Here is a 122,964-nt window from a genome sequence, read left to right as displayed (position 1 = left end):
TGTGTGTCACCATGCCGAAGGATATTTGCCCAAATCCAAGTGAACCCCTACTAAAACACCAGGACTTGTTTTGACCAGGTCTGGCTGTGTCAGTGAGACAGCTGCAATGTTGGACTTTTGGGGTGTTTCTCCTTGGACATTGGGGTGACATACACAACAAAACTTATGAAAGTAAAATAAAAAGAGGTGAGACAACCATGAATCTGTTCACTTTGAGAATCCTACACCTTGATTTTATTATTTTAATTTGGGGGAAAAAGCCATTTCACACAGGTAAGTGGGACCAGAAGTAGGCAGGCAGTTTTAGTGCACATGTAGTGAGCAGGAGGAACTTCTCCCTCTTTAGGTCCCCAAAAGTCGGTGTTCCCTGCTCTGGCTTTAAATTCACTGTCATTTTGCAAGTCAATTATTTCCATGTCAACATCAATTTGTAAAGCAAATGCACGTTTGAATTTAGCTGCTACCTGTTCTACATCAATGGGCCGGAAAGGGTTTTTTGTTACAAAACCCAAAACCAGTGAAGTTGGCACGTTGTGTAAGTCGTAAATAAAAACAGAATACAATGATTTGCAAATCCTTTTCAACCTATATTCAATTGAATAGACTGCAAAGACAAGATACTTAACGTTCGAACTGGTAAACTTTGTAATTTTTTTGCAAATATTAGCTCATTTGGAATTTGATGCCTGTAACATGTTTCAAAAAAGCTGGCACAAGTGGCAAAAAAGACTGAGAAAGTTGAGGAATGCTCAACAAACACTGAGTTGGAACATCCCACAGGTGAACAGGCTAATTGGGAACAGGTGGGTGCCATGATTGGGTATAAAAGCAGCTTCCATGAAATGCTCAGTCATTCACAAACAAGGATGGGGCGAGGGTCACCACTTTGTGAACAAATGTGTGAGAAAATTGTCCAACAGTTTACAAACAACATTTCTCAACGAGCTATTGCAAGGAATTTAGGGATTTCACCATCTACGGTCCGTAATATCATCAAAAGGTTCAGAGAATGTGGAGAAATCACTGCACGTGAGCAGCAAGGCCAAAAACCAACATTGAATGCCAGTGACCTTCGATCCCTCAGGCGGTACTGCATCAAAAACCGACATCAGTGTGTAAAAGATATCACCACATGGGCTCAGGAACACTTCAGAAAACCACCGTCATTAACTACAGTTTGTCGCTACATCTGTAAGTGCAAGTTAAAACTCTACTATGCAAGGCGAAAGCCATTTATCAACAACACCCAGAAACGCCGCCGGCTTCGCTGGGCCCGAGCTCATCTAAGATGGACTGATACAAAGTGGAAAAGTGTTCTGTGGTCTGACGAGTCCACATTTCAAATTGTTTTTGGAAACTGTGGACGTCGTGTCCTCCGGACCAAAGAGGAAAAGAACCATCCGGATTGTTATAGGCGCAAAGTTGAAACGCCAGCATCTGTGATGGTATGGGGGTGTATTAGTGCCCAAGACATGGGTAACTTACACATCTGTGAAGGCGCCATTAATGCTGAAAGGTACATACAGGTTTTGGAGCAACATATGTTGCCATCCAAGCAACGTTACCATGGACGCCCCTGCTTATTTCAGCAAGACAATGCCAAGCCATGTGTTACATCAACGTGGCTTCATAGTAAAAGAGTGCGGGTACTAGACTGGCCTGCCTGGAGTCCAGACCTGTCTCCCATTGAAAATGTGTGGTGCATTATGAAGCCAAAAATACCACAACGGAGACCCCCAGACTGTTGAACAACTTAAGCTGTACATCAAGCAAGAATGGGAAAGAATTCCACCTGAGAAGCTTAAAAAATGTGTCTCCTCAGTTCCCAAACGTTTACTGAGTGTTGTTAAAAGGAAAGGCCATGTCACACAGTGGTGAACATGCCCTTTCCCAACTACTTTGGCACGTGTTGCAGCCATGAAATTCTAAGTTAATTATTATTTGCAAAAAAAAAATAAAGTTTATGAGTTTGAACATCAAATATCTTGTCTTTGTAGTGCATTCAATTGAATATGGGTTGAAAGGGATTTCCAAATCATTGTATTCCGTTTATATTTACATCTAACACAATTTCCCAAGCATTTACTTAATTTAAGAATATTTTTCAACATATTGAGAAAAAAGGTCTCATATTTGTTTTTTCTATCAAGAAAAGTGCACTTGTTATTAGTGAGAAAATACTTATTTTAAGGTATTTTTGGGTACATTGAGATTAGCTAATTTGACTTGTTTTGGAAAGTCTTGACAAGCCAAATTTTCTTGTTCTATTGGCAGATAATTTTGCTTAGTTCAAGTAAAATGCCCCTAACTTTTGTATTTTTTTTTCTTGTTTTTGAACACTTACTTTTTGCAGTGCAGCCTCTCTGCCATGCACTTTTAGCTATAAAAAAGCAAACAAGTGGGTTTCAATGTACAGTAGATGCACTGCACGACTGTTTATGAAATACCCATAAAAAGTGGTACATGTCTACTGCATGTTTGAAAACAATGCAACATGCCCCAAGTCGGGTCATGATTACTAGAATGTGCAGTGAATGATTGAGTGTCTCTGTGATAAAAGCCTCGTTTGTACACGCAAATTTCTAATTCAAATAAGGCGATCTGCACCGCTTTTCAATTGTTCATGCAGTCTTAGTAAATCGCACACAACCCGCCCAATAAAAGTACGCGCAATTTTATTGTTTGCACACGCTGTTTAGCGTGTGGTATTTGGATCTTAGTAAATCGGGATGCCGACTGATGGTATGTTTATATCTTTCAGCATAAGACTTGTGTTCCCCGATTACCGTATTTTTCGGAGTATAAGTCGCACCGGAGTATAAGTCGCACCTGCCAAAAATGCATAATAAAGAAGGAAAAAAACATATATAAGTCGCTCTGGAGCCCGGCCAAACTATGAAAAAAACTGCGACTTATAGTCCGAAAAATACGGTAAATGATGAATTTATTCATCCTCACTCCAGAGGTAAAAAAAAAGAAAAAGGTGGGCCCAAACGAGCGTCTTTTCGTGTCTTTCTCGCAAAGTCTCTGGGTCTAAATTGAATTTTAAAGTTGATCAACTTCTCAGTTTATGGCCATCACCTTGTACTACATGATTTAAATATGATGGTTGAATGTACTTGAACAAACACCACTACTCTGACAAGTACAACGTATCCAAAAACGTATTTAGGAAGTACATTTAAAAAGTTCCTACCTACCTCTGGTCCTATTAAAGGCCCGAGCTCTGCAGCAGTTTCCAAAGTCTAGCAGTTATCAAGTTCGCCAAACATGCGAAAGGTCTCCGGTTCAAAATTGGGTGAAAACACGTTGTTGTTTTTTACCTTTTCTTGCTTTCTTACCTAGTAAAGAAGCAAATGTACCAAGGTACTGTGCTTCATGTTTGTACGATTGTGCTAAATACAGTACCCGAGGACCTCATGAAAAGCCCACAGTCTGCCAGTCAAAACATTGAGTGAGTTCTTTTATCAATCAATCAATGTTTATTTATATAGCCCTAAATCACAAGTGTCTCAAAGGGCTGCATAAGCCACAATGACATCCTCGGTTCAGATCCCACATCAGGGCAAGGAAAAACTCAACCCAGTGGGATGACAATGAGAAACCTTGGAGAGGACCGCAGATGTGGGTGACCCCCCCCTCTAGGGCGACCGGTGCAATGGATGTCGAGTGGATCTAGCATTATTATTGTGAAAGTCCAGTCCATTGTGGATCCAACATAATAGTAAGAGTCCAGTCCACAGTGGATCCAACATAATAGTGAGAGTCCAGTCCATAGTGGATCCAACATAATAGTGAGAGTCCAGTCCATAGTGGGGCCAGCAGGAAACCATCCCGAGCGGAGACGGGTCAGCAGCGCAGAGACGTTCCCAACCGATACACAGGCGAGCGGTCCACCCCGGGTCCCGACTCTGGACAGCCTGCACTTCATCCATGGCCACCAAACCTGTGCCCCCCCCCTACACGAGGGCGAGGGGGGCAGAGCAGAAAAGAAAAGAAACGGCAGATCAACTGGTCTAAAAAAGGGGGTCTATTTAAAGGCTAGAGTATACAAATTAGTTTTAAGATGGGACTTAAATGCTTCTACTGAGGTAGCATCTCTAACTGTTACCGGAAGGGCATTCCAGAGTACTGGAGCCCGAATAGAAAACGCTCTATAGCCCGCAGACTTTCTTTGGGCTCTGGGAATCACTAATAAGCCGGAGTTCTTTGAACGCAGATTTCTTGCCGGGACATATGATACAATACAATCGGCAAGATAGGATACAGCTAGACCGTGTAGTATTTTATACGTAAGTAGTAAAACCTTAAAGTCACATCTTAAGTGCACAGGAAGCCAGTCTTTTAGGTTTAACAACATGACTGCTAGGTCGGAGAATCGAACCACAGTCCTCTGCGTGGGCATTCTTTTGTTAGTGTGGTCTTAACAGGTGTTACTTAATTCCCGTTCATTTCCAATGGTCGTGAAACCAACAGAGATTTTTGTTCAGAAGTTGCCTTGTGGGCTCTCAGTTTTTCAGCCGGACAGTCTCAGTCTTGTCCTGGACTTCACAGAGCGTTAAAACGATAAGCCAGCAAGACAAAAACTTTAGTTTTGGGTGTTTTTACTAAACATAAAATATGTTCGATTTTTAAATAAACTGGTAGTGACTATTGAGGGAGGACTTCGATAAACTCTTCTTTCACTCTATTTTGGTGACATTAATGATAACCAGTTCTGGCATTTATAAGTTATGTACTGTAAGACAGAATTAGCAATAATACTATAGTCTATGTGTGATTGTTTATCTTGTAGCCTTTAGTAGTACTGTTACAGTTTCATGACTATACAATCAAATGTCAATGTGGCACCCCTGTGTTTATCTCCAGGTATTTTATAAAATGTTTTGTAATGAAACATCTATATAAGAGTACGGTTTTATAACATGTGACATAAGATATTCACTCAACTTAAATATGGCATTCAAATTGGGAAAAAAAAAACATATGTTGTCATTTTTGTTTGCTTTATTCATGAAGAGGTCTCTTGTACTCTGAGCGTCCAGCAGAGGGAAGCATTTGTCTGCATCTTCAAACTGTTTTAACAACTTGAGAATGTGAGTGTGAATGTTGTCTGTCTGTCTATCTGTGTTGGCCCTGTGATGAACTGGCAACATGTCAAGGATGTATCCGCGATCTGGGATAGGCTCCAGCACCCCCCCGCGACCCAGAGAGGGACAAGCGGTAGAAAATGGATGGATGGATGGACTTCAATCAAGCTTCATGTTGTCTTTATTACCTTATTGACCCATGTCTTGGGCACTTATTGATTGATTGATTGATTGAGACTTTTATTAGTAGATTGCACAGTACAGTACATATTCCGTACAATTGACCCCTAAATGGTAACACCCGAATAAGTTTTTCAACTTGTTTAAGTCGGGGTCCCCTTAAATCAAATCATGGTACAAATATATACTATCATCATAATGCAGTCATCACACAAGTTAACCATCAGAGTATATACATTGAATTATTTACATTATTTACATTATTTACATTATTTACATTATTTATAATCCGGGGTGTGGGATGTGGAAGGGGCGGGGGGTTAGGTTTGGTTGATATCAGCACTTCGGTCATCAACAATTGCATCATCAGAGAAATGGACATTGAAACAGTGTACCGTATTTTCCGCACTATAAGGCGCACCGGATTATTAGCCGCACCTTCAATGAATTACATATTTCATAACTTTGTCCACCAATAAGCCGCCCCGGATTATAAGCCGCGCCTACGCTGCGCTAAAGGGAATGTCAAAAAAACAGTCAGATAGTTCAGTCAAACTTTAATAATATATTGAAAACCAGCGTTCTAACAACTCTGTCCCAAAATGTACGCAAATGTGCAATCACAAACATAGTAAAATTCAAAATGGTGTAGAGCAATAGCAACATAATGTTGCTCGAACGTTAATGTCACAACACACAAAATAAACATAGCGCTCACCTTCTGAAGTTATTCTTCATTCGTAAATCCTTCGAATTCTTCGTCTTCGGTGTCCGAATTGAAAAGTTGCGCAAGCGTGGTATCCAAAATGGCCGGTTCCGTCTCGTCGAAGTCATCGGAGTCAGTGTCGCTGTTGTTCTGTGAATCCTGCCTTCCGGAAAGCTCGGACCACAGTTGTGACCGAAATATCTGCCCAGGCATTTACGATCCACTGGCAAATGTTGGCGTATGTCGTCCGGCGCTGTCTGCCCGTCTTAGTGAAGGTGTGTTCGCCTTCGGAGCTGTGTGAAAAAAGCCACCCGGCCTCTTCGCGTAAACTTCCCTTAACCACTCGCTCATCTTTTCTTCATCCATCCATCCCTTCGAGTTAGCTTTTATGATGACGCCGGCTGGAAAGGTCTCTTTTGGCAAGGTCTTCCTTTTGAATATCACCATGGGTGGAAGTTAGCATGGCAAGCTAGAACCACAGTGAAGGATGACTTCTCATTCCCTGTGGTGCGAATATTCACCGTACGTGCTCCCGTTCCACAGTGCGGTTCACAGGAATATCAGTTGCTGTGAAATACGGTAGTAATCCGTGTGCGGATGGAGAGATTGCGTCTTTTTATGAACCGGATCCTTGTCGCTTAGTAGGAGCCATTTTGTGGTCTTTACAGATGTAAACAGGAAATGAAACGTACGGTGATATCCGCGCGTTTTTTCTTCTTCTTCCGGGGGCGGGTGGTTGCTTACAGTAGAAGAAGAAGCGCTTCCTGTTCTATGGGGGCGGGTGCTTTCCTTGGCGGTTGCTTGCGTAGAAGAAGAAGCGCTTCCTGTTCTACCGGGAAAAAAGATGGCGGCTGTTTACCGAAGTTGCGAGATCGAAACTTTATGAAAATGAATCGTAATAAAGCGCACCGGGTTATAAGGCGCACTGTCAGCTTTTGAGAAAATGTGTGGTTTTTAGGTGCGCCTTATAGTGCGGAAAATACGGTAGGTCTGACTTGGTAGGATAAGTAGTGGACATAGAGAGAGATCAGAAAGCATAAGAACAAGTATATACATTTGATTATTTACATTTGATTAATTACAATCCGGGGAGGTGGGATGTGGAAGGGAGGGTGTTAGTCAAGGGTTAAAGGGGAACATTATCACAATTTCAGAATGGCTAAAACCATTAAAAATCAGTTCCCAGTGGCTTATTATATTTTTCGAAGTTTTTTTCAAAATTTTACCCATCACGCAATATCCTTAAAAAAAGCTTCAAAGTGCCTGATTTTAACCACCCGTCCATTTTCCTGTGACGTCACATAGTGCAGCCAACACAAACAAACATGGCGGAAAGAACAAAAAGCTATAGCGACATTAGCTCGGATTCAGACTCGGATTTCAGCGGCTTAAGCGATTCAACAGATTACGAATGTATTGAAACGGATGGTTGTAATGTGGAGGCAGGTAGCAAAAACGAAATTGAAGAAGAAACTGAAGCTATTGAGCCATATCGGTTTGAACCGTATGCAAGCGAAACCGACGAAAATGACACAACAGCCAGCGACACAAGAGAAAGCGAGGACGAATTCGGCGATCGCCTTCTAACCAACGATTGGTATGTGTTTGTTTGGCATTAAAGGAAAATAACAACTATGAACTACGTTTATAGCATATGAAATACATTTGGCAACAACATGCACTTTGAGAGTGCAGACAGCCCAATTTTCATCAATTAATATATTCTGGAGACATACCCTCATCCGCGCTCTTTTCCTGAAAGCTGATCTGTCCAGTTTTGGAGTTGATGTCAGCAGGCCAGGGAAGCTAGGGTCGATAGGGGGTTTAGCTCGCTCGTCTGCGGGAACAAACTGCCGCCATTGCTTGCCGTGCTACCGAGGTCCTTTGTCCCTGAATTGCTCACACACTCAGGCAGATTCAATGGGGGTCTGGCGGCAGATTTCTTTGACTTTATCGTTGGAAATGCATCTGCTTTGAGTGTCGCAGGATATCCACACATTCTTGCCATCTCTGTCGTAGCATAGCTTTTGTCGGTAAAGTGTGCGGAACAAACGTCCAATTTCTTGCCACTTTCGCATCTTTGGGCCACTGGTGCAACTTGAATCCGTCCCTGTTCGTGTTGTTACACCCTCCGACAACACACCGACGAGGCATGATGTCTCCAAGGTACGGAAAACAGTCGAAAAAACGGAAAATAACAGCTGATTTGACTCGGTGTTTGAGAAAATGGCGGATTGCTTTCCGATGTGACGTCACTTTGTGACGTCATCGCTCCGAGAGCGAATATTAGAAAGGCGTTTAATTCGCCAAAATTCACCCATTTAGAGTTCGGAAATCGGTTAAAAAAATATATGGTCTTTTTTTCTTTTTTCTGCAACATCAAGGTATATATTGACGCTTACATAGGTCTGGTGATAATGTTCCCCTTTAAAGTTGCCTGGAGGTGTTCTTTTAGTGCGGTTTTGAAGGAGGATAGAGATGCACTTTCTTTTACACCTGTTGGGAGTGCATTCAATATTGATGTGGCATGTTCATTTGTCAGTGATTATTTGCATCCTTGGGGTCAGATGATTCAGAGTAGACATGAAGTCGTCACGCCTCACCTCCTTGCCTCAGTCTGCCCAACTTGCTCAAAGTTCTCCATTCAGTCTTTGGTCCCAAAGTCTCGTTGTTTATGTCAGCTTCATATTGTTGTCTTAGTCTCTCTTTTGTCTTCTGGATCATCTTCCAGCAGATGGCCTTGTGTAGCCACAATATGAATGTTGGTACAGCCAGCTATGGTTGCTCTTGATGTGATTGTCTTCACCATGTCAGCAAACTTCATCTTTAGGGGTCAGAGGAAGCGGGGCAACTTCTCTAAACATAACCATGGACTGGACTCTCACAATATTATGTCAGACCCACTCGACATCCATTGCATTTGGTCTCCCCTAGAGGAGGGGGGGGGGTTTACCCACATATGCGGTCCTCTCCAAGGTTTCTCATAGTCATTCACATCGACGTCTCACTGGGGTGAGTTTTTCCTTGCCCTTATGTGGGCTCTGTACCGAGGATGTCGTTGTGGCTTGTGCAGACCTTTGAGACACTTGTGATTTAGGGCTATATAAATAAACATTGATTGATTGATTGATTGGTCATTTGGCTTGTCAGAAATACGTCTTCCCGGGCGCACTGTCACATGGCCGCACTCAAACTACACACAATAAAAAGTTACATGGCATCAAACGAGGCAGCACAACTCTTCAGTGTTTACTTACAAACTATGGAAAATAACATTTATATCATGCACTGTCCTATGTGTTAGTAGACATGTTAACATTTCAGCCTACAAGAATTCCACTTCCACCTAAAGAAAACATGTGGTGGTGAGTTGTAAATGTTTTTTAGCTCTACTTATACTATCATTAGCCCTGTAGGGTCTCTCTCTCTAACATTAGCCATTAGTAGGGTCTCTCTCTCACATAAGCACACGCACGCACACCAATAAATGTACCAATAAAAAAGTCACTCTGTACTTGTGTATTTATTCCACAGAATACTTTTCCGGGCTACAGAGCACACCAGTATTTGAGCCACACCCACCACATTTTAGAATATATAATTATTTAAAAAAATATTAGCCACACTGGACTATAAACCGTAAAGTAGCGGCTTGTATTCTGGAAAATACGGTTGTCTTACTGAAGTAATTTTTTGAATTACTCCTTTTTACTTTTAAATGGTAAATGGGTTATACTTGTATAGCGCTTTTCTACCTTTTTAAGGAACTCGCGCTTTGACACTATTTCCACATTCACCCATTCACACACTGATGGCGGGAGCTGCCACGCAAGGCGCTAACCACGACCCATCAGGAGCAAGGGTGAAGTGTCTTGCTGAAGGACACAACGGACGTGACTAGGATGGTAGAAGGTGGGGATTGAACCAGGAGCCCTCAGGTTGCTGGCACAGCCACTCTCCCAGCCACGCCGTTTACTCTCGTCATATTACTCTAAACCAGGGGTGTCAAAGTCAAGGCCCAAGGGCCACATCTGGCCCACGAATTAATTATCTATGGCCCCGCGGGATGATATTTGATTAATATTAGAACCGGCCCGAAGGCCACAGCCGCCTGCTGCTGTTTTGCACGCACCAATACTCCATCAGTGTTGGCGCTAGGAATTTTTAAAACAGGGACCCCATCATGTCCTAAAAATGGGCTCCCACAGTAAATTTTTGGTGTTCCACTTTACTGTAACCGTTTTGAAAACAAATGATAAATGTATGCATTATCCTGTCACATCGCACATTCTATATTGTGTTTTGGAAAAAAGTTGTCATAAACATTACTTAAATCATTAAAAAAATAATAAAAAATAAAAAATGTTTATGCATATGTACATTTATTCAGTTATAAACATTAATTGACTTTCTTCTTTCCTTCATGAATCTAAACTTTACCTCCGCCGGTATTTTTTTCTATCTTTTTATTGTAATATTTTCAGAATGTGTTTGTTCTAATTTTGGCCAAAGTAAGACAAAGAAAACAATCTGAAGTTGTCTTTACTTTTGAGTTTTAATGCCATGATTTTAATAGTCCGGCCCGCATGTGCACAGATTTTCCTCCGTGTGGCCCCTGAGCTAAAATGAGTTTGACACCCCTGCTCTAAACTAATGGTACTCTTACTGGAGTACAATTTTTGGCAACTCTCCCCACCTCTGGATATTTCTATCATAGTATTTTCACTTGAGTTTGACTGCAGTCTTTTTGAGGTTCAATTTCTGTGTTTCAGCGCCAGAGTTTCACACAAGCCGACAGCCACAGACAGATTAAGGTGCTGAGAGACCCCAAGACTACATTGTCTGCAGGCCCCCCTTCAACACACAAAGCAGCACAAGCATAAAAACTTACTTACAGAAAAACACTTCAACCGCAAAATAGGAAAGAACAGCCCAGCTTTGAAAGAATAAGCATACGCCAGGCCTCAGGCTTCAACCTATAATCAGCAGTTTTCAAAGTGTGGTGTTCCTCTCCTGGGAGATGAGATTCCCATGCTGGTTTATTTATCCTGTGGGCGGTCTCACAGTCCTCTTTGAAAACTCCTGGCTTATTACCGCAGGAGCCAGTTGTACATCGTCCTGTTTTATTCCTCGTTTGCTCTACTTTTATTGACAGCCTTCTTATTGGCCGTGTGTTAGTTAGCTTCAATGTTTCCATTTGTTAGACTAGAGATATTTATACTTTATATCTTTTCCTTTAGAAGACGTTTAATCCAAGCACAAACGCTGCATTTGCCTTTGCATTCCAACAGTTCACACGTGACAGATGGGCCCGTTGCAACCGGGTAGGCAAACTAGGCAATTGCCTCGGTCCCACCAGCTAAAAGGGGGCCCCCCTGACAACGACTAGTTATAGATTCAAATTTAACAGCAAGAACAACATTGTGATTCTATGACTGGAAAATACAATGATAATGTCAGAATAATATCAAAGACACTGTTGGAATCCCCCTCCAGGGGCCCCTCCCAGCAGCCAAGAGGCTCATATGCACACTGCAACAGGGTCAATGACACTTGTCTAGAATTCCCCCCGGAGGGGGCCCCACCAAGCAGCCAACAAGTTTGTGCACAGCCACTTGTCGTGATAAAAGTTATCATCTCTGAACTTTTACTCACTCTGCACGTCAAACTACGTGTCATACAGTATATGAGGAGAAATTACCCCTCGGAAACTCAGCTGCAAAAGAAGAAAAAAAGGACAAGGAAGAGAAGACAAAACACGCCACCTGTAAGACGTGGCTATTTCTAGGCCATTATGACATTGAAACTACTGCAAGAACTGCAACCTGACTTAAAGTGGAACTGCACTATTTTTGTAATTTTGCCTATGGTTGACAATCATTATGAAAGACAAGATGACGGATGGATTTTTTAAAATGCATTCTAAATATTAAATAAATGTAACTAAAAGGCCAATGTGGGGTCCTTTATTGCGCCCATAAAAAAACAATAAATAATAGGGATGTCCGATAATGCCTTTTTGCCGATATCCGATATTTTCATATTGTCCAACTCTTTAGTTACCGATACCGATATCAACCGATACCGATATCAACCGATATATACAGTCGTGGAATTAACACATTATTATGCATAATTTGGACAACCAGGTATGGTGAAGATAAGGTACTTTAAAAAAAAATTGATAAAATAAAATAAGATAAATAAATTAAAAACATTTTCTTGAATAAAAAAGAAAGTAAAACAATATAAAAACAGTTACATAGAAACTAGTAATTAATGAAAATGAGTAAAATGAACTGTTAAAGGTTAATACTATTAGTGGACCAGCAGCACGACTTACGGACTGTATCCCTGCAGACTGTATTGATCTATATTGATATATAATGTAGGAACCAGAATATTAATAACAGAAAGAAACAACCCTTTTGTGTGAATGAGTGTAAATGGGGGAGGGAGGTTTTTTGGGTTGGTGCACTAATTGTAAGTGTATCTTGTGTTTTTTATGTTGGTTTAATAAAACAAAAACAAAAAAAACAACAACAACATAAAAAAACGATAACGATAATAAAAAAACCGGTACCGATAAATTCCGATATTACATTTTAAAGCATTTATTGGCCAATAATATCATCAGGCCGATATTATCGGATATCTCTAATAAATAACCATTCAAAAAGCGCCAACAATACTCCATTTACATTTCGTTACTTGAATATTAATCAAGTATTAGTAAAATTGTTCTTTAATGGGTTACAGATTTTAAAGGTTTTTTTGGGGGGGGAGTGGGAGGTGGCAGGTACCCCTTTGCCTTGCACCCCCAAATACCTTGAAACGGGCCAATGACTGAAATTATTAATCCATCCATCCATCCATTTTCTATCGCTTATTCCCTTCGGGGTCGCGGGGGGCGCTGGAGCCTATCTCAGCTACAATCGGGCGGAAGGCGGGGTACACCCTGGACAAGTCGCCACCTCATCACAGGGCCAACACAGATAGACAGACATCATTCACATATATATAGATATACTGAAGGTCTTAAGTGTTGTACGTGCGTACAAATGTTTTAAATTACATTTTGCTCTAAGGTTATATTTCTCCTCTTTTGTTGAGAAGAATTGTTGTATATTCTTGGGTAGCAGGTTATAGTTTGCTTTGTGTATAATTATAGATGTTTGCAAATTCACTATGTCGTGGAATTTCAGTATTGTTGATTCAATGAATAAAGGGTTTGTATGTTCTCTTTATCCAACATTATGAATTATTTTTAACTGATCTTTTTTGTAACACCGTTAATGAATGAAGTGTACTTTTGTAGTTATTTCCCCATATTTCTGCACAATAACTCAGATATGGTAACACTAGCGAGCAGGAGAGAATATGAAGTGATTTTTGGTCTAGAACATGTTTTGCTTTATTCATTATTGACGTGTTTCTTTCTACTTTATGTTGTATATTTTTTTACAAGAGATTTCCAGTTCATTTTATCATCAATCATTATACCTAGAAATTTGGTTTCATTTACTCTTTCAATTTCTATTCCCTCTATTTGTATTTGTGTTTGACTTTCCCTTCTACTGCTACCAAATAGCATTATTTTAGTTTTACTGAGGTTTAAGGATAGTCTGTTTTTGTCAAACCATACTTGACCCCAAGGTTGGTAACGATTCCGAAGAGAGAGAGAGGGGAGAGTTGTGAGCAAAAATTGAAACTGAGATTATGTGGGAAGAATGGGGTTGTTGAGGACTATTGGTTCTGATAGCTTTGGTTTGTGAGCCGTTCAATCAACATGTGTTTCTTGTTATGATAATTGACACTTTTTGAGAATGATGTTGCTAGATTCTACGTCAAGCTATGAATGTATTGTAGTTTGATATTGCATCATTATTGACATAAACATTATGGACAAAGCAAAGTATATGCCAGATTTGCATACATTTTTCTTGGATGTTTGTGTAATTCACGTTATGTTTTGATTATATTTGTTGTTATTTGCAAATTCCAACTGTGTAAAAGTAGCAAGCGCTTCTGAAAAGTCACTTTGAACTACATGTGTGTATGCTGCCTTGTTTGGGAAGTGAACTCTAACAACACATTTGCAAAAATAAATAACTGGGATGGGGAAATCACGACAACACAAAGATTTGATTAGTTAAAATTTAAAACAGATGTGAACTGGCAGAATATTCTGACGATTCTTCCTGGTTTTGCTGCTATGTTGACTGCTAATGTTATCCAGCTGTGCCTCGTTGCTTTGCCCAGCACATTAGCTTGGCTATATTGTTATTCACATCACAACTTCAAAGGGTGTCCTCTCTGGATGACTTCAACTAAGCCAGTGTCCTCGAAGGCAGGAAATAAGAGTTGATTTGCCTTATTCTCGATGAAAGCAATGAAACAATGATACAGAACACACCATCCAGAATAGAGTGTGAGGATGGTGGAACGGTTCAAATCGGCTGAGAAATGTGGGATATGCAGAGGTTTGTATATTGCCCATTCATTTTCAATGGGAGAATTTCCTGGAAATTCTTATTTAGGGCCAAACTGTTTGAGAAATTGGACTAATTTAGTGCATTGTTGACACGTAAAGACTGATACAGAATACACCATCTAGAATACAATGATCCAGCCCTATAGAAAGGGCGGCTCTGTCATATAAAGGACACCTCAGGTTGGCAACCAGGGCCATGTGTCCTGATTGATTGCTAATCAGGGACAGCAGGTTGTGGGAGCCAATGTTTAGTGGCAGACATGGGAAGCATACAGGAAGTGGAAAGCAAAAATAAGAGCGCTGGACAGAAACCAAACACCCAAACCCAGGAAGCTAATAACAATGTCCCAAACTGCAAGGGGAATCATGACAGGACCCTTCCCCAAAGAACAGACCCCAGATGCCCCCCCCCCCCCCCCAAAAAGGAACAAAAAAGTGAATTTGGTGTCCTTGCCTTGATCTTTTACATTGTTGATATCAAATGTTGATGAACTTGAATGGCCACATGTGTGGGATGCCCATCCATTGGATCACCTTCTGGTTCGTTTTGTGGGAAGGTCTGCTGCATACCGGTGGGCTACAGTGTGGAACACGACACATGCCATCACAATGTGGCAGGAATGTACAGCAGTAAATTCTAAGTCCTGTCCAGGCAGCGCCACCGACTCTTCAGCAGACCAATTGTCCTCTCAATAAATTGACCGAGTGCAGGGATCAAGGTCATCAGCCAGCTTTTGAGTGAGTATCACCAAAATGATTCCCGGGCGCGGCCACCGCTGCTGCCCACTGCTCCCCTCACCTCCCAGGGGGTGATCAAGGGTGATGGGTCAAATGCAGAGAATAATCTCGCCACACCTAGTGTGTGTGTGACAATCATTGGTACTTTAACTTTAACTTTAGTAGCCGAGGTCGCCTGTGGGCAATTGGAAACAAATTATACTGAATTTAGAGTTTCAATTCCATACATTTACAAGGACATTAAAGGACTCCAAGAACATCATAGGACTTCATCAAAGGCCCTCTCCATCCGAGAGGAGGATGTACGCCGGCAGTTCTTGAAGCTGAACACGCGGCAGGCCCCCGGGCCGGATGGTGTCTCCCCCTCCACCTTGAGACACTGTGCAGATCAGCTGGCTCCTGTCTTCACTGACATTTTTAACACCTCTCAGGAGCTATGCCGCGTGCCGTCCTGTTTCAAGACCTCCACCATCGTCACTGTCCCCAAGAAAGCACGGATCACAGGACTTAATGACTACAGGCCAGTGGCGCTGACGTCTGTGGTCATGAAGTCCTTTGAGCGCTTGGTCCTGCCCCACCTCAAGGACATCACCGCCCCCCTCCTGGACCCACTGCAGTTCGCCTACAGAGCCAACAGGTCTGTGGATGATGTAGTGAACCTGGCCCTCCACTTCATCCTGGAGCATATGGACTCCCCAGGAACCTACGCCAGGATCCTATTTATGGACTTTAGCTCTGCCTTCAACACCATCCTCCCTGGACTGCTACGAGACAAGCTCTACCAGTTCAGCGTGCCCGACTCCCTCTGCAGTTGGATCAATGACTTCCTGACAGACCGAAGACAGCACGTGCGGCTGGGGAAGATTGTCTCGGACAGTCGAACCACAAACACTGGTACTCCTCAGGGCTGTGTACTTTCCCCCTGGCTCTTCTCCCTGTACACAAACTGCTGCACCTCCAGTCACCAGTCGGTAAAGCTGCTCAAGTTTGCGGATGACACTACTCTCATCGGGCTCATCTCGGATGGCGACGAGGCCGCCTACAGGAGAGAGGTGGACCGGCTGGCGTCCTGGTGCAGCCTCAACAACCTGGAGCTGAACGTCCAGAAAACAGTGGAGATGATCTTGGACTTCAGGAAAGTCAAAGCCCCACAATCCCCCCTCACCCTGATTGACTCTACCACCCTCGTCTTCATTGTGGACTCCATCCGTTTCTTGGGCACCACCATCACCCAGGACCTCAAGTGGGAGCCGACCATCAGCTACGTCATCAAGAAGGCCCAGCAGAGGATGTACTTCCTGCGGCACCTGAAAAAACTGAAGGTACCGACCAAGATGCTGGTGCAGTTCTACTCAGCAATCATCGAGTCCATCCTCACCTCCTCCATCACCGTGTGGTTCCCCTGCGCCACAGTCCGGGACAAGCATCGGCTGCAGCGCATGGTACGTGCTTCTGAGAAGGTGATTGGCTGCAAACTCCCACCCCTCCAGGACCTGTTCTCCTCCAGGACCAGGAGGCGTGTGAGTCGGATCACAGCTGACTCTTCTCACCCTGGACACAAACTATTCTCCCCTCTCCCCTCAGGCAGGAGACTACGGTCCATCCAGATACAGTCATCACACAAGATAATCATCAGGGTGTATACATTGAATTATTTACATTATTTACAATTCGGGGTGTGGAGGGGGGAGGGTTTGGTTGTTATCATCAGTCATCAACAATTGAGAACAGAGAAATGTATATTGAAACAGTGTAGGTCTGACTTGGTAGGATATGTACAGCAAGTAGTGGACATAGAGAGAGAGAGAGAGATCAGAAGGCATAAGAAAAAGTATCTACATTTGATTGTTTACATTTGATTATTAACAATCCGGGGAGGGTGTTAGTTTAGGGTTGAAGTTGCCTGGAGGTGTACTTTTATTGTGGTTTTGAAGGAGGATAAAGATGCCCTTTCTTTTACACCTGTTGGGAGCGCATTCCACATTGATGTGGCATAGAAAGAGAATGAGTTAAGACCTTTGTTAGATCGGAATCTGGGTTTAACGTGGTTAGTGGAGCTCCCCCTGGTGTTGTGGTTATGGCGGTCATTTACGTAAAGGAAGTAGTTTGACATGTACTTCGGTATCAGGGAGGTGTAGTGGATTTTATAGACTAGGCTCAGTGCAAGTTGTTTTACTCTGTCCTCCACCCTGAGCCAGCCCACTTTGGAGAAGTGGGTAGGAGTGAGGTGGGATCTGGGGTGGAAGTCTAGAAGTAATCTGACTAGCTTGTTCTGGGATGTTTGGAGTTTAGATTTGAGAGTTTTGGAGGTGCTAGGGTACCAGGAGGTGCATGCGTAATCGAAAAAGGGTTGAACGAGAGTTCCCGCTAGAATCCTCATGGTGCTTTTGTTGACCAGAGAGGAGATTCTATAGAGAAATCTCGTTCGTTGGTTGACCTTTTTGATTACCTTGGTTGCCATTTTAGTCATGTACATAGTGTCATGTACATAGTGTATATACCCCCCCACCCCCATTTTTTGTATATATTGTTTTTCAAATCGCCTGACATGTATACTGTGTATATGTACATCATTTATAAAAAAGTTTAACATAATTTTTTATATACATGGTACAGGTTATATATCTTTTATTATTGAATGTGATGAATATTTAATGGACCACAATGGAAACAAGCCTTTTGGCTTTTTGTGCCATCCATTTGCCTTTTTAAAGCATTACATGGATTCAATTATTTAAGATGTCAATAAACTTCTCAATCAATCAATCAATGTCCTGATTGCTAATCAGGGACAGCCAGGTGTGGGAGCCAGTGCTCATTGGCAGACAGGGGAAGCACACATGAAGTAGGAACCAAAACCCTGGAAGCTAATAATATTGTCCAAAACTGTCATGTGAAATCATGACATTATGTACATCCCAAATACACAAAAAACAGATATCAATACATATATATATATATATATATATATATATATATATATATATATATATTTTTACGTTTGTCAGTTTGGCTGTTTGTACCAAAAAAAGAGTACCGTATTTTCCACCCTGGGTATTTAAGGCGCCCTGGGTTAAAAGCCACGCCTTCAATGAACGGCATATTTCAAAACTTTGTCCACCTATAAGCCGCCCGGTGTTGTAAGCCGCATCTAACTGCGCTAAAGGAATGTCAAAAAAACAGTCAGATAGGTCAGTCAAACTTTAATAATATATATTAAAAACCAGCGTTCTAACAACTCTGTTCACTCCCAAAATGTACGCAAATGTGCAATCACAAACATACGTATATCAACATGGACAGAGCTGCGTGAAAAAAGCCACCCGGCCTCTTCGCGTAAACTTAAACTTACCTTAACCACTCGCTCATCTTTTCTTCATCCATCCCTTCGAGTTAGCTTTTATGATGACGCCGGCTGGAAAGGTCTCTTTTGGCAAGGTCTTCCTTTTGAATATCACCATGGGTGGAAGTTTCTGGCCATTAGCATGGCAAGCTAGAACCACAGTGAAGGATGACTTCTCATTCCCTGTGGTGCGAATATTCACCGTACGTGCTCCCGTTGTATCCACAGTGCGGTTCACAGGAATATCAGTTGCTGTGAAATAGTAATTCGTGTGCGGATGGAGAGATTGCGTCTTTTCATGAACCGGATCCCTGACGCTTAGTAGGAGCCATTTTGTGGTCTTTACAGATGTAAACACACAAAGGAAATGAAACGTACGGTATATCCGCGCGCTTTTTCTTCTTCTACGCGGGCGGGTGGTTGCTTACAGTAGAAGAAGAAGCGCTTCCTGTTCTATGGGGGCGGGTGCTTACCTTGGCGGTTGCTTGCGTAGAAGAAGAAGCGCTTCCTGTTCTACCGGGAAAAAAGATGGCGGCTGTTTACCGAAGTTGCGAGATCGAAACTTTATGAAAATGAATCGTAATATTAATCCATATATAAAGCGCACCGGGTTAAAAGCCGCACTGTCAGCTTTTGAGTAAATTTGTGGTTTTTAGGTGCGGCTAATAGTGCGGAAAATACGGTACTTTGGGTTGTCATAAGTTGGTAAGCATTATTTTTAATTTTTTTTATTGTTGCACGCATGAACAGGAGTCACTTTGTACTGAGTTTCGTAGCTTTATTTCATATTTCTGTAACAACAGAAATAGCACATTAATATTTTTGTCACACCGCGTTGGTCCAAATGTGTCTCAATGAACGACAGGAAGTGTAGTCTTCCTCTGTGCGCCCCACATCAATACACAACATACAATATCCACACATTGACCTGCATGGTCATTCTAATCACATCAACAAATCAAAATAAATAAATATATATATATATATATATGTATATACTTGGACTTCCTTTTATTGTCATTCAAATTTGAACTTTACAGTACAGATAAGAACAACATTTTGTTGCATTAGCTCGTTGTAGTGCAGGATAAAAGAGCAATAAGGTACAGATATAAATAAATAGATTACTGTACAGATAAATATATTGCAGTTTTTCCTATGCAACCACGTTTATGGATGTATGTTATATTATCTTTATATTCCAATGAGTTAACCCGTTTTTTTTGAGGGAATTGAGGGAAATATTTTGATGCGTTCAAGAGTCTTATGGCCTGAGGGAAGAAGCTGTTACAGAACCTGGAGGCTCTGCTATGGAAGCTGCAGAATCTCTTTCTAGAGTCCAGCAGTGAAAACAGTCCTTGGTGGGGTTGGGAGGAGTCTCTGCAGATTTTCTGAGCCCTGAGTCCTACCATGAATTGATTTACGTGGACCCCGACTTAAAACAAGTTGAAAAACTTATTCGGGTGTTACCATTTAGTGGTCAATTGTACGGAATATGTACTGTACTGTGCAATCTACTATTACAAGTTTCAATCAATCAATCAAATGGTCAGGCAGCGGCTTTTTGCGATTTCTTGGATAGGAGGTTTTCCGCTGTCCTCACCACTCTCTGCAGAGACTTCCAGTCTGAGGCACTGCAGGCTCCAGTCCATATACATATAGACTGGAGCATATACATGTACATAACGTATATACATATACATAACGTAGCACAGTATCTCCACATTTAAGTATTGAGTTATAAGCAATATCCGGTCAATATTGCGTCATCCTCAGTTAGCTTCGGTTAGCTACATTAACACGATGACGCTACTTCTCAAACATACACTGAGTGTGCATAAACAGCCCACTTTCATACTATCACATTACTCCTACTAAGTGTGTCTCATACACAGCCATTTACAGCTTACCTGTAACAACAGAAATAGCACATTAATATTTTCGTCACACCACATTGGTTCAAATGCGTCTCAATGAACGACAGGAAGTGTAGTCTTCCTCAATATTGCCATTTGGCCGGACCCTCTCCCTTGTGGCGAAAAAACGCTATTACATCCTCTTGCTATTTCAGCTGTACATCATTGTGGACAACTGATTACTCAACTGATATAATAAATCCTGAATTTACATTAACCTACTAAACAAACAATCAAAAATATGGGAGGTGGCTTTGCTTATCCTACACATTGTCCAAGATGCAACGCAACCTCGACAACATCCTTCTCTTGCAAAGAGCCCAGCTCTACCCCAATGATGTCGCCAGCCTTGCGGATCAGTTTATTGAGTCTGTTTAGGTCTGTGACCTTCAGCCTGCTGCCACAGCAAACAGGATTGCACTGGCTACCACAAACTCATAAAACACCCTCAGGCCCGTTTTGTAGACGGCCTCCGTGTTCTTAGACCAGTCCAGTTTATTATATATGTGGACTCCAAGGTATTTATAGTCTGTAACAATGTCCACATCCATGGATGGAAACAGGGGTCACTGGTGCCTTCCCCCTCCTCAGATCTATCACCAGCTCCTTAGTCTTTGCCACAATGAGCTGTAAATGGTTCTGCTCACACCAAAGTCACCCACCATAGCCCTGTGCTCTGTCTCATCACCCTTGGTGATGCTTCCAACTACGGCCAAGTCGTCAGAAAACTTCTGAAGGTGGCAGGGCTCAGTGTTGTAGTGGAGTGGGTGAAAGAAAAGGGAGACAGAACATATCCCTTGTGGGGCTCCCGTGTTGCTGACCACTCTGTCTGACACACAGTGTGTAAAGCGTACATACTGCGAGCGGCCAGTCAGGTAGTCAACAATCCAAGACACGAGAGGAGCATCCACCTGCATAGTCATCATCTTCTCAGCCAGTAGAGCCGGTTTCATGGTGTCAAAAGCACTGGAGAAGTCCAAAAATACGACCCTCACAGTGCTGTCCGGCTTTTCCAGATGAGCGTAGACACGGTTGAGCAGGAACACGATGGCATCCTTCACACCCAGTCGGGGCTGATAGGCCAACTGGAGAGGATCTAGATGGGACCTGGCAATCGGCCAAAGCTGACCCAGGATCAGCCTCTCCAGAGTCTTCATGATATGTGACGTCAGAGCCACCGGTCTGTAGTCCTTGGCGGCGCAGGGTTGCGGAGTCTTTGGAACGGGAACGATACGTAATGTCTTCCACACCACTGGTACTTTTTTGAGACTCAGGCCATGTCTACACTAAGTTGTTTAACCCCTTAAACGATTAAGTATTTAGTCCAAGCCCCGTTTCAGCCACACAAAACCATCGTTTAAGGTTCCCCTCCTCGGACAAATTTTTACATGGGTAAGTCAGCCGTGCAGTTCTTGAATCTCCTGCACTTAGCTTTGTACGGACTCAATGATCGTTTACAAAGTGAGTTTGGAGAGGAAGTGACGCTGGAAAGACCACGCCCACACAGGAAGTGACATCAGAAATAACACGCCACAGCCAGCTTCATAATAAAGCAGTTTCATAACAACCGGAGCTAATCACTGGATATATAAAGGCGAGTCATCCAGACATGCCCGTGTTTCTCCTTCTTGTACATGTACAGACGCTTGTGGAAATCACACCTTAAGAGAAAGCGATTGCAGCTATTTCGGATACAACACTTCTCAGACGGCAAAAGAACTTGTCAGCTGTGGTTCTACTTAGCGAAAAACTTTGTCCATTTGTCGAAGGAGAGTCAACGGGAATGCGAGCTCCCGTGGATGTGATAAAAAAGGTAGCGTGTGCTTTGTATTACCTGGCCGTCGAGGGAAGACTAACTACGGAAAACAGCAAATGCATTTGGACTGGCAAAGCAGACTGTATCAGTTATTGTCCGCCATGTATGTCGCCGACTCAACGTCTAGGTCCAGAGTATATAAAGTCACCAAAAACGAATGGACAATGAAGGTGAAGGCAAAAGAGTGAGGAGTGTCCTGACCACATATCTAGATCCCTAGATTGGTTGTTGTAAAAGGCTTTTTGTCACATTGTTTACGTGTCTAATAAAGATTTGATTAATTTATGATGGCTTGTAAACGGGACCTCAGGCTCATGCTGAATACATGATGAAGGACTCCACAGGCACATGCTTTGAGCACCTTGGGGCTGACACAATCAGGAGCCGCAGCCTTGCCTGCGTGCAGTCTCATAAAATGTCTTCTTACATCTTCTGTAGTCCAAAACCAGTGAAGTTGGCACGTTGTGTAATTCGTAAATAAAAACCGAATACAATGCTTTGCAAATCCTTTTAAACTTATATTCAATTGAATAGACTGCAAAGACAAGATATTTAATGTTTGAACTGGGAAACTTAATTATTTTTTGCAAATAATCATTAACTTAGAATTTAATGGCAGCAACACATTGCAAAAACGTTGGCACAGGGGCATTTTTACCACTGTGTTACATGGCCTTTCCTTTTAACAACACTCACTAAACGTTTGGGAACTGAGGAGACCAATTTTTAAAGCTTTTCAGGTGGAATTCTTTCCCATTCTTGCTTGATGTACAGCTTAAGTTGTTCAACAGTCCGGGGTCTCCGATGTCATAATTTACACTTCTTAATGCGTCACACATTTTCAATGGGAGACAGGTCTGGACTACAGGCAGGCTAGTCTAGTAGGTGCACTGTTTTACTACGAAACCACGTTGTTGGAACACGTGCAAAATGTGGCTTGGCATTGTATTTGCTGAAATAAGCAGGGGCGTCCATGAAAAATACGTTGCTTGGATGGCAACATATGTTGCTCCAAAACCTGTATGTACCTTTCAGCATTAATGGTGCCTTCACAGATGTGTAAGTTGCCCATGCCTTGGGTACTAATACAACCCCAGACCATCACAGATGCTGGCTTTTGAACTTTGCGCCTACAGTCGGGATGGTTCTTTTCCCCTTTGGTCCGGAGGACACGACGTCCAGTTTCCAAAAACTATTTGAAATGTGGACTCGTCAGACCACAGAACACTTTTCCACTTTGCATCAGTCCATCTTAGATAAACTCGGGCCCAGCGAAGCCAACGGCGTTTCTGGGTGTTGTTGATAAATGGTTTTCGCTTTGCATAGTAGAGTTTTAATTTGCACTTACAGATGTAGCGACGAACTGTAGTTACTGACAGTGGTTTTCTCCAGTGTTCCCGAGTCCATGTTGTGATATCCTTTACACATTGATGTCGGTTTTTGATGCAGTACCGCCTGAGGGATCGAAGGTCACCGGCATTCAATGTTGGTTTTCGGCCTTGCCGCTTACGTGCAGTGATTTCTCCAGATTCTCTGAACCTTTTGATGATATTACGTACCGTAGATGGTGAAATCCCTAAATTCCTTGCAATAGCTCGTTGAGAAATGTTGTTCGTAAACTGTTCGACAATTTGCTCACGCATTTGTTCACAAAGTGGTGAACCTCACCCGATCCTTGTTTGTGAATGACTGAGCATTTCAGGGAAGCTGCTTTTATACCCAATTATGGCACCCACCTGTTCCCAATTAGCCTGGTGAGCATTACATTTAAAAGTTAAAGTTAAAGTACCAATGATTGTCACACACACACTAGGTGTGGCGAAATTATTCTCTGCATTTGACCCATCACCCTTGATCACCCGCTGGGAGGTGAGGGGAGCAGTGGGCAGCAGCGGTGGCCGCGCCCGGGAATCATTTTTGGTGATTTAACCCCCAATTCCAACCCTTGATACTGAGTGCCAAGCAGGGAGGTAATGGGTCCCATTTTTATAGTCTTTGGTATGACTCGGCCGGGGTTTGAACCCACAACCTACCGATCTCAGGGCGGACACTCTAACCACTAGGCCACTGAGTAGGTTGTCACTTGTGCCAGCTTTTTTGAAACATGTTGCAGGCATCAAATTCCAAATGAGCTAATATTTGCAAAAAATTACAACGTTTACCAGTTCGAACGTTAAATATCTTGTCTTTGCAGTCTATTCAATTGAATATAGGTTGAAAAGGATTTGCAAATCATTGTATTCTGTTTTTATTTACGACTTACTCAACGTGCCAACTTCACTGGTTTTGGGTTTTGTAAAAGACAGTGTGGAGATGGCAGGAGGGTTGGGGGTAAATCGTCTGATGAAGGAGGGCTGTGAGACTGGGAGCCTGGGAGGGGGTAGAGGGACCCTCACCTGAGGACAGGGGGCTTTGAAGGGGGATGGGGCAGTGGAGTGGCTAGTGTTTGCAGGTAGGCAGTGGGCCGTGTCGAATCTGTTAAAAACAGGTTTAAATTGCTGACCCTGTCCAAGCTGCCATCAACTTGTTGTAGTTGTCCTTGGCCTCCCTGATCTTCACTTTCAGGACCACTTGAGTTGTCTTCACCTCCTCCTGATTTCAATCTCTGAAAGCCCCCTGACTTAATATTCAGGACGGTCTTGAAGTCCTTTGTTATCCGCGGCTTGTTGTTAGAATAACAAAGCACAGCCTTTGCTGGGACGATGCAGTCCACACAGAAGTTGATCTAATCTGGAATGCACTCTGTGAGCTCGTCAAAGTCCTCTCCATGGGCATCACAGAGTGCCTGCCAGTCAGTCTCTAACCATCTCTTCAATTGTTTTGTAGTGGCAGGGTTTCTTTTCACGAGAGGCACATAGCAGGGGGTGAGGCAAATCAGGTCGTGATCTGACCTACTCAGGGGTGGGAGGCTTGATGAGGTGAATGCCTTCAACATCGGCATACAGCAGGTCCAGGGTCTTCTCCCCTCTGCTAGTGCAGTTCACATATTGTTGGTAGTTTGGCAGTGTTTTGGCCATAGTGACGGGATTAAAGTCACCCAAGACCACGTTGGATACGACGGTGTGTATGGCGTCACACGCCGTCGTCGAGTTTGCAGAGGGGTGGATGTAAACAGCCATTAGAATAACGTGAGATATCTCAGGTCTCTAGTTGGCGTCTGACGTCACTCCATCACGCTCTGCGTTTGTGTGACATCAAAACACAGCTTGTGTTTCAATTCGTTCTCTCTCTTGACTTTACAAATGGGCGATCAAGCATTACACTTGCTCAATGAGTCTTTTTGTTTATATATTACACACTACGTCAGTGGTCCCCAACCACCGATCCGTGGATCGATTGGTACCCGGGCCGCACAAGAAAAAAAAAAAAAAAAAAGTTTTAATTTTTTTATTAAATCAACATAAAAAACACAAGATACACTTACAATTAGTGCACCAACCCAAAAAACCTCCCTCCCCCATTTACACTCATTCGCACAAAAGGGTTGTTTCTTTCTGTTATTAATATTTCTGGTTCCTACATTATATATCAATATATATCAATACAGTCTGCAGGGACACAGTCCGTAAGCACACATGACTGTATTTTTTTATGACAAAAACATAACAAACCCAGTCCGAGGGACACATTTTCAAGCGTTGACCGGTCCGCAGTTACAAAAAGGTTGGGGACCACTGCCCTACGTAACACATACATTGGTTGGTAGCTATCAACACTCCATATAGCCTCCGGTCTGTCACTCAAGTACGCCTGTGTGCAACATAAACACAATTAACAATTCCTTTTATTACAAAATGCACACCCACCTAACATACTAATTGAGTATATTCATTTATATGATAAATTAGATATGATATCCATCCATCCATTTTCTACCGCTTATTCCCTTTTGGGGATGTGGGGGGCGCTGGAGCCTATCTCAGCTACAATCGGGCGGAAGGCGGGGTACACCCTGGACAAGTCGCCACCTCATCACAGTAGATATGATAGTTTCCGGCTTATTAGTGATTCCCAGAGCCCAAAAAAAGTCTGCAGGCTATAGAGCGTTTTCTATTCGGGCTCCAGTACTATGGAATGCCCTCCCGGTAACAGTTAGAGATGCTACCTCAGTAGAAGAATTTAAGTCCCATCTTAAAACTAATTTGTATACTCTAGCCTTTAAATAGCCCCCCTTTTTTAGACCAGTTGATCTGCGGTTTCTTTTATTTTCTCCTCTGCTCCCCCCTATCCCTTGTGGGGGGGGATACACAAGTCCGGTGGCCATGGATGAAGTGCTGGCTGTCCAGAGTCGGGACCCGGGGTGGACCGCTCGCCTGTGCATCGGTTGGGAACATCTCTGCGCTGCTGTCCCCACTATGGACTGGACTCTTACTATTATGTTGGATCCACTATGGACTGGACTCTCACAATATTATGTCAGACCCACTCGACATCCATTGCATTCGGTCTACCCTAGAGGGGGGTGGGGGGTTACCCACATATGTGGTCCTCTCCAAGGTTTCTCATAGTCATTCACATCGACGTCCCACTGGGGTGAGTTTTTCCTTGCTCTTATGTGGGCTCTGTACCGAGGATGTCGTTGTGGCTTGTGCAGCCCTTTGAGACACTTGTGATTTAGGGCTATATAAATAAACATTGATTGATTGATAGATAATTTAAAGGTCTGTGCTCTGCACATGAATGCCACAAGTAAATCATATTTCCAGCTAAGTGCAACTTTAGTGAATAGAAACACAATGATGGATCTGTGTGGTCTTTACAAGATGATGACAAAACAACTGCATTAACAAACATAGTCGACTTGCTTAAGACCTACAAAAGTAGATGTTAATAAAACACCTCCGAGCTGTGAGATGTTACATGATTTTGCTGAGGTAGAACTTTTTATGCTAATAAAAATGTTTTTTTTTTACAGTTTTATTTACACAGATTACATATAGAGATAGTTGATCAATAAGGCATATCAATATTGCTATCAATATCAGTATATACATCCCTAATCCTAAATGTTGTAAAGATAGGACTTGGTTGGAATTAGGGTTGTTTCATTTCACTTATTCGATGGATTAACATTGTATGATTTTTTTTAATGTGTGTAAAATTAAATTAAAAAGAATAAAACAATGTTCACTGCTTCTAATGTGCTTTCAAACGTTGGTAAGTTTTTGAGCATGTTAGTTACAGAGCTAAATTAGGGCCAAACGATTTGTACTTGAAAAAATAAAATTTCAAACTGAAACATCTAGTTTTAATGTTGCATTTTGAAAGATACAAAATAAAAACAAGTTAGGTTTTCAAGTTGAATAAAAGTATGATTCGCTTTTCACAATTTTTTATTATTTAATTCATTATTTTTATTTTTAACTTTCATATATTTTACTATTAGTGTCAGGCTTGTCACTGACAGTTTGGTTATGTTCGGGGTTTTCCTGTGTTTGTGTTTTATTTCCTGTCAGCGCTCTTATTTTGGCTCCTTTTCCTGCACGTCTCTCTGAGCACTTGTTTCCCTCACCTGTCCCTGATTGGCAGTCTGGCACACCTGGTGGCAATTGCCAATCAGGCCACTATTTATACCTGCTTCGCCCTCCAGTCAGTGCTGGAGTATTGTTAGCTGTTTGCGGTTTGCTGGCTCCTGGTTTCTCGTCTCCTGTTTGCTGTTTACAGTTTGTCTGGTTCCTGATTCCTGTTTTCCTGCATTTTCTTCGGACATTAAGATCATATTTTCCTGCATCAAGCCAGCCATCTCTGCACCTTGTGGTTTGTCACTAACACTTCCTGACAACGAAACCTTTTTCAGATTCAAATCTTATTTTTTAATTTCCATATTTTTTATTATGTTTTTTACAGTTTCAGACCTTTGGTCCCAAATTTAGCATGGAGGGTGTGCCATTAACTGAAATACAGTAGATTCATATTTTATGGATAATTTTAAATGACACATCCATTAATTTTTTAACCATCCCGTTCGTGTTTTGCCATTATTGTAGTTTTATAAAAGGAGATTTTCCTTAAATATGTATTATTGCATTTATTTTCTGTCATTTCAACTCTTTGTAACAAGAGGAAGTCCACATTTCCCACAATGACTGGCGCATATAGCGTCATGTTGACATGATAGCTGTGTTTCAAATTGGGGGCTGCGAGAGTCCTCTGGCAACGGCCGGAGCGATATGAATTGGGATGGTTTAGCCTACGGGACACTTCCTGGCTTCGTCTGTTGGCCCCGCTTTTACATTTACGTTACGTATCTGCTGCTGTTGAGTCGCGCGAGGTTGAATAATGACAAACTAAATAGAAGAATATCGAATCATGTTTGTGTTCTCCAATAGAGGAAGCCCTACCGGCACCTTCGCCGTCTGATTTTCCTGCGGTTAGAGTCAACCGATCATGGGAGATGGTTGTCATGGAGAAGTGTTACGTGTTGACTAGCGTTCTAAAGCTGTTATTCCTAATTATTAGTTAACAATGGATTTATTTTGATGCTTGTAGTGGGACATGTACTTTTAAAAATACAGACAATCCAGAAGATGTCCCAGAAAAGAGTCCTCACGGTCTATCCATACATCAACACCACACAATCTTACTTTATGTAATTCACAATTACCGTACTTTTCGGAGTATAAGTCGCACCGGAGTATAAGTCGCACCTGCCGAAAATGCATAATAAAAAAGGAAAAAAACATATATAAGTCGCACTGGAGCCCGGCCAAACTATGAAAAAAAACTGCGACTTATAGTCCGAAAAATACGGTAATGAACTTTTCTAATCTTGTCAATTTGCTTGCGTTATATCCAGTAACAATAACAATTGGTCAAAAGTTTACACCGACAATGACATCACATGGACAAAGATAAGTTCTGTGGTCAGATGAAACAAAAATTGAGCTGTTTGGCCACGATACCCAGCAATATGTTTGGAGGAGAAAAGGTGAGGCCTTTAATCGCAAGAACACCATTACTACAGTCAAGCATGGTGGTGGTAGTATTATGCTCTGGGCCTGTTTTTGCAAATGGAACTGGTGCTTTACAGAGAGTAAATGGGACAATGAAAAAGAAGGATTACCTCCAAACCTACAATCATCAGCCTGGAGGTTGGGTCTTGGGCGCAGTTGTGTGTTCCAACAGGACAATGACCCCAAACACACGTCAAAAGTGGTAAAGGAATGGCTAAATCAGGCTACAATTAAGGTTTTAGAATGGCCTTCCCAAAGTCCTGACTAAAACGTGTGGACAATGTTGAAGAAACAAGTCCATGTCAGAAAACCAACACATTTAGCTGCATTGCACCAATTTTGTCAAGAGGAGTGGTCAAAAATTCAACCAGAAGCTTGTGGATGGCTACCAAAAGCGCCTTCTTGCAGTGAAACTTACCAAATATTAACATTGTTGTATGTATACTTTTGACCCAGCAGATTTGGTCACATTTTCCGTAGACTCATAATAAATTCATAAAAGAACCAAACTTCATAAATGTTTTTTGCGACCAACAAGTATGTGCTCCAATCACTCTATCACAAAAAAATAAATGATAAATAATAAATTATTGGAAACTCAAGACAGCCATGACATTATGTAAACTTTTGACCACGACTGTATACCCTACTCAGTGGCCTAGTGGTTAGAGTGTCCGCCCTGAGATCGGTAGGTTGTGAGTTCAAACCCCGGCCGAGTCATACCAAAGACTATAAAAAAATGGGACCCATTACCTCCCTGCTTGGCACTCAGCATCAAGGGTTGGAATTGGGGGTTAAATCACCAAAATGATTCCCGGGCGCGGCCACCGCTGCTGCCCACTGCTCCCCTCACCTCCCAGGGGGTGATCAAGGGTGATGGGTCAAATGCAGAGAATAATCTCGCCACACCTAGTGTGTGTGTGACAATCATTGGTACTTTAACTTTAACTTTAACTTTTACTTGTTTTGTGTGACTTATTTTTGCTCTGTTATTGTCCAAGTCCTCCTCCTTGATTATTCTGCAGAGCAACAAAAACAGAAAAGTTAAACACAAGATCACAATAATCATTAATAGAAGTAAACATTTTCAAATAACATGCAAATGTACACAAAAAACATCAATAGCTAATATCGATACATTTGTTGTGTTTGTTGTCTTCTCCCTGCCTTCTGTATTGGTTTGTCAGTTTCTTTCCCCAGTCTTTTGTCCCCAACGAGGCACACCTGCTGCTAATCACTTCCCGGTAGCATTTAAGCGCGTCTCCACCAGCTGGTCCCTGCCGGTTATTGTTCCTGAACTCCGCTCTGACATGTGCTACCTTGATTCTGCTTCCCTGGTATGTTGCCTTCGCATATTTCTGTAATATTGACCTCGTTGTGTTTTTGTTTTCCTAGCCACCTTGTTTCGAGAGGACTAGTTTTGCCACGCTGTGTGCGTCCTGGCCTTTGCTCCGCCAACCTCTGAAAGAGACTACTTTTGTTATATTTCCCATGGTGTGCACTTTTGCCCCATCACCCTTAGTTACCATTTTGGACTTATTAAATATTTTCATTTTTTATCGCATACCTTGCCTCCATTCTCTGCATCCCGGGGTCCACCCTTGAACTCAATCCTAACAACATTGATGTACATGTTAACAATACTTCCATATTCCGGTTATACATTAATAAAACATAATTAAGTCAACTTCTTGTGGTCTAAAAAAGTAAATTAAAAGATGTCAGCCTTTACTTCCAAACGCAACCAAGCTGTCTGCACCTCGGGGTAAAAAGAGGGGCAAAGAGCACGGAGGACGCTCAACATTACGATAGTCACAAATGTACATCACTACTGTCACACCAGTTTGACATTTCTGCTTTTAGCTATTTAAAATGAATAAATAAAGCTATACTTACATTATAAAGTCGCTTTTTCCGCTCCGCATTGTGTCGCCATGTTGGAAATATTTTTTTTTAGAGTTGAGCGCGCAAAGGATCTCGGGATGGGAAAGGATGCAAAGTGTACACGGATGCAACCTTACTGATAATGGGAGAAAAGGATACATTTGTCAGCCGGATTCAAGGGACACTTGGAAATTTTTCGAATTGGGACATCCTTTTATATATATATATTTATAAAACAAAACAAAAAAAATATATATACACATATATATATATATATATATATATATATATATATATATATATATATAAGAAATACTTGACTTTCAGTGAATTCTAGCTATATATATATATACATATATATATATATATATATATATATATATATATATATATATATATATATATAAAAGAAATACTTGAATTTCAGTGTTTATTTATTTTCACATATACACACACATAACACTCATTGTTGAGTTAAGGGTTGAATTGTCCATCCTTGTTCTATTCTCTGTCACTATTTTTCTAACCATGCTGAACACCCTCTCTGATGATGCATTGCTGTGTGGCACGCACAAAAGTGCTTTTATCAAATGCACTAGAGTCTGGAATCTTCCATCTCTCCCTAGCATGATCTTCACTGCCAAGCACTTGGTAGTCCACTACTTTTCCCCGGAGGCTATCCAGGTCCAATAGCATCTGCGGCTTGGAACTTACAAGCATATTTCTTCATCTTACTCGTCGTCGGCGTCGCCACGGCTGTATCTTCCTCGTTCTTCTGCTTCGTCTCTTTGTTGTGTGCGCAGTTGTGCACTGCACTCTCTAAAAGCCGTAGATGTTATTGTCACATATGCATGTACAGTAGATGGCAGTATTGTCCTGTTTAAAAGTGTCACAACATTGCTGTTTACGGCAGACAAACTGCTTTACGGTAGACGAAAACGTGACTGCTGTTGTTGTGTGTTGTTACTGCGCTGGGAGGACGTTAATGAAACTGCCTAACAATAAACCCACATAAGAAACCAAGAACTCGCCCTCGATCATTTTACAGTTATAACGTGATTTGGCAGGCACGCTGTTTATATTGTGGGAAAGGGGACGTGAAAACAGGCTCACTCAGGTCCACATGGAGCTGGAGGGGGCGTGGCCTCCAGCTCCGCCTGAATTTCGGGAGATTTTCGGGAGAAAATTTGTCCCGGGAGGTTTTCGGGAGAGGCGCTGAATTTCGGGAGTCTCCCGGAAAATCCGGGAGGGTTGGCAAGTATGCTGATGTCTGCCGTAATATTGGCACAAATATTACGTCTCCAATGGTTATGTTGATGTTAAATAGCAGACACTATCAAGAAATAGTCTTGTATTGCGCTACAAACATGATGCTACCACCAAGAATGTATTGGAGCGGATGCAGATACGAATCAAAGAAAAAACGGCTGGAATTTTCTTCAAAGGAAGTTGTAGTGAAATTCACGCTGGTGGTTATTTATTCCTCACACGCAAATTTCTGATAACTAACATTAGCATCATCATTTTGATTTAAGCATTGAAAGGGACTTACTAGTCCAGCAGAAACAGAGCCAAGGCAGGATGGGTCTGAAATTCCTCATCTTTTAGCTCACACCAGCAAGTGAAAGCTGGGGCAATGTTGATCCTGACTGTCCTTTTATCTGTGTCGGCTCCGTTTTTCTTTTTTTGTCGCATCAGACAAAACTTTTCGTTTCTTTGGTTGTTTTGGAGCTTCAGCCATGATAGCAGTAATTGCACGTAGGTGTTCTTCTTCTTTTAATTTTCTGCCGGCATGTAGGCGTTCGCATCGATTTCCGTATGTTTAACAAATGGGGAAATGCGAATGTGAGTATGCCGTAAAACAGGTTCCCGCACCCCTCCTTAAAGCTGCTTAGCGCCAGTAAACGTGCCATGACAAAGACCCCTTCAGGCCATGACAGAGGTGTCATTCAACTAGTTGTAAGTCTATGTATCATCCCAAAACTTATGAACATATTTTATGAAAGTTGAAAAGTTACTCAGTACTGCTTTAACATAAGACAAAGAAGGAAAATAAACATGGTTGTTTTATTAGATTGCTCATGTTGAGTTCATTGAGAATGTTTGTCTTTTAGGTTTTTTTCTTTGTTGATAGTGGTTGTATAAAAAGTGCTTAAGGTCCATGTTGAATTCCTAAAGTCTTGGTGATTTATGGGCCCATTTGCATTTGTGTGTGTAATGTCTAACAAGCATATTTAACTTGTATATGGGTAACATTTGGAAAATAAAGTAACACAACATCTTGTTACTTTATTTGTACACTCGGTTTGCTAGTTTTGTTTTGATATCTGCTTCCATCCATCCATCCATTTTCTACCGCTTGTTCCTTTTGGGGTCGCGGGGGGTGCTGGAGTCTATCTCAGCTTCATTCGGGCGGAAGGCGGGGTGCACCCTGGACAAGTCGCCTTCTCATCACAGGGCCAACACAGATAGACAGACAACATTCACACTCACATTCACACATGAGGGCCAATTTAGTGTTGCCAATCAACCTATCCCCAGGTGCATGTTTTTGGAGGTGGGAGGAAGCCGGAGTACCCGGAGGGAACCCACGCAGTCACGGGAGAGAACATGCAAACTCCACACAGAAAGATCCATTTCAGTCCAAAAGAAAATCACAGGAAGACCGTCAAAGAACAAATGAACTATTAATTTCGTTTGTTGATTATAAAAAGTGCAATTATCATATTTTTCGTTGTTTGGTGCAGTTTTGTGTCTATTTCTTCCAAAATTACAGTAGGAATTAAAACATTTAACGATTTCAGAAGAGTCCCGGTTCACCCGATGTTTGATGCCCAACCCAGCTGACACTTCCTGTATGCAAAATTCAGGCCAAGAATGTGAATATGTAAAAAAAAAAAAAAATCACCTGACATTTGTTTAAATTGTAACAGATAAGATTTTACAGAAGCTCAAATATCAAAATATATAAAAGTAAAAAATGGAAACAAATATTTTATGCAAACAAATTATCAATGAATCCCAATCATATTCAACCTGTGCACTTATTTTTGTTTCTCAATGCACTGATTCTGCATCAAAACTTTTTTTTTTTTAATTTCAAAGGTTCTTTAAAATGCGAAGAAATGAAGAGAAGAACAAACAAACCTGTTTGTTTTAGTAGAGCTGCTATTGCTGGGATCCTCATAAAGAAGGAGGGCCGAGAGAATGAGAGAGAGAGAGAATTGCCCCCCACCCCCAATGGAATTTACTTTTTTTGCAACTCTGCCCATAAAGTAACCTTGAGCTCAGTTTGTTTCAGCGAGACAACACACAACTTGTCTCTTCTGAGAAGTGTGTGTGTGTGTGTGTGTGTGTGTGTGTGTGTCATTGGATGGGAAAGATGAACAGAAGATCCACTAAAGACAAGGATGCTAATGGACATCCAAGTGCGTCCAATGGCAAGAAGGTGGAACTGGGGAAGAAAGTTACTTTGCTCTCAGGGATCTCCGTCATCACGGGCACCATCATTGGTGCTGGCATCTTCATCTCTCCTAAGGGAATCCTCCAACATTCAGGCAGCGTTGGAATGTCTTTGATTGTGTGGATTGCTTGCGGTGTGCTTTCACTCTTTGGTGAGTTTCACTTGTTCATGTTTTGTGTAGCAGAAGTCATAGTTAACTTGTCAAAAGGGTTGTTCGGAAACAAGTGATCACTAAAACAGGTTTACATGAAACTAATCATCAGTATGCAAAGCAAAAACAGATTTTGGTTATGAAACAACCGATTAACAAGCTGGCCAAACTGCAAACTAATACCAGTGGTGGAGACTGTCACATTTATTTAAAAGGGGAACTGCACTTTTTGGGAATTTTGCCGATCCTTTACAATCATTATTGTACACGTATTTTTGTTTATTTGTATGATTTTATAGATGATAAAAAACGCTTGAAAAATGCGGCAAATGGGAGTCACCATTGTAGCCTTCAAAGCCCTCTAAAACAACTTCAAAACCCTCCATTAACGTTTTATATACACACTGCAAGTCTATATATAATGTAGTAACAGACACCTTCATAACAATATGTACTATTTACAATATTTACCGTATTTTGGTCATTTTAATTATTTCCGAGACTGATTTCCTCCACGCATTGATTTCTGTTTCCATAGTAGCGCACGTCTGACTTCTGGCAACAAATGTGTGTTCCTATTTCCGGAAACAAACACAAGTTTTTTTTAATCATAGCAAACTTGGTAACAGACAACAAAGACGACTATTTTTGCGCGTTATTACAAGTATATACACTGTCTGGCTAGCTGTGTACGAACAAAACTTGAAATGTGGACTAACACTTTATAGATACTGTAATATGATTGTTCAGGTTTTTGAGTCAGTAAGAAATGTGAGTGTGAATGTTGTCTGTCTATCTGTGTTGGCCCTGCGATGAGGTGGCGACTTGTCCGGGGTGTACCGCGCCTTTCACCCGAGTGCAACTGGGATAGACTCCAGCACCCGCGACCCCTAGAGGGACAAGCTTAGAAAATGGATGGATGGATGGTTTCTTATCACATTGTGTTGTGCATTACACACTCAAACGCGCTTCGTGCTGATGTAGAAGCTAGCTTATCTCTTTTCGTAGCTGGCTTTTGCGAGTAATACCGAAGCATGCAGATGTGTTACTACGCTGGAAAAAGAGTTCCTCAGTGTTTGCTCTTACAGTAACAATGTCGCTACAGTTTTTCCTTGCCCTTATTTGGGCTCTGTACCGAGGATGTCATTGTGGCTTGTGCAGCCCTTTGAGACACTTGTGATTTAGGGATATATAAATAAACATTGATTGATTGATTGATTGATTGTATTCTTGTCTGTTATAGTGATTGTGAACGATAGGCAACACTCCCAAAAAGTGTAGTTCCCCTTTAAGAAACACTAAAAATAAATCAAGAAACTAAACAGTGACAGTCAGTAATAGTTTAATTTTTAGTTCAGGAAGTGTGAAAACATTATTGAATCTCTGAATTCTGAGGAAACAGTCATGAAATAATAAAAAACATACCAAAAAACACTTCAACACCACTAAGACTTGGTTGCACCACCTCTGGCTTTTATAACGGTTTGCAGTCTCTGAGGCATGGACTTCACAAATGATAAACAGAACTCTTCATCAGTCTTGCTCCAACTTTCTCTGATTGCGGTTGTCAAATCGGTTTTGCAGTCTTGTCAGGATAGATGGATGGATGGATGGATGGATACTTTATTCATCTCTAAAATAAATTTACATTTCCAGCAGTGTAGAAAAACACACGGGAATGCAAGTTTTAAAAAAATACAATAAAAATAAATTAAAAAGTACTAAAATGGCATAACATGCTGAAGAATATACCCGTGCCAGACAGACACTGTGAACAACTAAAAACCCAAAACGAAGCCCAAAAAAGATAGTTTTTAAAATATATACAAAACAACTCCGGTTTCATCGTGCAAAAAATGTCAGTGTGCAAAAAGACAGCGAACAGTGTGCAATTGTGTATAGTGACATCGTAATACATTTGTTTTATTGCTTTTGAGGTGTTGAAAAGCTGAATGGTGTGGGGGAGGAGTCATGGAACATTTCTTCAATTTCTACCATGGATTTTCAATTGGATTGAAATCCTGACTATTTGACATTGACCTTATGTACCGTATTTTCCGCAATATAAGGCGCACCTAAAAACCACAAATTTTCTCAAAAGCTGACAGTGCGCCTTATAACCCGGTGCGCTTTATATATGGATAAATATTAAGATTCATTTTCATAAAGTTTAGGTCTCGCAACTACGGTAAACAGCCGCCATCTTTTTTCCCCGTAGAAGAAGCGCGCGGTGCATGCTGGGATATGTGACGTTTCATTTCCATTTGTGTGTTTATGTAAAGACCCCAAAATGGCTCCTATTAAGTGTGTTGTCTGTCTAATTATAAATAATGCAGACGAGGCGTGTTAACTGAGTTCTCAACGTTTACTCACAGCGTGCTCATAACCACATTCTAACTGCCAGCATACAACGCTTCTCAGGGCTACCGCGCATGCTCGTAACTATCGTTGCATGCTGGGTAGTGTAGTTGTTATATTTGCTAGCTCATAACATCACATTGAGACACGCTTACGCGCTTAATTCAATACTCGCCGTCATTCCGGGTGGATTGACAAAAGACCTCCAGCCGCTAGATATTGGTGTCAACAGGGCATTCGAAGCTAGACTGCTAACTGCGTGGGAACAATGGATGACAGAAGGCGAACACACCTTCACTAAGACGAGGAGGCAGCGCCAGACGACGCCAACATCTGCCAGTGGATCGTAAATTTGCCCAACTTTTCACTTCGGACACCGAAGACGAAGGATTTACGAATGAAGAATAACTTCAGAAAGTGAGCGCTATGTTTATTTTGTGTGTTGTGACATTAACGTTCGAGCAACATTATGTTGCTATTGCTCTGCACTATTTTGAATTTTACTATGTTTGTGATTGCACATTTGCGTACATTTTGGGAGTGAACAGAGTTGTTAGAACGCTGGTTTTTAATATATTATTAAAGTTTGACTGACCTATCTGACTGTTTTTTTGACATTCCCTTTAGCGCAGCGTAGGCGCGGCTTATAGTCCGGGGCGGCTTATTGGTGGACAAAGTTATGAAATATGCCATTCATTGAAGGTGCGGCTAATAATCCGGTGCGCCTTATAGTGCGGAAAATACGGTATCTTTCTTCAAGTAAAGTTTTCAGTTTTTGCTCTATGACAAGATTCCTCATTATCTTGAACATTATGTCATTATCCTCAAACATCCTTAGACTGTGTCCAAAATGTCAACATAAACTTGTGCATTTATTGAATATGTAATGACAGCCATCTCCCCACTGCCATTACCTGACATGAAGCCCCATATCATCATTGACTGTGGAAAGTTGCATGTTTTCTTCAGGCAGTCATCTTCATATCACCTTGCACCATTGGCATTTCTAGGCCTATTTTAGGGGGGCTCAAGCCCCCCTAAAATATTCTTAAGCCCCCCTAAATAATTTGGTGTTAAAAAAAAAATTTTTTTTTAATTTTTTTAATTTTTTATTTATTTTTACAAATACATGCCGACATATTCATTATAAAATGGCCCGAATATGGGTTTAAATAAATAATAATATAACCTGTCATTATTCACTCAGTTTCCCCTTACTTCATAGCGTAAGGTAGAGAGCCCCGTTAGTGCGTCAGTATCGAATCCATTCCACTTGTTCATATAGAAAATGCCAACATCACTCAAAATCCAGTCCACATTTTCTCTGCGACCTTGCTTGCGGTCCTTGGACTTGTTCATATAGAAAATGCCCACATCACTCAAAATCCAGTCCGCATTTTCTCTGCGACCTTGCTTGCGGTCCTTCAGGTGTACGAAGCACAATAGCACACAGCACTGCAGAACAAGAACGTGAACAGATGCAAAATGGACATAAGAAACTTTTTCAAGAAAGTAAGTATTCATCACTGCTTGTAGTAAAATGTATTAGCTCCACTTTACACCAGGTCTGTGTTTGACAAAAAGTTACATTCCCACTCTAAAACAATGCTGCTAATTAGTTAGCTAGTTAGCCTGAAATGCATCATGAAGGTCCTGGTTATTTATAAAGTTAAATGTGCACTCTTTTTTACCATTTGCTATCTTTGGGGTTACTTCCTTCTGGAGCATCAGCTGTGTTTCTCACTTTACACATGGAGGAGAACAGGAGCTGAGCTCATTCACGTATGACTATCATCAGTAGATAATAATAATAATAATCACTCCACAACCCTTATTGACCTGTAGGAGTCAGGGCAGAGGAGCACATAAAGTGAGAGGGGAGAGGCCTCTACTGGAAAGGTGAGTAGGAGAATAATGATACATATAAATAAATATTAAAACCATTTTTTTTTAAAATGGCATATCGATAAGCCATTTGTTTTATTTATTTCTGGGTGGATCATGTTGACTATTGGTCCTCCTAATTGCCAATCATTCTGGTAATGTTACGTAAGGACATATATATATATCTATCTATCTATCTATCTATCTATCTATCTATCTATCTATCTATCTATCTATCTATCTATCTATCTATCTATCTATCTATCTATCTATCTATCTATATATATATATATATATATATAGATATATATAGATATATATATACATATATATATATATATATATATATATATATATATATATATATATATATATATATATATATATACATATAATTTATTTATATAATATATTGTATTTTTAATCTACTTTACATTTGATTCCAAATCTCAAAGTGCTACAGAATTACAACCATTGGCGTTGTTAGGCCTATTTTGGCATTGTAATAAATAAAAAAATAAAAAATGGCTTATCGAAAAGCCATTTGTTTTATTTTATATATATATATATACATATATATATATATATATATATATATATATATATATATATACATATATATATATATATATATATATATATATATATATATATATATATATATATATATATATATATATATATATATATATATATATATAAAATAAAACAAATGGCTTTTCGATAAGCCATTTTTTATTTATTTATTTATATATATATATATATATAAAATAAAACAAATGGCTTTTCGATAAGCCATTTTCTATTTATTTATTTATTACAATGCCAAAATAGGCCTAACAACGCCAATGGTTGTAATTCTGTAGCACTTTGAGATTTGGAATCAAATGTAAAGTAGATTACAAATACAATATATTATATAAATAAATTATATATATATATATATATATATATATATATATATATATATATATATATATATATATATATATATATATATATATATATATATATATATATATATATATATATATATACATACATACAGGTAAAAGCCAGTAAATTAGAATATTTTGAAAAACTTGATTTATTTCAGTAATTGCATTCAAAAGGTGTAACTTGTACATTATATTTATTCATTGCACACAGACTGATGCATTCAAATGTTTATTTCATTAAATTTTGATGATTTGAAGTGGCAACAAATGAAAATCCAAAATTCCGTGTGTCACAAAATTAGAATATTGTGTAAGGGTTTAATTTTGAAGACACCTGGTGCCACAAACTAATCAGCTGATTAACTCAAAACACCTGCAAAGGGCTTTAAATGGTCTCTCAGTCCAGTTCTGAAGCCTACACAAACATGGGGAAGACTTCAGATTTGACAGCTGTCCAAAAGGCAACCATCGACACATTGCACAAGGAGGGAAAGACACAAAAGGTTATTGCTGAAGAGGCTGGCTGTTCTCAGAGCTCTGTGTCCAAACACATTAATGGAGAGGCAAAGGGAAGGAAAAACTGTGGTTAGAAAAAGTGTACAAGCGATAGGGATCACCGTGCCCTGGTCAAGATTGTGAAAAAAAACCCATTCAAAAATGTGGGGGAGATTCAGAAGGAGTGGACAGCTGCTGGAGTCAGTGCTTCAAGATCCACCACCAAGAGACGCTTGAAAGACATGGGTTTCAACTGCCGCATACCTCGTGTCAAGCCACTGTTGACCAAGAAACAGCGCGAAAAGCGTCTCACCTGGGCTAAGGAAAAAAAGAGCTGGACTGCTGCTGAGTGGTCCAAAGTCATGTTTTCTGACGAAAGCAAATTTTGCATTTCCTTTGGAAATCGAGGTCCCAGAGTTTGGAGGAAGACAGGAGAGGCACAGGATCCACGTTGCCTGAAGTCTAGTGTAAAGTTTCCACCATCAGTGATGGTTTGGGGTGCCATGTCATCTGCTGGTGTCGGTCCACTCTGTTTCCTGAGATCCAGGGTCAATGCAGCCGTCTACCAGCAAGTTTTAGAGCACTTCATGCTTCCTGCTGCTGACCTGCTCTATGGAGATGGAGATTTCAAGTTCCAACAGGACTTGGCGCCTGCACACAGCGCAAAATCTACCCGTGCCTGGTTTACGGACCATGGTATTTCTGTTCTAAATTGGCCCGCCAACTCCCCTGAAAATCTGTGGGGTATTGTGAAAAGGAAGATGCAGAATGCCAGACCCAAAAACGCAGAAGAGTTGAAGGCCACTATCAGAGCAACCTGGGCTCTCATAACACCTGAGCAGTGCCAGAAACTCATCGACTCCATGCCACGCCGCATTAACGCAGTAATTGAGGCAAAAGGAGCTCCAACCAAGTATTGAGTATTGTACATGCTCATATTTTTCATTTTCATACTTTTCAGTTGGCCAACATTTCTAAAAATCCCTTTTTTGTATTAGCCTTAAGTAATATTCTAATTTTGTGACACACGGAATTTTGGATTTTCATTTGTTGCCACTTCAAATCATCAAAATTAAATGAAATAAACATTTGAATGCATCAGTCTGTGTGCAATGAATAAATATAATGTACAAGTTACACCTTTTGAATGCAATTACTGAAATAAATCAAGTTTTTCAAAATATTCTAATTTACTGGCTTTTACCTGTATATATATATGTCCTCACGTAACATCACCAGAATGATTGACAATTGGGAGGACCAATAGTCAACATGATCCACAACATCCTCTATCCATCCATCCATTTTCTACCGCTTATTCCCTTTGGGGTCGCGGGGGGAGCTGGAGAAAGAAAAACCCAGATACCATCTTTGTAGTCATTTTTCTCCTGCGTGGACTTCCGTCTTCCTTTACAATGAGTGAAGCTGCACGAAACCTTGTGTCTGCAATTGTAAATAATTTAGTTTTTAAGTTTTGTGTTTCTTGTAGAATCCATTTAAAGTAATATACATTAGCCTATTGTTAAAATAATGAAAAAAACATAATTAAATATATTTGTTTTATTGTATTGTTACATTAATAGCTGTTTTATTGTTATAGGATGGCTTGTTAAACATTTCAAAGGATTTTCAGAGGGAGGAAAAACCAAGACATTTAATATAAAATGTAAAATGAATAAATACATTAAAAAAAAAAAAAGGTTAAAAGCCATCGTCCCGGAGAGCATTTAATTTCGTCCCGTGCATTTTTTTTACCGTCCCCGGGACGACGGGACTACGTTAATCTCAAGCCCTGGAAGTTACATTTTATTGTTTGCATTATTTGTTTCAGCATTGACATTTGAAGATGGTACCTCAGCTCTTTGACAGCTTTGGCTCTTTTTCAGATCAGCAGACGGACTCTAAGTCTTTCTTATTTACAGTATATATAAACGTTTCCCATTTCTATTCAGACTTCCATATATATTTAATTTCCTTAACGACTTGCCATAATATATATATATATATATATATATATATATATATATATATATATATATATATATATATATATATATATATATATATATATATATATATATATATATATATAAATATATTATATACAAGCCACATTATCCCGATCCATATATTACTTTAATTCAAGTAATTAAGTAATATTTCCAGGGCTTGAATTTACAACCATTTTAGTCACATATGTGCCCAAAATGTAATCTGTGCAACTGCAAAATATTTGGGAACAAACAATTATTGTATTGTGAGCGAAAGTCGTGGCATTAGCCTCTATGTTGTGAAGTAATAACATAGAGGCTAATGCCATGACTTTCATTGTGTTTCAGTGTATCTTGAAGGATCATGCAAGTAATTGTTTCTTGTTGATGCTGTAAACAAAATGTCAGTGTGAAAATTGAAAATAAACTGACTGAAATAATAATAACAACAATGAATAATTTCTAAGTCTTTGTTAGCCAATTGTGAGGTTTTGTGCTCGTGCGCTACGTTCGCTCACATCCTGTGCATCTCCTGGGGGCTAAGCCCCCCCTGTCCTTAAAAGCTAGTGACGCCCCTGCCTTGCACAATAAAAATGTGTGATTCATCACTGAATATGACTTTCATTCAGTCATCCATAGTCCTCGATTGATTTTCCTTTAACCATTGTTACCTTGTTTTTTTTCTGTTTAGATGTTAATGACAGCTTGTCTGTATTAAAATCTAATTTCACTTCGACAACTTCTCACAGTTCGGTCTCAGACGATGACTCAGTTTTCGGCTATTTGTTTAATTTGTTTTACTGTGCATTTTTGGTTTTCAAAACATATTAAGTTAAGTTTTCTGTCTCGACGCTTTGATGTTTTTCTTGGTCTACCGGTATGCTCGCCTTTTACAACCTTTCCATGGTGTTTGTACTTGGTACAGATTTAAGACACAGCTGACTGTGAACAATCAACATCTTGAGCAATATTGCGTGATGAACTGCAGTTTATTTCCCCTGATGTTCCCAATTTTAAGATGGGGGATTTTTACTTGGTAAACCGAATGTAGCTGAGATAGGCTCCAGCACCCCCCAGGTCCCCGAAAGAGACAAGCGGGAGAAAATGGATGGTTATATGGAACCCCAAAAATGTTACTAACAAATTTTTTTTTAACATATGTCCTGTCCAACCAGGCAGAACAAAGCATTGGCTCTTTGTTATGGGCCAATTAAAGTCACTTTTAAATTTTTCCCCCGTTCCCCTTTGGGATCTTCGGATCATAACTGTGTTCACCTTCTGCCCATCTACAAGACTATTTAAGAAAGAAAAGGTGCAAACCAGGAAAGTGAATGTATGGTCAGAAACATCTGTGCTCTCCCTGCAGGAATGCTATGACTGCACTGACTGGGATGTGTACAAACAGTCCTCTAGTGACTTGGATGAACTTACTGATGTTGTTTGCTCATATTCTGCCTTTTGTAGAGATATGATAATTTCCAGTAAAAGGGTTAAAATCTACCCGAATATACAAGCCATGGGACACTAAGTCAGTAAAGTACAGCATACCGAAAATTGCGTTTCAACCAATTTCTGTATCAGATCTTCAGTTGGCTTCTAAGGAGCTAAAACTTTAAATATAGAATGTCCCAAACAGAAGACAAGATGCTGCTAACAACCTTGGTTCAGCTTGGTCCATAAATTGAAAATATGTTAAGATAGCCTTCTCACACACAAAAGTAAACAAGAGTCCTCGACCGGAGTATATTTGTGGTCGGAATACCTACTCAGACGTCTTCTGTCCAGGTAAGAGGCATGATCTATGATCTAGAAAAAACATACAGAGAGGAAGCGAGGAAGCAGCAGACCACTCCATCATGTAAACATAGGCACACACGGAAGTGATTACGGCACTGCTATAAATAGTTCGCCTGCGTTAGCGCTTATAATAACAATACCACCAATACTTACTTAATATTCAAGTCACGAAATGTAAATGGAGTATTTTTGTTTGCGGTTTTTGAATTGTTATTTATTGGATTTTATTTGCGAAATAATGGAGCTCCCATTGGCTCCGCTGGTCGGGGGGGCGTGGCTGGGGCGGGGCATGGTTGGGGGCGTGGTTAAGAGGGGAGGAGTATATTTACAGCTAGATTTCACCAAGTCAAGTATTTCATATATATATATATATATATATATATATATATATATATATATATATATATATATATATATATATATATATATATATATAAGAAATACTTGACTTTCAGTGAATTCTAGCTATATATATATATATATATATATATATATATATATATATATAAATATATATATTTATTTTATTATATATATATATATATATATATATATATATATATATATATATATATATATATATATATATATATATATATATGTATGTATATATATATATATATATATATATATGTATGTATGTATGTATGTATATATATATATATATATATATATATATATATATATATATATATGTGTATGTATATATAGAAATAAGAGAAATACTTGAATTTCAGTGTTCATTTATTTACACATATACACACACATAACACTCATCTACTCATTGTTGAGTTAAGGGTTGAATTGTCCATCCTTGTTCTATTCTCTGTCACTATTTTTCTAACCATGCTGAACACCCTTTCTGATGATGCATTCTGCTTCATCTCCTTGTTGTATGCGCAGTTGTGCACTGCACTCTCTAAAAGTGCAGTACACACTCTCTAAAAGCCCTAGATGTTATTGTCACATATGCATGTACAGTAGATGGCAGTATTGTCCTGTTTAAGAGTGTCACAACATTGCTGTTTACGGCAGACGAACTGCTTTACGGTAGACGAAAACGTGACTGCTGTTGTTGTGTGTTGTTGCCGCGCTGGGAGGACGTTAATGAAACTGCCTAACAATAAACCCACATAAGAAACCAAGAACTCGCCCTCGATCATTCTACAGTTATAACGTGATTGGGCAGGCACGCTGTTTATATTGTGGGAAAGTGGACGTGAAAACAGGCTGTCGACCCGTCACTCAGGTCCGCATGGAGCTGGAGGGGGCGCGGCCTCCAGCTCCACCTGAATTTCGGGAGATTTTCGGGAGAAAATTTGTCCCATGAGGTATTCGGGAGAGGCGCTGAATTTCGGGAGTCTCCCGGAAAATCTGGGAAGGTTGGCAAGTATGCTATATACAGTATATTTGGTTTGTACTTATGGTTTATTTGTTAAATGAATAATAATCCTTGTGATTAACACAAGGTTTCATATCATTTGACAAGGTTGTAAACTGTAAGTAGGTTGGATATAATTATTGAATACAATTAAAATCAGGAGTAAGATTACTAATTCAGTGTTGATATTTGAGTAGGCTCGGGCCCCTCTGCATTGGAAATGTTGGGCCCTGAGGACAAAAAGGTAAAAAAAACCCTGCTAGATAAGATTGTGTACTATATCCTGAAATGAACTATATCCTGAAATGAACAGATAACCAGTACAAGGATGCCAAACCGGGAGTAATAATAATAATAATAATAATAATAATAATAAGAATAATAATAAGAATAATAATTAGCTTATTGTCTCCGAGGAGAAATTTGTCTTGGACATCAAGACACAGCGTTTTACATACATACATACAGTTCATCCGACAATACAGTGACGACAGTGAACAGTGCGCAGGTATATCAGTTAGCTATGAGATCACACAATACACTCCCCCCGTATTGCACACCTCCTGTATTGCACTATCCCAATATTGCACTCCTTATTATTGCACCCGGTTATTACAGTAGTTTTCTGTTGTTAAGTGCTTTGATTGCCAGCGGGACAAAGGAAAATCTATTCCTGTTGAGTTTGTATGTTGCTGTTCTGTACCGCTTACCATTTGGCATCAACACAATTTCACTATGAGGTATGTGGTGTGGGTCACGGGTGATTTTAAGACCCTGCTTCCTCAGGGTCTTGTCGAATATTTCTTGAAGGGAACAAGGGGGCTGCATGCCAATTATTTTACCAGCCCTTTTGATAAGGTTTTGAAGTTGGGTTTTGAGTTTGACAGACAGATTTCCAAACCATGTGGGGATGCTATAACTGATGACAGATTCAATGTGTACCCATACTTGCCAACCCTCCCGATTTTTCCGGGAGACTCACAAATTTCAGTCCCCCTCCCGAAAATCTCCCGGGGCAATCATTCCCCCGAATTTCTCTCGATTTTCACCCGGACAATAATATTAAGAGCGTGCCGTGATGGCACTGCCTTTGGCGTCCTTTACAACCTGTCGACGCGTCCGCTTTTTCACCATACAAACAGCTTCGCAGCCCAGTCACATGTTGTATGCGACTTCTGCATACACACGAAAGTGACTGCAAGACATAGTTGATCAACAGCCATACAGGTCACACTGAAGGTAGCCGTAACTTTAACACTGTTACAAATATGCGCCACACTGTGAACCCACGCCAAACAAGACTGACAAACCGTAACACAACATAAACACAACAGTACAAATACCCAGAATCCCTTGCATCCCTAACCTACTCAGTGGCCTAGTGGTTAGAGTGTCCACCCTGAGATCGGTTGGTTGTGAGTTCAAATCCCGGCCGAGTCATACCAAAGACTATAAAAATGGGACCCATTACCTCCCTGCTTGGCACTCAGCATCAAGGGTTGGAATTGGGGGTTAAATAACCAAAAATAATTCCCGGGCGCGGCCACCGCTGCTGCCCACTGCTCCCCCTCACCTCCCAGGGGGTGATCAAGGGTGATGGGTCAAATGCAGAATAATATAATAATATCGCCACACCTAGTGTGTGTGTGACAATCATTGGTACTTTAACTTTTAACTTTAACTCTTCCGGTCTACAATATACACCCCCGCTACCACCAAACCCCGTCCACCTCAACCCTGCCCTCCCAATCTCCCGAATTCGAAGGTCTCAAGGTTGGCAAGTATGTGTTTGCCTTATAAAACAACATCATGATATTGCTTGCCACATCGTGGACCCTGAGCCTCCTTAGAAAGTGCTGGTTAATACGGGAGCAAACAGAGTTAACTTGGTTGGCCCAAGTTAACTGGGAATCAAAACAAATACCCAAGTACTTGTAGGAGGACACCTGCTCCACTCTCTCCCCATGGATAATGATCAGGCTGTGAGTAGTATGACTGAATTTATGATATGTTGTTATGAGCCTAGCGGCAGCGTTTAGTCCTAATTCCAGGCGAGCTATAGATGTTTTGTTAAGACATGTGAAGATCCATCCATCCATCCATTTTCTACCGCTTATTCCTTTCGGGGTCGCGGGGGCGCTGGAGCCTATCTCAGCTACAATCAGGAGTGAATTGCAATAGTCAAGATGCAAGGAAACGAGAGCATGAATGATCGTTTAGAGTTCAGAATGAGATACTATCGATCTGAGGTGGCAAAAGCAGGAGTGGGTTGTACTTTTAAAGCATGGTGTGGTTAAACGTGGCCCTGAGATTTCTCAGACTGGGGCATACATTAGCTTTGGAAATACAAATGAACATTGTTCCATTTTTGTTTCCTCAGATTTGAGTGGTTTTGTAATTGTTCACTCTGATTCATCTAAAAAGTAACTACCACCACTTATTTTTTTAAATTTATTTTAGTGTTTTGTGTCATGTCTTTTATCTGTTTTTTTTTTCTTCAAAACTAAACAACTGAATGAACTTCATCCAAGTCTGGTCAACGTTCTTTGAGTTTTCCTCTCTAGGGATGTGCATTAGAACAGTGTTTTTCAACCTTTTTTGAGCCGAGGCACATTTTTTGCGTTGGAAAAAACCCAAAGGCACACCACCAGCAGAAATCATTAAAATATGAAACTCGATATTGACAATAAAAAGTCGTGGAATGCGACTTTAAACCATAATCAAGCATGCATTAATATAGCTCTTGTCTCAAAGTAGGTGTACTGTCACCAACTGTCACATCACACCCTGACTTATTTGGACTTTTTTGCTGTTTTCCTGTGTGTAGTGTTTTACTTCTTGTCTTGCGCTCCTATTTTGGTGGCTATTCCTGTTTTGTTGGTATTTTCCTGTAGCAGTTTCATGTCTTCCTTTGAGCGCTATTCACCGCACCGGCTTTGTTTTAGCGAACAAGAATATTTCACTTGTTTTTATCCTTCTTTGTGGGGACATTGTTGATCGTCATGTCATGTACGGATGTACTTTGTGGACGCTGTCTGCTCCACACGCTGTAATAGTCTTTGCTGTCGTCCAGCAGTCTGTTTTTCTTCACTTAGGACAGCAGGAACTCCAGAGACAGCGTGCAGGTAGGACAAATGATTTATTTCTATAAATCATACACGAAAATAGAAACGAACAAAACAAGCGAACACAAGTAGAGCGTGCCTAGCACAAGGAAAGCTAACGGAATAGCACACACAGGGAAGGCATAAGGCAACGCTTAGCTTACGGACACAAGGAATAAACGTGGCAGTTACGTAAAGCAAACAAAAGCACCAGGCTGAGTGACGGGAAAAAGCAGGACTAAATAGCTCTCTGATTAGTGCCCGGGAACAGGTGTGAGTCCCGAACACTAATCAGATGCAGGCGAAAACAATCAGTAACCATGACAACACAAAACAGGAGTGCTGAAACATAACTTATATCACAAGTGACTCAAAACCCAAAATAAACTATGATCCAACATCAGATCATAACAGTACCCCCCTCCTATGGTACAGATTCCAGATGTCCCCAAAACAATAAACCCCAGACCAAGTCCAAATTCACGGGTGGGCGGAGGGGAGACTTGGCGGAGGGTCGCCCGGCCAAATGTCCCCGAATCCACCGGGGACGAGTCAGGTGGCGGCGGTGAGTGGAACGGCGCTGCAGCAGGCGAAGCGGTCTACCACGGAACGACCACATTAGCGGCCGCCGAGAAGGCGGGCGTTAGTGGCGCCAGAACCTCAGCAGCAAGGAAGTTCTACACCCAAGTCCCTGGCTTCGCTGCTCTTGATGCAAAAAGCGTCCTTGTACTGGCCACAGAGGGCGCCTTGTGCGGGCACCTGATGGCTGCCAGTGCGGCCGGCCAGCCGGTGGCGACGACGCAGGAGATGAGGGCGGTGTCGTGGGACGGCCCGCCGGAGACCAGGAAGACGGAGTAACCTCTGAAGCTTGAGCGGCAGGCGAAGGAGGCTCCCGCGGTACTGCCAGCCGTGGAGCCGGAACTGACGTGGGAACCGGTCGAGGAGCAGGAACTGGCATGGGAACCAGTCGCGTAGCAGGAACTGGAACTGGTGCCAGTCGCGGAGCAGGAACTGGAATTGGTGCCACACGAGGAGCAGGAACTGGAGCCACACGAGGAGCAGGAACTGGAACCACACGAGGAGCAGGAACTGGAACTGGTGCCACACGAGGAGCAGGAACTGGAACTGGTGCCACACGAGGAGCAGGAACTGTAACTGGAGCCACACGAGGAGCAGGAACTGGAACTGGAGCCACACGAGGAGCAGGAACTGGAACTGGAGCCACACGAGGAGCAGGAACTGGAACTGGAGCCACACGAGGAGCAGGAACTGGAACTGGAGCCACACGAGCAGCAGGAACTGGAACTGGTGCCACACGAGAAGCAGGAACTGGTGCCAGCCGAGGAGCAGGAACTGGTGGCGAAGCTTGGCCTGGTGCAGGTACAGGCGGCGAAGCTTGGCGTGGTGCAGGTACAGGCGGCGAAGCTTGGCGTGGTGCAGGTACAGGCGGCGAAGCTTGGCGTGGTGCAGGTACAGGCGGCGAAGCTTGGCGTGGTGCAGATACAGGCAGCAAAGCTTGGCGTGATGCAGGTACTGAAGATGGTGGCGTTTGCAAGCCCACCGGAGATGATGGTGGCGTTTGCAAGCCCACCGGAGATGATGGTGGCGTTTGCAAGCCCACCGGAGATGATGGTGGCGTTTGCAAGCCCACCGGAGATGATGATGGCGTTTGCAAGCCCACCGGAGATGATGATGGCGTTTGCAAGCCCACCGGAGATGATGATGGCGTTTGCAAGCCCACCGGAGAGGATGATGGCGTTTGCAAGCCCACCGGAGAGGATGATGGCGTTTGCAAGCCCACCGGAGATGATGATGGCGTTTGAAAGCCCACCGGAGATGACGATGGCGTTTGCAAGCCCACCGGAGATGATGATGGCGTTTGCAAGCCCACCGGAGAGGATGATGGCGTTTGCAAGCCCACCGGAGATGATGATGGCGTTTGCTTGCCCACCGGAGATGATGGTGGCGTCTGCAAGCTCACCCGGGCTGAGGTTAGCCATAAGCATGGCGGAGGTGGTCTAGCTGGGGGTTGCGGCTTGGCATGCCGAAGGACTGGTGGTGGTGGTCGGGCAGGAGGTAGCCTCCTGGCTGGGTGCAACTGTGCCATCTCATCGGCACAGCTCCTGGCACTACCCCCTCCCTCCCCAGGAAGCGGATGCCAGACGCAACACAAATTGTACGGAACAGTCTCAAAGGGTGGGAGGTGGGTAGACTCCTCCTCCTCTCTAAATAGTCCAAACCGTTCATCTCTCCTTCTAACAGGAGAGTGACGAGGAGACAGGGAAGACAAAGTCTGTGACGTGGGCGGGGCTATGGTCCATAGGGGCGGAGTCAGAGTCACTGGGGGCGGAGGTGACTGAAAAAAATTGTCCCGGTAGTCTGCTGTAGCAGACTGAGTGTCCCCAGCGGGAGGCAAACAGAACGACTCAGGAGAAAAACACAATTCATGCCCTCTGACGTCATTACCAAATGCCGGTGGCGTGACGACATCCGAGGGGGACGGCGCAGTGGTGTCCTCGACGCGGTTCTCCATCTGGCTTTTAGCCCAGTCTGTGAACTGTTTGGCGAAGTGATGGATCGGGTTGCCATACATCGGCCAAGTCGACACGGGTTGTGGCATGCTGTGTTCCGGAGGGGAGGCTTGCGGGATGCGCGCATCCTGGCTGCGAGCCGCAGCCCTTCTGGATGGCCTGCGTCCGCGCCGACGCTTCCGGAATGGCGGCGCTGCAATTTCCTCGATCCCCTCGGGGGAACCGCGGAGCGTCAGTGCCTCCAAGGCTTCCAGCATCCACATGTCGTCGAGTTCCTCGGGGGAATAGCGGACATCAGACATACCTTCGCCCCACACGTCGTAGCCGGAAAAACGGTGTGCTGGTGCTTTTCTGTTGCGTTGCTGGCGAGGAGGCATGATTATAAATAAATGATACATGGGTTGTACTTGTATAGCGCTTTTCTACCTTCAAGGTACTCAAAGCGCTTTGACACTACTTCCACATTTACCCATTCACACACACATTCACACACTGATGGAGGGAGCTGCCATGCAAGGCGCTAACCAGCACCCATCAGGAGCAAGGGTGAAGTGTCTTGCTCAGGACACAACGGACATGACGAGGTTGGTACTAGGTGGGGATTGAACCAGGGACCCTCGGGTCGCGCACGGCCACTCTTCCACTGCGCCGATTGTTTTTCCGGTGAGGACAGCAGGAACTCCAGAGACAGCGTGCAGGTAGGACAAATGATTTATTTGTATAAATCATACACGAAAATAGAAACGAACAAAACAAGCGAACACAAGGAGAGCGTGCCTAGCACAAGGAAAGCTAACGGAATAGCACACACAGGGAAGGCATAAGGCAACGCTTAGCTTACGGACACAAGGAATAAACGTGACAGTTGCGTAAAGCAAACAAAAGCACCAGGCTGAGTGACGGGAAAAAGCAGGACTAAATAGCTCTCTGAATAGTGCCCGGGAACAGGTGTGAGTCCCGAACACTAATCAGATGCAGGCGAAAACAATCAGTAACCATGACAACACAAAACAGGAGTGCTGAAACATAACTTATATCACAAGTGACTCAAAACCCAAAATAAACTATGATCCAACATCAGATCATAGCAGCTTATGGTTGAGCCATTTTGTAGAATGTCATTTACTCTTCAATGTTACAAATCTTACAAAAATCATGAAGAAGTGTGACCTGTCTGCTGTTCTTTTATTTTTTGGAAAACTTTTGTTTATTGATTTTCAGACACATATAATTGACATGAGTTGTCGAACATACATCAAATGCTGTTTCCCCCCCCAAATACACATTATATATATGTATATATATATGTATATATATAGTACAGGAAAAAAGTTTGGACACACCTTCTAATTCAATGCGTTTTCTTTATTTTCATGACTATTTACATTGTAGATTGTCACTGAAGGCATCAACACTATGACTGAACACATGGAGTTATGTACATAACAAAATAAGGTGAAATAACTGAAAACACGTTTTATATTCTAGTTTCTTCAAAACAGCCACCCTTTGCTCTGATTACTGCTTTGCACACTCTTGGCATTCTCTCGATGAGCTTCAAGAGGTAGTCACCTGGAATGGTTTTCACTTCACAGGTGTGCCTGAATATACATACATAACATACATACACAGTATATATGTCTGAATGGATGATAAATGGGTTGTACTGTCAGGTAGTTCTGTGAAACTAATATGTCCTTTCTGTCTTTTTAGGAGCTTTGTCTTATGCGGAGCTGGGAACTTGCATTCGGAAATCTGGTGGACATTACACGTACTTACTGGAGGCTTTTGGCCCAGAGGTGGCTTTCATAAATCTGTGGGCCAACCTCGTGGCTATCAGGTAGTGTCATTTTCAGTTTTTACCACATCTTACGTTCTGCCTAAAGCTACATTAAAAGTGGAGACTGCTCAGTGTGTAAACGATTAGCCATAACATTCTGCTGAAGATGTCAAAATATTGGACTTAAGACTGGTTGTTTTTGGTTTTCCAATCATTGTTGAAAACCCTGGACTTTTCAAGGGTACAGCACCTCTGTGGGCTGTCTAAAGTCAACTCTCAATTGCCTGCAATGTGTGAACAATTGCTTTGTAATACAAAATATACAGCAAATAACATGTGGTCCTTGGGTGACAAATGAGTTCCCTTCCTAGATTGTGATGGAAGTTGAGTTTTTGAGTAAGTTCGAACATATTCATCACCAAACACTTCAGTCACTCACACTGTAGCCTGTTTATTATCAACTGTCTGTAATGGATTTTTACTGTCTTTAAATTTAAGTGGAATGGTAATTTTATACATTTATATATGTATATATATATATATATATATATATATATATATATATATATATATATATATATATATATATATATATATATATATATATGTATGTGTGGGGAAAAAAAATCACAAGACTATTTCATCTCTACAGGCCTGTTTCATGAGGGGGGTACCCTCAATCGTCAGGAGATTTTAATGGGAGCATTCGCATACCATGGTTTATATAGGGCACAGAGTGGGTGGGTACAGGCTGGCCTAGGGGCGTGGTGATTGGTTCATGTGTTACCTAGGAGGTGTTTCCGTCTATGGCGGCATGTTGTTACAATTTCGCTGCGCTTGTTGAGGGATGACAGGTCTGGACGGTAGATAATAAACAGTTTCTCTTTCAAGCATAGGTTGCATCTTTTATTACCACTATTGTAAGGTGTGCTGGATGCAAGAATTTGCCATGTTATTGAATATTCAACATTATTGTCTTTGAGGTCCCAAATGTGTTTGCTGAGTTCTGTGGTATTTCGCAGGTTTTTGTTCCTGAAAGAAGCCTTGTGGTTGTTCCATCTGGTTTTGAATTCACCCTCGGTTAATCCTACATATGTGTCGGATGTGTTAATGTCCTTGCGTGTTACCTTAGATTGGTAGACAACTGATGTTTTTTTTTTTTTTTCCCACACATACATATATTGCGCTCTACTACGGTATCGAGCACTATTTTTTGGATAACCTTATTAAGACATATACTCCGCTCCAAATTGACATTTGTTGAGCACTGTACGACGATCAGAAATGGAAAAATTCAACATCGACTACTCCACGAAGAACATTCCCATACCCGCGCAGAATGACTACAAGCTAAGGCTCATAGAAAAGACGGAACACTTCCTAAGAAGGATGCGGTGGAAAGCACATTTTTTCCTCCACCCTGAAACAAAAGGAATGCAAAAGGAAACTTACGGATTCAAATCCACCAAGAACCCACCCACAGTTGAGGAACTAAAGGATTTTGAGAACGACATGCTCAAAATGATACAATCAGTCAAATTCAAGCCAATCCGCAACCCACTCCTCACCAAGCTGAAAAATGACAAGGAGCGCATCAAGAAAGTAAACAACCTCATCATAGCTGCCGATAAAACCACAAACTTCTACAGAATGGACATACCAGAACACCACACCTTACTGGACAGAAGCATCACCAAATCATACAAAAAAGCGCAACCCAATACCTTACAGAACATCCACCTGGAAAATAAAAGGATCGCGGCTGAACTGGACATTGAGGACAGGGTGGACGCCACAGCCAACAAGGAAGCCTTCATCACATTGAAGGATCACAAACCCAACTTCGCAAATAACCCAACATGCCGACTAATAAACCCAACTAAATCTGAAATAGGAAAAATCAGCAAAATAATCCTGGACAGAGTCAACACAAAAATCAAGGACAAAACACCACTCAACCAATGGAGAAATACAGCAGCAGTAATCAAATGGTTCAACAACATCCAAGACAAACAACAGCACAACTTTATCTCCTTTGATATCGAGTAATTTTACCCTTCCATCACGAAAGACCTACTGACTCAAGCACTAGACTTCGCCTCAGACTACGACTCAATCACAGGCAACGAAAGAAACATCATCATTCACGCAAAAAACTCCATTCTCATCCACAACAGTACACCATGGCAAAAAAAGAACAATGCAACATTTGACGTCACTATGGGAAGTTTTGACGGAGCAGAAACGTGTGAACTCGTTGGGAGTTTCCTCCTCTCCCAGCTCGCTAGCCTCAATCTGAACCTTGGTATTTACCGTGATGACGGACTGGCAGTGTGTCGCGCCTCGCCAAGGAGCAGCGAGAATACCAAGAAGCGCATATGCCAAATTTTCAAAGAGAACGGCCTACGGATCACGATTGAAGCCAACAAGCAAACCGTCAACTTTCTTGACGTCACTTTCAACCTGAGAAATAACAGCTACCAACCATTCACGAAACCCAACACAACACTCCAATACGTGCACCATGACAGCAACCATCCACCCACCACCACGAAAAGAATACCTACCGGAATCAATAAAAGGCTATCGATGCTGTCATCTAGCAAAGCTGAATTTGACCAAGCAACCCTCCCGTACCAAAAAGCCCTTGATGAAAGCGGATACAATTTCACCCTCACCTATGAACCCACGCCAGGAAACCAGCCAAAAAAGAACAGAAAACAAAACGGCATCATCTGGTACAACCCCCCATACAGCAAAAACGTCTCAACAAACATTGGACACAAATTCCTCAACCTGATTGACAAACACTTTCCCAAAGACAACAACCTAAGAAAAGTATTCAACAAGAACAACATCAAATTGAGCTACAGCTGCATGAACAATATACGACAAATCATCTCAAACCACAACAAAACAATTGCAAATGAGCCGTCGACCCCCAGTCAGAACGACTCCAAAACCAACAAAGCATGTAACTGTCGAAAGAAACCTGATTGCCCCCTCAACGGGGGATGCTTACAAACATCAGTTGTCTACCAATCTAAGGTAATACGCAAGGACATTAACACATCCGACACATATGTAGGATTAACCGAGGGTGAATTCAAAACCAGATGGAACAACCACAAGGCTTCTTTCAGGAACAAAAACCTGCGAAATACCACAGAACTCAGCAAACACATTTGGGACCTCAAAGACAATAATGTTGAATATTCAATAACATGGCAAATTCTTGCATCCAGCACACCTTACAATAGTGGTAATAAAAGATGCAACCTATGCTTGAAAGAGAAACTGTTTATTATCTACCGTCCAGACCTGTCATCCCTCAACAAGCGCAGCGAAATTGTAACAACATGCCGCCATAGACGGAAACACCTCCTAGGTAACACATGAACCAATCACCACGCCCCTAGGCCAGCCTGTACCCACCCACTCTGTGCCCTATATAAACCATGGTATGCGAATGCTCCCATTAAAATCTCCTGACGATTGAGGGTACCCCCCTCATGAAACAGGCCTGTAGAGATGAAATAGTCTTGTGATTTTTTTTCCCCACACATACATATATTGCGCTCTACTACGGTATCGAGCACTATTTTTTGGATAACCTTATTAAGACATATATATATATATATATATATATATATATATATATATATATATATATATATACACATATATATATGTGGGTGTATGTATTACTACTACTATATATTATATAGTAACTCACCTGATTTATTACACAAAATATTGCATGAGTCATGTACACACTTAGATTAATCATGTAATTTTATTTTGACTGTACAAATTCTTTTACCTTAAATATATACATGTATACATTTGTGTAAATACATCTGTGTATATCTCAATATATATACATCTCTGTCTCTCTCTCTCTCTCTCTCTCTCTCTCTCTCTCATGTACATGTATATATACCCCTCTCTCTCTCTCTCTCGTACATATATATATATATATATATATATATATATATATATATATATATATATATATATATATATATATATATATATATATACACAACAGTGCATCCACAAAGTATTCACAGCGTTTTACTTTTTTTGACATTTTGTTATGTTACAATCTTATTCCAAAATGTAATAAATCCATATGGTCCCACACTTGGATTTATTACATTTTGGAATAAGCCTGTAACATAACAAAATGTCAAAAAAAAAATAAAAAAAATAAATATATATAATAATAAATCCTTACGGTCCCACACTTGGGCAGCATGGTGGTACATGGGTTAGTGCATGTGCTTCACAATACGAAGGTCCTAAGAAGTCCTGAGTTCAAACCCAGGCTCGGGATCTTTCTGTGTGAAGTTTGCATGTTCTCCCCGTGACTGCGTGAGTTCTCTCCGGGTATTCCGGCTTCCTCCCACCACCAAAAACATGCACTTGGAGATAGATTGATTGGCAACACTAAATTGGCCCGAGTGTGTGAATGTGAGTGTGAATGTTGTCTGTCTATCTGTGTTGGCCCTGTGATGAGGTGGCGACTTGTCGAGGGGATACCCCGCCTTCCGCCCGATTGTAGCTGAGATAGGCTCCAGCGCCCCCCGCGACCCCGAAGTGAATAAGCGGTAGAAAATGGATGGATGGATGGATGTGGTGTATCCTGCTGTAAACTAGCACACTTTTATTTTGAAGGCTAGACTTGAACAGGATGTGAATGAGGGGGAGAAAGAGAACCGGATGTAGAGTTGGTGACACGTTGAAAGATAATAAACAAGACCTGCTTTGTGAAACAACTTGCCGTCTGCTTGAACCCACTGAAAGACAGTATATGTATATTGATTTGTATGTATGTATGCATGGATACATATATACATACATTTGTATATACACAGAGCTAGTGGTTTATTCTACCCTGTTGTGTGTCTATTCCTCCAGGCCTGCTGGGATGTCAGTCATCTCTCTGGCATTTGGTCAGTATATCTTGGAGCCTTTGTTCACACCCTGTGGTGTGCCACCTCTTGCTGTCAAACTGGTCACGGCCGTCGGACTCAGTAAGCATTCTTATTTACTACTCCAATGTAACAATAATGTCGTGCATACATGACCCAATTCTGATGTTGAACTTGCACTGATACTGGAATCACAGTACTGAAGTATTTTAGGTATCAGTAATGCTCTACTCAAACGTAGGTGATAAGATTTCACATGGTCACGGTAGTCATGACCCCAAGCGCAGAGACAGAAAAACTTGTGTTAAACACAAAAACAAGGAGATAGAGCAGCCGAGAAGTGCACAGGATGCAAGCAAGCTAAGCAGGTACAAAGTAAATGATACAGCCCAGACTGCGAAGCCAGGCTGGCATATAAACCCCTCTGATTCGTGATCAGAGGCAGGTGAGTCATCTGAACACTAACAAGGGGCAAAGTACGGTAAGCAAAGTCCCCGCAGAACGAACAACAAAACAGGAAGTCGAACAAAAGTAAGAGCGTGAGACAGGAAAAACACTTTACAAAGGGAAAAAAACACAAAACCCCCAAAATGCCACACAGACTGTGACAGTGGGTAAAGTGTGGACACAATGTATAACCTGATCCTATCTAGGACCAACCATAACCCTATCTTGGAAGTGTCAGGAAAGGCTACAATTTAGAGATTGACCGATGTGTTTTTTTTCAGGGCCGATACCGATTATTATCAGCGAGGCCGATAACCGATATTTGAAGCCAATATTCATTTACTGTAAAAGTTATTTTCACATGAATAATATATGTCAGTAAACAGCTGGGTAAGGCTTTCAACTTTTTATTTTATTTTATATTATTTTTAGGAATAGTTGGACGAGTAGCGACGTATTGTTTTATGTGGAGCTACTGTTGTGGTTAATTTAGCACCAAAAAACAACACTTTTCACAAACACCTTTATTACGTGTGTTTAAGAGGAGCATCGACATTTCCATTTCAAAATATGGGAAATAACCTGGGAAATTTGGTAAAAATAAGGGATTTCTTTACATTAACATAACTTGTCATCTAATCAATTTTATAGCAGTTTATGGATGTAATACATCATAAGAATTCCTTGTGAGGAACCCTGAAACACTGCGAACATTTAAATAAAATACATTCTGGGCTTCTTCACGTTGGTTATAGGTGAGACATTTTTCAATAATTTCTTTGTGGATGTTAAAGAAAGTATGGAAATGCTGCCTGTTCTTTACTTATATTGTCATGCCTTCTTTTCTTGTGTGGGGTGTGTTTTCCTGTTTAGCGCTCTTATTTTGTCCTCATTTCCTGTTTGGTGGGTGTTGTCATGCAGCCTCTTCACTCCAGCTGCTGAGCACGGATCTCATCGCTGGCTGGTGATTAAGAATTATTGTTCGCACCTGCGGCCAAAGTATCAGAGGGCTTTTATTAGCCAGCATCACAGCTTAGTTGGTGTGAGGTCTATGTTTTAAGGCCGGTGTTCATGCTTCGCTACGTTGTTTTTCGTGTTAAGCCTCCATGTGTTTTTGTTGCACTTCCTGTTGTAAGCTTTTCTTTTACCTTTTTACCTGCGCGTTGTTGCTGGCTGTCGTTCTGCATCCAGGACCACGACACCCACCGCAAACCATGTAACACATATAATAAGTCTCCTAATGTCAATAAGTTGACACAAGGTTGCATTTTTGGCAGATACATCTTTTCTGTCATTTTAATGTCTAAAGAAGGACAATAACTGGATTTCCCATCAAAAAATGGAAGTTGTGAAAGCTAAGCAGAAGATATATACCGTATTTTTTGGAGTATAAGTCGCACTGGAGAATAAGTCGCACCTGCCGAAAATGCATAATAAAGAAGGAAAAAAACATATATAAGTCGCACTGGAGTATAAGTCGCATTTTTGGGGGAAATTTATTTGATCAAACCCAACACCAAGAATAGACATTTGAAAGGCAATTTCAAATAAATAAAGAATAGTGAACAACAGGCTGAATAAGTGTACGTTATATGACGCATAAATAACCAACTGAGAACGTGCCTGGTATGTTAACGTAACATATTATGGTAAGAGTCATTCAAATAACTATAACATATAGAACATGCTATACGTTTACCAAACAATCTGTCACTCCTAATCGCTAAATCCCATGAAATCTTATACGTCTAGTCTCTTACGTGAATGAGCTAAATAATATTATTTGATATTTTACGGTAATGTGTTAATAATTTCACAAATAAGTCGCTCCTGAGTATAAGTCCCACCAAACTATGAAAAAAACTGCGACTTATAGTCCGAAAAATACCGTACTGTGTACAAGTGACCAAAGCTGCACACGGAAGAAAAATGGAGGAAGGGACGTGGCTGTTGAGGGCTGTAGTGAAAAAAAAAAGAAAAGTTTTCTCAACGCAATAGTGCTTGAGCATTGGATATAACTATCTACTTTACTAATTATTGATTTTTTTAAATGCTGAATACTGGTATAATATGTGAATGTATTGTATTTGCTGTATTTATGTTGTGGTTAAACAAACAAAAAAAGAGACATGCTGTATATCGATAAAAAGAGGCCAATATGGCAAAATGCCAAATATCAGCACCGATAACTAGCCCGGCCAATAATTGGTCGATCTCTACTAAAAATGGACCCAAATGGTGTCAATCAATCAATCAATCAATCAATCAATCAATCAATGTTTATTTATATAGCCCTAAATCACAAGTGTCTCAAAGGGCTGCACAAGCCACAACGACATCCTCGGTACAGAGCCCACATAAGGGCAAGGAAAAACTCACCCCAGTGGGACGTCGATGTGAATGACTATGAGAAACCTTGGAGAGGACCGCATATGTGGGTAACCCCCCCTCTAGGGGAGACCGAATGCAATGGATGTCGAGTGGGTCTGACATAATATTGTGAGAGCACAATCCATAGTGGATCCAACATAATAGTAAGAGTCCAGTCCATAGTGGGGTCAGCAGGAAACCATCCCGAGCGGAGACGGGTCAGGAGCGCAGAGATGTTCCCTACCGATACACAGGCGAGTGGTCCACCCCGGGTCCTGACTCTGGACAGTCAGCACTTCATCCATGGCCACCGGACCTGTGTGTCTCCCCCTCCACAAGGGATAGGGGGGAGCAAAGGAGAAAAGAAAAGAAACGGCAGATCAACTGGTCTAAAAAAGGGGGGCTATTTAAAGGCTATAGTATACAAATGAGTTTTAAGATTGGACTTAAATGCTTCTACTGAGGTAGCATCTCTAACTGTTACCGGGAGGGCATTCCATAGTACTGGAGCCCGAATAGAAAACGCTCTATAGCCCGCAGACTTTTTTTGGGCTCTGGGAATCACTAATAAGCCAGAGTTCTTTGAACGCAGATTTCTTGCCGGGACATATGGCACAATACAATCGGCAAGATAGGATGGAGCTAGACCGTGTAGTATTTTATACGTAAGTAGTAAAACCTTAAAGTCACATCTTAAGTGCACAGGAAGCCAGTGCAGGTGAGCCAGTATAGGCGTAATATGATCAAACTTTCTTGTTCTTGTCAAAAGTCTAGCAGCTGCATTTTGTACCAACTGTAATCTTTTAATGCTAGACATAGGGAGACCCGAAAATAATACGTTACAGTAATCGAGACGAGACGTAACGAACGCATGAATAATGATCTCAGCGTCGCTAGTGGACAAAATGGAACGAATTTTAGCGATGTTACGGAGATGAAAGAAGGCCGTTTTAGTCACTCTCTTAATGTGTGACTCAAAGTAGAGAGTTGGGTCGAAGATAATACCCAGATTATTTGCCGAGTCGCTTTGTGTCAAGTTGTGGCCTCCCAAAAGGTCCGCAATGCACCCAAAAGAACCTTTCCAGATGCATTTTCATGTTGTATGTTATGTCATGCCAATCAAGCAATGTTTCAAAACAGCTACTTTGACCATCTGACGCAACTCTCTCTGTCCCTGTAGCGTCAGTAATGTTCACTAATAGTATGAGTGTGACGTGGACAGCCAGGATTCAAGTTGTCCTAACCTTCTGCAAGCTGGTGGCCGTCATCTTTATCATATTTCCTGGATTATACTACCTCTTCAAAGGTAGGACAGTTTTATCTCAACATCTCTTCTTGTTTTAACTGTGTAACACCAGTCTAGGTGTGTTTTAAAACAAAAGTAAAGGAAGAATACAGTCATTTCTGTCAGGCTTTCCCCTGACAGTTTGGTTGTGTTTTAGTTTTTCCTCTGTGTGTAGTATTTCCTGTCAGCGCTCTTGTTTTGGTTCTGTTTCCTGTTTGTCTCCCTGAGTGCTGTGTCCCCTCAGCTGTGGCTGATTGGCACCTGGCCACACCTGGTGTCAATCAGCCAGCTGCTATTTATACCTGCCCTACCCTCCAGTCACTGCTGGATTATTGTCATTGTCATTGTCGCTAATACTTGTTGTCACTACTACCTGTCATAATACTTGTCGTTGTAGCTCTGTCTACTTTTGTTCACTCTGCTCATGTCATAGTTCCTTCATGTCACAGTAAGTGTTTTTGTTTCTTGTCCACAGTTAGCCTTTGTGCTATTTTTGTTCATAGCCAAGTTTGTTCTCCGCCTTGTGCGCGCATTTTGTTTTTACCCTTTTGTTTGTTTTTTTGCTATAGTGCTAAATTAAATCATGTTTTCTCGCTCAATGCCTGCCGTCATCTCTGCATCTTGGGGTTTGTCACCAACAAACTCTGACAGTTTCCTCAGGAAGGCGGTTACGGTTACGTTTCAGACCCCAGTAATCAGAGGTGTGGACTCGAGTCACATGACTTGGACTCGAGTCAGACTCGAGTCATGAATTTGATGACTTTAGACTCGACTTGACAAAATGTGAAGAGACTTGCAACTCGACTTAGACTTTAACATCAATGACTTGTGACTTCACTTGGACTTGAGCCTTTTGACTTGACATGACTTGACATGACTTGCCACTTTCCCCAAAATCCAAAGCTTAAAAAGTTATTTGGGAGCGCTCCGTATTTTTAATTGTCTTCGTCTGTCTATCAGCGTGTTATTCCTGTCAGCTGGTGTGCTGTCAGTACAACAGCCAATCAAATTAGATATACGTTGTTTTCATCACACAGCATTCATCCAATCAAATTGCAGGACAACCAATGAACTAGAGTTGTCCAACAACGTGCCAGTGATAAACAATTATGTTAAAGTTGGTTTCGTTCGGGTATAAAAACTACGACTTGGTCAACAAAAAACGAATTGCCGTATGCAAATCACGCAGTTCGAATATTACAGACGGAGACGCAACAGCTTCCAACTTCGTTCGACATTTGAAGTTGCACAAAGAAGGGTAAGTTTTGAATGTAAGATAACGTTTATTGGCTAAGTAACGTGACTTTTATTTGCTGTGTAGTTAAATCAGTGAGGCTGCAAACTCACTGCTAACGTTATAACCTTAGACATCTTATAAGTAGACGCAGCATCGAGCGCTACTGCCTACTGGCGCAAACGAGGCGCGTGGCCGCCATCTTGGAGTGGTGATCCGCTCCACTCAGTGCTATTAATTTGGCAGGAGCAATGAACTGTCAGCGCATTTAATTAATATAACCTCATTGAATACGACTGATTTTCACCCCCTTTTTTGTCATACGTGTAGCCATGATAACAGACACATGTTTTGGCGTGTTTTATTATTCATAGTTTGCTTAACAGTAATATAATATTCTTATACACTATAAATGACCAGACGTCCGAGATCAAAACTGGGAATATAATCCCAGAGAAGGGGAAAAAAACGGTAAACTATTTTTAAGTTGAAGAAACAATATGATTAGGTTATATATACATGCGTATATCCTACATAAACAATGTATGAATACATTAGATATCTATATATCTATAGACTGTATCTCTGTTGCTTCGGCAGCAGAGAGTTTATTCTGTCTTGACAATTTGTATTGATATTTTCTATTACATTCTTCCCTTAAATGATAATGTTTGCAGTGATTGTTTTATATGTATTATTTCATGTAAGTCGCTTTGGATAAAAGCGTCTGCCAAATACTTAAACATATATAAACACCTGAAAGTCTTCATATCAGCTAAAACCACCAATCTGTTTCACTGGATTCAGAATAAAACCAAATTCTGTTTTACCCAACAATGTTAGTATTTGAATATTGTTACTTGAAGACTTATTCCTGGTTACAATTATACTGTTAAGAAAGTATTGTCTTATACTTTGCCTAAAATGAGAATGCATCATAATCAGTGGCGGCTGGTGAATTTTGTTTTAGGTGGGGCTGAAAGTTTGTAAACCAAACCCCTGTAGGGGCATCATCCTCCCCCAGAAGATTTATTTGTGATTTTCACATACAAATATTGAAGATCTTTGATCCTTCTCAACTCTGTGGTAATATTATTTTCATAAGATACAACCAATAGTACGTTAATGTTAAGTCTTACTTGTGAAAAGTAATCCCCCGATTCCTATTTTCAACAGTCCGCTCATTTGAGCAGGAAAACGCTGAACACCCGCCCGGCATCTTTGTTTTCTACCTGTCAACTGTCAGTTTAGGCTGCTCGCCGGCTCCTCATCACCACTTCAAGATGGCGGCCAAATTGCTCACGTCACAGCAACCAATGCTGCGTCTACTTATAAGATGTCTATGGTTATAACGTCATTGCAAACACGGCAATCTGTTGCGTCCACTGCAGTTTGCTACCTTATTTTTTAAGCAGGGTTGCATGAGGTACCTACACATAACGTTACGTTAGACAATGTATCACACACAGTAACGTAACGTTAGACGGTGGTCAGCAGCACCGCGTATTTTAGCCACCTACAAAAAGACAAACATAGTCAAATAAAGGTCAGTTAAAATGTATACTATATTAAGAATATGTGTACATATTGCATAGGGTCCTGACATCTAAAAAGTACAACTCTGTTCATTGTTATGTTCATATATTTGTTATGTTTTTCATGTGTACGCACACATAAACACACATACAGTATGAGATGAGATCAATGAGATAAGGTAAGAACAGGATAGAAACTGCTGTGGAACTAGTTACAATGCAATATGCCATTGAAATACAATGTTAACACTTTTGTGCAAATAAATACAGTTGCACTTGTTTTTTTCAAATGTGTTTATTCTGTAAAGGAATGAGTTACATGTTTAAAATGACTGGTTAATAGTGCTATTTTGAAGTGCAATGTCAGCACTATCTTTTTCCCTGCAATTTCAAATGCACTTGTTTAAATAAATAAGTACAGCGTTTTAAAAGCATACACAATCTGTGTAAATATATTAGTCTGTGGTTAAACGACTTGAAAGGACTCGAAACTCAAAATGCAGGACTTGGGACTTGACTTGAGACTTTCCAGTCTTGACTTTGGACTTGACTCGGACTTGCTCTGTCTTGACTCGGGACTTGACTCGGACTTGAGGGCAAAGACTTGAGACTTACTTGTGACTTGCAAAGCAATGACTTGGTCCCACCTCTGCCAGTATTAAGTACATTTCCGTGATTTTATGATATCTATGAATATTATATGCATTCAAAGTCCTCAACACAGCTTTCATACACACAAAAAAACAACATTATTTTAACATGAAACTTAAATGGGTACTGAAATATCAATGGACTCAATAGTACAGAGTATAAGTAAAGAATAGCAAACGCAAATCCGTCCTGAGATGTAAACAAACCTGATGACCTCCAAGAAGCATCTGAAAAGGCCTCATCAAGCTGTGACTTTCAGTGTTTCTCGAGGTGGGTCCCAACTGAGAGTAAAAGCTTCTCAGGTGAGAGACTCAGCACATTCACAAGGTCAGAAAAGGTCGGCTGGCACCTTCTTGCCCGAGGTGGAGTAGTACAAGTAGGGATGATACTCGAAACCGATTTTCCCGGTTGTTCGATAAGAAAAGAACCGACTCCTCGGACTCGAATCCCTTTTTGAGAACCGGTACCCGTTATCGAGACCACTATAGTAAAGAAAAAGAGTTGGTTCTTTATTCGAATCCCGTCCCGACCAGAAATGCTCCGTGTGACATCACAAGAAATGACGTCACGTAGCTCAGTCATTAGGCGCAGATAGAGAAAGCAGGAAAAAAATGGACCGGAAAAAGCGCTCCAAGGTGTAATAAAGTTAAAAACAAAAGGTATAATCCAATGAATAACTTTACTGAGAGATTTGAGCAGGGTACAAACACATGACGAACACTTTACGACCAACCGGAAACATAGCAACCAGGCTAGCAACGCACCTCCTTTACGGTAGCTGTCGCAACCTCCTTAAAGCAACCGCAGCACATACATATATATATATATATACAACATATATGACATGATCTCCCTTTTTTAACTTTTGTTTTTCTTTCCTTGTAAACAAAACAAAATCACACTGTATATGTGTTGTCTGTCTAATTATAAATAATGCAGACGAGGCGTGTTGGCTGAGTTCTTGACGTTTACTTTCACAGCGTGCTCATAACCTCATTCTTAGCTGCCGGGTGGCAACATCCAATAACACTTTTCGGGGCTACCTCGCATGCCCGTCACTCCCGTTGCATGCTGGGTAGTGTAGTTGTTATATTCCCTAGCTCATAACATCACATCTTTCCCCCTATAAAGAAATAATGTTATCTCAATAAAGTGTATTTCTTTTTTTAGCTTTAACTTTTAATTTTTTAGCATTGTAACCACATTTGCAAACAACTTTTCTCTTCATAGAATTTTCTTTCAATAAAGAAATAAAGTGCAACAATTTCAAAGCATCATAACAAACAGTTATGTCAAATAACAGCAGAAGTGCACTTTTTGGAGAGCTGTATTATTTTCAGTTTTGTGCCCAAGGGACTGATTTTATTTAACACTATATTATTATTTATACACCTATACTGATCACAGAGACATGTTGTTTTTGTTTTACTGTATATATTTGTTTTTTCTGAAAAATCCCACTTAATATACTTTGGGTAACAACAGTCAATATTTTTATTTTATTTATTTATTTATTTTTTAGGGGGGTAACAGTCAATATTTATGTATTTATTAGATACAACTTTTTTCTTATATAATAAAAGTTTTTTTCTCCATATACAACAACCTATCTGGAATCGATAAGATAATCGATAAGGAATCGGTTCGATAAGAGGATTCGATAATAGGCTCGAACTCGATAAAGTGTCTCAAATCTTTAAACAAGTGAGGGGCCTGAGATGGATAAGCAAATCTGTGCAGTGTCTGCAGTAATGTGATCGCTGTATTGGACGGGCATGGTGAAGCGAGAGCTGAGCTCCAACGTTAAGTTTTCGATTTTACCAGTCGATCTACGTTTTTAGTCCCATTTTTGATCCTGAACTATGGCTAGTAACTCAAAGGGCAATATTGCGGATACAAGTGGCCGACGTGAGTTTACTCCATTGGATGTCTGGACTGGACCCAGTGAGGCGTTACAGACATGCACAGCTGGTAGAAACCACAGGGGTAGACCTTGGACATGCTGGAGAGATAACGTCTCACAGCTGGCCTGGTAACGTCCCGGCATCTCTCTGGTGAGACTGCAAGAGGTGGCCAAATACCAGGAAGTCCAGGCCTCCCAACTGGGACTGCTGCACCATCACGACCCGGACTGTTGATATTCTATGTCTTTCTGCTAAAAGAAACCATATTATTCCATACAAATTATGGACTGTCCATGTCTTTGTTCAGGGGTTTCAAACATTACAAAATCAGAATTATTTAGGGCGGCGTGGCTCGGCTGGTGCCAGCAAATTGAGGGTTCAATGAATCGATTCTTGCTTCTGCAATCCTCATCACTGCCATTGTGTCCTTGGGCAAGACACTTTACCCACCGGCTCCCAGTACCACCCACACTGGTTCAAATGTAGCTTAAAGATGTAGATAATGGGTTCCACGACGTAAAAGCGCTTTAAGTCTCTAGAGAAAAAGCGCTATATAAATATAAATCACTTCACACTATTTTTTTCCCCGATTGTACCGACAAAATTTTCTTAGTCATGACTTTGCAACAAAAATGTTTCCATATTGATCTACCAATAGTATTTGTACTGCCATAGGTATTTGTTTTTTTATAACCACACAACACAACAATTACACTATAATCACCATCAGCATAAGATGTCTCCTCTGAACTGTCCAACTAAACCCTGTGTGTGTGTGTGTGTGTGTGTGTGTGTGTGTGTGTGTGTGTGTGTGTGTGTGTGTGTGTGTGTGTGTGTGTGTGTGCGCAGGGGAGACCCGCAACTTTGAAAATGCCTTTGAACTAAACAAAGTGGAGATTTCGTCTTTGCCTCTGGCCTTCTATTCTGGGATGTATGCATATGCTGGGTGGTAGGTATGACATAAACAATATGTGTGTTCATGTATTTGAGCACAATACTACACACACACACACACACACACACACACACACACACACACACACACACACACACACACACACACGCACACATGTATATGGTTTTACATTTATGTTATGCATTTTTTTTTATCTGAACTCTACATATCTGGGGCCTCATTTATGAAGGGTGGGACCCTTGTTTCAATGCTCAGTCTATTGACCAGAAGAATTAGCTGCCAAAGAGATGATTAGCAGCTAACAGTATGTCTATACACCGTGTGGAGCCACTCCCTGCGGCCAAGCCTTCATTGCAGAAAATAAACTACTTTTTTTTTTACAAGTATTATTATCACTGGAGGACAGAGCTAAAAACAGCTAGCGCTTCATCTGTGGTCACCTGATAACCTCTCCACACAGGAGAGGGGTGCAGAGCAGAAAAGAAAAGAGACGGCAGATCAACTTTTTTTATACTATTAGACTCAAACTTGAGAAAAAAACTAAAAAAAGAGCAAGAAGGGGCTGGAAATATGTTTACAGTAAAATTTCACATTAAGTACACTGTCATACAATAATTTACATTTTACACATGCTTCTTCACACAAATTGGGGCCCTACGCACCGCACGTAACCCTTAAAACCTACTTTAGAAAATCTCTACCTCAATTGATATGTATTTTCATTTATGATGTGCTTTATGAAAGTGAGCGTTGCTATAAGGCAGCAGATTGCATACAGGTGCTATTTTCGTCTTTTGTGCATACGCACATACATGAAACCCCAGGATATGTATTTGAAATGCAAATACACCCATTATGGATTTGTCCCATGAGGGTATGAGACATGCAGTTACATACGAATTTCGTGTCATGTTATGCTAATCTGTTTTGCAGGTTTTACCTTAATTTTGTCACAGAAGAAATTGATCATCCTGAGAGGTGAGTTTTAATAAATTTAATTCATTGAGCCCCGACTGCCAAGGCTTAAATATTTGTTACCTTTAATAGCAATATGACTAAAAGTCTGCTATGGAATCTTAAAAGAAAATTGCTTTGTTGGAATTGTGTCCACAATCTTTATGTGAGCCAAAAACATGTATTTTTCTTTTCTTTGTATTCTGAAGAGTAAAATAAACAGTTAGCACAAGGCGGCTAACAACGCAGATAATGAGGATTCATCTATTGCGCCGATAAAGCCCTCTAAAAAAACATCCAACAACATTTTATGTAAAGTACATGCAGCAAGTATGTAAGTAATGTAGTAACAGGCACATTCATGATCATGTGTAATATTTACAGCATTTTGGTCTTTTTAAGCATTATTTTAAGCAGTCATGTGCTATGGTATGCATAAAGTGAAACTGAAACATAACATTGCCAATGCGATGTGCAGTGCATTATTTAAATCACCGCAAGTCTTCAACTATAGAGTCTTCTAATGTTTGGAATATGCGTTTTTGAGTGATATACGGGTTATTGCAATAATCTACGTCACATCAGCTCCAAGCAGGCGAGGCAAGAAGCAGAGTAGGTAGGGTTTGTTTACAGCAGTCAGCCTTAGACGTGAGTGTCAGAAGCAGATTTCTACAACAAAGTTCTGTTCTGTAGAAAAGTGATATTATATGGATTAGTATTATGTGCTCCTCTCTGAGCTGCCACCTTACCGTGGTAGAGGAGTTTGCGTGTCCCAATGATCCTAGGAGCTATGTTGTCCGGGGGCTTCCATGCTCTCTGGTAGAGTCTCCCAAGACAAACAGGTCCTAGGTGAGGGATTAGACAAAGAGCAGTTCGAAGACTTTTATGGGAATGCAAGAACAAAGACTCAGATTTCACTCGCCCGGACGCGGGTCACCGGGGCCCCCTCTGGAGCCAGGCCCGGAGTTGGGGCACGATGGCGAGCGCCTGGGGGCCGGGCCTGTCCCCATGGGGCCCGACCAGGCACAGCCCGAAGAGGCAACGTGGGTCACCCCTCCAATGGGCTCACCACTCATGGGAGGGGCCATAGAGGTCGGGTGCATTGTGAGCTTGGCGGCAGCCGAAGGCAGGGCACTTGGCGGTCCGATCCTCGGCTACATAAGCTAGCTCTTGGGACGTGGAATGTCACCTCGTTGGGGGGGAAGGAGCCTGAGCAGTTCCGGCTGGATATAGTCTGACTCACTTCGACTCACAGCAAGGGCTCTGGAACCAGTTCTCTCGAGAGAGGCTGGACTCTCTTTCACACTGGCGTTGCACGCTGTGAGAGGCAACGAGCTGGGGTAGTAATTCTTGTTGCCCCCCGGCTCAAAGCCTGCATGTTGGAGTTCAACCCAGTGGACGAGAGGGTAGCTTCCCTCCGCCTTCGGTTTGGGGGACGGCCCCTGACTGTTGTTTGTGCTTACGCACCAAACAGCAGTTCAGAGTACCACCCTTTTTGGATACACTCGAGGGAGTACTGGAAAGTGCTCCCCCGGGTGATTCCCTTGTCCAACTGGGGGACTTCAACGCTCATGTTGGTAATGACAGTGAAACCTGGAGAGGCGTGATTGGGAAGAATGGCCGCCCGGATCTGAACCCGAGTGGTGTTTTGTTATTGGACTTTTGTGCTCGCCACAGATTGTCCATAACAAACACCATGTTCAAACATAAGGGTGTCCATATGTGCACTTGGCACCAGGACACCCTAGGCCACAGTTCCATGATCGACTTTGTAGTTGTGTCATCAGATTTGCGGGCCCATGTTTTGGACACTCGGGTGAAGAGAGGGGCGGAGCTTTCTACCGATCACCACCTGGTGGTGAGTTGGCTGCGATGGTGGGGGAGGATGCCGGACAGACCTGGCAGGCCCAAACACATTGTGAGGGTCTGCTGGGAACGTCTGGCAGAGTCTCCTGTCAGAGAGAGTTTCAATTCCCACCTCCGGAAGAACTTTGAACATGTCAGGAGGGAGGTGTTGGACATTGAGTCAAAGTGGACCATGTTCCGCACCTCTATTGTCGAGGCGGCTGATTGGAGCTGTGGCCGCAAGGTAGTTGGTGCTTGCTGCCGTGGCGGTAATCCTAGAACCCGTTGGTGGACACCAGCGGTAAAGGAATGCCGTCAAGCTGAAGGAGTCCTATCGGGTTCTTTTGGTTTATAGGACTCCGGAGGCAGCGGACAGGTACCGACAGGCCAAGCGGTGTGCGGCTTCAGAGGTTGCGGAGGCAAAAACTCGGACATGGGAGGAGTTCGGGGATGCCATGGAAAACGACTTCCGGACGGCTTTGAAGCGATTCTGGACCACCATCCGCCGCCTCAGGAAGGGGAAGCAGTGCACTGTCAACACCGTGTATGGCGAGGATGGTGTTCTGCTGACCTCGACTGCGGATGTTGTGGATCGGTGGAGGTAATACTTCGAAGACCTCCTCAATCCCACCAACACGTCTTCCTAGGAGGAACAGTGTGGTTTTCGTCCTGGTCGTGGAACTGTGGATCAGCTCGGGAAGTCCTGTGGGGAGTGCTCAGAGAGTATGGAGTATCGGACTGTCTGATTGTGGCGGTCCGCTCCCTGTACGATCAGTGTCAGAGCTTGGTCCGCAATGCCGCCAGTAAGCGGACACGTTTCCAGTGAGGGTTGGACCCCGCCAAGGCTGCCCTTTGTCACCGATTCTGTTCATAACTTTTATGGACAGAATTTCTAGGCGCAGTCAAGGCGTTGAGGGGATCCGGTTTGGTGGATGCAGTATTAGGTCTCTGCTTTTTGCAGATGATGTGGTCCTGATGGCTTCATCTGGCCAGGATCTTCAGCTCTCACTGGATCGGTTCGCAGCCGAGTGTGAAGCGACTGGGATGAGAATCAGCACCTCCAAGTCCGAGTCCATGGATCTTGTCCGGGAAAGGGTGGAGTGCCATCTCCGGGTTGGGGAGGAGATCTTGCCCCAAGTGGAGGAGTTTAAGTACCTCAGAGTCTTGTTCACGAGTGAGGGAATAGTGGATCGTGAGATCGACAGGCGGATCGGTGAGGCGTCTTCAGTAATGCGGCCGCTGTATCGATCCGTTGTGGTGAAGAAGGAGCTGAGCCGGAAGGCAAAGCTCTCAATTTACCGGTCGATCTACGTTCCCATCCTCACCTATGGTCATGAGCTTTGGGTTATGACCGAAAGGACAAGATCACGGGTAAAAGCGGCCGAAATGAGTTTCCTCCGCCGGGTGGCGGGGCTCACCCTTAGAGATAGGGTTAGAAGCTCTGCCATCCGGGAGGAGCTCAAAGTAAAGCCGCTGCTCCTCCACATTGAGAGGAGCCAGATGAGGTGGTTCGGACATCTGGTCAGGATGCCACCCGAACGCCTCTCTAGGGAGGTGTTTAGGGCACGTCCGACCGGTAGGAGGCCACGGGGAAGACCCAGGACACATTGGGAAGACTATGTCTCCCGGCTGGCCTGGGAACGCCTCGGGATCCCCCGGGAAGAGCTGGACGAAGTGGCTGGGGAGCGGAGAGTCTAGGCTTCCCTACTTAGGCTGCTGCCCCCGCGACCCGACCTCGGATAAGCGGAAGAAGATGGATGGATAGTATTATGTGGATTTCGGGGTGTTTTTTTGTCCTTTGCGTTCCTGTTTCCCTGTGTTTGTTGCATATTTGTTGCAATATGCTTAATTGTAAAAGATCGTTCTTGAGATGGTCGTCTGGCAAGTAAAGAGAACAGATGTTCATTTATTCTTATTATTCAGTGTTTTATTTTTCATAGTTAATATTACAAATCCCACTTTATTTATTTTCATGTACAATCTTTTATTTAGCGAAAAGGCCTTAAAATTCCATTCAGTTTTTTGAGGTGGTCTGCGATAATATTTTTAGCATTCTATCAGTCATATTGTGATTGTTTGTATTGTGTTTAGATTTTATCTTTTGCGATGGCATTTTATTTTTTTCACTAATGCTGAACAACCTACACATGTTTAAATGATTCCTTTAAAAGGAAACCAAGCACACACACAGCAGAATGCGTGTAATTTTTTACAGCTAAAATGTTGTGTCAAAAAACATTAAACGTAGACAAACTCACGGTGTCATGTGACTATATTCCCCAAAGCGGAGTCAGGTAGGGTTGTACGGTATACCGGTATTAGTATAGTACCGCGATACTAATGAATCATATTCGGTACTATACCGCCTCTGAAAAGTACCGGTCCACCACCCTCCCACCCCCGTCGTCGTGGTGACATTGCTGGTTTACGAGCAGACGAGCATGTTCGGCAGCGCACAATCACGGAGTACTTACAAGCAGACACAGTGTGTAGACAGAAAAGGGAGAACAGACGCATTTTGGCTTAAAAACTAACGATAAAGGTGAAGTTATAACACTGAAACGCCCTCAGGAAGAGGTGCTTTAAGACATGGCTAGCTAGCTAGCGACTAACGTCCAGCCACAATCGGCAGTATTCTAGCTACTTCTAAATCACGAATCCTCGCCTCCATGACGACAAATAAAGTACGTTTCTTACAAGTATCATCCTTGCAGGACGAGGAATAGCTAAACATGCTTCACTACACCCCATAGTTCACCGGCGTCAAAATGTAAACAAACGCCATTGGTGGATCTATACCTAACATCCACTGTAATGATACCAAGTACAATAGCGTATCTAGTCGATACTACTATGATTGCATAGATATTTTTTGGCATCACAACATCTTCTTTCATTTTTTTTTAAATGTATATAATGTTTATAAACTCAGGAAATATGTCTCTGGACACATGAGCACTTTGAATATGACCAATGTATGATCCTGTTACAAGTTGGTATCAGATCGATACCCAAATTTGTGGTGTCATCCAAAACTAATGTAAAGTATCAAACAACAGAAGAATAAGTGATTATTACATTTGAACAGAAGTGTAGATAGAACATGTTAAAAGAGAAAGGACGCAGATATTAACAGTACATGAACAAGTAGATGAATAATCAATTTTCTACCACTTGTCCTTAATAATTTTAACAAAATAATAGAATGGAAAATGACACAATATGTTACTGCATATGTCAAAATTAGGAGCTTTTGATTGTTTACTTCCTAATAAAAAAACAAGATGTCTTGTATGTTCACTATTTTATTTAAAGAAAAACTTGCAATAAGAAACAAAATATTTTTTGTTAAGATTGTTAAAATAAAGCCAATAATGTTATTTTTTTGTGGTCCCCTTTATTTAGAAAAGTATCGAAAAGTATCGGAATAATTTTGGTACCAGTAGCAGTAGCAAAATATTGGTATCGGGACAACACTAGTGCCAGGTAAACACAAGTTAAGGCACAAGCTAGACCGCTATGATTATATTTCCAGGCTTCCAGTCATGTCGTCTACATGTGTTATTCTGATCTTGAAAAAACTTTCATTGAGGTGTTTAAATGCATTTTAATAAGCTGGGTTCAACAAAATTCATGTAATAGTTGTTGTTTTTGTAGTGCGTGTAACATAGTAACAGAGATAACCCTTTTTGTAGATGAATATGCAAAACTAATTTTGCCAATATTTTCCAGGACGGTGCCTATGGCTATCTGTATCTCCATGGGGATTGTGACGACCTGCTATGTGCTAATCAATTTGGCGTACTACACAGTGATGACAGCCGACGAAATCCTATCCTCAGAAGCAGTCGCTGTGGTAAACAAAATACTAAATAAAACTATGATTTCAGTAAACTTGATCAATTTTGATCAATATTTTTCATGCCTGCACCCCTAAACAAAATGCACTCTGCTCCTGCTAATGTCGACTTAATGCTAACTTAACAGACGAATAATAGGTTTTCGATAAAGACTCCAGTTGAGGTCCTTTTAAAAAAGTTTACTTATACTGTAAAAGGGAACGTAGAGAAATAAACTATGTTGACAAAGTAACTTCTCTGTGAAATTCCATTCACCATATGCTACTGGTTCGAATTAGCAATTTTATATGGCAATTTTAACATCTCCAAATTGGATACTCGGACACATAACTAATATACAAGTAACAATCAAACTGTGTAATAAGTACAATACTCACTACCATCCATGGTTCCACTAAAGGAGCATGTGCTGTCCAAATACATAGCGTGATTAATCTGTGATTATACATGATTAATCTGATCATTTTAGGTGATTAATCATTAACTTATACAGCACTAATAAAAACATACTAAAAAAGGAACGACAGAGAGCGATCCTGAAACTGATGTCAGTGTTCATTGTTGTGCGGAAAAACTTTCCCCAGTCATCACATTGCAAAATAGTTCCAAAATCTGAAGACATCAGAAAGCAAAAAGCATGTATATCCTCAACTCCAAATGAAAATTCAAAGCGTTGGATCCGTTTCTACAATGATAAAAAAAAAAAAAAAAACTCACAACATGTCAAACAATTCTTCTCTTGACACACAAAAGTTGTTTCTAATTTTAAAATTCATCATTCTGTCTGTCTGGTGGAATACATTATAGTTGTCTCCGCCTGCAGGTGTGCAGGTATGCTACTCTGTTAAACATTAAAACGTTGCACTGCAAAAAAGAGCTGTTAAAATATAGGATAAAAAGACTAGGTTTAGGAAAAAATACTAAAAAGTAGTTAAAGTAAGTGGCTGCATAGTCAGATAATTTTACTTGATAAGACATCCTGAATTTAAGATTTGGAAATTTAGGAATTAGCAGGACTGTTAAACTAAAAATAAGTACAATATTCTGAAAACAAGCTTTATTCAACTTGCAATTCTTAAATTGAGCATCCTTGAGATGTTGCAGAATCTTTAAACAAGATTTCTTATGTGGGGAAAACCAATCTATCACATTTGAATAGTTATTGTCAATTTTACATTTTTCAAGCTAGAACATATAGTTTTTCATGGTAAAATTAAGACCAGTCAATGACTTAAAATAAGTAAATAGTTCTTAGCGCTATAGAAATTTGTAGAAATGTTCAAAATGTTGTATATAACTTGCAGTGTGCAAAGAAGAAGAAAAGTCGTATCGCATCGTTCCCACAAAGTGCTTCTCTCTCTGTTTAACATAATTTCTTCATTCACAGACATTTGCAAATAAAGTGATGGGAGATTTGTCATTAGCAGTACCTGTATTTGTGGCCTTGTCGTGCTATGGTTCCATGAACGGCAGCCTCTTGGCCCTGTCAAGGTACAGTTTCATCCACAATGTTCTCTTGCTTTGTATTGGAACGTTATTAAACCCATGTCTAATGCAATGTTTTATGGGAAGCCGCTTTATTTCAGAGTGATAAACATTCAATGTTGAATTAGAATTTAATTCAATGGTAGAGAACAATTCTGATTCACAGTAAAAGTTGTGGTATACATGTAGGCGCAAACTGGCAGCCACGCTTCCGTCAGTCTACCCTTAAGTCACCAGGTGTGAATGTGGAGTGAATGAATGATGGGTTCTTACTTTTCTGTGAAGCACTTTGAGTGTCTAGAAAAGTGCTATATAAATCCAATCCATTATTATTATTATTAATAAAATGCATGCAAGCAAATGGTTTTCTACGTATGGGCATCGATGTTTCTCTGCATTTTCTCCAGAGCGTACGTGTTTTTTTTCAGGCTTCTGACCAAATTTCCAAAATATGCATGTCAACACTGTATATTCTAATATTTTTCCAATAAATTTTTGTCGGTAAATTGTCCATAACCAGTGCCACTTCGCGCAATTCAACCAATCCCAGCTAGTTTAACGCGGCCTCGCAACTTTTCTCCAATGCCCCCAACTTCCCCGCACATTTTCGCCAATGTACATCATTTTCCCCAATGGAACTTGTCCCTGAGTGGTGCTCAAAAGCGCACGTTAACTGTCTAATCAAAACTTACGTTTGCTTCTCGTGTAGACAAAGCAGGAACCACAACGTGTTAAAATATATCAACTCTTTATTGATCAAAGTTTAGTTTAGACCTACTTTCTGTTCCAGTCTACTTTGCTAAGCTTTCAGGGTAATTCAGTACAGTGATTTTCAGCTGCTGTACTGTGAGATACAGTCTGGTGTGCCGTGGGAGATTATATAATTTCACCTATTTGGGTTAAATATATTTTTTGCAAAGCAGTAATTATAGTCTGCAAATGATGTTGTTGAGTGTCGGTGCTGTCTAGAGCTCGGCAGGGAACCGTGTAATACTCTTCCATATCAGTAGGTGGCAGCCGGTAGCTAATTGCTTTGTAGATGTGGGAAACAGCGGGAGGCAGCGTGCAGGTAAAAAGGTGTCTAATGCTTAAACCAAAAATAAACAAAAGGTGAGTGCCCCTAAGAAAAGGTATTGAAGCTTAGGGAAGGCTATGCAGAACGAAACTAAAACTGAACTGGCTACAAAGTAAACAAAAACAGAATGCTGGACGACAGCAAAGACTTACGGTGGAGCAAAGACGGCGTCCACAATGCACATCCCAACATGACATGACAATCAACAATGTCCACACAGAGAAGGATAAAAACAACTGAAATATTCTTGATTGCTAAAACAAAGTAGATGCGGGAAATATCGCTCAAAGGAAGACATGAAATTGCTACAGGAAAATACGAAAACAAATACAAAAAGCCACCAAAATAGGAGCACAAGACAAGAACTAAAACACTACACACAGGAAAACGGCAAAAAAGTCAAAATAAGTCAGGGTGTGATGTGACAGGTGGTGACAGTACACCTACTTTGAGACAAGAGCTATATTCATGCATGCTTGGTTATGGTTTAAAGTCATATCCAACAATTGCGATAACGACTTTTTACTGTCAACTGAGTTTTGTTTTTTAATGATTTCTGCTGGTGGTGTGCCTCTGCATTTTTTCAACGCGAAAAATGTGCCTTGGCTCAAAAAAGGTTGAAAAACACCGATTTAGTATACAATATATTTATTTAACCTTTTTTTATCCAGGCTAAGGAAAATAAGAACACATTTTCATTTGCAATGCTGACATAGCAAAGAGGCAGGATTTACATGATAGAGATGTTAGAGTGTGATGATAATCCGTCATCATCTCTCATTTGCTCTCAACAGTTCACAAATGCTTTTAACGTGCGGGTGTAAATGTGTTGGTACTTAAATGAATGGACAAACACTTTTTAAGCAAAAACACACATGGAGATCGTCTGCAACTTGTGGACGACAGAGCAGACAGGGGACAATAACGGAGCCGATTTTGGGGTTTATTATTTAAAGTAAATTAAAACAGAACAGTAAATTGATAATTAGCACTCAGTAGAATAATAATAATACATTTGTTTTGTAAGGCGCCTTTCAAAGCACTCAATGTCACCGTAAATCACATAAAAGCAGCATAAAAAAAAAAAAAATTGAGGCAAAACAACAATTAAAAACAGAAATGTGCATCAGGCATACCTGCCTAACAGGTGGGTTTTGAGGTTAGTTTTAAAAATGAAAATATACTTAATGTTCCTTGTATTTTTACTGCCATCTAGTGTCTACTTTCAAGTATGTGTAGTATAAAAGGAGTAAAACATCAACACTGTATTGTATTCCAATTTGTGTTGGACTCCTGTGCTTTTTGAATTAAGGTAAAGGAAACCATAAAACAGTGCTAACAAATGATACAATCAAAAGTACATTTTTATGTTATTCAAAGGAAGACTGCATAGGTGTGAATGTGCAGCTTGTTTGTTTATGTGTCCTGTGATTGGCTGGCAACCAGTCCAGAGTGTACCGCCTCTCACTGGAAAACAGCTGGGATAGGCTTCAGCTTACCCGTGAGCCTAATGAGCACAAGAGGTATAGAAAGTAAATGTGACATACAAGAGCCCTGGTGATTCAATGGTGCATGCTTCTGCCATTCATTCAGGGATGGTTTGATTCCCATCCAAGGTTGTGTCAGGATGAACATTGGCCCGTAAAAACTGAGCAAAACCAATTCATCTGATTGACTTGCTATGGTGACTTCAACATGGAAAAAATGTGGCATACAATGACAGACCGAGGACGTCCTGTGAAATGGTGAAGTAATTGCAATAAATGCGGCTTGGAAATAATTTCTGCACACTTGTGAAACAAGTAAAGCTTATTGTGTTTTTTTAACAAAATAACTTAAATTTTAATTGCATTTTTTGTGTGTTCTGCAGAACGTTTTTGGTTGCATCACGTGAACGACAACTACCTGAGGTTTACTCAATGATTCACCTGCGTCGAAACACTCCAATACCTGCCGTCCTCATACTGGTCAGTTTACTGCCATCAAGGAAATATAAATGTGACAACAAAACATCAGAGGCATCAACTAGAGTCACAATTTTTATGATACTGGACTTGACTTGACAAAAGGGCTACAACTTACAACTATTTTGACAGTCGACGAGTCATATATGAACAATTACTCAACTAATCAGATTATAAAGCGTACACATTCAGTGGCTCTAATTCAGCACTCCTCTTTTTAATTTCAGCTTGAGATATTTTTAGGCATGTGCTAACAACAAAGATGACTACTTTATTACTAAATATGTATAAACCCCGTTTCCATATGAGTTGGGAAATTATGTTAGATGTAAATATAAACGGAATACAATGATTTGCGAATCGTTTTCAACCCATATTCAATTGAATGCACTACAAAGACAAGATATTTGATGTTCAAACTCATAAACTTTATTTTTTTTGGAAATAATAATTAACTTAGAATTTCATGGCTGCAACGCGTGCCTAAGTATTTGGGAAAGGGCATGTTCACCACTGAGTTACATCACATTTTCTTTTAACAACACTCAATAAACGATTGAGAACTGAGGAAACTAATTATTGAAGCTTTGAAAGTGGAATTCTTTCCTATTCTTGTTTTATGTAGAGCTTCAGTCGTTCAACAGTCCGGGGTCTCCGCTGTTGTATTTTACGCTTCATATTGTGCCACACATTTTCGATGGGAGACAGGTCTGGACTGCAGACGGGCCAAGAAAGTACCCGCACTCTTTTTTTTACGAAGCCACACTGTTGTAACACGTGCTGAATGTGGCTTGGCATTGTCTTGCTGAAATAAGCAGGGGCGTCCATGAAAAAGACGGCGCTTAGATGGCAGCATATGTTGTTCCAAAACCTGTATGTACCTTTCAGCATTAATGGTGCCTTCACAGATGTGTAAGTTACCCATGCCTTGGGCACTAATGCACCCCCATACCATCACAGATGCTGGCTTTTGAACTTTGCGTCGATAACAGTCTGGATGGTTCGCTTCCCCTTTGGTCCGGATGACACGATGTCGAATATTTCTAAAACAATTTGAAATGTGGACTCGTCAGACCACAGAACACTTTTCCACTTTGCATGAGTCCATCTTAGATGATCTCGGGCCCAGAGAAGCCGGCGGCGTTTCTGGATGTTGTTGATAAATGTCTTTCGCTTCGCATAGTAGAGCTTTAACTTGCACTTACAGATGTAGCGACAAACTGTATTTAGTGACAGTGGTTTTCTGAAGTGTTCCTGAGCCCATGTGGTGATATCCTTTAGAGATTGATGTCAGTTTTTGATACAATGCCGTCTGAGGGATCGAAGGTCACGGTCATTCAATGTTGGTTTCCGGCCATGCCGCTTACGTGGAGTGATCTCTCCAGATTCTCTGCACCTTTTGATGATATTATGGACCGTAGATGTTGAAATCCCTAAATTTCTTGCAATTGCACTTTGAGAAACGTTGTTCTTAAACTGTTTGACTATTTGCTCACGCAGTTGTGGACAAAGGGGTGTACCTCGCCCCATCCTTTCTTGTGAAAGACTGAGCATTTTTTGGGAAGCTGTTTTTATACCCAATCATGGCACCCACCTGTTCCCAATTAGCCTGCACACCTGTGGGATGTTCCAAATAAGCGTTTGATGAGCATTCCTCAACTTTATCAGTATTTATTGCCACCTTTCCCAACTTCTTTGTCACGTGTTGCTGGTATCAAATTCTAAAGTTAATGATTATTTGCAAAAAAACTAATGTTTATCAGTTTGAACATCAAATATGTTGTCTTTGTAGCATATTCAACTGAATATGGGTTGAAAATGATTTGCAAATCATTGTATTCCGTTTATATTTACATCTAACACAATTTCCCAACTCATATGAAAACGGGGTTTGTATATCTGCTTAAAAGGTACTACATTTGTAGTATAACAATATTAGAAAGTATCACCGTACCACATGTCCAGTCTTTCTCAAATGATGCTCTATCTGCTATGGTTTCCTTGCAACTGAGCAAAGGTCAGCACATCTGAAATAGGAATTCAAAATTCAAAAGCAGACTTCAACTGTGTAAAAAAATGTGTTTGCAGTATCCACTGACGCTTCTCCAGCTGTTCGTGGGAAACATCTACAGCCTGTTAAACTTCATGAGCTTCCTGCGGTGGCTATCGATTGGTGTGGTGGTGGTTGGTTTGGTCTACCTTCGATACACTCAGCCTGACCTGCCACGCCCCTTTAAGGTTAGTGTTGACACACTTTCCGCAACACAGCCAAAGAAGTCAAATGCTTTTTTTAATGAAACAAATATTACTAATAATTACCAGTACCAGCTTTTGCCATCCAAGCGTTGCATCAACTAAGACATGGGTGTCCAAACTGCGGCCCGTCAGGCCAAGTGCGCCCTGCCAGTGTCTTCAATGCGGCTCGCGAGATCTCACAAGTTTAACCAAAAGGAATTCTTATGCCTAAACTCTGTTGCCCCTGGGAATTGAATTGGAACAAGCGTGCCGCCCACCGGTGGAAAAAGACAGAATTTATGATCAATAACCATGAGTTTCATTTAGAAGGAACTTGAGCTCATGGTATAAATTAACTATAACCATCTGTCATCTGTCAAGTTCCCCTCTAATGCAGTAAGAAATATGTGGGAGTGTCGTGCATTGAGAGGCAGAGATGTGGGCTATAGAGGCTGAGATGCCTCGGAGTGGTGGACAATTAGCATTATGTGAATATTCATCTTTACACATGGGGGGAGAGGTTTTTCGCTCACATTTACATTTAGATTTAAGATTTAGATTTAGATTTAGGATTTAGGTTTAGATTTAACATTTAGCTTTAGATGTAAAATTTAGATTCAACATTAAGATTTAACATTTGGATTTAGATTATACATTTAGATTGTATTACAATTTCAATTACAAATAAAGTTAACATTTAATTTAAACTTAAGTGTGATGAAAATGAACTAATTATGAGAAAAGTGGTGTAAATGTGATAAAAGTGAGTCTAATTTGTGGAAAATTAGCTGAATGTGAGAAAAATATCTGCTACAAAAGTGTGCCTGAGTTTTTAGACTCGAGACCCCATAATAATGTACGAAAAGCCGATCAATCAAATCTTTTATTCTGTGTAGCCACAACGTGAAGTGTTTATATGGTAAAATTGATACACTTTTGTACCAAACGGAATATTCTGCACTGAAAAATTAAATGTACCATCACACCAATATTTGACACAGACAGAAACTGAATCACAGGACTAACGAAAAAACAGGATCTCGGGATTAAGGGTTGCGGTGCTAGGTCCATTTCTAAGGTGGTACTGTCAACTGACAGAGGTGGAGACAAAGGAAGGAGCAGCCAAAAGCAGGTAGGAGGAGCACAAAGCACGAAACAGAATTCCTTAAAAAATCCAATAAGCACCCGCACATGAAACATGGAGAACACAAAGCGCATATGCACTGCATTTAGCAAAAATCTGCCAGAGACTAAACGTCAATTCACACAAACTAATGAGACAACATAAATAGGGACGGGTACCGAATTCAGTACTTGTCGGGACTGACACAATTCTGTCAGTAATACCAAGTATTGATTCACGTAAAATCCAACAGTACCATATTTCGATACCTTTGATGCAGGTGATGTCACGTCCGATTGCAGACTCGGCACCAGTTCAAGCTCTTGGCGCAGAGAAGCGTATTCGTAATGGACTGCCTCTAATTAATGTTGCAATTTTTCATGACACCAAAACAAGCATTCCTAATAGAAAACATTCAAAACTAAAGTTCCCCTTCTCAAAATGTGCTTGCTCGATGTTAATTTACTTAGGATATTCCATATACATGCTACTGATTAACATTAGTGGTTTTACATGGTGATATCAACACTTCCAAATTAGGTTATGAAAACTAAAACTAAGAAACATGCTACAATCCAACAGCTAATGTGTAATAAGCACAATACTTTAACAGTATGAGCACTTTGTAAGACTCAACAAAATACAAGGCTGGCACATTTAACAGTCGAGACTGGTAGCTGGAGTTACACAACCAAGGAGCATTCTGTGTAGCCAGTGACACATCAACAAAGAGAGCAAAGTTTCATCTTTCTGGCATGACAGTATGAATTTCTATCTCACTCTATTATTTTCTAAAGACAGAGCATACACTAGAGATGCTACATATGGGCAACACACATGGCTGAGTAAGATTACCTTTGGAAGTCAAACAGAGACAGTGCCATGTATGACAAAGACCTGTACAAAACCAGTACCTAAAGTCCAGTTTTGGGTATATATCAGTCAACTCTGACAACCACCTGTTCTGTTCACTGTGATTATACAAGTGTGTTGTGAACCAACTTCCGAGTCTTTCTTGCTGTCAGCAAAAATTATCCCAGCTTGCATAAAATGTGGGGTTGTAAAGTTCCCCCCTATCATCAGTGTGATAACTAAAAGCTATTGTGTTGTGTTAATGTAAAAAACTGTTGGAGAATCTCAGAAATTATGTAATGCAATATTGTTATTTTCTCTTGCCTTCTCCCAAGGTGCCGATCTTCATCCCGGTGGTGTTTAGTTTGACTTGCTTCTTCATGGTTTTCCTCTCTCTATACTCGGACCCAATCAACACAGGAACTGGATTTGCCATTTCCCTAACAGGGATCCCGGCCTACTACATCTTTATTCACTTTGACTGGAAGCCTAAGTGGTTAAAGAGGGCTTTAGGTAAGTCTCAAGTAGTGATTTAATCTTTAGAATAATAGGCATTAGGGATGTACTTCCGATTGGTTGATTTAGTGAGGTCCTCGGCTTGACCCAACCGGGGTTGGCATCAGCTCTAGTTGCGCACTGAGTAGACAATCCATTACGATTCTCTCTTTTAGGAGGGCCGAGTCCTCCCACATCCTTTTATTCTAAGGGTGACTAAAATGAAGAGGGGTGACTAGAATTTAACAATTTATTCTACAAAACAGGAGTAAGTACAAACAACAGAGTGTTACCAGGCTTGAAGCGAGAGTGAACAAGCTATCAGAAGGTCGAAGCAGTCTCTCTAAAGATGGCTACCTTCTTCATTTTCTTTGGGCCTCCTTCGTCACCCCGCCTATAGTTGAAGTAACACTGAACTTGTGTGCGCCACAGAATGGTATCTCCTGACATCATTAATAATGACATACTGTATGTGTGTGAGTGCATAGATAAAAACACAGGGTATATTCATTGTGTTTATATCCTTGTGGCAGAACGAAGGCTACTTCTAAAGGCGATCTTATTTTTCCAAAAAGGAGGGATTTTTTTCCTCTTAACAGATCAAACTTGAGGAGGAAGTAAAAGTCATAATTAGGTTTCCTTAGATTAACCTGTGGATGGATCATTGTGCAGCGGGCTCTGTGTCCCGACTGCAGGCTACGGCCCAGCGGGGGCTCGTCCCAGTGTGTACCGTGGTCAATTTCCAGAGGGAGGAGGATGGTCAGAGTAATACCATTTGACTGCAAGTATGATAGTCAAATCAGACTTTTCCAAATTGTTGAACAGTCAACAATTCTAAGATACCCCTAATAGGCATATCATTAAAAGTGAACCATAAAGTAGATTATCAGGCCATGTTAATCCAAAAAGGTTCACTCTTGGCAGCTGGACTCTTCTTGTAGTTGAAGTTTCACCTTTAATCCAAAAAGCTTCTTCAGTTCAGCTCAGTCTTCAGTTTTCAATGAAAAACATGTTGTTTTTGGTGGTTTTTCAATAGAATTAGACACCAAAAGCAGAGACAAAGGCAGCAAATATATTTTTACAAAGCAGAGACAAAGGCAACGGTTACATTTTTACAAAACATTTTAAACGGAGAAGAACAGTACAATGTGTAAGAGGAATTCAACAAATGCATCATTTGAAGGGGAATTCAACAAATGCATCATTTGAAGTTATGAATTCAACAAATGCATCATTTGAAGTTTACTTTACAAGGACAGAACATTCCATCATTTGATGGTAGGGTTATTCTAACAAAGTGAGACAGAATATTAGGACTGACTGTTCAACAATTCAATTCAGAGGAGTCTGATTCGACTATCAACCTCCCAGTCAAAACCTTCAGCCATCGAACCCCCATCGTCCCTCTGTGACAAAGATGGGGGAAGCTCGATTCGTACCAGAAAGTCTCAAGTTTCTGGATGACCACTCTACCACCTTAGCCACGTCACACCTTTGTAATATTGTGTTGCATCAATAAATATGTGGGAGAAGTAAATACAATTTGTGGTTGTAAAATTGAAAGAACAAATGCATTTAGCAACAAACATAAACATTTTAATATGTTGACAGATTAATGACCTTAATGAGCCCGTTCTGTACATAATTCAGTACAGCCTTCAATATGTTTATTTAATAAAATATCTGAATTAGAGTATTCTTAGAGAATGAAAAGTAGTTGTGCCTTGGACCAATATTCATATCGGCACGATTTCATTAAAAAAAACAAGTATCTGATGTGATGGGCTTGCATGTAAGATTGGTCTTTTCTTGTATTTAGTCAAATCCTTTTAAAATGGTAAATATGGTAGGCTAAATGCTACTAGGAGCTAGCTGTTATGCAACAGCAAAGCACACAATAGCACATACGCTAAACAGACGTAATGCGGGTCTTTCATTGAACAACATTGCAGTAAAAGTTTTAAAGTGATTTTTTTATGATAACGGCAAAACAAGTGTTTGTGTGACGTCCTGCAGGTTCACTTCCTGTTGTAGACACCTTTATGTCATATTCCTCTGAGTATAGATCTAATACTCTATACCAGTCCTTCTCAATTATTTTCTGTCAAGTCCCCCCTAGGAAGAAGAAAATATTTTGCGCCCCCCCACTTTCCACTGTGACTATAAATAGTATAATTTGTCTATGAAATTGTTATAAGTATACCTCTGCATAACATTGTATGCTTATTAACATTAATGGAAACAACACACACCGGTCTTTCCTCGTCTCCCACCGTGGTTACAGTGAAGTCAAGTGCTACATACGCTTCATCATATTCTGGTACTGCAAAAAAGCATGTTCCCCAAGGTCACGCGCGCCCCACTATTTGAGAAGGATTGCTCTATACTAAGGCCCCGTTTACACTAAGCGGGATAAGGTTATCCAGGGTAAATCACACCTAACCTTATCCGTGTCCACACACAACAATGCCACCGTTTAAGACCCCCGCCCCCTAGTACGCATGCGCGGAAAATGCGCACGTCATAGTCACATCCAGTGTTGCTTTGTGTGCAAGTCCTTAAATTTTACTTATCTGAAAAATATCCAGTGTTGGGGTATTTCAATTAACTGGAATTCAGTGTGCTGTGGAGCCCTATTGTAGTGAATCACACCTGAGCCATCATGAATTAGTCAAATCTTTAATAAACACGTAAAAGTACACAATGTGACGAACATTTTACAACAATCAATCTCGGGATCTAGATATCTGGTCAGGACACTCCTCACTCTTTTGCCTTCACCTTCATTGTCCGTTCGTTTTTGGTGATTTTATATTCTCTGGACCTAGACGTTGTAGTAGTCACCCAAATATTTACTTGAGTAAAAGTAAAAAGTATGTTGTAAAAAAACTACTCAAGTACTGAGTAACTGATGAGTAAACTGTTCGTTTAATGATGACGGCAACAAATAATGCACAACAACATAAAAACCGCAATGAGCAAATTCAGAGCCAGGAATATCTCTTAAGCAACTAAAACAATATTTAATATATTAAATAATAATACATTAACATAAAAAAATTAAGGCAAATTGAGCCACAATAACTTAACAGCACCATAGGCTCAATAGGCAGAGATTACAAAGGAAAATAACAAGTTAGCCTTTACGCAAACCATAAACTGATAGGTGTGGGCTGCACCTGAGAACACACTGTGCACTTCTGATTGGTGTTTGTATGCATGTGTGTGTGTCTGTGTGTGTGTCTATAAGGCTGCAGTGCGTTAATAAATGTCCCCACACGATGTACATTTGACAGTGATTCATAGCAGGGAAGCTAACATCAGCCTACGGTGACAGCCAAAATATCTACTAACGTTACTTACCACAATGTGCTTCCTCAAATTTGACGTTGAGTTCATGTAAGCTTAAGCTTGTTGTTGTGACCGCGTGGCTCTGTTTGATTGGTGAAACAGAGTGAAACATGACCAGTGACTGTATTTGATTGGTGAAACGCAGACATGCGATAGATCCTACTTTGAAGGTCTGTCTGACAAACCAAAACAAACAAAGCGTGCATTAACAGATCGATAAAAATCAGTAGCGAGTAGCGAGCTGAATGTAGATAAATGGAGCGGAGTAAAAGTAGCGTTTGTTCTCTATAAATATACTCAAATAAAGGAAAAGTATGTTGCATTAAAACTACTCTTAGAAGTACAATTTATCCCAAAAGTTACTCAAGTAGATGTAACGGAGTAAATGTAGCGCGATACTACCCACCTCTGTCGACGACCAGGTAATACAAAGCACACGCTACCTTTTTTATCACATCCACGGGAGCTCGCATTGACTCTCCTTTGACAAATGGACAAAGTTTTTCGGTAAATAGAATCACAGCTGACCTCGACATTGGAAAGTTCTCTTGCCGTCTGAGAAGTGTTGTATTCGAAATAGCTGCAATTGCTTGCTCTTGAGGTATTCATGTGTGATTTCCACAAGCGTCTGTACAGACGGAAGGAAAAACACGGGCATGTCTGGATGACTCGCCTTCATATTTCCAGTGGTTAGTTCCGAGTTACGAAACCGCTTAATTATGAAGCTGGCTGTGGCACGTTCATTCTGACATCACTTCCTGTGTGGGGCGCAGTCTTTCTGGCGTCACTTCCTCTCCGAACTTAGTTTGTAAACGATCAATGAGTCCATACAAAGCTAGGAGCCGGAGATTCAAGAAATACACGGCGCACTTACCCGTGTAAAAAATTATCCAAGGAGGGTAACCTTAGACGATAGTTTAGTGTGGCTGAAACGGGGCTTACGCTAAATACTTATTCGTTTAAGGGGGTATCCGGCTTAGTGTAGACATAGCCTAAGAGAGCATGCCTGTCGGTTCAATGTATACAGTTGAATATCTTAGTTACTCAGACAGTAATGTGTTTGTACAAGTATAAATTGGGGTATGTTGCATGTAATGCGAAAAATTTTCAATTGTTTCTTGTATTCATGTTAGCATTTAAGGTAGCTAGCCAGTTATTAGCGTACTCCAGTAGCACCGGTCTGTGAGTTTATCTAAGTGTGGTTATTGATCATAGTTTTACGATCATTTTAACTTAAAACGGTGTTACAAACCAATGGCAATTTTACCTCAGTTTATCAGTAATATCGTTTATTATTAAATCACTAGTCTAAAGACATGTTTGTGTGTTCTGAGAGCAGCTGTGACTGCAGTGGAACTTAAGGATCCGTTGCTCACTGTGAAGACGCAATGCGGAGATCTGTCCTGCTTTCAATAAAACACAGTGAACATGTTCACAACCTCTTCTTGACTCCAGCTGTGCTTTGATCTGTGGAGTCAACTTTATAGTCTCATTGCACACAACTACACACAGTTACCACCGCACAATATCTATTCATTGCAGGCTTTTATAGGCCACATGAAATGCCAGATATACTGAAGGTCAAAGGTCAGTTTAACCCTAAATTGCAGATATGGACTATCTCAACCTAATCAGAATAAATAAATACCTTCTGAGGCCTAAAATAAAAGGCATACAACTAAAATGTGTTGTGCACACAAAATTGAAATAGTATTTTTTTGATCATACATTCATTAATTATGCTTCAATTGTATCCAGCCATTTCACAACTCCCACTTCCTTTAATCAGACTTCCTTGTACAGAAAACCGTGGCATTATTTATGCACCACTAACTAGCTGCAGATGGCACATATGTGGCCAATCATACTGAGTTTAAGAACTTTGTCACATCTCGCTTTGATTATTTTGTGAGGACCTTTGTAAGAACACATCTTAGAATATTGGAACGTTGGTGCACCATAAAAGAGCAAAACCATTTTTGTGTGGGAATGTGCCCCTTTCCTGTTAGAGAATAAACAGTTTGGGTGTGGCACCAAGCATTCAGACGAGACCTGCTCGGATGAGGTAAACCGTCATCTGAGAAAAAATTGAACAGTCAATTGAATGCCCTGAGAATATAGTAATCTCATGAATGAAACATCCAAATATATTTTTTTAGAATACTTTAGTTAATCAGACCCAGTGTTGTACAGTTAGGAAATGTCATATCCTGTAGATTTTGAGCATGAGAAGTCAATTTTATGGACAGTTAGAAACAATATCAATACAAAATCCAGGTGTATCTATGTAATAGTATCAATGAATTTCTAAATGAGTGAAAAACTCAATGGATATTTTCTTATTCATCAGGTCATTGTATTCTCTGAACATTCAATTGATCACAACTGGACTGATAAGACGTTTGGCCTCTCATCTGAGTCGACTTCATCAGTTCATCCTCGTAGACTTAGATTGGTCCGATCTAGTCTGAGCGCTGGTATTTATACTCTAACAGGCGAAGGACGTGCTCACTACAAGAGAGCAAAATCATTCTTACCCGAGCACACACTCCTGTTAAGAGTACAGTATGCATTGTTTTGGCTTTGGCACCAGCATCTAGACTAGATCTGACCAATCTAAGCCTGCAAACCTACAAATCCTCCTCAGATGAGAGGCCAAACTTCTTCTTAGACAAACTGAACGGTTAGTACCACTAATCGCAAGTTGGGAGCTAGCAGTACTAATCGCTAGCTGAGGTGTCCAGACTGTTGACAAGAAAATATGTGGTGTGAATAACTATATACATAACATTATTTTAAAGTAGCTTAAGTGAGTTTATTCTTTGAATATCGCAATTGATATTGATTTATTCATTCATGTTTTCTTTCTGTCTGTAGATTCTATCAACAGAACCCTACAGATTCTCCTGGAGGTGGTTCCTGCTGACCAATAACTGCATGCGCATCCCACATTATATACAACAAACACACATTCCTACAATAAACGCACATTCATACAATAAATACACATTAACACAATAAACACTCATTAATACAATAAATAAATATTACAACTTCTGTGCGTAAACGGAATCAGTGATTGTGATACACCAGTAATAAAATACCCTGTTCTTATTAGGAATGTAGCGGTACTGGAAAGATTGCAGTATTTCAGTTTCAATAAGCTAGCAATAATGCTTTGACGTGTGACAGTATCAACTGAGAACTGGGAGTACTTTCATTAGTGTAGCTTTTTTGGCACTATTTCGAAATTACCATATTTTTCGGAGTATAAGTCGCACTGGAGTATAAGCCGCACCAGCCGAAAATGCATAATAAAGAAGGAAAAAAATATATATACCGGTAAGTCGCATTTTTTGGGAAAATGTATTTGATAAAACCCAACACCAAGAATAGACATTTGATAGGCAATTTAAGATAAATAAAGAATAGTGAACAACCGGCTGAATAAGTGTACGTTATATGACGCATAAATAACCAACTGAGAACGTGCCTGGTATGTTAACGTAACATATTATGGTAAGAGTCATTCAAATAACTATAACATATAGAACATGCTATACATTTACCAAACAATCTGTCACTCCTAATCGCTAAATCCCATGAAATCTTATACGTCTAGTCTCTTACGTGAATGAGCTAAATAATGTTATTTGATATTTTACGGTAATGTGTTAATAATTTCACACCAAGTCGCTCAAGAGTATAAGTCGCACCCCTGGCCAAACTATGAAAAAAACTGCGACTTGTAGTCAGAAAAATACGGTAATTTAAAAAACACTTTGCAGACAGTCCCAGAAAGAATACAAACAATATGATAAGGTCCATCACACATAAATTATTGATGTAAATCCAAGAAGCAAGGAAACATCAAATTGTGATTTAATTTAACTAAGTTTTCCTCATGACAACTTAATACTACCATAAATATGAATACAACATTTGTGCTTAATTAGAGTACGTACATGTGTTTATCATTAACATTACAGGCACTTAATTTTTCACATTAAGGCATATTTCCCAAGTCATATTTTTATTCGAGAATACTGCAATAAGATGATCATTTTGTTACTTCTCTCGTCATTATCCACAAAAAACGTCATTTGGAGTGCTGTTGTATATTTTACTCAAGCAATGAGTATATTTTACACCTGTACAATATTACAGATATACACATTTCATTACATAGAAATGTTTTGTTTTCTTGTATTTGTTTATTAAAAACATTTTACAATTTGAGTGGATTTTGTTGGCCAAAAAGGTCTTCCAAAGTCATGATGAAAATGATGAGGGTATGAGGTAGGTTTCATAATTTGTTGGACATTGCTGCGTCCGGGACGGGCATCAGGACGTTAATTGCTCTGTTGATTGCTGTTCTGAATATTGCTGGGCTGGGTTTGGTTTTGAAATTGGAATTGTATTACTATGGTATTTTTGTGTATTATTTTGTTGAGCTGACTAATTAAAAAAAAAGAAAAAAAAAGGAAGTTAAGGGGCTACGAATGTTGTGCTGAAGGAAAAAAATACACATTTCCTTTGGCCTAGTAAGTCAAAGTGCTAGTATTATTGCACATCGTCCTATTACATAAGTAGTTAGCAATAACAGATGTAATTACGCATTGGAAAATTGGACCTAAAAAGCTAACATTAGTGTATTTATGTATGAAATATTGCACAAAATATGAATACATAACTTTTAGAATGGAAATAGTAATCCACAGATATCTATTGGAACTAATGTCAAGTATTTTTAGCTTTTTTATATATCCATGCCCCTGTCCTTAAAGGCTTACTGAAAGCCACTACTACCGACCACGCAGTCTGATAGTTTATATATCAATGATGAAATCTTAACATTGCAACACATGCCAATACGGCCGGGTTAGCTTACTAAAGTGCAATTTTTAATTTTGCGTGAAATATCCTGCTGAAAACGTCTCGGTATGATGACGTCTGCGCGTGACGTCACGGATTGTAGAGGACATTTTGGGACAGCATGGTGGCCAGCTATTAAGTCGTCTGTTTTCATCGCAAAATTCCACAGTATTCTGGACATCTGTGTTGGTGAATCTTTTGCAATTTGTTCAATGAACAATGGAGACAGCAAAGAAAAAAGCTGTAGGTGGGAAGCGGTGTATTGGGGCAGGTGTTGTGCTGGATAACGCACCCCCGCCGTAGAATGCACCCCTTGACTGGTGTGCCGGATAACACAGCCAGTGTTTCATTGTTTACATTCCTGGAAGATGACAGTCAAGCTTTACCATTGGCCTGTGGAGAACTGGGACAACAGAGACTCTTACCAGGAGGACTTTGAGTTGGATACGCAGACGCGGTACCGTGAGTACGCATGCAGCTGCGGCTTCCAAACATTTGATCGCTTGCCCGTACGTGCGTGCCGCTATGTGCATGTCACGTATGTAACTTTGGGGACTTTGGGGAAATATATGTGCTGTACGAACTCTGGGGAGGTGAACGGTACTTTGGGCTGTGGGATTGAGTGTTTTGTGCAGGTGTTTGAGTTGTATTGGCGGGTTATATGGACGGGAGGGGGGAGGTGTTTGTTATGCGGGATTAATTTGTGGCGTATTAAATATAAGCCTGGTTGTGTTGTGGCTAATAGAGTATATATGTCTTGTGTTTATTTACTGTTTTAGTCATTCCCAGCTGAATATCAGGTCCCACCCGCCTCTCACAGCATCTTCCCTATCTGAATCGCTCCCCCTGCCCTCTAGTCCTTCACTCTCACTTTCCTCATTAACGAATCTTTCATCCTCGCTCAAATTAATGGGGAAATCGTCGCTTTCTCGGTCCGAATCGCTCTCGCTGCTGGTGGCCATGATTGTAAACAATGTGCAGATGTGAGGAGTTCCGCAACCTGTGACGTCACGCTACTCGTCTGCTACTTGCGGTACAGGCAAGGCTTTTTTATCAGCGACCAAAAGTTGCGAACTTTATCGTCGATGTTTTCTACTAAATCCTTTCAGCAAAAATATGGCAATATCGCGAATTGATCAAGTATGACACATAGAATGGACCTGCTATCCCCGTTTAAATAAGAAAATCGCATTTCAGTAGGCCTTTAAATGTGATGTATCACCTCTAACCCATCAGATACTAAAGCCAACAAAAAGCCCACTACTAGCAAAATGAGCAAAAAACAAAAAAGGGAAAAGGCCAGGGGCTCCCACTAATTGAATGTTATGGTGAGTTTTTTCATATATCTATTTTTCATGCACTTATTTGCTATATTTATCTGCCACACATGGAAGTCCCGTCCGTGAAAAATAATGCCTACATTAAACCGGTCCCTGGTGCAAAAAAAAGGTTAGGGACCCCTGATCTATAGATCTAATTTTGGTTGGTAAATGAGAGACGATGAGAGATCATCATCACACTTCAACATCTCTAACATGTAAAAGCTGTTTCTAAAATATGTTTAATAATGGTCTTACCCAGGGCCGGCCCGTGGCATAGGCCGTATAGGCAAATGCTAAGGGCGCCGTCCATCAGGGGGCGCCACGCCAGTGCCACAAATGTTGGAGAAAAAAAAAAAAAAAAAAAAAAAAAAAAAAAAGTTGGTATTATTATTTCTAAATACAAAAAATAATCCCACGTTAATTAAAATGCAAAGTAAAGCCTATTTAATAGAAAAATTATTTGTTACAACATTACGCCCCCCCCCCCCCCCCCCCCCCGCTCGGTGCGCCCCCTCCCTTCCCGTATCATGACTCTTTTTGGACGTCACCACATCAAAAAATCAACACAAGATGTCAAAACGGCCCAAACTGTCAGGTGCCCAGGGAAGAAAAAAGAGAAAAGAAGAGGAGTAGAAACGAGAAAAGACAGAGTTAGCAGGTAGGTAACGTTAGCCTACATGAAATTATTTGTCTGTTACAGAATGTGATAGTAACCTGGCTTTTTAGCATTAAGCTAATGTTACATGATTCGGCAATTGCTAATCAATAAATAGCTAGTTCCGTTTTAACGTCGGGTTAATATTGTGGAGGGGGCTCAATTGTTATGGAAAATAATAATGTAACGTTAGGTAATTACAGTACTCACCTTACATTCCTCAGGGACATTTGTATTAGATCTTTTAAGCAGGTGTTTTTTGTTTACATTGTTATTGCCTTCTGGTTAGCTAATGTTTGCCCTGCAGGTAATAGTCACTTGTCCACCCCTTTATATATTAGGTATAGTTGTAAGTAAAAAAAAAAAGGTCAAAGACAAAGCTATTCGGTTTCTTGTGAGTATATACACTTCACTGCCGATGTGGGGGGGCGCCACCTAAAATCTTGCCTATGGCGCCAGATTGGTTAGGGCCGGGCCTGGTCTTACCCTGTATAAGTAAATGTTACATAAATCTATAATTACATGTAAACAGAAAGTAAATATATACTATACATATATACTATCAGAAGGCTTAGCGCTGTAGAAAGGAACAGGATGTACGTCTGAGCTATGCGGGAGGACGACAATTGTGTCCTTTGATCAAAACAAATACATTTTTACACGTTATTGGTATGGTACTGCTTTGTCTACACAAGAAACAAACATACATTTTGATTAGACAGTTAGGACTGCTCAGAGACAAATTTGCTTGGTTAAAATGATGCTGGTTAGCCAACATGTAAGGAAGTTGAGACATTGGACAAAGTTGCAAACACCGAAGGGACTGAATTGTTGTTTTTAGTGCATGTAAACACGGGCACTGATATTGCAGTTTAATTTTTTAAAAGCGGATAAATGAGACCACGTCCCCAACTACTCATGTGCTTTCAAAATGATCACGCCGCAGTGATCAAATATCATAAATAAAATTTGAAGCTGAGCGTTCATACAAGCAGTGATGAAAAAAACAGTCTTGATCTGGCTGGTAAACACAATCTCATATTCTGATTAGAGTTTGTTAATTAGTGCAAGTGAGCAGCAAGGAGGTGATGTTTCTATGTGTATGCACAGCTGTCAGAGCAACATCTAGTATTCAAGCAGCACAGGGAGTCCCGGAACAACACGATGAAGAACTCAAACAGATGTGACTTTTTGACACTGGAGGAAATGTTTCAAGGGACAAGAGACTTGCGCACTCCAAACAGCTGCTTTTGATGTCACAAGCAGCCAAATATTGTGAGTCATGTATGTTTTACTTGCAGGTACCAAAGTGTGCAAAGCTCCGGTTGTCGACGGGCAGGAGTGTTACGCACACAACTTTGATCAAATCTGTTAAAGTAGACCTTCACAAGACTATACTTAAACCCCTGTTCCTTACACATGTTTACACACGAGCAGTGATTCACAACCACTGCGCTGTGGCACTTTGCCTGTTCATAAAAAACACCATAACATACCATACCATACCATACCATACCATACCATACCATACCATACCATACCAACTTTATTTATAAAGCCCTTTAAAAACAACCACAGTTGAAGAACAAAGGGCTGTACACCACAAATAAATAGAGGCAAAGGACAGACTAAAAAATAACATTTAAAAAGCAAATACAAATTACCCTAAGAACAATTTGTTAGATAAAAAGCAGTTAAAAAGTTAAACAGTTAAAAAAGTTAAAAACAGTTTAAAGTCTTATGCTGGGTTAAAAGCCAGTGAATAGAAATGGGTTTTAAGAAGGGCCTTAAAAGTAGCCAAAAAAGAGGCCTGTCTCACATGAAGAGGGAGATCGTTCCAGAGTTTGGGACCCGCAACAGACACTAAATGCAACCTTTCCATTTACAAACCCCGTTTCCATATGAGTTGGGAAATTGTGTTAGATGTAAATACAAACGGAATACAATGATTTGCAAATCCTTTTCAACCCATATTCAATTGAATGCACTACAAAGACAACAGTTTTGATATTCAAACTCATAAACTTTTTTTTTTTTTTTTGCCAATAATAATTAACTTAGAATTTCATGGCTGCAACACGTGCCAAAGTAGTTGGGAAAGGGCATGTTCACCACTGTGTTACATGGCCTTTCCTTTTAACAACACTCAGTAAACGTTTGGGAACTGAGGAGACACATTTTTTAAGCTTCTCAGGTGGAAGTCTTTCCCATTCTTGCTTGATGTACAGCTTAAGTTGTTCAACAGTCTGGGTGTCTCCGTTGTGGTATTTTACGCTTCATAATTCGCCGCACATTTTCAATGGGAGACAGGTCTGGACTACAGGCAGGCCAGTCTAGTACCCGCACTCTTTTACTATGAAGCCACGTTGATGTAACACGTGGCTGGGCATTGTCTTGCTGAAATAAGCAGGGGCGTCCATGGTAACGTTGCTTGGATAGCAACATATGTTGCTCCAAAACCTGTATGTACCTTTCAGCATTAATGGCGCCTTCACAGATGTGTAAGTTACCCATGTCTTGGGCACTAATACACCCCCATACCATCACAGATGCTGGCTTTTCAACTTTGCGCCTATAACAATCTGGATGGTTCTTTTCCTCTTTGGTCCGGAGGACAGGACGTCCACAGTTTCCAAAAGCAATTTGAAATGTGGACTCGTCAGACCACAGAACACTTTTCCACTTTGTATCAGTCCATCTTAGATGATTGATAAACGGTTTCTGCCTTGCATAGGAGAGTTTTAACTTGCAGTTACAGATGTAGCGACCAACTGTAGTTTCTGACAGTGGGTTTCTGAAGTGTTCCTGAGCCCATGTGGTGATATCCTTTACACACTGATGTCGCTTGTTGATGCAGTACAGCCTGAGGGATCGAAGGTCACGGGCTTAGCTGCTTACATGCTGTGATTTCTCCAGATTCTCTGAACCCTTTGATGATATTACGGACCGTAGATGGTGAAATCCCTAAATTCCTTGCAATAGCTGGTTGAGAAAGGTTTTTCTTAAACTGTTCAACAATTTGCTCAAGCATTTGTTGACAAAGTGGTGACCCTCGCCCCATCCTTGTTTGTGAATGACTGAGCATTTCATGGAATCTACTTTTATACCCAATCATGGCACCCACCTGTTTCCAATTTGCCTGTTCACCTGTGGGATGTTCCAAATAAGTGTTCGATGAGCATTCCTCAACTTTATCAGTATTTATTGCCACCTTTCCCAACTTCTTTGTCACATGTTGCTGGCATCAAATTCTAAAGTTAATGATTATTTGCAAAAAAAAAAAAAATGTTTATCAGTTTGAACATCAAATATGTTGTCTTTGTAGCATAGTCAACTGAATATGGGTTGAAAATGATTTGCAAATCATTGTATTCCGTTCATATTTACATCTAACACAATTTCCCAACTCATATGGAAACGGGGTTTGTAATAGCAGACATCAAATTAAGCTGACATTTGCTCATAGCTTCTTTAAGAGGACACTTTTTTTTAACCTATTGTTACTATAACAATCTACAAGGTTAACATAGTCTGCTTCTCTTTCTTCTCCTCCATTTATCTGCTTTTTTTTGTATTTCAAGTTATCATTACATATATGTATTGTTGCATTTGAACAATTGTATTGTTGATAACAGAGGTAATTATTGTTATTATTCATTATCAATAGTGCTATTTCTATTGGTATTTGTATTGCTCCATTTGTAGTGTAATAATGTTCATTGTAATTTCTGTGTTATTATTCATTTCACTAACTGCTTCTTTGCTATCACTCTTACCATCATATTTGTACATGTCCTATTTGCTGATGTTGTTCTATTGTTGTTGTTGTTATTGTTGCTGTATTTGCTGTTGTTGTTGTCTCTCTGTCTTATCCCCCTCTTGTCCCCACAATTTCCCCCTATGTCTTCCTTTTTTTTCTCTTTCCATCCCCTCCTGCTCCGGCCCGGCTGCACCAAATAAGATAAATACATTAAATACAATCAAATACAAATAAGGCAACAGGAGAAGTATCCCACACTTCTTTTTGTTAAGTAAATTTGTACAGCCGATTTGGGCATTTACATCAACAATAAGATTTGCCTGAGAAGCTGGACAGGACACAAAAAAAAAAAAAAAAGACACTTTTTTGCGAGCACTTTGGCAGTATTTAGACTGCATTGATCTATAAAACCATAAACATTGTCTGATTGTCGTGTCTAAAAAGCACATTAGAAAACACGTCATATTTTCTCTCAAATAGACTAGTGAGAGATGATCAGCGTTGCTGTTCAACAATGATTATTGTTATTATTTACCTTTCATGTATCATTGTTCTTCTATAAATGCCAGTGATGCATAGTGACAGAACAATTGGTCCACTAGATGGCAGTAGTTTCATTATTATTAATATCATTACTGATCACCATTTATACCAGGGCTCCTCAACCTTTTTTGCACCATGTAGGTATTATTTTTATGGACGCATGTGGCAGAAAATTCAGCAAAAATGAGTGCATGAAAAAGACAACTGTTTGTATAAAAAAAAAAAAACAGTAGACTTTTCATTTGTGGTTGGTGGAAAAAAAATGCTCAAAGTGAGGTAAACGTTTTTTCATCAGATATGCACTACAAACTCCCTTAAACTTCCAAGAACTCCAAAAAGTAGAACAGGGCAGAATTTGTTTTCTCTAAAATAGCCACTATTTTATAATTGTGTCAGTTAGACGAAGGCTGAAATAATCCTCACCCTGACTCCTTGTCGTAGTCCTTGAACCTCCGTTTTGCACGTTCACGTCAAGCAAGTGGTGTCCCAATTCTCCTGTAAGTCGAAGAGAAGGGCTTAGTGCCAAGGGTTTTATAACTCTTTCACACCAAATGTGCTTCCGATCACACTTGAAACCAAACAGCATGAAAAGAACGCTGAACAGAAAGCACATATAAAAATGTAAGTTTTTATAAGCATTTTTCATTCTCATAGAAATTAATGACTGACAATCTCCAAAAATATTGTCATATTTTAAAATCGCTTGTCATACAAGCTAGCTATCGGGGTTGTACTGTAGCTAGTACCGTATTTTCCGCACTATAAGGCGCACCGGATTATTAGCCGCACCTTCTATGAATTACATATTTCATAATTTTGTCCACCAATAAGCCGCCCCGGACTATAAGCCGCGCCTACGCTGCGCTAAAGTGAATGTCAAAAAAACGCTGCGCTAAAGTGAATGTCAAAAAAACAGTCAGATAGTTCAGTCAAACTTTAATAATATATTGAAAACCAGCGTTCTAACAACTCTGTCCCAAAATGTACGCAAATGTGCAATCACAAACATAGTAAAATTCAAAATGGTGTAGAGCAATAAATAGCAACATAATGTTGCTCGAACGTTAATGTCACAACACACAAAATAAACATAGCGCTCACCTTCTGAAGTTATTCTTCATTCGTAAATCCTTCGAATTCTTCGTCTTCGGTGTCCGAATTGAAAAGTTGCGCAAGCGTGGGATCCAAAAATGGCCGGCTCCGCCTCGTCGAAGTCATCGGATTCAGTGTCGCTGTTGTTGTGCAGCAGTTCTGTGAATCCTGCCTTCCGGAAAGCTCGGACCACAGTTGTGACCGAAACTATCTGCCCAGGCATTTACGATCCACTGGCAGATGTTGGCGTATGTCGACCGGCGCTATCTGCCCGTCTTAGTGAAGGTGTGTTCGCCTTCGGAGCTGTGTGAAAAAAGCCACCCGGCCTCTTCGCGTAAACTTCCCTTAACCACTCGCTCATCTTTTCTTCATCCATCCATCCCTTCGAGTTAGCTTTTATGATGACGCCGGCTGGAAAGGTCTCTTTTGGCAAGGTCTTCCTTTTGAATATCATCATGGGTGGAAGTTAGCATGGCAAGCTAGAACCACAGTGAAGGAGGACTTCTCATTCCCTGTGGTGCGAATATTCACCGTACGTGCTCCCGTTCCACAGTGCGGTTCACAGGAATATCAGCTGTGAAATACGGTAGTAATCCGTGTGCGGATGGAGAGATTGCGTCTTTTTATGAACCGGATCGCTTAGTAGGAGCCATTTTGTGGTCTTTACAGATGTAAACAGGAAATGAAACGTACGGTGATATCCGCGCGTTTTTTCTTCTTCTTCCGGGGGCGGGTGAAGCGCTTCCTGTTCTATGGGGGCGGGTGCTTTCCTTGGCGGTTGCTTGCGTAGAAGAAGAAGCGCTTCCTGTTCTACCGGGAAAAAAGATGGCGGCTGTTTACCGAAGTTGCGAGACCGAAACTTTATGAAAATGAATCGTAATAAAGCGCACCGGGTTATAAGGCGCACTGTCAGCTTTTGAGAAAAATTGTGGTTTTTAGGTGCGCCTTATAGTGCGGAAAATACGGTAAATTATGATGTCCGGGTAGCAGCAAACTGCCTTCATAAGCAAACTACGCATTTTCTTAGAGTACATGTACATTTACACTGTTTTAATACTAGTTCAGAGGGTATCCAAACTACGGCCCGCCTACCCACGAGACATCACAAGTTTGACAAGATTTAAAGTTTTTGCTTAAATTTACACACATGCAAATTTCTTTGGTATGATTTTACTGCCCTAATGTGGGGATCGATGGAATCACTAGCTAACGACCACTAGTTTAGTTTCTTGTAGATTTGAGCGCAGCATCAATTTATACAACCCAATCCAAACAACTTTCCCCACTCATGGTGTAAATTAACTATCACCAACAAATAAAGTCAACATCATAACACACATAACACACATTCTGCTAATTTTGTCATATCTTTTGATCATGTTTTTGTTTGGCCATGTGCTGTTTGGTTTTTGGACACTAAGTTCCTTCTTTTTCACTCCCTTGTTTTGTTTCCATGACAACCATTAGTTTCACCTGTTGCACATTTGGACTCACGCACCTGTCACTAATCATGTTTGTATTATTTAAGCTTGCAGTTGCCAGGCAGTCGGCCTGGCGACATTACTTCTGACACCCATGCTATCCTTTGCTTCCTGTTGATACCATAGTTCAGGCTTCATGCCATGCCACAGTAAGTCTTTTTAGTTTCATGTTCATAGTTTCTGCCTTTGTGCTAGTTTTGTTTTCATAGCCAAGTTTGTACCTCTGCCTTGTGCGCGCTTTTTGTTCACTCTTTTTTGTTAGAATTAACAAACAAACGGTCCAGTTCTTATGCATCTCGGGAAAACAAACCCCACCATAGTCCACGTCCTGACAAATTGAATTTTGTGGACATTGTAAAACACATATTTATAATTCTAAAATTACACATATATAAATCCATTATAGTGCATGATGGGTAATGTATGCAAAACACTCCCGCCACACTTCTCCATGTTTGGCGCATTTCTGATTGATTACAAAACTTTAAGGAAGTCGTCAGAGAAGTAAAAAAGGTAGGAGTCGGACTTTAATATTCAATGTTTTATCATTTATATTTCATTTTGCATTGTCTTCACTATGTGTTGTTGTTGTTCAATCTGTTATAGCTTGCTTTAATCAATGCAAACTGAGGTGTTATTTTGGTACGAAAAATAGTTGTTACATCACAAGCAAAAAAAAAAGCATCGTAATGTGTGTATTAGTGTATGCGTTTCTATGTGTGTGTGTGTGCGCGCATCCATTTAACAGCGTATTGGCGATAACCCTAGAAAAATGGCTTTATTGCATTTTCTACTATACTATGCTACTACTACTGCTACTACTACTACTACTACTATACTATACTATAATCTACATGTTTGGCAAACGTCCCTCTTCAATTTGGTATAAAATAAATATGCAGACCTAAAGTATTGCCATCGCAGAACATTCGGTAACATTCAAAGATCGTAATATGTAACATTGCGGGAAACAAAAAATGCTTGCCGTTGCACCAATATGTAACCAAAATGCAACCAAAATGCCACCTATTGGTAACCTTAATTGCCCAAAAAGGCTAACGTAATTACAATGTTCTGGAAACCATAAATTGTTAGCTGGGCTATTTGTGAAACATCTAAATAAACGTGATCACAGATCACTTGGTGACAGCACACATTGTTGTAATAAATATTATAAAAACAACAGAAGTTAGTGTAGTGATTTCAATATCTAATTTATTCACATTACACATATATTCATATATATAAAGGCTAGGCTATATATATGTGTGTATGCATATATTGTCACTTTACATGCAGTTGGCTTTGGGCGCATGGCCAAATTTATTCAGCCCAATGCAGCCCTCGAGTCAAAAAGTTTAGACAGCCCTGACCTAGTTCTTGAACTTTACATTTGTTTTTAAACCATTTTTGTTACCTTGTTTCTGGTAACTGTTCATTAATATTATTTACGTTTTTACTTGATATTTTATTTAATTCTGTGTGGTTTTGTACAATTGAATTTGTTACTTTTATATATATCTGGTGATTTTATAGTTGCACTTACCGGTAATTGTTTTCTTACACTACAAATTATTTTGCACATTTTTGTTACCAAAAATAATAAACCGAATCATAATCAGCTTTATTTTTATGTTTAACACACAAGTAATTTAACTTCGGACTGTGCTCTCTTTGTAGAATGTAAACATTCGAAAATAACAATTAGTTACAAATAAAAACAGGTAATTTAAGACTAATATGTACAAGACTGATGAGACAAGATGACACTTTTACTCTAAATACAAAGCTTTATCACGTGGAACGTTCATCCCTAGGCTACTCTTGTAGCTGAATGATCTACATTTTGAAATTAGGAACCATATGTGGCACCCTGGACATCAGTCATTCATTGGTATTATTTGTGTTATTATTGCATTGGTATTATTTATGTTCTTAACTGGGCCACCACCATGTATTTATAAATGGCATGTCATATTGTGGTTTTTAGTTTTGTGTAAGATTATTTAGTTGATATTATTGAAATTTATATTTATATGTACATTAGCCTGACACTGAACATCAAACACCTTCAGAAGGATAAGCTAAGTAGTAAACTTTCGTGAACTGTATGTAAGTAGAGTACTTTATATATTGCTATATACATATTTGAATAATGCATAATAAAAAATACTAACCATAATCTTTCGATGACATTTGAGATTTCCTAACCGTTTAAACACAAAGGACGGGAAAATTACTGTAATTACAAAATGGTATGTAATATTTGTTTCTAACCTCTTAAATCAGGGATGCTCACACTTTTTCTGCAGGCGAGCTACTTTTCAATTGATCAAGTCATGGGGATCTACCTCATTCATATATATAATTTATATTTACTTATTTATGAAATATATGTTTTTGTTAACAAGTTAAAGGTGTTTAATGATAATGCAAGCATGTTTAACACATATAGTTAATATTGTTAATAAATTAAAGGTGTTTAATGATAATACAAGAATGTTTAATACATATAGTCAATATTGTTAACAAGTTAAAGGTGTTTAAAGATAATACAAGCATGTTTAACACATATAGTTAATATTGGTAATAAGTTAAAGGTGTTTAAAGATAATACAAGCATGTTTAACACATATAGTTAATATTGTTAACAACTTCAAGGTGGTTAAAGATAATACAAGCATGTTTAACACATATAGATTCCTTTCTTTCATGAAGACAAGAATATAAGTTGGTGTATTACCTGATTCTGATGACTTGCATTGATTGGAATCAGACAGTGGTGCGGATAACGTCCGCATTTTCGAATGGAGGAGAAAAAAAGTCCTCCTTTCTGTCCAATACCACATGAAAGTGGTTGGTTTTTGGCATCTTATTTGTCCAGTTTCCGTACTCCTTTGTATACACTTTACAAGAAATACATTGTCGGCAAACTCTGTAGCTTGCTAGCTTGTGCACGCCAGCTTCCTGAGACTCTTATTTTGTTAGTGCAACTGTGCAGTCGGTCTTTGGAGTTTTGACGACAGGTACGGCGCCAGAATCTGTTGAAATAAAGTGTTTCTCGCCTTCCAGTCGGTAATTTTATTGAGCTGGCAGCAGCCAGCGTCATCTCAGAAGACCCTCGGGTGCCGTGAATGTCAATCAAGTGACGAAAGTGACGTCATAGTGAAGATTTATGATCGCTCATTTTTAGGACTATTTTTTTAATGCCTGGCTGGTGATCGACTGACACACCCTCCGCGATCGACCGGTAGCTCGCGATCGACCGGTAGCTCGCGATCGACGTAATGAGCACCCCTGTCTTAAATGATGTGTTGTTTTTATTCCAAATATACAGGTAAAAGCCAGTAAATTAGAATATTTTGAAAAACTTGATTTATTTCAGTAATTGCATTCAAAAGGTGTAACTTGTACATTATATTTATTCATTGCACACAGACTGATGCATTCAAATGTTTATTTCATTTAATTTTGATGATTTGAAGTGGCAACAAATGAAAATCCAAAATTCCGTGTGTCACAAAATTAGAATATTACTTAAGGCTAATACAAAAAAGGGATTTTTAGAAATGTTGGCCAACTGAAAAGTATGAAAATGAAAAATATGAGCATGTACAATACTCAATACTTGGTTGGAGCTCCTTTTGCCTCAATTACTGCGTTAATGCGGCGTGGCATGGAGTCGATGAGTTTCTGGCACTGCTCAGGTGTTATGAGAGCCCAGGTTGCTCTGATAGTGGCCTTCAACTCTTCTGCGTTTTTGGGTCTGGCATTCTGCATCTTCCTTTTCACAATACCCCACAGATTTTCTATGGGGCTAAGGTCAGGGGAGTTGGCGGGCCAATTTAGAACAGAAATACCATGGTCCGTAAACCAGGCACGGGTAGATGAAGTGCTCTAAAACTTGCTGGTAGACGGCTGCGTTGACCCTGGATCTCAGGAAACAGAGTGGACCGACACCAGCAGATGACATGGCACCCCAAACCATCACTGATGGTGGAAACTTTACACTAGACTTCAGGCAACGTGGATCCTGTGCCTCTCCTGTCTTCCTCCAGACTCTGGGACCACGATTTCCAAAGGAAATGCAACATTTTCATGGTTGGGTGATGGTTTGGGGTGCCATGTCATCTGCTGGTGTCGGTCCACTCTGTTTCCTGAGATCCAGGGTCAACGCAGCCGTCTACCAGCAAGTTTTAGAGCACTTCATGCTTCCTGCTGCTGACCTGCTCTATGGAGATGGAGATTTCAAGTTCCAACAGGACTTGGCGCCTGCACACAGCGCAAAATCTACCCGTGGCTGGTTTACGGACCATGGTATTTCTGTTCTAAATTGGCCCGCCAACTCCCCTGACCTTAGCCCCATAGAAAATCTGTGGGGTATTGTGAAAAGGAAGATGCAGAATGCCAGACCCAAAAACGCAGAAGAGTTGAAGGCCACTATCAGAGCAACCTGGGCTCTCGTAACACCTGAGCAGTGCCAGAAACTCATCGACTCCATGCCACGCCGCATTAACGCAGTAATTGAGGCAAAAGGAGCTCCAACCAAGTATTGAGTATTGTACATGCTCTTTTTTTTCATTTTCATACTTTTCAGTTGGCCAACATTTCTAAAAATCCCTTTTTTGTATTAGCCTTAAGTAATATTCTAATTTTGTGACACACGGAATTTTGGATTTTCATTTGTTGCCACTTCAAATCATCAAAATTAAATGAAATAAACATTTGAATGCATCAGTCTGTGTGCAATGAATACATATAATGTACAAGTTACACCTTTTGAATGCAATTACTGAAATAAACCAAGTTTTTCAAAATATTCTAATTTACTGGCTTTTACCTGTATTATATTGATAGGTACGAGCAAAATCCAATACAAAAATTGTTATTATAGATGTAATTCTTCTAATAACCTGAAATATGACGCATTACTCCAAGTCATAGCTATCTTTACTTCAAGAAAGTACCCAAGCGCTGCTCAAAGGCACGAGAAACCCTAGAAAGCCTTCTTTGAATGTGCCTGAGAGGAAAGCACAACATAATCTACTTTTTCTCACTCTGCCTCCCCCCGAAGCATAACAAAAAGCCTGGGAGAGTGTTTGTGATGCTAATTCTGTTGCAATAAATATTCAACACAAAATTCAAATGCCCGGGGAGAGAGAGAGGAGGAGAAATATGTGATGGAAAAAGAAGCTTTAGGAAGCTGCCAGAAGGAAGTAGACTAATCCGTTAACACGCTCCAATGTTCAGAGGAAACAGGAAATAAGAACACATTAAATATGAAATGCATGGAAAATCTCAACAGCTTGAAGATCATAAAATCCCAGGTGTTAAAGTATTACCTGTGACTTCTGTGTGTGATTTTTGTTGTGCCACGGAAAATAGACGTGATGTAGAAGTACTTGAAACATCGCTACAGGCCTCAGTTTACATTAGAGAGAAAATAAATACAAATCATTGCATGCCAACTTCTTAACATGCTCAGTTGTCTCGAAATAGAAATCCTATATCTTCATAGCAGAGTCTCAAATGAGGAATTAAAGCCCACAGGCGTCACCGTACAGCAGAGCCGGTGGGAAGTATGCAGGTAAACAGATGCTAAAAAGTAAAACCAGAAGCACCAGCATGGTATCAGCATGCGGGTCAAATGTGCATGTAATTGCAGAAAGGTTGCAGCAGTACAGAGTACAAAACAATAATCAGCCCGTTCTACCGATGACGCCGGCTTAAAAAGCTCCCTGATTGTCAATCAGAGAAAGGTGTGTCTCCTGATTGCCAACCGGAGACAGGTTTATTTCCTGATTGCCAACCAGAGACAGGTTTAATTCTTGATTGCCAACCAGGGAAAGGTATGTTTACAGGTGAGGAGGCCAGTGCTCAGACCAAGGTAAAGTTATCGCAAAGCATGTCAATCACGGAAAGTCCATCCATCCATCCATTTTCTACCGCTTATTCCCTTCGGGGTCGCGGGGGGAGCTGGAGCCTATCTCAGCTACAATCGGGCGGAAGGCGGGGTACACCCTGGACAAGTCGCCACCTCATCGCAGGGCCAACACAGATAGACAGACAACATTCACACTCACATTCACACACTAGGGCCAATTTAGTGTTGCCAATCAACCTATCCCCAGGTGCATGTCTTTGGAGGTGGGAGGAAGCCGGAGTACCCGGAGGGAACCCACGCAGTCACGGGGAGAACATGCAAACTCCACACAGAAAGATCCCGAGCCCGGGATTGAACCCCAAACTACTCAGGACCTTCGTATTGTGAGGCAGATGCACTAACCCCTCTATCACCGTGCTAATCACGGAAAGTGAATAACACAAATAAGAAATAGAACATAAAAAAACGCAGGAAGACACAAAGCAAGTCCAGTACTGTCATGAAGGACTATGACAATGGGAAGGGAGATTGAATGAATGAATTAATTAATTTATTCATTCCGGCAGACAGACATATATAGCAACACTTCATCACTCTTTGTAATTTGACAGACATGCAACGGCACCCACCGAAAAGGGATACGGGAAAAAAGCAAGAATGCTTATCCATGTCCCGCTCCTAATTAACAATCAACTTATATGTTGGTTATAAATGTTGGTTATATAGTCCAAGTTTCAACAGCAGATTTGATGGATACATGACAATTTCAGAATAAGTATAACATATGATAATGACAAGTCGGTATACATACACCAATATGGATATATTTTGTGTGATTCATTGATTTTTTTTGTTGGTTTCTTAGTCCACGTGATGTCCAATTCATATTTCTTCTTGTGTTATTTTGTGCAGGTTCATGAACCAATTTTTCCATGTCGTCATTTATTTGCATGCGATGGCCCAGTTTAAATCTGATTATAATCCATTTTGAGTTTTGAGGTTTGAGTGTCCAGATAATCCCGAAAGTGACCGAAATTACATTTGATCGTTCATGATCCAAACTCATTTGTTGTTGTCTGTTGTGTTTTTATTGTTGTCATTCTTGTGTTAATTGATGGAGACTTGAAATATAAAGTCCTTTCCTCGCCGATATCACCGAGCTGAAGTTTAATGAAGTCTATCTGATCATCGCTCATTTTATTTCACAGCATCTTCCTTCAGGATAATACTGTAATAATCAAAATTGGATATTTTGTAGAGTAGTCAGTGTACAGCCAGCAAACATATGTTAATTTAGTTGACAAACAATATCTGGTAGGTAATGGCGTTTTATTATTGCCATGTTCAGTCGGAGTCTGTCGTAGTTCTGGTTTTATGTCTCCTTATTGTCTCCTGCTTGTAGTCCCTGGTTTCTGATTTTGTACTCTCAGTTTAGTTGACATGATGATCAAGAGAAGACAGGGTACCTAAACCATACTTGCCAACCTTGAGACCTCCGATTTCGGGAGGTGGGGGTGGGGGGTGTGGTTAAGAGGGGAGGAGTATATTTACAGCTAGAATTCACCAAGTCAAGTATTTCATATATATATATATATATATATATATATACATAAGAAATACTTGACTTTCAGTGAATTATATATATATATATATATATATATATATATATATATATATATATATATATATATATATATATATATATATACATAAGAAATACCTGACTTTCAGTGAAATATATATATATATATATATATATATATATATATATATATATATATATATATATATATATATATATATACATAATCTCAAGTTATTTCAATGTTATTGAAAAAATGAGCCTCAAAAAAACACCCCAACTTTTGCCGCAATCTTCTAAAAAAGACATTTTAAGCCACAGCAGTCACAAAAGATGCCAGCGAATTCCTGGATGGATGATTTATAGCCTATTGTTTTTACATTCTATTCTATTTGAATGATGTACATACTTGTGTTATTGTGGTACTCACAGGGCTAAATCAGGGACATTTGGTACTAAATGTATGTGCTGCTATGACAATAGACATCCTTGAACCCTTGAGACCTTTAGAAGGAAGATGGTCCTTTTTGGGGTCATTTGGAACCTTCATGACTGTTTGTCAATTCCTGAGTACATGTACTACTTTGTGTCAAAAAGAACTCTACTTTCCCTCATTCGAGGGCAAACGCCATTAGTGCAGCTAGAGATGGATTTTTATATACAGTCGTGGTCAAAAGTTTACATACACTTGTAAAGGACATAATGTCATGGCTGTCTTGAGTTTCCAATAATTTTTTCAACGCTAATTTCTTTGTGATAGAGTGATTGGAGCACATACTTGTTTGTCACAAAAACATTCATGAAGTTTGGTTCTTTTATGAATTTATTATGGGTCTACTAAAAATGTGACCAAATCTGCTGGGTCAATTTTTGTTTCATCTGACATCACATGGACAAAGATAATACCTTCTGGGGGAAAGTTCTGTGGTCAGATGAAACAAAAATGTTGCTGTTTGGCCACAATAGAGAAAAGGTGAGGCCTTTAATCCCAGGAACAAGCATGGTGGTGGTAGTATTATGCGCTGGGCCTGTTTTGCTGCCAATGGAACTGGTGCTTTACAGAGAGTAAATGAGTTGAGTTTGAGTTTATTTCAAACATGCATGCATACAACATGATACATCACAATTTCCAGTTTCTCTTTTCAACATGTTCGAAAAGGAGTAGGAAGAAACAGAGCTTATTTAATCCTACCCCTTTTCTTTTACATAACAGTTGCTAAAACTTTTGTTCACTTCCTGTTCTCAATTAATTCACAATATACTCCATAAGTACTCACAATAAAAATAAATAAATAAATAATAATTGGTGAAGTAAGTTATATTTCATATGATGAGATAAGTAAGATTGTTTTGAGAATGAAAGAATGGATGGATTAAATAAATTCAGAATGTTTATCATGGTTCTTCTTCTTTGTACTTTGTAAACACTTTAAGTTTGAAGAGTTTCTTGAAGTGGATCATATTAGTACATTGTTTGATTGCTTTACTTAATCCATTCCATAATTTAATTCCACATACTGATATACTGAAGGTCTTAAGTGTTGTACGTGCATACAAATGTTTTAAATTACATTTTTCTCTAAGATTATATTTCTCCTCTTTTTTTGAGAAGAATTGTTATATATTCTTGGGTAGCAGGTTATAGTTTGCTTTGTGTATAATTTTAGCTGTTTGCAAATTCACTATGTTGTGGAATTTCAGTATTTTTGATTCAATAAATAAAGGATTTGTATGTTCTCTATATCCAACATTATGTATTATTGGGACAATGAAAAAGGAGGATTACCTCCAAATTCTTCAGAACAACCTAAAATCATCAGCCCGGAGGTTGGGTCTTGGGCGCATTTGGGTGTTCCAACAGGACAATGACCCCAAACACATGTCAAAAGTGGTAAAGGAATGGCTAGAATTAAGGTTTTAGAATGACCTTCCCAAAGTCCTGACTTGTGTGGACAATGCTGAAGAAACAAATTGATGTCAGAAAACCAACAAATTTAGCTGAACTGCACCAATTTTGTCAAGAGGAGTGGTCAAAATTTCAACCAGAAGCTTGTGGATGGCTACCAAAAGCACCTTATTGCAATGAAACTTGCCAAGGGACATGCAACCAAATATTAACATTGCTGTATGTATACTTTTGACCCAGCAGATTTGGTCACATTTTCAGTAGACCCATAATAAATTCATAAAAGAGCCAAATTTCATGAATGTTTTTTGTGACCAACAAGTATGTGCTCCAATCACTCTATCACAAAAAAACAAGAGTTGTAGAAATTATTGGAAACTCAAGACAGCCATGACATTATGTTCTTTACAAGTGTATGTAAACTTTTGACCAGGACTGTATATGACTGGCTCAGATGTTCATCAATGTGGGGAAGAAAAAAATCTCCTCCTCTTAATATTTTTTTTCCGAGGGCACATCGGACAGAACGCAAAGCCCATATCTGTCAGTCACAGGACGTTAAAAAGAAGATGAAAGATGAAAGGGGGAGGATCGAGGGATGAAGAGGAGGAGGCTGTAAAGGTGAGCAAAGAGCATGGAGATAGAAGATGAGAGCAGACGAAGGTGGGGAAGAAGATAGCGGCTCCAGCAGTGAGAAGATTAAAACCAATTCGGCAAAGCGTTGACCTCATTTATGTTACAAAACGCTGGAGCACCGAGAAGATCATCTTCCAAACTCTCACAGCCACACAAGACAATGTGACGAGAAGATGACATGTTTTGTTTGTGTCTGACATGGATCTTTTATTCATGCTCCATTGTTTGGCGGAGAACTTTCCGTTTGAACGTCAAACAAGACAGCTAATTAGGAAAGTGTGCCACTTGCAGAGTTTCAGCCTGAGCCTTTTTTTTAATCTTTCAAAGAAAATATTGACTAACTTCTCCCGTGCCTAAAGGGAATGGTGTCGCCTGCTTGCCTAATTGGCTGACACTGATTCCTCTTGATGGGTCAGAGTGAGGGGGCTGAAGGAAGGAAGTAGGAGATAGGAGGTAGGAAGTAGGAGCCATAAGATTGTACAGAAGGTTTCACAGGCACCAACGTTGAAATCAAACATGAAATGCAAGATTGACATATAATATTATAATAATAATATAATATGTTTTGATAAATTCTCATACAATGAATAATATTAATTTAAGTATACTTTAGATTTGGTGTTAGTTAATTTCGAACATGTATACAATTACGTCACATATTTCCAGTTTCTCATTACAACATGTCCGAAAAGGAGTCGGAAGAAGCAGAGCTTATTTAATTCAAGCCATTTTCAGTGGCCTTGTGGTTAGAGTGTCCGTCCTGAGACTGGAAAGTCGTGAGTTCAAACTCCGGCCGAGTCATACCAAAGATTATAAAAATGGGACCCATTAACTCCCTGCTTGGCACTCAGCATCAAAGGTTGGAATTGGGGGTTGAATCACCAAAAATTATTCCGGAGCGTGGCCACCGCTGCTGCTCACTGCTCCCCTCACCTCCCAGGGGGTAAACAAGGGTATGGGTCAAATGCAGAGGGTCATTTCACCACACCTAGTGTGTGTGTGACTATCAGTGGTACTTTAACTTAAACTTCAACTAAATCTGCAACACAACAGTGAACAAATAAATAAAACAGTAACTAAATACATTAATAGATAAATAAGTAAATACATAAATGTAAAATACATAAATAAATATTAAGTTGTCATACATAAATAGGTAATTCAATTCGATTCATATTATGAAATGAATAAGATTACTTCATTTGTCAATAAGGTTAAAATGTTTATCAGGATTTTTCTTCCTTATACTCTGTAAACACACAAAGTAGATCTCATTAGTACATTGTTTGACTTATTTGCTTAATCCATTCCATAACTCAATTCCACATACTGATATACTAAAGATTTTAGGGTGTTGTGCGTGCATAACAATGACTTACTGGTCTACTTTGTTAATTAAGATATTGTGATTAATTGTGTCAAATTATTTTGTTACATCTATCAATGCAGCTGCACACTGTTTACCATCTATTGCATTGGTAATCCTTTCCATTATTTCAATTGATGCCATTGATGTTGAAATGTTAGCTCTGTATACTTATATATACAGTATACGTATATATTTGCTGTCAGCAAGTGTTCCACTTATCTTCATGAATTTGTCTAATCTGTTGTAAACACATTTTCAATAATTTAAACAAATTGTGGATGTAAGAAAACAGGTTTATAGTTTGGAAACTGGTGTTTGTCTCCAGTCTTATAAAGTAAAATAGTAGCAGAGAAACAAGAAATGTAATTTTGTTAGGCCACATCCCTGAAATGCAAACTGACCAATCAGAAAGCTCCACCCACATTTTGACGCTATAATAAGAAGTTGTGTTAAAGGGGATGTTTGCAAATTTTACGCAGATGCCGAGAGGGCACTAACTTTACAATGTGTTGTATTATATCCTGCCCTCTTACATATTTTATTAAAACATTTACGGACTCTCTTACACAATAGGTGTAAGGCATACATTAGCTTCATGTGTTGTTTGCTAATCATAGCAATTTGGCTACAGCTAATGTTTTTGTATATTCTATCATTACAACATGACTGACAATTGTGTCTGCTCTTTGACTGCTTTTGTGTATGTGTGGCGAGACAGCTAATCGCGACAAACATGGGCTACATTAGTAATTGAGAAAAATATACACATTTTGAAAAATACAGTAATTTCCGGTCTATAAGTAGCTACATTTTTACCACGCTTTGGCAGTCTTCTTTGAGAAATTTTAACGATGATTAAAAGTTTGAAAATATTGTTAACCACAGTTAATGGGCCAAGGAAGAAACCATTTTGTGTTGTCTAGTTGTTATATTTAGTTTTTTTTTACACTGCAAGGGTATTTTTGTCAGGGCGTGGACTATGGTGTGGTTTGTTTTCCCGTGGTGCAAAGCGACTGGACCGGACACGACGTGAAGGTAATGACATCTTTTAATTAATCTATCAAAAGGTGAAAACAAAAGGCGCGCACGAGGCGGGGAACAAACTTGGCTAATAAAACAAAACTAGCACAAAGGCATAACTATGGACATAAAACAAAACTTGCAAACTATGGCATGAATAAAGAAAACTTACTTGGAATGAGAAAAGAGCATGAAAAAGAGCAGCGTGGATCATCAGCATGAATAACAAGGGTCTGTAGAGGGTGATGTCGCCAGACAGACTGCCTGGCAACTGGAAGCTTAAATAATACCGACATGATTAGTGACAGGTGCGCGAGTGCAAAACATGAGACAGGTGAAACTAATGAGTAGTCATGGAAACAAAACAAGCAAGACTGCACAACCAGGAACTAAACAGAGTCCAAAAAACAAACAGCACATGGCCAAACAAAAACATGATCAACAGACATGACAGTTTTATTAATTTCAGTTTGTCCTGGGTGTGTTGTCGTTGTCAAGAAGTGCTATTAAGTTGAAAGTTGAGTCTTAGAAAGTGTTTATACTGTGTGTATTAGGAGTGCTGGAAAAATATATCTACATCATAATCATTTAACTATTTTATGATTCTGAATCAACTCAGAATGTTAAAAAATGTATTTTTAAAATACATATTTCAGGCCATCGCCTCATGTGTACACCATACACCAGCAGCCAAGAAGAGCTTTTGTAATCTGTAACTTGTTTTGAAAAGTTTTTATTATAATTCATATACCGAGGATTCTTAATAGGACTAGTTGTTAAAGATCCCTAAATATTCAGCACAACAATTAAATGGGGTTGGAGATGTCCTCTTGGGTGGGGTGGAGTTTGACAATAATCATGTGGTGCCACCAGTACAACACATCTTCAGTTGTGTTCCCCGACATCATTAGGCCTTTCGGCCATTTATCACAAGACACCCTCTGCCGAGGTTGGCTCGCCACAGGCTGATCAGACCTGGGTGTGTGTTGCATGGTGGCACCATGTGGTTATTTGGCAGCCCATACTGCATCCCTGCGCTTCAGCCACAGCCAGTGACTGCTCCGTTCTGCTTTGGTGGCAAGTTCTTTAATAGCCTTGCGTTGGGCCTGTCCTCTGATTCCTACTTCTTTCAGGAGCCTTGTGGTGGAACTGGCTACATAGCCTCTACAGCCCACCTCCACTGGCCACACCTTCAGGTTCCAGCCCCATGCCTCTGCTTCAGCTGCCAAGTTGGCATATCGCAGCCTCTTCCGTTCGTATGCTTCATCGATGGCGTCCTCCCATGGGACCGTTAGCTCAACGATGAAGACACGGCGGCAGGACATGGACCAGAGGACCAGGTCTGGGCGCAGGCTGGTTGCTGCAATTTCGGGTGGGAAGATAAGCCTCTGGCTGAGGTCTACCCGCATTTCCCAATCTCGGGCTGCGTTCAGTGGGCCTAAGTCTGGAGGTGATGGCTTGGACCGCCGTTTCTTTCCTTCCCGGATGAAAGTTGTTTTGTGTGGGAATGTAGCCTGAGCATTTAACATAATATACTGAAAGAATCAGTTTGAATCAAGAATCAACTCTGAATTGATTCGTCATTCCAAGAATCGCAATGGATTTGAATGCTGAGTTGTTGAAAGATTCACACCCCTTTTGGTCAATGATAATGTGAAGGAGAAGCCAGAACTTGATATTCTCTTCCGTCTTTAAAGTGTCCAATTTTTTAACAACTCGACTTTGAGTGAAGTTCGTAAACGGGCAAATACAAGTAGATAAGATGAAAGCAGTGTGTCGCCATTGTTCAGTAGAGAACAAGAACTGCACTACAAACAGAATATCAGTACTGCTAGCGAGAAATCTACGAAAAATAAAATAATCATTCACACTCTTTAAACTGTTACTATTGTACTTTGTCTGCATCCTTGTACTTTACTAAAATGAATATCTGTAAATCAGTGTTGTTCAAAGTGAAACCCTGGGGCCATTTTCAGCCTGCAGTTAGTTTTTAATGTCTCTTAGCATAATGTAAAAATCAAATGAATTATTAATGATATATATTATCATATGTTATACTAATTTGCTTTGTCACCCAAAATACAATCTTATTAAGTGTATAATACAGTGTATTGACCTATCTTTAAGCATGTTTACCACACAGAATGTATTAAAAGGGGCCCTTGTGTTATGGCCAATGCTCCCTCTAATTTTTTCGAGTGTCGGAGCTAACGCAAAAACTCTCTGAACATTCAGTGGAGCACATGTGAGCAACATCAGACGTGCACTCTGTGGCCATACCAGCATCACACCTGTCCAAAACCTGACTTAATAACAAGTAAAATGTTTAATTTTAATAATCAAATGACAGCAGTCATTTTAATGAGATTATTTTCTGATATAAGTGATGTGGCCTAGTTACAAAGAAAAATAAATAAATCTTGTTTTGCATGAGCTGAATACAAGTATAGTATGTCTAGGTGGAGGTCCTGCTTTATAACGAATTTGCACACCTTTCAGAGCTCACATTTTGTTCCCTTAAAACATTCTCATGTTGCACAATGAGATGTAAGCATGGGTCCCCAAGCTTTTTGACCCGGGGGCCGCATTGCGTTGAAAGAATTTGGTCGGGGGCCTTTCTATATATATATTTATATATATATATATATATACCGTATTTTCCGCACCATAAGGCGCCCTGGGTTATAAGCCGCGCCTTCAATGAACGGCATATTTCAAAACTTTGTCCACCTATAAGCCGCCCCGTGTTGTAAGCCGCATCTAACTGCGCTAAAGGAATGTCAAAAAAACAGTCAGATAGGTCAGTCAAACTTTAATAATATATTAAAACCAGCGTGATGTGGGCGCGCATGGAATCGTATATCAACATGGACAGAGCTGCGTGAAAAAAGCCACCCGGCCTCTTCGCGTAAACTTAAACTTACCTTAACCACTCGCTCATCTTTTCTTCATCAATCCCTTCAAGTTAGCTTTTATGATGACGCCGGCTGAAAAGGTCTCTTTTGGCAAGGTCTTCCTTTTGAATATCACCATGGGTGGAAGTTTCTGGCCATTAGCATGGCAAGCTAGAACCACAGTGAAGGATGACTTCTCATTCCCTGTGGTGCGAATATTCACCGTACGTTGCTCCCGTTGTATCCACAGTTCGGTTCACAGGAATATCAGTTGCTGTGAAATAGTAATCCGTGTGCGGATGGAGAGATTGCGTCTTTTCATGAACCGGATCCCTGTCGCTTAGTAGGAGCCATTTTGTGGTCTTTACAGATGTAAACACACAAAGGAAATGAAACGTACGGTAATATACGCGCGCTTTTTCTTCTTCTACGCGGGCGGGTGGTTGCTTACAGTAGAAGAAGAAGCGCTTCCTGTTCTATGGGGGCGGGTGCTTACCTTGGCGGTTGCTTGCGTAGAAGAAGAAGCGCTTCCTGTTCTACCGGGAAAAAAGATGGCGGCTGTTTACCGAAGTTGCGAGACCGAAACTTTATGAAAATGAATCTTAATATTAATCCATATATAAAGCGCACCGGGTTATAAGGCGCACTGTCAGCTTTTGAGAAAATTTGTGGTTTTTAGGTGCGCCTTATAGTGCGGAAAATACGGTATATATATATATATATATATATATATATATATATATATGTATATATATATATATATATATATATATATATATATTTGTCTAATTGCAGATTAGACAAATTGCCTTTTCCTTACTCTGAACAAAAAAAGGCATATGTCCACTGATGTTTAAAAACTCTACACTCTGAGTCTATTTTGCCATCTCTTTCCCTCGTGCACTAATTGACTGACACTGCGGTGCAAGCGTGATGACGTCACGTTATCAATGGAAAAAATAATTTTTAGAAAATTTTATTTGCCAGAGCGGCTAGGAGACTCCGACAGTAACAAGCGGTACACAATTGATTGATGGATGGGCTAGAAAGGACGGATTAAAAAAATAATAATTAAAAAAAATTTTTTTTTACTCGGGCCGGATTTTGGACACTGGCAAGCCGTATTTGGCCCGCGGGCCGTAATTTGGAGACCCCTGTGATAGAATATATTCTCAATGACATCTAACGTAAGCTATCCAAATTGCTATTATTAGCTAACAACACCTTAAGCTAATGCGCGTGCATGTGTTATATACGTACGTAAATACGTCAAATATGATTTGCCAGAGTGGCTAGGAGACACACAAACATACACCCACAAGCGGTAGAAAATGGATTGATGGATGGATGGGTTAGAAAGGACGGAATAAAAAAATAATGACTCAAATTTTGGGCGAGGTTGGGGGGGGGGGGGGGGGGGGGGGTGTATTGTAGCGTCCCGGAAGAGTTAGTGCTGCAAGGGATTCTGGGTATTTGTTCTGTTGTGTTTATGTTTTGTTACAGTGTGGATGTTCTCCCGAAATGTGTTTGTCATTCTTGTTTGGTGTGGGTTCACAGTGTGGCGCATATTTGTAACAGTGTTAAAGTTGTTTATACGGCCACCCTCAGTGTGACCTGTATGGCTTTTGACCAAGTATTCACTAGTGTGTGTGTACAAGCCGCATACATTACGTGACTGAGCCGGCACGCTGTATGAATGGAGGAAAAGCGGACGTGACAACAGGTTGTAGGGGACGCTAAAGGCAGTGGCCTTTAGGGCACGCCCCCAATAATGTTGTCCGGGTGGAAATCGGGAGAAGTTCGGGAGAATGGTTGCCTCGGGAGATTTTCGGGAGGGGCATTGAAAATCTGCAGTCTCCCGGGAAAATCGGGAGGGGGCTCTAGTGAAAAGGAAGAAGTATATTTATGGACAAGAAAATCAGTGAATGAAGATGTGAAGGTCTTCTACCACAAGACAGGGTCACGACCCTCGGATGCAGAGTTACAACAGTTTTTAATTTTCTTTCTTTTTCCGCTCAAGTCTCCTTCTGTGCTTTTCAGCCGTCTGGTCTTTCTGTGTGCTTTCGCCGGCTGCTCTCCTTCCCCAGTCTCCCTCACGTTTCCGGCTGCCGCCCTTTTACACCGTTGCAGATGATTATTAGATTGTGCCCAGCTGGGCGCTCCACGCACCTGGTGATAATTGCGGCGTCGATGGCACGCTCCGCCTTGTCGCTTGCTCGCCGTCCGCACCTCCTCATCGCCATCTTGGGACGGGCTCCGGTGTGCCCTGCCTCGCCGTCGGACTGCCGGCCCCGCCTCTCCACAGAAGAATTGTCCCACAGGTGAATAAATATAAACTAACAAAGATCAAACAGAAAAAAAGGAAAAGCCATATTTATACTTGCCAACCTTGAGACCTCCGATTTCGGGAGGTGGGAGGTGGGGGGGCAGGGCGTGGTTGGGGGTGTGGTTAAGAGGGGAGGAGTATATTGACAACTAGAATTCACCAAGTCAAGTATTTCATATATATATATATATATATATATATATATATATATATATATATATATATATATATATATATATATATATATACATATGTATATATCCTGAAAATATGCAAACAATACTGTGTTTAGATAACTGATACTTCAAACTTGCATAAATAAATATTAAGGAATATAACATAACTTGGCTTCTGAGAGCTTCAAAATGTAATGAATAAAATGCTAAAGTTGTTGATAAACAAGCAATTATTTTAATAATTAAATATGGTCATTTTAAATGAATTATTATGATAATTCAAAATTAAATTAATTATTTCAAATATGTTTATTTTAATATATAATTCTATGGCTGGATGTAATAAGGAGTCAGAAAAAATACAAATAAAAATACAATTAATTTTGATGTTTTTAGCAAAATATAGTAAACATTTATTTATTTTTTTAAATTAATAAATATATTTATTTTTAGGTAAGATAAACATAATAATACAATTTATCTCTAGTCAGGATGATTTATTTCTTGTCACCTTGTTGTCCTCCCGTCGTGAAAAAAGGCTGTCCTCACTCAGGTCCGCATGGAGCTGGAGGGGGCGTGGCCTCCAGTTCCGGCTGAAAATCGGGAGATTTTCGGGAGAATATTTGTCCTGGGAGGTTTTCGGGAGAGGCGCTGAATTTCAAGAGTCTCCCAGAAAATTTGGGAGGGTTGGCATGTATGCATATTCAGGACGGCACTGGTTAAAACCCTCCTGATTGTCAATCAGGAACATTTAGGAACCAGCGCTCAGAGCAGAGGTATCACACTGACTGTGTCACATGACTGTGCTCATTCTACACTGATTGGATTTGCAGGGGTTATAGTTTTCTTGTTAGTTAAGTACAACTTCCACAGTGTTTAGTAGACTGCAAAACAAACTGTTGGTTGATGGTCGGATGGTTTTAAAGTTGGTGCAGCAAACGCTTACTGGTGATGAAAGTGGCTCCCCTTGAGCTGCCTAATTTAGAAATAAAGCTGGTAAAGAGAAAAGAGTGCGGGAGGGAATACATTAGGGGACAACATTGTGAAGTTTGCCTTGGTGTTAATCTGCCACGCAGGTTTGACATTGCCAAATAATCTTAAGGCTTAATTCAAACACAGTGTGGGGGAGTGATGATCCAACATGATAACTACGTCCATAATTGGAAAAGTCACGCAGCTATCCTCCATCTCCTCCCACGCACTGAAAAAAGAGAACACCAAAGAGGCCGATCAAAAGTAGGTTAATTAAAAAATTCCCGTCTTGTATTTCTCCTCCAACCGTCACTACCTCCAGATGATCTCCTGTGGTGATGAAAGATCATTGAGATGTACGAGATACAAAAATCCAGTGTTTAATTATTAAAAAGCTCCGTTTTATTCGTCCATGCACAGATGCTGAAGTCAGGGTTTTATATAATCATCACCCTGGTTGGAGTTTTCCTACCTTTGCATGTGAACAAAACAATAAGTATGAAGTATTTTGCATGTCTACATTATATATTAAAGACGACCAATATGATATGTTTGATCTACAAACCCCGTTTCCATATGAGTTGGGAAATTGTGTTAGATGTAAATATAAACGGAATACAATGATTTGCAAATCCTTTTCAACCCAAATTCAGTTGAATATGCTACAACAACAACATATTTGATGTTCAAACTGATAAACTTTTTTTGTTGTTGCTAATAATCATTAACTTTAGAATTTGATGGCAGCAACACGTGACAAAGAAGTTGGGAAAGGTGGCAATAAATACTGATAAAGTTGAGGAATGCTCATCAAACACTTATTTGGAACATCCCACAGGTGAACAGGCAAATTGGGAACAGGTGGGTGCCATGATTGGATATAAAAGTAGATTCCATGAAATGCTCAGTCCTTCACAAACAAGGATGGGGCGAGGGTCACCACTTTGTCAACAAATGCGTGAGCAATTTGTTGAACAATTTAAGAAAAACCTTTCTCAACCAGCTATTGCAAGGAATTTAGGGATTTCACCAGCTACGGTCCGTAATATCATCAAAGGGTTCAGAGAATCTGGAGAAATCACTGCACGTAAGCAGCTAAGCCCGTGACCTTCGATCCCTCAGGCTGTACTGCATCAACAAGCGACATCAGTGTGTAAAGGATATCACCACATGGGCTCAGGAACACATCAGAAACCCACTGTCAGTAACTACAGTTGGTTGCTACATCTGTAAGTGCAAGTTAAAACTCTCCTATGCAAGGCGAAAACCGTTTATCAACAACACCCAGAAACACCGTCGGCTTCACTGGGCCTGAGCTCATCTAAGATGGACTGATATAAAGTGGAAAAGTGTTCTGTGGTCTGACGAGTCCACATTTCAAATTGTTTTTGGAAACTGTGGACGTTGTGTCTTCCGGACCAAAGAGGAAAAGAACCATCCGGATTGTTATAGGCGCAAAGTTGAAAAGCCAGCATCTGTGATGGTATGGGGGTGTATTAGTGCCCAATACATGGGTAACTTACACCTCTGTGAAGGCGCCATTAATGCTGAAAGGTACATGCAGGTTTTGGAGCAACATATGTTGCCATCCAAGCAACGTTACCATGGACACCCCTGCTTATTTCAGCAAGACAATGCCAAGCCACGTGTTACATCAACGTGGCTTTATAGTAATAGAGTGCGGGTACTAGACTGGCCTGCCTGTAGTCCAGACCTGTCTCCAATTGAAAATGTGTGGCTCATTATGAAGCCTAAAATACCACAACGGAGACACCCAGACTGTTGAACAACTTAAGCTGTACATCAAGCAAGAATGGGAAAGAATTCCACCTGAGAAGCTTAAAAAATGTGTCTCCTCAGTTCCCAAACGTTTACTGAGTGTTGTTAAAAGGAAAGGCCATGTAACACAGTGGTGAACATGCCCTTTCCCAACTACTTTGGCACGTGTTGCAGCCATGAAATTCTAAGTTAATTATTATTTGCAAAAAAACAAATAAAGTTTATGAGTTTGAACATCAAATATCTTGTCTTTGTAGTGCATTCAATTGAATATGGGTTGAAAAGGATTTGCAAATCATTGTATTCCGTTTATATTTACATCTAACACAATTTCCCAACTCATATGGAAACAGGGTTTGTACATTTGAAACACTTCCTTGTGGCCTAGATAATATGTATTGGGTATGCTTTAGTCCAAATTTTGCTCCACAGTCACTTTTATAACCTGCATGTTGTTTGATACCGGAGGTCATCCCAGATTGCAAATGAAACAGTGTGGTGATTGCTCTAAGACCCCAAGGGAAGCTGAGTCTCTTCTAAGATGTAAAAAAAACCCTGTTCAAATATGTACTTTTGTGTTTACATTTCATTGACTAAATAAATGCATTCAGCTTTTGTTGACACTCAAAGACTTATTATTTCTTCATCTTCATTGTGGTGGATTCCATCCATCCATTTTCACAGCACATTAAACAGTGTTAAAGCTGTGCGTCAGTTGACTTCAATGGGGGAGCTACAGTGGGTCGTTTCATCAAGCCCAAACCAGACAATCAGTGGATTGAATGCTTGGCTTTGTCCCAAGTGTCTCTGGAGGTGAATGGATAGTGGGCTTGGCCTCGGCTGGCTGGGTTGACGCATGATGATTGGATGATCTGTCTGAGGCTGAATCTTTTTTTGATTGACAGCAAAAGGAGCAAAAATATAAAAACATAAACCACTGCCAGAGCCTTTTTCAAGTTTCATTCTGTCGTTCCAAGTTGATATGGAGAAATTCACAGTCCTCCAAGTGACGTTTTATTTGTAAAATCCAGCGTCTTTATATCTTTTATCTGTTGTTAGAGACTGTAATTGTGTTCAGAGCAGCGTTTCTGTTGGGCCGCAAATGCCCCATCGAGGGCCGCCAAAAAATATCTGTTTCTCAGCAGTGGTCTGTAAGGGCCACAACGGTACCCAGTTGTAAT

General features: G+C 40.4%; 1 protein-coding gene across 2 annotated transcripts; it reads left to right on the top strand.

Annotated features, from left to right (window-relative positions):
• The first annotated feature begins 34,469 nt into the window (after window positions 1–34,469).
• Window positions 34,470–91,656, top strand: slc7a11 (solute carrier family 7 member 11). Of its 2 annotated transcripts, none has more exons than XR_009817354.2 (12): window positions 34,470–34,734; window positions 52,927–53,053; window positions 57,917–58,032; window positions 61,928–62,053; window positions 68,206–68,305; window positions 69,206–69,250; window positions 74,804–74,927; window positions 76,319–76,422; window positions 79,362–79,458; window positions 81,544–81,693; window positions 84,086–84,178; window positions 90,389–91,656. XR_009817354.2 is itself a non-coding variant. In XM_061979594.2 (12 exons), the coding sequence occupies exons 1-12, from the start codon at window positions 34,494–34,496 to the stop codon at window positions 90,442–90,444; spliced, it is 1,464 nt and encodes a 487-aa protein (XP_061835578.2). In that variant the 5' UTR covers window positions 34,470–34,493; the 3' UTR covers window positions 90,445–91,656. The 2 variants fall into 2 exon arrangements, 1 of the variants encoding a protein (XP_061835578.2); XM_061979594.2 differs by having other exon boundaries at window positions 84,001–84,178.
• Window positions 91,657–122,964: the final 31,308 nt, after the last annotated feature.

This window comes from Nerophis lumbriciformis, linkage group LG19, assembly GCF_033978685.3.
Source record: "Nerophis lumbriciformis linkage group LG19, RoL_Nlum_v2.1, whole genome shotgun sequence".
Taxonomy (NCBI): Eukaryota; Metazoa; Chordata; class Actinopteri; order Syngnathiformes; family Syngnathidae; genus Nerophis; species Nerophis lumbriciformis.
This window is presented reverse-complemented; position numbering and strand designations above follow the sequence as displayed.

Bases quoted from the DNA above. Each gene is read 5' to 3' on its own strand.
- slc7a11 (XM_061979594.2), top strand. From the start codon at position 34,494: ATGGGAAAGATGAACAGAAGATCCACTAAAGACAAGGATGCTAATGGA. The intron at 58,033-61,927 runs GTAAGCATTCTT...CTGTCCCTGTAG, and splicing joins GGTCACGGCCGTCGGACTCA to CGTCAGTAATGTTCACTAAT. The intron at 62,054-68,205 runs GTAGGACAGTTT...GTGTGTGCGCAG, and splicing joins ATTATACTACCTCTTCAAAG to GGGAGACCCGCAACTTTGAA.